The sequence below is a fragment of the Alexandromys fortis genome, unplaced genomic scaffold, assembly GCF_014885135.2.
Source record: "Alexandromys fortis isolate MF-2015 unplaced genomic scaffold, M_Fortis_MF-2015_v1.1 scaffold_45, whole genome shotgun sequence".
NCBI lineage: Eukaryota > Metazoa > Chordata > Mammalia > Rodentia > Cricetidae > Alexandromys > Alexandromys fortis.
The window spans coordinates 2,045,730-2,181,435 of NW_026067926.1; the positions used below are offsets into that span (position 1 = coordinate 2,045,730).

At 44.6% G+C, this 135,706-nt stretch overlaps 2 protein-coding genes across 9 annotated transcripts in view; one reads left to right on the forward strand and one right to left on the reverse strand.

The window, feature by feature from the left end:
* Positions 1-22,276: 22,276 nt before the first annotated feature.
* Positions 22,277-87,613, reverse strand: Lcmt1 (leucine carboxyl methyltransferase 1). Of its 3 annotated transcripts, none has more exons than XM_050143255.1 (11): positions 87,327-87,613; positions 67,031-67,122; positions 65,938-66,059; positions 60,986-61,062; positions 59,348-59,409; positions 47,553-47,655; positions 39,895-40,015; positions 30,583-30,684; positions 29,447-29,538; positions 24,316-24,413; positions 22,277-22,491 (listed from the first exon to the last, which is right to left on the reverse strand). In XM_050143255.1, exons 1-11 carry the CDS (start codon positions 87,431-87,433, stop codon positions 22,469-22,471), a joined length of 999 nt encoding a protein of 332 aa, XP_049999212.1. In that variant the 5' UTR covers positions 87,434-87,613; the 3' UTR covers positions 22,277-22,468. The 3 variants fall into 3 exon arrangements, with proteins under 3 accessions (XP_049999212.1, XP_049999213.1, XP_049999214.1); XM_050143256.1 differs by lacking the exon at positions 87,327-87,613 and adding an exon at positions 87,069-87,277; XM_050143257.1 differs by lacking the exons at positions 59,348-59,409; positions 60,986-61,062; positions 65,938-66,059; positions 67,031-67,122; positions 87,327-87,613 and adding an exon at positions 52,031-52,085.
* A 12,824-nt stretch (positions 87,614-100,437) lies between these two features.
* The window catches only part of Arhgap17 (Rho GTPase activating protein 17), a 96,148-nt gene continuing 60,879 nt past the window's right edge, over positions 100,438-135,706 (forward strand). For 4 of the 6 annotated variants that reach the window (XR_007591882.1, XM_050143157.1, XM_050143156.1 and 1 more), the window contains exon 1: positions 100,440-100,612. Coding sequence is in view for 5 of the 6 variants with exons in the window: in XM_050143157.1 (XP_049999114.1) it covers positions 100,560-100,612 (53 nt within the window). In the remaining variant the exon portion in view is untranslated. Of the gene's footprint in view, positions 100,613-135,706 lie in introns of all 6 variants that reach the window. The other 2 variants (XM_050143159.1, XM_050143154.1) reach the window with 2 other exon arrangements.

Consider the following 135,706-nt stretch of genomic DNA (forward strand, 5'->3'; position numbering starts at 1 on the left):
TATATACATAGGCTCAACAAGTCTCAGATTTGAAAATCTGTAGCCATAAAACTCCCATGAGCTGGGGTGACAGCTAGCAGCTAGGCACGTACCATGCCAGTGTGAGAACCACAGTTCAGATCTACAGAACCCTCATAAACACTGCATAGCCATGTAGTCTGCCTGTAACCCCAGTGCTCAGACGACAGATGGGGATCCCTGGAGTAAGCTAACCAGCAGAATGACTGCATTGGCCAGCTCTGCCTAAGTGAGTGTTTGGGGGGTGATCAAAGAAGGCTCCAGCGTCAACACACAAGCAAACACACCTTCATGCACGTGTAATAGAACACACATATACATGCACAAACTTACACACACACGAACACACATATATACACATACATTTATACGTGCCCTAAAAACCTCCCATATGCAAGAGGATATTCAGTTGAATAGTGACAACATCATTATTCATGTATTCTTATGCTCGTAGAAAAACACAGGGCACAGCTGGGGTGTGACAATTCGGAAAATATTTGGACAGAGCATGGCCTGTCTACTCCAGAAGCCTGACTACAGTCGGGGTCCTCAATATCCCTGAGCTCCACTCTTCCTTTGAGGCTGTAGACAGACTGTTTCCTCTACCTCCTTGTTCCCCGATTCTGGCAAAAGCCTGTTCCAATTCTCCAGGTCTCAACTAGACTTAATCTCAACTAGACTTAATAAATATTAACAGCTTTATTGCGGCCTACATGTGATACCGCACACAAACATGATAATGTTTTTGATGAGAGAAGCATTAGGGGAGGTGCGGATCCTGCGTCTTAGTTAATGAGTAAATGAATCTCAAAATGAAGAAAAAGAAGGCAGTCACAAAAGAAGACATCCCGTAGACGGCAGGATGCAAAACAGTTGAATAAAGCTGGCAATCCTGTTGGTTTTCGGAGGTCACTGTGCCACGGTGTGGATGCTGCGGTGGGTGTGCTCACTGTGGGACAACTGACAATGCTGTGGCAACGAGTTTTCTGGGTGTGTTCACCTCAGTAAAGAGCTAAAAATAACCCCAACCAGATTCTAGATTCACACTGCTTCTATTTGGGGCATGTCGTTCTGGACATAAAGAGGGACACTAGAGGTAAACTTATAGCCTCAAAGAAGAGAGTACAGAATTCAGTCTTGAAGCCATTGAGGGCAATATCTATCCCCATAAATATAGAAGACCTGCACAGTGAAACCCATCTTTTAAAATCAGAGTCTTTCAGCCAGGTGTGGTGACTCACGCCTGTAATTTCAACACTTAGGGGGCTAATGCCGAAGAATCAACAAAAGTTCCATCCTGAGTCATAGAGTAAATCTCCCTCTTCCTCTCCTTCTTCCTCTTCCTCCTCTTCTCCCTCTTCCTCTCCTTCTTCCTCTCCCTCTTCCTCTCCCTCTCTCTTCCTCTCCTTCTTTCTCTCTCTCTTTCTCTCCTTTTCTTTCTCTCTTCCCCTCTCTCTCTCCCTCTGTATTTCTCTCAAAAAAGAATGGAAAACCAGACCCCTTTGCTATGCCTTTTATTATTGCGGTCATTACACTGTTAGCATAGCAATACCAGTCAAAGATCAGTAGTCCTGATCCGGGTCTACTGCACAGAGCAGTTAACAAACACCACCCGACTTACTCCTCATGCCTGTCCTGTGAGGCAGCCAGACAGGAAGCCAAGGTTCAGAGACTGCCGCTCACTGAAGACCAGATGCCGTCTCCATGACTTTCCCATGGAGCTGTGCTGCCTCTACACACTTGCTTTGTTTTACTCAAAGAGGGCCTCTCTTTGCAGGCCCTGCTGGCCTTGAACTCAAGACCCTCCTTCCTCAGTCTCCTGAGTACTGGGATTGCAAGTAAGAGACACTATGCCAGCTTCTAAATTTATTTTATTCTCTTTCTTCTCTAAAATCTCCAAGCTCTGCAGAAAAAAAGTCTAACATAATGAGAAAAATACATTTTTCTTCAAAAGAAGAGTTTAATATTTTATCCCAATAATAGAAAAAAAAAGGTTGGTTAATGGAAAAAAGATGGCAAATGGGAAAAATAAATGTTAAGTCTTAAGTCTTCTTATTTAAAAAAAAAAAAATAATAGACTGAGGGTCTATAAACCCATGAACAATGCATAGACAACCTTCCTGGCACATCTCCCATAGGCCACATGCACCCCAGAGAGCTATGAATGTGGCCCAACAAAATGTTGAAAACTGGCAAAAAGCATTACGAGTTTTTGTTTTCAATTTAATTTTGAGGGGAAATTTGGTTGTGTATTTCTAACTATGGACTTTGTAGATGACAATGTAGGACCACAAAGTCAAACGGCTGAAGACAGACTATTTCAGGGGTGTTGTGGAAGGTTTTGATGTTGCCATTGTTTTCTGACATAAGGTCTTGTGTAGTTCGGGCTAGCTTCAGACTTATTTTGTAGCAGAAGATGATCTTGAATTCCTGGTCCTTCTGCCTCTGCCTTCCAAGTATAGGGGTTATAGACGTGTGCTACCAAGACCAGACCAGCCTTTTAGACTTTTTCTTTTCCTTGGTGTGTATGTGTAAGTGGTGTGTACACATGAGTGTGTGTGTGTGTGTGTATGTGTATGTGTAGGCCCAAAGTTAACACTGTCTATCTTCCTACATTGATCTTTATTTACTGAGGCAAGATCTCTCAACTGAACCCAGCCTTGCTGGTCAGTTAGTCTATGCATTACCCATCCAGCTTGCCCAGGGTATTCCCTGTCTCTGCCTCCACAATGCTGGACACGTTTCTGACTCTGATATCCTGATTCTGGAGATACGAACTCTGGCAAGCACTTTACCCACTGAACCATCTCCCCAGTCCTAGACTTGTTTTCAAACGGAAAGGTGAAAAGACTCACTGAACTACTTGGTGAGTTTAAGAACCGCTGCTGGGTATAACACCTGGGGGAGATGGCGGTTGCCCATTAAGCCCAGGAGGTGGGAGGCAGAAACAGGAGGAGCATAACTTTACGGTTATTCTGAGCTACACAGTGAGTTCAAGGCCAGCCTGGGCCACATGAGACCCTGTCTCAATGACAGAAAATGAATAAACACTTAAAATTGGGCGGGGTATGGTGGCACGCGCCTTCAATCGTAGCACTTAGGAGGCAGAGGCAGGTGGATCTCTTTGAGTTCCAGGCTAGCCTGGTCTATAGAGCAACTTCCAAGCCTGCTATGGCTACATAATGAGACCTTATTTGTCTCAAAAAATTATAAAAAAAAATTGAGCCAGGTACTGTAGCAATAGCTATAATGCCAGCACTTGGGAGGTGGAGGCAGGAGGATCAGGAGTTCAATGCCAGCCTTGACTACATAAAAACTTCAGTGCCAACCTAAGTACATGAAGCTCTGGTAGGACAGTAAACATCAAACCAAACCCAGGGCTGGTGAGAGGACTTCTGGGAGAAAGGCACTGGCCCGCCAGCTTGGCCTTACGACCCACATGGCCAATGGAGAGAAATGATCCCCACACGTTACCCTCTGACCTCTCCATCCATGCCAGAGCACATGCCCACCCACAACTTTAGGAAGGAATTGAAGCAGAAACATTCACACAAGCATCACGCATCTGTACAGAAGCTGGCTAGGGCCAAACCCTGGATGCAGCAGGGAGAGCTGAATGTGGAGAAGCCCTGTCATCCCAGCGCTGATGCAGGAGGATCAGCAGTCTGAAGCCAGCCACACTCCATAAGAAACTCACGTCTCAACAAACAAACAAACAAACAACAAAATTCAAAAAGCAAGAAGGGAGGAGAAGCAGGGAGTAGAATAAACAATCACACTTCTCTGTTTCTGTTTTTATTTTTCCGACTTTTTTGACAGAAAATCTTGGTCAACTAAATGGAAATTCCAGTTTCTGATCAAATGTGTCCAACTGCAGCATTCTCAGATGGTGGTGCTTTTCCAGAAACTTAGAAATGCCGAGTATTCATTCTGTTATTAAAAACAGTATCATATCAGCATATTAAACTTCTTTTCCTTGTATGCCGTCCAGTCCTTATCCCCCATGCCCCTTACAGCCTCCAGAAAGTCTGTTGTGTGTTAAACTTGTCGTATCTACATCTGCACCTTAATGAGGGAATAGTTCACAGGTGCCCCTCTACCCTCCCTCCGCCGCCCTGTGCCCCGAGCAGAACCCCAGTCAGATCCAAACACACTCATGCCAATTGCCTGACTTAGCTTTAAAGGGTGTTATGCAACAGGATAATTTTAGAAGTATATCTTTATGCTATAAACTTCTTGTGATTCATTGAAAATTAACGAAGACCAGGAAGGCACCTAGGAGGGTATAGGTGAGGGCATGGGTGTGTAAGGGCGTGTGGGTGCGAGTACTGTCCACATTTAGGAAGGGGAAAGTCTTCCTTATGAGAACCCGACTGTGTGTGCTAGGATGTTTGGATGCCTCCCTGGTTTTGTTTGGTTTTGTTTTGTTTTTAACAAGATGCCAGCAAGAAGCATCTCCCAGTTATGACAGCCAAAATGGTCTCTTAAAAGAATGGGGATGAGCCAGGTGTGTGTAGCACACACCTTTAGTCCCAGCACTCCAGAAACAGAGGCAGGCAGATCTCTATGAATTCAAGGCCAGCTTGGTCTACGTGCTGAGTTCCAGAACAGCCAGGGCTGCAGAGCTGTTATACAGACAGGTCTCAGGGGTGGGAAAAAACAAGAACGTGGATATAGCTTGATGGTAGAGCATTTGTCTAGCATACAAAAGACCCTGGGTTACCAGAACTAGACCACACACACACACACACACTCCACATCTTACTGCCTGCAGCAAAATACTTGTTTAGAATATGGAGAATTGACTCTTGCAGAAGGCTCCTTTTCTGATATCCACAGCCCAGTGACTGAGCCTGTGTCCCCTTGCAGATCCCAGCAGCCAGGGAGCGTGACCTGGTCTTTTGCAGTTGATGATCTCACTGTTGGCTCAGAAACAGTTTCAGTCATGGTGGTCACGGGGCCAGGGGATCTAAGCTACTCTGCCGCATCCATCCAGCGCCCCTCGGCCTCTTCTGATTGTAGACCATGGGGAGAGTTCTAGATCAACATATTGTTAAAGACACAGGGCAAACGTAGCTCTTTTTCCCAGAGCCAGCTAGAATGGCTCATCTATTTTATCATTGTATAACATAAAATTCATCATCTTAACTTGTTTGTTTATTTGTTTGTTTGAGAAAGAGTCTTACTATGTAGCTCAGGCTGGCCTGGAACTCATAGACTCTTCCGCCTCTACCTCTCAATTTCTGAGATTAAAGGAGCAAACCAGAATACCTAGTGAAAAGTCTTTTTTCTTCTCTAATTAATTAGCTCACTCATTAATTAATTGTTGGTGTGGCCGTATGTACACACACTTGAGTATGCCGTTGCAAACATGTAGAGGTCAGAGGATAATCTGCAAGGGTCAGTTATGTCCTTTAACCATGTGGGCCCCAGAAATCCAACTCATGTGTTCAGGCTTGGCAGCAAGTACCTTAACCCACTGAGCCAGCTTGCCAGCCCTTGTGTATGTGGGACTGAAGGCATATACCATCTCTAGCCCTTTTTGAGACAGGGCCTCATGCGGTGTGAGCTAGCCTTGATCTCGCTATATAGGCAAAGTTAGTCTTGAACTTCTGATCCCCTGCCTTCACCTCCCAAGTGCTGTGACTACAGGTTGTGGGCCACCACTGCCAGTTGACATTTTAGCCTTCTTTTAAGTTTAGTGTTTGATTAAGTACATTTACCGTCGTACAAACATCACCATTATCCATCTCCAAAGCCATCCCATCTTGTGAAAGTCAAACTCATAAAGCAAATTTAATATACCTATCAAACAACTTTCCCATTCCCCCTTGTCAGGTCCCCAGAGGCCACAGCTCTTTTCATCTGTACAAACCCGACTGCTCTAAGCGCCTCATCTAAGCGGAATCATATTTGTCCCCAGGGTTCATCCTTGCTGCAGGTCTCAGCATTCCTCTTCTTCTGATGACCAATAATAGTCCATTGAATCATATATGCCACATTTCACTCTTGGAACTCTCCTGCCGAAGCCTCCATAGGGGTAAGGTATGCCCTTCGTTGGTTTTAGTCTCGTTCTAGTAGAAATGGTTGTGACCTTCAGCAGCCTCTTCTCTCTTACAGTCTCTCTCCCATTCCTTCTCTTTGACAGGTATCTGCTAAGACTTACCTCTTCCTTCATTTAACAATGGCACCCTGACTATGCTTGGGGAAACCATCCTTCCTCTAACCCAAGTTCACATGAGTTGGGTAGCATTGCCACCCATTCCCACCAGTCCCCAAAACAGTGTCTTCCCCAACCTTTGAGGCACGGGACCTTGCTCAGCAGAGATTCCATCTCCCAGGCCACATTCACTGACTCGGGGATTTCTGGGTGTGGAAAGTGCCCTTTCTCTGTGACTTGCTGACAGAAGGTGCAAACGAGGAGGCTGGAAGTTATGCTCACCACTGCGACAGAAAAAGAGATGGCCAGAGATGCTAGAGGAAGGAAGAGCTATGTATAGAACAAGACTGTTGGCCCATGTGGACCTTGGGTCTAGCCATCCGTTCTGCTCAGGCCCCTTCCTTAAGTCACTTCAAGTTGGGGGCTTTTCTTGGCAAAAAGGAAAAAGGAAGAACCCCACTTTCTGAGTCCATTCTTCTTCCAAAGCTACCATTGGCTTTTCAGATTTCAGAATTTCTAGGAGCCATTAAGCCAGACACATCAGAGCAGGAAGGCAAGCCCCTCATCTCCTGGACCACCAACTTTGCTCAGAGGTGAAGGGAAGGGCTACAGTTAGTCATCCTTCAGGAGAAAGATGAGTAACAGACACCATCTCAGGAGTTTATAGGCAGCTCAGCAACATAACTAGCTGTTCCATGGGGTAGAAGGTGAGAGCAAAAGCCACACTCAGAGAAACTGCCCTGGACTTTGTGACACCATCAGTGACCTGACCCCGGGGTCAACAGTAGGCCGGACACCCTTCTTTGTCACACTTTCAGGAATGCTGACAGCATGAGGAGTCATTCTCCATCATCCTTTCAGAGATGCAAATGTCCCCTATGGGGATTAAAAAACTGTAATAACCCATATTCCATCTGGGGCCCCAGTACCATAGGTCAAGAAAGGAAGGAATGGTGCCAAGGTCCCATGTAGGGACCTTATGGGTGTGGTGGCCTCTGACTGAAGCCACAAGTTTTCACTGTGGGTGGGTCAAGACTTTCCCAACAAGACTGGAAATGAAGTGACCCTGGTCTTCAAGGACAGCAGGACTCCAGGCAACAGTTAGGAGTGACCGGGAAAAGGATCAAGAGTTCAGCTGAGTACACTGTGTAGTTGAGCTGGCTCGTTAAGAAGAGCCAGATGCTAAAGGGAGGTGAAGTGCCAATGGGAAATGGGGTTGAAGGCTAAACTAAGACGACTCGGTGGTCAACGGCTCAGTCAGTGAAGTGCGCTGCAGTACAGGTATGAGAGCCGGCGCTTGACACCCAGTGTCCCTGTGAAGAAAAGCTGGGCCTGGCCTCTAATCCCAGTGTTAGGGAGATGGAGCTAGGAAGAACTGAGGAGCTCACTAGCAAGCTGGTTTATATCAGCAAGCCCCAGGTTCTGTGAGAGAGACTCTGTTTCACAAACTAAAGTATGTGTGGAGGGAGGGCTTGAGAGATGGCTCAGTGATTCAAAGCACTTGTTGAATTTGTGGAGGGTTGGTTCCCAGCGTGCACATGACAGTTCACAACCACAATAATTCCAGGTCCAGGGGACTCCCAAACCCTCCTCTGACCTCTGTGGGCACCAGCACGTATATGACGCACAAGCCTACATTGAGGCAAAGCATTCATACACATAAAATAAAAATAAAAAAATTTTTTAAAAGAAAGAGCAAGGTGAAGAAAAACTAAGGAAGACACACTCGACATTGATTTCTGGTCTCTAAACACACACACGTGCACACACCTGAGCCCACACACAGAGGCAAATAGAGGTGAGGGTACATGAATGTCAACGGATAAACACAGACCCGGTGGGTTATGGCCTCATTTAATGGACCCAGTCCTCCGTGGGAGGTGGGTTTTATGATTATTCCTTTTGTTTGACATAGGATAGAGTCAAGGCTCAGAGAGGGAAAGGCCCCCAAAGCCAGACCCCATCCTTTTTGTCTGTCTGACTTGGTAAAATGCAGGTTTGCAATCTTCTTCCTTTGGACCTTGTCAAGTTTTGAACTTGTGCCTCAAACCATTTGTTTCCATTGCCACGTTGGTGGAGAGAGGGTGAGCAAGAGAGACCCTCGCTAGTATGTATGGGCAAGGTTCTCAGTTTCACACTGCCTAGGGGGAACCACAAGCAATCCTATCAACCAGAACAACAACCAGATGAAAGCTCTCTGGCATATAAGACTATCAGCCAAAGGTAAGGCATGCATTGCTTTTCAAAGAATTCTCGACTTAAAGCCAGGACGAATAAAACTTAAATGATTTAAAAAAAAAAAAAAACGAGTCCTTTAAGGCTCAAGAATATGTATGGAAATGACTGGGTTTGTAGTTAGTGCCTAAAGTACCTACATAGTGTAAGGAAAGCTGGGATGCCTGGTTAAAAAAAATCAAAGTAGAAGCTGAATCTCATCCTTTATCTCAAAATAAATGCGAAGTGAACCAAAGGTCACCATGTAAGGGGATAAAGCACGGAGAGCATCCCTATAAAGACGGTGGAGGGTGTGCCCTGATAGCGAGGCACTCTCGTAAAGGGGTCCATCGGTCCTCACGAGACCACAAACAGAACCTGTAAATCAGAAGAGTCATCCCCAGAAACAAGGCCAACAACTGAGGAAAAGTACTGTACACCACGGTTCAGGGTTGTGAAGGCATGAATCATCTGGGAATCCTCAAGATATTGGTCCTCTAACTAGCATCGTCGTGAAACAGGGCGTTCTAGAACTTTAGGGAAAATAGCTTTGCGAAATGAAAACCACCTGGGAGTATTCGAGCAATCTTATTTATTTTTAAATGGACACAGTGTTGTTATCCCTACTGTGTAAAAAGTTCTTAACGGGGCAAGGGAGATAATAAAATGTTTGTCCCGCAGCAGGAGGACCCAAGTCCAGGTCCCCAGGACTCATGGAAAAAACCACGGCTGAGGAGGTGAGGACAAAGGATCCTGGGAGTTTCCAGGCAACTAGTCTGACTGAGTCAGTTAGCTTCAAGTGCAAAAGAGGCCTGTCTCTGAGGTAAGGTGGAGGGTGGTGGAGGAAGCACTGGCTGGGACCTACGGCCTTCCACATCTACCATGTCCATGTGCAGTGCACGCATTCCCCCGCCCACACACACATGAAAATCTTATAAATTATGAAAAAAGCCACGGGGGCAAACAAGCCAAAGACACAACCCGGGACCTGATCAGTAATGAACTCACGGGTGACAAGAAGCCTTGGGAACTAAATGAAGAACAAGCAGACAAACACTGGGGAGCTGCCTGGACTCGACAACTTAAAGGTGATTAATGCCCAGGCCAGACAGGACCAGGTAAGACAGGCTTTCTCACGAGTACTTGACCAGAGTCTAAACACGCATAAGCAGAAATCAAAGAGAAGAATACCACACGCTTTGACTCAATAGCCATTTCTAGGGTCCATCCCTGACGTCCACACAAGGATGCTCACTGACGGTAATGAATTAGAATCACTGTACACAGCACACGGAGCAGCTAAGTGAGGGGCGTGCAGCTGATCATGTGTGTTGTTAGAAGCTGGTGAACTATGGCTGTGGGTCAACTGTGGAGAGCGGGTTTGCTATGTTATAAACTATAAACTGAAAGGATTCTACATTTTAAATATTATTAAGAAAATATAGCTTCCTTCTGTCCCATAAAATCAAAGCTGTTTACAATCTAGACTTATGGGGAAGGGAGAGCTACTAATCTCTGGCTTTGATCTCTACGTATTTTAGGAATTTTGGAGGAAAAAGACAGTCTATGAACTTAGGAGGCTTAGGGAAGGGGATCATGAGTTCAAAGCCAGCCTGGACTACATAGCGAATCTCAGAGCAGCCTGAGCTGCATAATAAGACTCTATTTGGAAATAAATAAATAAATAAATAAATAAATAAAATAAATCCAGATGTGTGGAAGCATATCTGTAATCACCACAGTGAGAGGCAGAGGCAGGAGAACCTGCTGGAGCTACATCGTAAGTTCAGAGCTAGCCTGAGCTACGGAAGAGCCTGTCCCGAGGGGGCAGGGAGAGAAAGGCGAAAGGAAGGAAAGCAACAACATAACAATGAAGCCAATTCATAAAACAGAAGGCGCCATATGATTTCGTTTAGGTAAGCTGAATGCAGATCCAGTATGGGACTGCCTGCACAGAGAGGTGTCTGAACGTGGTGGCCTGTGAACAGTCAGCATCTTTGAATGGTACAAAATAGGTATTTTAAATTCTACTGAAGGTTAATCTAAACAGATGCCATGCACAATAGTGTATGGTGCTGCGCCGGCGCGGGCTGGAACCAAGAGTCTCGGCGGAGGGTGTCCAGGTTGAATGAATACACAGAGCACGAGCTTGAGGTGGAACAAAAATTTTTTTTTTATTGTCTGCTGGGCTGGTTTTATACCATGGCACCAAATGAGGAGGGGGCTGCGAAGGGACTGTAACCTGACCCTAGCAGGGATCAAGGACTGGTCACCATGCACTTAAAATTCCTTCCTTCCCCGCTCCAGGAGCAGAGGGAATTTATTATGTTTTCCTTGCAGATAAGCACCTCAAATGGGGGCAGGGATATCAACTCGGGGGGCTGCAGTTCCCACAGTATGGTGTTAGTGCCCTCTTACCCACCCTACACACCACAGAGCGAGAGTTAGGGAAACACAGCAAAATGATATTTAGTGTATTAGTTATAATTACAAGATTGCATTAACATTGAAGGTTTAGTAATTCAGACTCCGGCTCCTCGCAGCTCCTCCTTTGTTGCTTTGCTTTGAGACAGTTTCCCCAGGTAGCTCGCACTGGCCTGCACTTTTGATCCTCTGGCCTCAGCTCTTGAGTGCTGGGATTGCAGATACCACACCTCCCTACCTACACCATTTTTAAAGTTCTTTGACATTACAGACACACACACACACACACACACACACACACACACACATATATATAATTGTGGTCATTTTAACCCCTATCACTGACTCTAACCCCCCTTCCTGATGAGCCCCTTCTTCCTCCAAAGCCCCACTTCTGCTTTCATGAGCATCCTTGTAACTCACCAGGTTTAATTAGGGGTGCTTGCAGGAACATGTGTAAGAGATTATTTGCTGGAGCATGGGAACTATCAGTACCATTGAAGGAAAGGATTCCTCTATCCCCAGCACCTACTAACCACCAATAGCTCCTCAGAGAGGGACAAGTGACTTCGTCACTGTTCTACTGCTATGAAGAAACAGCAAGACCAAGGCAGCCTGTGACAGAAAGCATTTACTTGGGGGCTTGCTTACAGTTTCAGAGGGTTACCATGATCATCGCGGTGGAAAGCATGTTGGCAGGCAGACAGACGTGGCACTTTGACCACGTCTGAGTGTCTGCCTTAATCACCACCTACTGATAAGGAAGTTTCTCTAAGGCATGCTGAGAATAGCACCAATTTATAGCTAGAAAGGTAACTATTTAGAAAGCGGACCGGACATGTCCACTTAGCAAAACAACGACAGTAGGAGCTCCCTCTAGAGTTTATTACCCCCTAACCGCGGGCCCTTGAGAACATCAGAGGAGGTCAAGGGCCTGTGGCTAGGGAGTCATGAAGAAAATGGGAGCAATTGAGAGAAATTAGTGATTGCCATGGTTTTAGGAGGAGCTGTGTTGGGAAAGGAATGGTTGGGGCCATAAGGAAGACCCGGAGGCATGGTTGGACAATGGAAATCGTCTGTGTCCTGACTGTACCATTGTGCTATAGTTTCTTATTTGACCAGTGGGCATGGTGGCTCTCACTCAGGAGGCAGAGATGAGCAGGTCTATGTGAATTTGGCCAGTCTTGTCTACATAGCAAGTGCCAGGCTGGCCAGGCTACATAGTAACACCTATTCTAAAAGCAATAACAACAAAATTACCATTGGTCAAGAGCTGAGTGTGATGGCATACCTCCTCAGTTCCAACACTCTGGAAGCCAAGGTAGGAAGATTGTGAGTTGGAGGCCAGCCTCGGCTATGTAGAAAGATCTGATCTCAACAAAACAACAGAACAATGTTACCACCAGGAGAAATGAGTAAAAGTTACGCAAGCTTTCTCTGAATCTTTTCTTACAAATGCACGCCATATGAAATTATTTCAAAATGAAAGCCTGATTTGGAAAAAAATAACCCAAATTTCATTTAAAATGCAAAACATACAAAAGCACACAAAAACAAACAATAAAAGGAAATCAGGATAATATTTGCACACAGTGGAAGCAGGCCTAACTCACTCTGTAATTTGGAGAGTCGCCACACATTATTAAAGGTAACCCAGATTTTAATCAGGTGAAACAAAAAAAAGAGGCGTAAGCCTCTAATGACCCTGAAAAGCTGCACAATGTCATTCATGACATCTTAGCTTCGTTCATGGTTACAGGAACACAAATGGAGAGAATTGTCTCTAATCTTAGCCATTCTGACAGGTGTGAGATGAAATCCCAAAGGATGGTCCACAGTACCACAAGGACACTCACACAACTGTGTTCACTGCAGCACTATTCGTAACAGCCAGAAGCCGGAAACAACCTAGATGTCCCTCAACCAAAGAATGGATAAAGAAAATGTGGTACATTTGCACAGTGGAGTACTACTCAGCTGTTAAAAACAATGACATTAGGAAGGTTATTGGCAAACTGATGGAACTAGAAAAGACTATCCTGAGTGAGGGAACCAGACCCAGAAAAACAAACAGTATGTACTCATTCGTAAGCAGATATTAACTGTAAAACAAAAGAGCAACATGCTACAATCCAGAGTCCCAGAGAAGCTAAGTAACAAAGGGGGACTCAAGTTGGGGGTGCATGACTCTCACTGTGAAGGGGAAATAGAATGGATATTGCCAGTAGATGGGGGAAGGGTCTAGAAGGGGGAATGGGGATGGAAACGGATTAGGTGGGGGGAGGATGGAGGGAGAGAGTACTGGGAGAGACAACTGGAATCTAGGGCATCTCTGGGATGAGCTAGAAACCCAGAGCAATGGAAACTCCCAGGAATCTATGAGTGTGACCCTAGTGAAGACTCCTAGCAATGAAGGATACAGCGCCTGAGCCGGTCATCTCCTAGAACAGGGCACGACTTCCAGTGGAGAGATCGGGACAGGCTGATACCCAAGGGAGGCCTGCCTGCATCTGAAGAGAAACAGTGGAGGAGGAGTGGATGGAGGTGGGTAGAGGGGAGGAAGGAGAAACTTTGGTTGGCATGGAAAAAAAATACTGAGCTGGAGAGATGGCTCAGCAGTTAAGAGCACTGGCTACTCTTCCAGAGGTCCTGAGTACAATTCCCAGCACCTACATGGTGGCTCACAACCATCTCTAACTCTAGTTCTGGGGGGACCCAACATCCATGGCAAAACATCAATGCACATAAAAAATACATAAATAAATGAAAGATTTCCTTACTACCTGAGCTCAGTCCCTTGACCCACATGGTGAAGGCAGAGAACCAATTCTCAAAAGTTGTCCTCTGACCTCCACATGCACACCCACCCATAGACACAAAATAAATAAAATGGTAAAAAAAAAAAAAAAGATTAAGTATTTACTTTAAAATGTACATGTAATTATGGGGCCAGGGGGAGGTATTGCATGTAAGTGTGGTGGCCCAAGGAGGCCAGAGACATTGGATCCCCTGGAGCTGGAGTTACAGGCTGCTGGGGGCCACCTGACAAGGGTGCTGGGAACTGAACTCATGTCCTCTGGAAGAGCAGTATGTGCTTTTTTCTTCAACCAGTTGGGAATTCTCTTCTTTTTCTTCCTCTTCCCCTTCCCTTCCTTCTTCCCTCTACCCTTCCTTCCTCCTTCTTTCCTTCCTTCCTTCCTCCCTCCCTTCCTTGACTCATATAACCCAGACTGGCCTCGCTATGCAGCTGAAGATGTTCTTGAACCTCTGCTCCTTCTGCCTCTGCTTCCCAACTACTAGGATTGCAGGCATGCACCACTATGCTCACTTAACGCAACTTGGTATTTAATGTAATTTTTACATGGTGATAAAAACAAAGAAAACTTGTTTTCAAACCACCTTAGTGGAAAACTCGTACTTGCCAGGGGAAAGTTAGGGGGAGCGTCTTTCAGAATGGAAACCACACCCTCCCCCATTACAGTGACCCTACTTCTCAATTCCCCATGACAGCTTCGGAGGGCTATGCACGAAATAAAAAAAAGGGGGGGGAGCTATAGAACTTAACAACTGTTGACTGCATTCTGCTACCCCTCAATTAAGAAACGCCATACAGGACTACAGGGCACTGCAGACAGGACTCAGTGATTAAGAGCACCCACAGACTAATCTTTCAGAGGCTCTGGATTCAGTTTCCAGCACCCACCAGGAAGTTCACACTGCCTGTAACTTCAACTCCAGAGGATCCGATGTCCTCTTCTGGCTGCTGTGGGCACTGGATGGTGCATTTACATATCTACAAACAAAACATTCATACACATAAAATAAAAATTTTTAAGAAAAGAAACACCATACAGTTGAAAATGAGCGGATGCGCCAAGGTCTTCCCAATGTTCTCCTGAATGAAACCCTAACGTGAGTGTAGAGCTTTCTGTTTGTCTTGCTTTTGAGACAGGATCTCTCTATCCAGTCAGTACACTCAGTAGTCCTGTATGCGTTGAAGCTCACTATGTAGAGCAGGTTAGCCCGGAACTCCCAGAGATTCTCCTGCTTCTGCCTCCCCAGTGCTAGGATTAAAGGCAGGCATCACCACGCCGGACCTGAGTGCAGGTTTTTAAAGATTCTAATTCTATCAGGTTGACAATGAAGACTGACCAGTATGGTGGCCTACTAGTATGTAAAAATTTAATCAAGCTGACACCTCTATCATAGCCTCCCTCGACGAAGCAAAGAACACTTCCTGGGCTGTGTATGTAGCTCTGTGGCAGAGTGCTCACCTGGCATGCTGGAGAGCCAGGGTTGGAACTCCCACCCCCAGCACTGTACTGAGAGGATTCAGATAATTAAAACTGGAGCACTTAGTGTGAGCTTTAGCCTGCGAACAGTGCCGTGTCTACACTGCTGCTTCTAACTACCCACTGGTCTCGTTAACGCAGAGCAAAAGACTGCAGTGAAGACAGGGGCCAAGCGGGAAAAAAGGGGTAATGGGGTTGGGGGTACAGAACAGGGGTGAGGGGCTGGAGATGGGTAAAGCAGAGTTCCTCAGACTCTTCGAAAAACACCCCTCTAAGAAGGTTTTAGACATTGTTCTCAGTCACCCATAACACCACACAGACACATCTGCTTACGGTCTTGGGAAGGATATTCTTAGGGAGCATTGTAATAACCACCCCTCAAGAAACAGTTTTCCCCTCTCCATTCTTCTTTTATTGAAATTTTATTTTTTATATAACATATTCAGATTATGGTTTCTCCTCCCTCAAATCCACCAAGATCCTACCCACCTCCCTTCCTATCTGAAGTCATGCCTTTCCTATCTCTCCTTAAAAAACAAACAGGCATCTAAAGAATAATAATAAAATAAGATAAAACCAAAAACAAACAAGCTGGAATAGAACAAAACTAACAGAAAAAAAAATAGCCAAAGGAAAAAATACAAGAAACACACATAGACACGTTTGTACACACAGGAATCCCACAAAACCAGAAATCCTGAAGCCATAATATATGCACAAAGAACTGTAAAGTTGTAAGGAAGGAAGGAAGGAAGGAAGGAAGGAAGGAAGGAAGGAAGGAAGGAAGGAAGGAAGGAAGGAAGGAAGGAAGAAGGAAGGGAGGGGGAAAAAGCAATGCTCTGACTAACATTTTGAGACAGAGAACCTCTGAAGACGCCAGAGTTCACCTTGTGCTGGCCAACTACTGCTGGGCACGTGGCCTACCGTTGCATTCCCAGGAGACTCTTGGAGAAAACTAATATTTCATCTGTGAGTGGTTATCAGTTGTAGATCGCTTCTGGGTTCGAGATGGGGCTCGTGTTCCCTCCTCAGTGCTGGGACTCCATCCTGGTGCAGACCCACGCCAGCCCTGTGCATGCTGCCACAGTCTCTTAGCTCACATGTGTGTTGGTCCTACTGTGTTTAGAAGGCCTTATTTCTTTAGCATGTGCCATCCTTTCTGGCTCTTATAATCTTTCTACCTCCTCTTCTACAGGGTGTCTTGAGCCGTGAGGGAGGGATTTGATAGAGACATCCCATTTAGGACTGAGTGTCTGAAGGTCTCCCATTCTCTGCACATTGTTGGCTGTGGGTCTCTCTGTATTTGTTCCTATCTACTCCTGGAGGAATGGTCTCTGATGACGGCTAAGTGAGACACTAGCCTATGGATATAGCAAAATGTAGTTAGATGTCATTTTATTGCTATAGTATTTGCTTTTCCCCTAGGTCCCTGGCCTATCTGGTTTTAGGTTTCTGGCCATCAGAGCAGCATCAGGGATGGTGTGGTGGTTTGAATGAGAATGGCCCACACAGGTTCATATATTTGCATGTTTAATCACCAAAGGGTGGAACTGTTTAAAAGGATTAGAAGGATTAGGAGGTGTGGCCTTGTTGGAAAAAGTGTCACTGAGGGTGAACTTTGAGGTTTCAAAAGCCCATGCCAGGCCTCCCCCTCTGTGTGTGTGTGTGTGTGTGTGTGTGTGTGTGTGTGTCTTGTTCAGAAAGTCTTTTCCTGTGTCAATGACTTGAAGCCTATTTCCCATTTTCTCTTCTGTTAGATTCAAACTATCTTATGTTGAGGTTGTTGATCCATTTGGAGTTCCATTTCATATAGGGTGATAAATATGGATCTATTTGCGTTATCCTACATGCAGCCATGCAGTTTGAGCATCGCTGCTTGTTGAAGATGCTATATTGTTGGGAACTGCAGACCATCAGACCCTGAATTTTCCATGACCCTGCCTGCCAGAGTAAACAACTTGTTTTCCTATGCTTGTAGCTGCTCTGAGCAAACAACTTGTTTTGCAGCTGCTCTGAGCATGAGACCCTGATGGCAGGGGAGTGGTTTCGGGTGGCCTGCTGCTGAAGAATCCTGAGAGCTAGGGTGTGGCCATTGGTCAGGGAAGGCACTATAAAAGCTGCCCTGGAATACAATAAAGTTGGCATTCTTGTTTCAAGGATGACCCGTGTCTCTGTCTATGTGTGTGTACTTCGATCTCCAGGCCCTTGCCCGACTAGTGAACCATCCCATAGTGCAGGTGCAGGTGGTATGCTACAGGCATAATATCATAGTACACATAGTACTAGTGATACAGAACCCCAGTTCACATAGTAGTAAGGACGTTATACTGTATTAGTCAGGGTTCTCAAGAGTAACAGAGATGATAGAATAGAATAGAATAGAATAGAATAGAATAGAATAGAATAGAATAGAATAGAAAATAGATAGATGATAGATAGATAGATGATAGAGATGGATAGATAGATAGATAGATAGATAGATAGATAGATAGATAGATAGATAGAGATAGATTATATGGCTGCCCATCTGCCAGTGAATGGAAGTTCCAAAAATCCAGTAGTTGTTCAGTCTGCCAGGCTGAATGCCTCAGCTTGCCTTCAGTATACACTGGAATCCCAAAGAAATAGACTCAAATGCCAGTGAAGAAATGAACTTGCTAGTAAGGGCAAGAGCAAGCAGGCAAGGAGAAAAAGCTTCTTTTTCCATATTCTTGTCTAGGCTTCTAGCAGAAGTCATAACCCAGATTAAAGGTAGGTCTTCTACCTCAAAAGGTCTGGATTAAATATGTGTCTTCCCATCTCAAAGGATGGAATTGAAATTAAGTAAATTTCCCTCTTTAAGCAAAAATCTCTCACAGGTGTGTCCCATTTCTGGTTTTAGTTAATTCCAGATGTAGTCAAGTTGACAACCAAGAACAGCCATATAAATAGGTATGGAGAGAGTGGACAACTTTGTCTTGTTCCTGATTTCAGTGGAAATGCTTTAAGGTTTCTGTCCATTTGGGTAATGTTGGGTGTGGGCTTGCTGTGAATTGCTTCTTTTATTTTGTGGTGTGTCCCTGTATCCCTAATCTTTCCAGGACTTTTATCATGAAGGTCTGTTGGATTTTGTCAAGGGCCTTTTCTGCATTTCATGAGATGATCATGTGGCTTTTGTCTTTTAGTATTTTTATGTGATGAATTACGTTTATTGATTTATGTATGTTGAACCATTCTGGCACGTCTGGGATGAAGTCTACTTGGTTATGGTGAATGAGCATTATGATGTGCTCTTAGATTCAGTTTACAAGTATTTTATTGATAATTTTTGCATATATATTCATAAGGGAAAATGGTCTGTAATTCTCTTTCTTCATTGAGTCTTTATGTGGTTTAGGCATCAGAATAACTTTGGCCTCATGGAAAGAATTAGGCAATGTTCCATTTGTATCTATTTTGTGAAATAATTTGAGGAGTACTGGCAAAGAAGAAATAAAATGAACATGTTAGGCTCCTGACTTTTAGCTAGGTACTGTCTGGGTGGGAGATAGAACCAAGGCTGGAGACAAGACCTACCCATCCCATCACTGACTGAAGCCAGCCTACAGTGGGGAGTGGGGGAAGAACATAGTGTCTACTCCTAAAGCGCACAAATGCACATGTGAAGAGGTGGCAAGTTGGCAAGATGACCTGGAGGATGCAGCTCTTGCCATGCCAGGCCTGATGGCTCACCTGATCCCTGGTACCCTCTGGAAAGAACCAGCTTCCAAAGTTTGTCTTCTAACTTCCACACACACACTCACACAACCCTAAAAACACAGTCTTTAAAAATGAAAGTCTTTTCAAACCAGAACAGTTGTTGCCTGAATGATTGTTAAACTCTTCAAGATGAACTGAAGGCTGCAACAGCTACCTCTTGGCTTTAGATTGCTCCTTCACAGAATCCATGTCTGAATACACGATAAACAAATCTTTGGCGTCATATTTGCCCGGTCCTAGCAGCGGTTCACCTCTTAGTCTCAGCACCCTAGTTATACTTTCTCTTGCACTTGGCAGTGCAGGACTGCCACATTTGCCACAGCAGGACAATATGCATCTTATTGTGATGTTTCCCCAAAGACGATGTTCCTTTTGTCATCATGCTCCTGCGCCTGAGGTTGAAGGGTCACCATATTCAAGGCTGAAAATTATACTGTTCAGATTCAGCCTTATTAGTCAAGTTTAAAATATAAAACTATGATTAATATATCTGAGAATTACCTATTATTTTAAAGGTCATTTTTCAAAATACATGCTTCAACAAATGTAAAATTGATTTTCATTCAGTTTTGTTGTTAATACCTGGTCATTTGTACCTTGCTTTTTCAAAAGGAGTCAGAAAATAAGGAGGCTCAAACCCCTTACCCTGGCAACTGGGAGGCCAAACCCTGCATTACAGGACATGAGACCTTATTTCAAAGACATTTGAAGAGTTTGAAAGTCCTGCTTCATGGAGTACATGGAGAGCCTCTGTTCTTACAGATTTGCTGCATTTCTTTTGGTATCAGTGCTATTAGTTGGGTATTGCCTCAAGAAAAGAAAAAAGCTTTTTTTATGCTGGTGATGCAGAGCTTGAGGCATAGATATACTGAGAGTTAAGTGGACATGGACACCATGTCCATTTGCCTCTGGCCAGACTGGAAGAAAGGCCTTCATAAGAAGTGCGGAATGTCAGTTTATGCTACATTTGGGAACTTGATGTGTAGGAGCTGACAAACAGCGTATCTGTGACAATCGCCACATTCCATTGCCCACATTTATTCAACTGGAAGGATGGTTCTCAGAAGACAGAACAGCTGCAAATCAGGTTGTGGAAACCCCTTTGCCCCATGGATGTATTTTAAAAACTGAATTGAAGCCAGGCGATGGTGGCGCATAACTTTAATCCCAGCACTAGGGAGACAGAGGCAGGCGGATCTCTGTGAGTTTGAGGTGAGCCTGGTCTACAACAGCTAGTCCCAGAACAGGTTCCAAAGCTATAGAGAAACCCTGTCCTGAAAACGAAAAATAAATAAAAATAAAAGAAAAACCAACCAACCAACAAACAAAAAAATTGAATTGAGTCATCACATTTTATTTCTTAATGTTTGTCTCTAATATTTTATATCATTAAAATTCATAGTAAAATTTTTTAAAATGTCTTGCATGATGGTGTACAACTTTAATTCCAGCATGAATGTAGAAGGCAGAGGCAGGCCGATCTCTGTGAGTTCAAGGGCAGTCTGGTCTATATAGTCAGTTCTAGGCCAGCTAGGGATATATATATATATATATATCTTGATGATATATAGATCATCAAGAGTGAGAACTTGAACTTGGTCTCAAAACTAAATACTTAAAACATTAAAATGAAAAAGCTATGCTATCTCTTAGTCTGGGTTTTACTGCTCTGAAGAGACACCATAACTACAGCAACTCCTATAAAGGAAAACATTTCACTGGGGCTGGCTTATAGTTCAGAGGTTTAGTCCATTATCATCATGATGGGAAGCATGGTAGCGTGCAGGTAGACATGGTGCTGGAGAAGGAGCTGAGAGTTCTACATCTGAATCTGCAGACAGCACAAAGAGAATGTGGGTGTGGTTTGTGCATCTGAGACCTCAAGGCCCACCCCCTAGTGACACACTTCCTCCAACTAAACCACATCGACTCCAGCAAGACCCCCTCCTAATAGTGCCACTTCCCTATGAGCCTCTGGGATCCATTTTCTTTCAAACCATCACAGGCTACAAAAACAAGCAAAACCAATGCCCACATTTACCAGTGATGATGTGTCTTTATGTTTATTCCATTCCTTATCTTATTAAATCACAGACTTGCTCCACTAAACTGAGCTTCCCACTATGGCCCCAGGGTTCCATATACAAGAAAATAAGACACACCATTCCAAACCCAAGACCCTCCTGTCCTGAGATTGAAAGGAAAAGCCTTCTCTTGGGCAATTCACTTTCTTCCAGGCTGTCTAAACGGACTACTCCAATGACGCACACCACAGGTGGAGCACAGCTGAGTGCCCAGGGAATACTGGTTCCAAGTGGAGCAGGGAACTGTGACCTCAGCTGAGGACCATGCCGGAGCTTCCCCACAGCCATGTGTATTCATGCAGCTCCAGCATAGGGCTGGAGTTTTTCCCCCTTAAACTGTGGGGCCCTAATCGGCAGCATAATGACCGTATTAATCTCGTTACTGTTGCTGTGGCTTATCATAACTCCAGAGCCTGAAAAACACCACACATTTATTTACTTATGGTTCTGGAGATCAGAAAGAAGAAAGCTGGAACTTTATCTGTCAAGTTTTTGAGGGTGTATGGGAATGGGAGGCATCTTTCTGGGGACTCCCGGCCTTTTAAAAGACTTAATTTTTATTAGTTTTAGTGATGTAAGTATGTGTGCACCCATGTGTGGGTGTATGCAAGTGAGTGCAGGTGCCCACAGAGAATGGGGACTTCAGATTCCCCTGGAGCTGGAGTAACAGCCAGGAGCCACCCAGTATGGGTGCTGGGAACTGGACTTGGTTCCTCTGTAAGAACAGTACGTGTTCTTAACCTGAGTCATCGCTCCAGCCCCTTGTCTCTTTTAGCTTATAGAAATTGCTTATATTCCTTATCTTTTGGCCCTTCCCACCAGCCTCAAAACCCCTCCCTCCGCAATCTCCTTCAGTCAATGTCCACTGTCTGGCTGTGTCTTCTTGTCTGGCTCATGTGGATCCTTGTGATTGCATCAGAGCCCCAGATGACCCCTAACAATCTTGTTTTGAGACCCTTATCTTAATCTCATTGGCCAAATGCCCATTTGCCGCAGAAGCTGACATGTATACAGGTTCCAAGCAGCCAGGGTACGTAAGGAGGAGTTACACAACCTGCCACGGCAACTGGAATGAACGAGGCAAGGCAGCAGGCTGGCCCAGCCACGGCAGCAGCAACACCACAGAAGAGCTCCAGCATCTGTGGCAGGTCAAGGGTCAGGGTCCACGAGGTGTCGCAATAAAGAGCACAGGGAGGAGTAAATTCCCAAATGGATTCTGACTCACAGGGCAAACCAAGGTCCAAGTAAGATGCAGGCTCCTGGGTTTTAGCGGCCATGGATGTGAACCCTGGTCCACCCACAGAGCAAAGAAGGTGAGCAGACGCCAGCCAAGTCTGACACACAGACAAATGGCAAGTGAGATTTATTTAAACAATGATAGTGACAGGAGCAGGATCTGGTGTGACCACCTTTGTAACCAAGGGTTCTGGATGTGCAACAGGGCCCACAAGAGAGACGAGCTACCCATCCCTCAGGGGGCCCAGGGCACTCCCTCGGCTGGAGACTTGGACTTCCACCTCAGCACGAACCTTCACAGATTAATAGGTTATCTCCTGCAAACCTAAGGGGAGGAAACACAGATACGGTCAGATGCCTGTGGCAGAGTAAAGAAGCTAGGGGTGGGGGTGAGCACGGCACTGCTACATGTCCAAGAGCTGGCCCTGGGCACCAGCACAGCTCACTGCTGGACCTCGAACCCTTCCTGTGTGAAACGAGATTTCAAAAGAAAGTGAGAGGTCAAGCTAGCTTTTGTTTATGGGTGGTTTAAAATGGATTAACAAAGCATTTCATAACAATTTATGGGCTCTCAGCAGTAAATGTCCAAAATCTACCTGCTAACTGCTGACCTTTGAACAAACACAGAGCTGGTTCTTCACTGTGTGCTGATACACTGAAGAAGCCTCTGACATTAAAATGTTTATTATCCCAACCTGGGCGTGCTGGTGTATATCTGTAAACACAGCACTCGGGAGGCTGGAGCAGGAGGCCAGCCTGGATTTCAGACCCCTTCCCAAAGCGCACCAAAAGGCGGTGGGGCGACAAAAACAGAAGCAGTTCAACCTACTGTTTAATGACAGGTAACTTAAACCCGCTAGAAACCTGCAGTTCCCAAATCTTGGGAAGTTGAAATACATGCAGACACAGTCTTGTGATAGGATTTAATACACTCATTGCAATTATGTTCTTTGAGAAGTTTGGTGGCAAGGGATAAAATGCTTATGTCACATGATGAAACTGGAAAAGCTCAGAAGTCCAGTTATAGGAACATGTAAAGTCAGCTCTACTGAAGATAAGAGTTCAGCAAAAGGGCAAAGGGTGTAGACCAGGGCAGTGCCACACTCTCTTCATGGTTTTTCTGCTTTCACATGTATGAGGTTCCAGGGGGCACACCTGTAATTCTGGTAGGCCAAAGTAGGAGGAATGCCAAGGTTAAGGCCAGGGTGCTTTACAAGTCTCAAAGAATCAAACAAAAAAGGTAAATAAATAAACTATAGATGAGTGTGTGTAAATATATTTTTTAAATAAATAAAGTATCCAGAACACAGCGGAGGAAGCATCACTAAGAGGTTGCCTGAGACCAGAGCTTCTGTGCTCTACCTTTTTCAAGTTCCCAAGTTCCAACTACAATTTCCTTTATTATTAGAGGAGAGTCTAATATAAAACACAACAATAAAGGAATTTCCACCCAAAACCAAGTTGGAAGGACTCTCTAGGCTGAACTGTGGAGCCCAAGCAGGCTGGACTACCAGCTGCCATCGGATCACATTGTGAGAAGCTGGAAGGCACTGGGGACCTGGAATCTGATGTGGTCTTGCCGGGCTGTTCTGCTCAGGAATAACCATGCCCTGGGAAGCAGAGCAACTGGGGCAGGAGTCAGCGGAGGCTGGATCCAAACCTGAGAGCCAGGTGCTCAGGTCCCTCCTTGAGCCTCGAGGTATTGCATGCCTGTCAGGAAACTACGCCTCAACCTTAGAGAGAGGAGGGAGAAACTGCCCTGGAAACTGGGTGAGTCTTTTAGAAACCAAACGATCCATGTGTTAGTATCCAGCAAACATGGCTGTGCGCTGGTGAAAGGGCAAACGCTGGTTATTTTTATTAAGACTATTACTTTAAACTCTCAAGGCTTTCAACCTCCCAAATGCGGAAATCCTACGGCAGGCCTGACGAGGGCTGGCTAGCTGGTTGAGGATTTGTGGTTTAGAGAGTTCGCCTAGTTCTGTGCTACAAAAACCTGGAAGAACAAATGATGACTTCTCTGGACACTCTGTGGGTGTGCATCCATGTTTCTCTAGTTCTCTGAACCTCAACTGCCTGGTGCACCTTTCGTTCTTGGGAGAAGGCTGTCCTGCCTCCGGCCAGGTGACAGACAGAGGCACTCTCTTACCGAGTTCCTGGCCTCCACGGGTGGCCCAGCAGAGGCAGTAATGCCGCATAAGCTGCTCCAGAAGCTCCAGTTCATCCAAGAACTCGAGGGATTCTATTCTGTGCAGAAGTCAGAACAGGAGATGGAGATCGCAGTTAGGAAGAGCTAGTCCGCAGTAATGACATGTTCATGATACCACATGGAAAGAACTTTGATACACAACAGTATGCATGCTGTGGCTAAGAAAAATGGGGAATGGGGAAGGTCTGGAGAAATGGCTCAGCTAAGTTAAGGGCACTTGCTGCTCTTCCAGAGGATCCAGGTTCAATTTTCAGCACCCACTCACATGGAGGTTTACAACTGTATTTAACTCTAGTTCCAGGGGATCTGGCTCCCTCTTTTGGCCTCTGGGGATACCAGGCACACACTGCATGCATGCACACACGCACACACACACACACACACAGGCAAAACATTCATATGTAAATAGATCCATATGTATCACCATACACAAAACTCAAGTCCAAATGGATCAAAGACCAAAATAAAACCAATCACACTTAAATCTCATAAAAGAGAAAGTGGGTAGTACACTTGAACGCATTGGCATAGGAGACCACTTCCTAAGTATAACCCCAGTAGCACATACACTGAGAGCAACAATTAATAAATGGGACCTCCTGATACTGAGACACTTCTGTAAAGCAAAGGACATGGTCAACAAGACAAAATGGCAGCCTACAGGATGGGAAAAGATCTTCACCGACCCCATATTGGACAAAGGACTAATCTCTAAAAAATGTACAAAGAACTCAAGAAACTGGGCAACAAAAGAACAAATAATCCAATAAAAAAGGGGTACAGACCTAAATAGAGAAGTCTCAAAATACGAATCTCAAATGGCCAAAGGACACTTAAGGAAATATTCAACATCCTTAGCTATCAGAGAATGCAAATAAAACAACTCTGAGATCCCATCTTACACCCGTAAGAATGGCCAAGATAAAAAACACTGATGACAACTTATGCTGGAGAGGATGTGGGGTAAAGGGAACACTCCTCCATTGCTGATAGGAATGCAAACTGGCACAGTTGCTTTGGAAATCAGTGTGGCGATTACTCAGACAATTAGGAAATAATCTACCTCAAGACCGAGCAATACCACTTTTGAGTATATACTCAAAGGACGCTCAATCATACCACAAGGACATGTGCTCAACTATGTTCATAGAAGCATTGTTTGTCATAGTCAGAACCTGGAAACAACCTAAATGCCCCTCGACCAAAGAATGAATAAAGAAAATGTGGTAATTTACACAATGGAATACTTGAAATTTTGACATCTTGAAATTTTCAGGCAAATGGATGGATCTAGAAAAAAAACATATTGAATGAGGTAACCCAGACCCAGAAAGACAAAAGTCATATGTACTCACTCATAAGTGGCTTTTAAACATAAAGCAAAGAAAAACCAGCCTACAGTCCACAACCCCAAAGAACCTAGACAACAAAGAGAACCCAAGAGAGACATACATGGATCTTATAGGAAGGAGAGAAAAGACAAGATCTTCCGAGTAAATTGGGAGTGTGGGTGTCATGGGAGAGAGTAGAAGCGGGAGGGAAGGGAGAGGAGCAGAGAAAATGTATATATAGCTCAATAAAAACAATAGAAAAAAAAGTATGATGTACCAGCCACAGGAAAGCTGAGAAGGGCTCAAAAAAAAAAAAAAAAAGATAAATTTAAAGTAAGATTTATTATCTTTAAAGACATTTAGGAATATGTCTTTAAATATTTAAATAAAGACTCATCCTCAATTATTCCATGGCAAACACTACAAATAAAATCAATTACAAGAAAAAATTAAAAGTTGTTAAGCCATAAGAATTGTTTGTAAAAAAAAAAAAGATGTTCACACACATGAAATTAAAATAAATCTTCAAAAAGAAGAAGCAATTCAGGAAGTTTAGCTCAGGAAAACAGTACACACTTGGAATGTGCAGTCTTGAAGAAAGGAGAAGGAGGGTAAGGAAGGAATGGGAAGAAAGGGAGGGCCGGAGAACAAGGAAGGGTGAGTGGAGAAAGGAAAAGGAGAAAGAGGAAGAAGGGTTACCTCAAAGGTCAAGACAAATGAACTAGAAAGGTCTCTGGAATGCTTATGGCAAAGGACTACTTTCTTTGCCCTGCAACTCTTTATAGAGTTCTAGAACTTCAGCATGAAAAACTTTCATAATAATTTAAAAGAAGAAAAGAACAATCCAATAGAAAAGAAAAACAAGAGGTCTTCAAATTCATTTACGAGAAAACAAATATAAATGAAAACACAAGATAGTTGTCTTAAGACCTCTATTGCTGTGATGAAAGACCATGGCCAAAAGCAACTTGGGGAGGAGAGGGTTTATTCAGCTCATACTTTCTCATTGCTGTTCAGCACCAAAGAAGTCAGGACAGGAACTCAAACAGAGCAGGAACCTGGAGGCAGGAGCTGATGCAGAGGCCATGGAAGGGTGCTGCTTACTGGCTTGCTCAGCCTGCTTATAGAATCTAGGACTCAGAGAAGGTACTCACCCACAGTGGACTAGGCCCTACCTCATAAACCTCAATTAACAAAATGCCCTACAGGCCAGCTTATAGCCTGATCTTATGGAGGCATTTTTCTATCCTTCCCTCCTCTTAGATGACTTTTGCTTCTGTTAAGCTGACATAAAACTAGCCAGAACAGTAGTTTTTCAACACTCAGACAAACAAAGATTGAAAGCTGAATACAGAAGAAAAGGCACTTTCTCAATTGCTAGCAATATGACAAAACAGGACTGCCTCCCTTGAAGGCATTTTAGCCTCTTTCAACACAAAGAAAGAACATCCTCTAATCCTGTGATCAATCTGCCTCTTTAAGAGCTTACCCTGCATGCAAAGATAAATGGTCAAGAGCATTTCTACAGCAGCACTTCCAATCTGGTAACAAGCAAAAACTGAACTATAGGAGACCATCTGCATGAACTAAAACATGCTCATACCTCAGGTCTCTACAGCCACACTATGAACCAGGGCAGATCTACATGGGTTAATATGGGATAATTCCAAGACATACCCTGGAGCATTTCAGACAGGGTGTTTAGCAAGGAATGTGTGCTTAGTATAACACCACCAGTGCAAAGAAAGCAGCGTGCACCTGTTTTGGGTGAATGACTAAAACTCTGAGGAAAAATAAATATTTTCACTTAACCTTAAGTGTTTGTTATAGTAACAGAAAGCTAACTAGTGCAGAAAATTAGCACAGAGAGTAAGACAGGTTTCTCTGCTGCCACAGACCTGCTTACTGCATGGCTTTTGGAGTGTGGTGTGCCAAAGAAGTGTAGAGAAGCAGGCCAGAGTGAGGCCAAAATGCTGGTAAAAACCCAGAAAACATGGCAATGCTGGAGAAGTTTAGGGTGGAAATGAAAATGGACTAGGAACTGGATATGAGGCCACCCCTGTCACTCTGTGGCAAACAACCTGATTGCATCTTGCCCATGCCAGGGACTTTGTGCGGCAGAGATGCAAAATAATGGACGACAAATTTATCTGATGGCGGAGGCGTCACAGGAGCAAGGCAATGGTGTGCGGCAGCAGGACTGTGCAGTGAGACGCAGAAGCCAATGTGACGGAGGAGAGATTCACAAAGAATGCAGTCCAGAAGCCGGAAAAAATGCTCATTAGGGAAGACTGCTTCCTGCTCTTCCAGAGGACCTGAGTCCAGTTATCAGTACTTCCTGCTCTTCCAGAGGACCTGAGCCAATATCCCTGGTGCAGACAAGAAAGTGTACACAAAGCCCATGTGACATTCAGAGTCAGGAGGCCTGTTCAGGGAGCAAAGGCCATCTCCTGTCACACCTGGTCTCTGTTAGGGTTACATGCTGCTGTCTACAAAAGACCACGGCTGCATGAGACAAAGGACCGCCCAGAAGGGAGTTATTCTCCCTGGGCTGATGCTCATTACAGACTCCCTCTGGTTGTTCAGAATAAATCTGCCAGAGCAACAGCATTATATGTCAGACCAGAGATGTTCAAAACATCACCTCGACACCTATGAAGTGGAAGCTAGCATGATCAAAAAAAAAAAAAAGAAGCTTCCACAAGAATCCATAAATCATCAACCTATGAGAGGACACTCTCAAAGCATTCACTGCCTAGATAACTGATCCTTGGGCACAGGAAAAACAAACAACACAAAAGAAATGATATTTTTCTAAATGTCAGTAAGATCTAAGAGCAAGTCCAAAAGTTCCTCACATGATCTTGTAGCAGACCTCAAACTGTACCTCAAGGTCTCCAAAGGAGAGGGGAGGACAGATGAGGAAGCACAGAACAACTAAGAAATGAACCAAACAGGCAGCAACACAGGTCTATGCAGGCACAGTGATGTTCCCTAGTACTGATGCATTGGAGATGCTAAAACAAGTAAGCTACAAGACCACACGAGTAAATGTCCAAACTGTCCCTCTTTAAATTTCTTTACAATTACCACAATATTAGTTATTGTTACCTACACTGCTATGCAAGCATGTAAACAAAATATGAAGGGTTCAAGACTTTGATATTACAAATATAAATATAATCCATTAAGCTTTAAAAAGGGAATATGACTTCTGTAACCACCGTGTATAGTATGAACCCCCTGATTTAGAAACCAGAGTCTATGTATCAATAAATATTTATCTGTGTAAAGGACTATTGGAGAACAGGTCCAACTTGTTAATAAGAGCTAACTGTACCATGTAAATATATAAGACTTCATGCCTTCAGCAGGAAACAGTTTTAGAACAATGACTATATCTTTCTTTTATAACAAAGAAAGTCCATTTAAAGATGTCATTCAAGGTCTTATCCCTTAGAAGTCACGGGTGACATCATCTTCTCTCTAAGACAAGGATTATACAAAGAGGCGGCTCTGGGAATTTTCCGGGAGTAACTATTTATTTCAGTTCAAATCGTCTGCTTTGGCAAAGGCGCTATCTCAGCCAGTGGCTAATGAGTTACTCTCTCAAGCTTTTACCAATGTTTACCTTATTTCAAAATAAGCCTGACTAAGGTTAGCCTTGTGTTCAGTAAAGAACACAGACGGTCAGCCTCTCACTGGCAACCATCTGAAGCCTGGGCTTAGCACTCACATACCTGTTCACCTCTGCCCGTGGAAGCCCACTGTACAGCTCCATCATGTCCACTGCGGACGCTGTCTCCCACCCGTTCAATAGCAGCCGTTCCTTCTGAAAGGGGGTGGAGAAACATGGGTGATTCCCAGCATGTACACCTGAGACCGTGAAGCACACAGGATTTCTCTGAGAGTGGTTCCATTCCAAAAGCCCATGTCTAGTCCCTTTTCTATTCTATATGCACATGCAGTGTTTTCCTGGGGAAACCCATTAGAGTATAGAGACACAAAGAAAAAATTTCTCCTACAAACAAACAGTTATTTGTTTGGTTCGACGGCTGGCTGGCTTCAGAGTTTTGCCAGGTATTGGAGCTTGCTAGCCCAGGCTGGTCTCAAACATATGATCTTTCTGCCTCAGTCTACCAAGCGATAGGATTGCAGGTGTGAGCAACATGCCACTTAGTAGTCATGTGACACAGTTTATTTAAATGGTGGCAGGTATGGGAGGTTATCTCCAGCAAACAAATGCCTTTTTCCTTTTTAAAGGGCCTACCAAAGATTAAGAGCAACACAAAGCTGTATTAATCACCTATAAAATGTAGACCATGGACAGATGCCAAGTCAAACACACAATAAAACATGCCTTCAATCTACCAGACAAAGTGAAGCCGGTCTGGGAAGCAGAAGCATAGAGGAGCTACTGTTGAGTTGTAGGGAGTGATCGTGGTAACATTACCCTGGAAGAAAGCTCAACAGTAGGAGGGCCCTTAACAAGCACTTAGCGTGGAAACATGTATTGTCTAGCAAATGTCAAAAAAACATTTTGATGACACCAACAAATAATATCGTGGCGGGCGGTGAGAAAACAGTAACAAAATACTGACAATTACTGAAGCTGACTGATAGGATATGGGTGTTTGCTAATCTAGTCTTTTATGCTTGTCTGAAATTCTGCATAATACAAAGTGATTTATACAAAAAGTATGCCTAATGAAAACAAACTGTAGGGAAATGTCAATTTGTGTTTTCTCTATCAAGGGGATATTCAGGACTTGAGTTCTCCTACCACTAGGAGCACCCTCTGCCTGTGTCACAGACATAACAGGGCTTCTCATGGTGTAGCTGCCATGGAGAGCAAGTGCTCAGAATCTGCTCTGACCTGGGACTCTAGTGACTTGCAGGTTTCCACTCCCGCCAGATCACACTGTCGCCTTCGGAGGTTTTCAATCATGATCTGCCCAAACCGGTCATCCATGTTCACCTGAGAAGGGAAAACGCTGGTTAGCCACAACCTTAAAGGTCTGTGTCCTAAATAAGCAAAACATAATATCCAGTTAAGGCTGACATTTGGAAAGACACACAGGAGCAGCTCAGGAGGGGTGTGTGACAGAAAACTGAACTGATGTATCCCCCATAAAGGGCAGCACACACCCACTTACATGCCTACCTAGTACAACAATTCTATTGTTGGCAGAGAGGCTCACACACATGTGCAAAGATGCAATGTTAAATGTAACTGGAATGTGGGGAGAATTATCTGTTAACTGCAATCGATTCTATTACCTTCATAAAATGAAATACCATATAGCTGTGAAAGCAGACAAGAAAAATAGAGAGATAGGCACAGAATGATTTTAAGATAAACTCTTAAGAGCAAATTATAGCCAGGCAGTGGTGTACACCTTTAATCCCAGCACTTAAGAAGTAGAAGCAAGTGGAGTTTGAGAACAGCCTGGTATACAGAGCTAGTTCCAGGACAGCCAGGGCTACACAAAGAAATCCTGTCCTAAACCACCTCCCCCAAAAAGAAGAAGTAGTAGCAAAGTATAGGACTGGTGAGAGGGGCCAAACAGGTAAAGTCACTTGTTGCAAAGCCTGACTACCTAAATTTAATCCCCAGGACCACATGGTAGAAGAGAACCAACTCCTACAGGTTACCCTCTGACTTACACACATACACACACTCCCCATGGCACATGTGTGTACATGCAGAATCATATACAATAAATAAATATTTAAAAAATTAAGAAGCAAGGAATAGAGAAATGTGAACAGAATGTTACCCCGTGCTTTCAAGAGACAAGCTAACCTGTCTTTACTGCATTTAACAAACACAGAGCAGGCAGCACTATTTCCCAAGCAGAAGACTGAGGTCTAGGGTCAGAGAGAGATCTGCTTGTCTCGATATAACCTTTCTGATTGTTTGGTTTTATTTTGTTTCTGAGATAGTCTTTTGTCTGTGTGAGCCTTAAACTGGTGCTCCTCCTGCCCCTCCTGCCTTAGCCTCCCGAGTGCCAGAAAACATGTGTACTGTCACAGCACACATACCAGCACCCTGTCACACACAAAGCCAGACAACAGCAATGCTATCCTCTCTCCTGTGCCTCAGGGCAGGTGTCTGAGAGCACGTTCTTCTTCATTTTATTGCCTGGGTTTGAATCCTGGCTAGACAGCAGCTGTGACCCTGGAGAAGCTGGGCAACTTAAGTCTGTCTGGCAGAACTAAGACCAACCTTAGAGATTTGTATGACTGTGAAGTAGACAAAGACGTGGAGAACTTACACAGCAGTGCTAAGCACAGAATGTGTGGGAAGGGAAGTGGGTGCTGCCCACCCGACCACCAGCATGGCTTTGTCACTGTAAACCATTTACTGGGAAAAGCACATAAGCAACTAATCTACACTGTGAGGCTGCTGATGGTTGAGGACTGTTGATTTAAGTTTCATTTCTATTGACAAAGTGAAGATGGTGGGAGCTGAACCAGGTGAGGAACAGCTGGAGGCAGGGCACTGAAATCTGGCGCAGTCCCAGGTGTGCTCCCGAGTAAAAGGCCTTGAGTTAGAATCAGCCCACCACCTTCCAGAGAGTGCTAGATAAATGCTTCTGGACAGAGAGTGCAGAGGCCAGTGAGCAAAGCAGCACACACACGACATGTGGTGGCTGTAATGGTAAAAGTAAAACGCTGCAGATCCCCGAGTGGCTGCGGCAGGCAGCAGGTCCACCATAAGTCCCCGAAGTGGCTGTAGGCAGCAGGCCATGAGACCATGCTGCAGGCCCCCCTAAGTGGCTGCAAGTAGTGGGCAGTGGGCCCCGAGAGCAGCCAGTCCCAGGCAGGGATGGTGCAGTTCCCCAAGTGGCTGCAGTGGGGGCCATGAGAGGCAGCGAGTCCCAGGTAGGGAGCTGCAGTATCAGCAGATGAGAGACCAATAGGCACGCTATGCAGAGTGAAGTTGGATATTTATTCAGTGGGTTATGGAAGGAAAGGGGAGAAGGGGGAAGAGCAGAGAGAGAGGGAGAGATGAAGAGAAAGAAAGAGAGAGAGAAACAGAGGGGGTAAGAGGAGAAGTGGGGAGAAGGGAGAGACAGAAGCTGCTTCTTCAAGAGAGAGATGGAAAGGGAGGCTGGAAGCTGAAGATCAGCTTGCCTGGGGGGGGGGCGGGGGCGTGGCTTGTCTGAGCAAGGGGCTGAGCAGACCATTACAGCAGCCATTCTCCATGGGTGTGCAGGCCATACTAAGGATGCTTCCAGAAAAAAGCCGAGGGCTGGCTTCCATGGCCAGTGGTCCTGGAGGGAAGGCAGGCTGAGGAACATTTGCAGTTGTAAAGTGGGAAGGAGGACAGTCAGCCAACCAAGAACCTGAACCCAGGCTGGAGTGGAGAAGGACGTACTGAACCCCAATCTAGCCTGGACCTCTCCACTACTTGGCCAAGTCTTCTCGCTGCTCTTGCATGCAATGAATTAAAAAGGAAATTATAAAGTAAGATCCCACTGAAAAGAATTTTTTAAAAAGCTAGTTATGATGGTGAACATCTGGAATCCCAACACTTGGGAGGCAGAAGCAGGACCATCACCCAAGTATGAGGTCTATATAGCAAGTTCCAAGCTAGCCAGGGTACACAGTAAGACTGTCTCAAAAAAACCTAAGTAAGTAAATAATAAAAACAGCTAGCACGCATTCTGCTTGTTACTTGCCCCAAAAGGCCAAAGGTCAGAGTTTGTGACTTGTTTCTAGGTTCTTCAAGGTTATTGTGCTTCTACCTTACACAAAGCTCCCACCTCGTTGTAAATCAGAGTTCTGCTCTCTCAAAGCTATTGTCAACAGGTGTGGCTAATTGCCAGGCCCTGCACTCCTGGAATAGGGAAGTGGTTTGTTCCTACCTAAAACAAAAGTCTAAGAATCCAACTAAGTTCCAGTGTCCTTTATGGAAATAACTTGGGATTCCACCCAGGGAGTGGTTTGCCTACAAAGTGCTTGGTCTAGGGTGTGAGCATGACTTGGTAACTTGCTTTGTTCTAGTAACAGAATGCTTAACTATGAACTTAGCCTGTGACTTTCGATTGGTATGTTAATGCAGTCTCTTGTCTTACTCTTACCTTTTTAAGCAGTTGGAAATTAAACGCAAATTTCAGTACTCACTAAAAAATTCCCTTCCAATGCTATATGTTTCTGCAATTTATTACTTTCATTTGTGTCTTCATATTCTTCATATACTTTACTATATTTCTAATCCCCACACCCTTACCTGGCAAGAGGTATTTTTGTCAAGGCTGGTCCCCGACACTTGCCTGGTGCCATGTAGCATTTCATGAATTTCTATAAGGTAAGTTCTAAACAGCAAAGAACTGTAACTAGGAAGGTGGCTCCACGGGTAAGAATTTACTACACAAACCTGAATATCTTGTTTAGATGCTCAGAACCCACATAAAAGTCAGTTTGGCCACATAGCAACTGTAATGATCTGTCCTGTCCCTTTAAGAAACAAGTCCTGCCCACTCCCTCCTTCTGTCTCAGCTCGCTCGCGCTCTCTCTCTCTCTCTCTCTCTCTCTCTCTCTCTCTCTCTCTCTCTGTCCCATCTCTCTTCAGAACTTCAGAAGAGGTCACTGCTGCCTCTTCTCCTCTCCCCTCCTTTCCTCTCTGTCTCTGTCTGTCTGTCTGTCTGTCTGTCTGTCTGTCTGTCTCTCTCTCTCTCTCTTCCTTCCTCCCTTCCCTTTCCCTTCCATAACCTACTAAATAAACTCTACATCCACACTCTCTCTGCATGGCATGCCTATTCGTTTCTCACCCAGGGCCGCAGCTCCTCTTGGGACTGGCTGCCATGCCAATCCCCCAGGTCTCTTACCTGTAGCCTCCCACCCGCCTGGGACCCCCAGAGGCCCCAGGTGGTGGGACCAGCTGCCCCTTGTGGCCCGCTGCCACCCCTCAGGGAACTGTGCTGTTTTATCTAAATCATTACATTGTTTGTCCATGCTTCGGCCAGGCTCTCTCCACGTTCCCTCCCTGGAACGCTGGGCTCAGGAACTGGCTACCTGCCTGGATGCTGACCGCGCCCCCCCCCCCCCAGCGGCTTCAATTGATGAGTTTTCCCCTTCTATCAGTTTAACCGTTTCTCTGAACCTGAGGCCTTGACCGCTGAACTCCTGGCAACTTTCTGGTGTTCCTACAAATGGGGGGAAAAGCCCCCAACCATGACCTTCATGACTACAGTTGAATCCTTCACTGACATTCATCTATGGTTGCTTCTCCTAGCTAAAAAACGTGACCGGACCACCAGAGGTAGACCTCCCACATTAGCACTGCACACATCGAGTGGTGCGTTCACTTTGAGACCAGGGGTCCCTCGGATTTTTTTGTTTTGTTTTTGTCTTTTGGACCACATGTAAGTGGTCCCCACTGTGAGAGACCACCTGGGGCAGCCTCTAGCCTCTGACATCTGAATCACCATGGACCAGAGTCAGCCAGGCTACATTATCACCCTGCCTATTGAGAGAAGACATTTCCCTACAGGCCTTGAGGTGCCTGCTGTTTCCGAGGGTTTTCACGGTTTCGGCATGGAAACAAACCCTTAGAAACTATCAGCCACCCGCCTCTGCCGCTGTCCCGCTGGCTCCGTTTTCCTTTCATTGGGCAGCCCCTTTGCCACTTGTCTGAAAATGCTCTTTTCCTCTTGCCCCCATTCCTTCTATTCTATCCCTGCCACTGCTACTGCTGGTCCAGTAGAAACCAACAAGATTAGTCGGATCCACGAAGCAGCTGTTTTCAATTTCAGCCTTTGCTCCACGCTGCGACTTGTGGCTCAGCAGCTCGGAGACAGGGTGGATCACGGTACTCAGCAATTTTTCTCTTTACTTCATATATAAAAGAATGTGTGGAAAAGAATAAGTATTTCAAGACCATTGAGGTCTATTTAATGTCAACTTTTCCAGCCAGGAATCACCTGAGAAGACAGTCTCAGTGGGGGGTTTGTCTAGATCAGGCTGGACTGTGGGCATACTGTAGAGGAGCAATGATTGTCTTCACTGTGTTAACTGATGTAGTGAGCCCCAGCCCACCGTGGGTGGCACCATTCCCTAGGTAGGGGATCCTGGACCATATGAGTAAAGAGAGGTAGCTGTTCATAAGAAGCAGACACTTATTCTCTCTTCACCTTTGACCCTGCATGTGCCTGGCTGCTTCAAGTCTCTACCTAACTGCCCTGCAACAATGAACTCTAACCTGGATTTGTAATCTGAATAAACCCCTTCTCTCTGAGGAAAAAAAAAAAAAAGAATGTGTGAATGGTGTGGCCACACGGATGTAATTCTGTTTTAAATGTATGTTCTACACGGCCTCTATGTCTTTGTTGTTATCAATTTAAAACTCCCGCAGCTCAAAAAATGTGGCTTCTCCGTACAACACATGACAACTGCCATTTTAACTGAGGTCAGATGACCTCACCTTACCACCATCTTAACTGAAGTCCAGGTTGGGTGACCAAGTCCCACCATCTTACTGAGATATTCCATGCCTAGTTCCCTGATTTTATGTTTTTGTCTCTAAATTCCTCTTACTGATTCTGTTATGTTTTACACAGGGACATGATTTTGGTGGGGCCCACCAAAAGCATCCACTTTGCCCAACTCCTGTTTGTGTATGTGTATGTACATGTGACCTGAGTTAACTCTAATGTGTGTGTATGTGTGCATACATGTGACTTAAATATACTTATGTTTACTGTTAAATGTTATAACTGTCCATTATATCTCATTCCAGACTAAAAAAAGCGGTAAGTCTCATGTACTTTTAAGTCTCTTACAAAAATACGGTATATTTAATCCAACCCTGCTTTAAAATATATTAAGCTGTTCTCTATCATTGTCAGTTTTACTGTTAAGCTTCTATTGCAAGCAGTTTTTTTTTTTCTATGTCTTTTACAAATATAAATCTTACCTGTTGAGAGGCAGTACAGTCAAGCTTGGACCCAGCTCTCCAGGCAGATTCTATACTGTAATTATAACTCATCTATACCCGGCAAACAGCCCTCAACTGCTCAAAGATCTGGGGAATATGGCATTTAAATATTTAATTATTAAAAGACTTTTCAAAACAAAGAGACAGGTTGGCTCCTAGCAACATCACTCTACTTCCTACCAAGAAGACAGAAGACAGATGGGCACAAAATAATGTCCATCTGCAATATGCTTCAACTGCCAAGCACTGACCACTGGGAAAAACTGCCTTTTGTCTAAACTGAAGATCTCCACACAGTGGACAGAATCGCTAGAATTGACAGCCTTGCTGCTCAGGTCAAGGTAGGCTTGTCTTCCTACAGATTTCTTAGCCCACAGGATCTTCCGAAGCCTGGCAGGCCCTGCACTAGACAGCAAAAGGCAAATATGTCTCTCAGCGACCATGGAGAACCCTGAGGAGTAAAGCTACTGCTCTAGGTACCAACCAAGTAAGTTCTCCGTCGTTTTTTAATCAATAACTCAAGTAAAATTTTATCCTTCTCAAAGATCTCTGATGCAGTTTGACAGCTGAGAGGTTTTGTCTTTTTTTTTAATTTATTAAAGATTTCTGTCTCTTCCCCACCGCCGCCTCCCCTTACCCTCCCCCTCCCCCAATCAAGTCCCCCTCACTTGTCAGCCCAAAGAGCAATCAGGGTTTTCTGCCCTGTGGGAAGTCCAAGGACCACCCTCCTCCATCCAAGTCTCGTAAGGTGAGCATCCAAACTGCCTAGGCTCCCACAAAGCCAATACGTGCAGTAGGCTCAAAAACGAGGTTTTGTCTTTTAAAAGGACAGCCTCACCAAACAAATTTCAATAAGCTACAAGTTAACAAAATTCTCTCTCAGGTTGCCTTCCACAGTCCTAAAGATACTTTTCATTATGCAAAAATACCTGTCACAGTCATTCTGACATAAATATGTGACCATTTATACAATATATATGTCTAAAACTTATGTTTTTACAAATCCAAAGAATTCTTGTGAGTTCCAAGGAGCCAAATTGAAGGATCCACCTTAAACAGGTCAGATACATCCCTCTCAGTTCCCTGGTCCTAATTTTTTTTTTCCCCTAATCTTAACTTTGTCCTCTGTTCTGCCAATACCTTAAACAGGTCCAAGAGACACTGGACAGTTCCATACCACAAACCCTGAACAGGAATAAAGTGACCAGCTATCCCAGGATGTGACCAGCATCCAGCTTTTTCAGGTTCCCCCCAAGACGACGCCCACAAATAAGCAGAAAGCAGTCTTGATAACCCGCCATCCCAATTCCTTTAATCTATTGTGCCTAACCTCCTGCCTTTTTATTATAAAAAAGAGATGGGAATGTAATGGTCTGTCTGCCCTTTAAGACACAAGCCCCGCCCACTCCCCCTTCCATCAGGGCTTTCATCTGAGTGGACTCTCTCTGTCCCACCACCTCTCCTCTCCCACCTCACTCTCTCTTCCCCCCTTCCCTTCCATAACCCACTAAATAAACTATACCCATAGTCTCTGCAGTGTGTCTATCCATCTCTCACTGACTGAAGGCCACAGGTCTCAGGTCACGTGCAGCAGCTCCTCCTGGAACTGCCCCCTGTGGAACTGTGCCACTTTACCTAATCAATTCCTTTAATCTGTTTGCCTAACTTCCTGCCTTTTTATTATAAAAAAGAGATGAAGGGGCTGGAGAGATGGCTCAGAGGTTAAGCTGCTCTTCCAGAGGTCCTGAGTTCAATTCCCAGCAACCACATGGTGGCTCACAACCATCTGTAATGAGATCCGGTGCCTCTTCTGGTGTATATATGTTAACAGAACACTGTATGCATAATAAATAGATCTTAAAAATATATAAATAAAAATAAAAAAAATAAAAAAGAGATGGAAATGTTACGATCTGCTGTTGGCTTGTCCTGTCCCTTTAAGAGACAAGTCCCGCCCTGCCCCCCCCTTTCCCTGGGGCAAGCAGATCTTCAGCCTGAGTGGGCTCTCTCTTGGGAAGAGATGACTGCTGCCTCTTCTCATCTCCCCCCTTACCTCTCCCTCTCCTGTCTCTCTCTGAATGATATCTATCAAGCTCCTCATGGGACTAGCTGCCCCGCCAATCTGCCAAGATCTTTCACCCGCTGCCTCTCACACAGAGGCCTCGGGTGGTGGGACCAGCTGCCCCTCATGGCCCGCTGCCATACCTCAAGGAACTGCACTGTTTTATCCAAACCATTACAGCAACTATAATTCAATGCTGGGGAAGGGGGATGGAAACGGAGGACAAGCTCCAGGTTCCGTGTAGAGACCCCCATCTCATAGGAACAAGACAGAGAGAGCAACAGAGGCCTCCACATGGTGCACATGGGTATATCATTACCCCCACCTCTCCCAGCAGTACACAACTAGAGCTCAGAAGACTCTCACGAGCCCACACTTAGAGAACTGAGGCAGTGCGGAGGGGGAAATGCATACACTAACTCATGCGTGCCTCACAACACACTAGGAAGCATGGTGCTACTGTTCTCCAGCGCGGAAAAAGACTGGACACAACTAGTCCTCATCACACAGGATTCAGACTCAGGCGGGACCATTTCAAAGCTCCAAGAGGGTTTTTTCCCCTGCAGCTACCAGACCAATGTCAGTGATCGTAGGGCTAGGGCATTTTATGCTGCAATACAGGAGTATATCAAACTTCCCTTACAAAATTAGAAGCTCTTGCAACTCTAGGTCAAATGCCCACATGAAACTCCTGGCTGGACCTGAGGAGTCCACCAGTCCCCATCTCCATGTGGTTCACAAGTAGCCAGTCTAGGCTACCTCTGTCCCCAACCTCCCCAGTCCCCTCAGGCCACACCTTCCACACAACTCCTGAGTGGCAGCCCCAGGTCCCTTAGTCTCCATCCTCTACACCAGGCACAGTCAACGTCTTCCATTCACATCCCTGCTTGTCTCACGGCCTTCGAGTTTGCTCCTCCTGCTAATCTGTCAAAATTACCTCACGCCATTATGCCTCAAGTTCTATAGATATCTGTAGATAATAGAATGATAAAATAAAAAATTTTAAAACTTTTCCCAAGATTTAAGTTCCAATGCTAATAGCTGTTGGGAAGTCAAGAAACCAAGAGAAAAGGGGCTGCTAGAACAGACCGATGGCTGCAGACAGAAGGGAATGAACAAGGAAGAACGGAGGCAAAGCTACACTGGAAACCCATGCAGAATCCACCTGGGGAAACTCTTACCTGCTCGTAGTTTATGAACATGGCTGTCTCAAAACTGCTGGCTGCCCACTTTAGGAGGTTGGCTGACTGCTCTGGAGTCATGTAAACCAGCACACATTCAGTTATCAGGAGTGTTGGCAATCTTAAGGAAAAAAAAGAAGAGGTAAGTATGTTTTCATCAAGTCAGGGCATTGACTTACACAAACGTGGTGGCACTGGCGGTTCATAGTCAAGAAATCCAGATGCAGTAAGCACTGTATGACAGTGCAGGTGTCAAAAGACACAACTCCTGAGAAGAGAACAAGGAGCAGAGGTGTGTCCCTCTATGAAAACCAGTTCAGTGCGTGGGGTGGGATGCAGAAAAGGAGCCGGACCTGCTGCTGCTGTGCACCTACTGTCCTGGGGCAAGGCACCCTGCAGATTCTCCTAGCACAGGAGTTTATTCTTTTTCCCTGGAACTTAAGCCCTTGCTCTGGCCATCACAGCAATGGGCAGCAGCAAACACAAGACAGTGTGGCCATCACCTACAGTGGAGCCTGACCTTTTCCTACAACAGAATCCTGACAGAAATAAATGGATTCCAGGCAGTCAAGTGATGGGAGGAGAATGAGGAAGCATCGTGGCTGATGGCTGCCAGCTGGCCCATCCATTGTTTGCTCAGGCCCCTGGAGCTATCAGTATGCCTGGCCCCAAGAAAGAGGCACCCAGTTCAGTCCAGCATCCACTGCCAACTCACAGCATCCTTAGCAACATGTGAGCTGTCTCATGTTGTAGTAGAAAGCGTGGGCTGCTTCCCGCCACCCCGGCTCACGGCCGCCTGGCTAGCTTATGCCCCGAAATAATTACACGGAAACTATATTCTTTTAAACACTGCTTGGTCCATTAGTTCCAGCCTCTTATTGGCTAGCTCTTATATATTGACCTAACCCATTTCTAATAATCTGTGTAGCCCACGAGGTGGCTTACCAGGGAAGATCTTAACCTGTGGCTGTGTCGGGAGTGAGAATCACGGCGACTCTTTGAGTCAGCTTCTTTCTCCCAGCATTTTGTTCTGTTTTCTCCGCCTACCTAAGGGTTGGCCTATCAAATGGGCCTAGGCAGTTTCTTTATTAATAAGAAATCACTCCCACAACAGTCTCAAACCCCTGAGCAGAGTATGCAGCAATTACAATATTCATTTAACAGACTCTAATTCCTCTTAAGTAAAGGTCTCCCATAAAAAGCTGAAAAATAAAGGCTTAGAATACCTAAGCCTTTTATTTATTTATTTATTGGTTTGTTTGTTTGTTTTATTCAGTGGTTCAGTGCTTTCCTAGCATGTATCAGGCCCTATGTTTCATCCCCAACACCAAATAAAATTAAAAAGCTAATAACAATGTTGTTTTGAATGGTTACGTTCTACAAGATTCCATTAATAGCCTGCACTGATCTACCAGACACAAAGTGGCTGCAAAAACCTTTTAATGACTTCACATACATATGCCTTGCATACTGGCCACTCTCACCCCCTCTGTTACCACTCCTCTCCTCTCCCCCACTTCCAACAAATCTCTCTCATGTTCATGATTATTCTTTGTTTTATGATCCACCAAGATTCCTGAGGGCCAACGCTGTGAGAATGCGTTTGGAGCCGTCTGTTGCAGCCTGATGGGCTCAGCAGCAGAGGGACAATTAGAAACAGCAATCACTCCTTTTCCAAAATCTATCAATAGCCAGTAGTCCAGGGTAAAGGTTAGGGCTCTGTGAGCCCCTCCTCCTCCCTTGACTGGCTGCTGACAGGAGTGGTCCCATGTGGACCAGTGCAGGAAACCAGTTGATGTGAATTAATGACTGTAATGGTTGTGTCAAGTCCAGTATGGCATCTCCTAGTGCTTAGCCTATCTTGTGGCTCTTACACACTTCCCACCCCCCCCTTCCTCAACACACCCTAAGCCATAGCTGGGTGGTATGAGTGACTTGTTTAGAGCGTCCACTATTCTGCCCAATACTCTGTTGTGGTTCTAGAACATCTCCACTGGTCCTTTCTTAATTCATTTGCAGTCCTTCTGACTCCTCTGCTAGGTCCCTATCCCTTCCCTTCACTGTAAGTCATATGAGTCTCAGGAATGGCTATTTCTCCAAAATTAACTGACCTGTTTTGTCTTTAATTTTAGATTGTGGAACAAATAAACTACATGAAATCAAATTATAAAAAATAAGAAACTGATAAAAAAAACATAGTATATCTTTTAAACATATTACTACAAAACTCTACATACCAAAGTTAAAAGTTATTCATAACTCCTCCCCTAATCACCATAAGCAACAACTAAAATTATAGAAACGTAATAGCATCTCAGATTTTCTGTTTGTTTTTTGAGACAGGTTCTCACTTTGAAGACCAGGCTGGTGATGAACTCATGATCCTCCAGCCTAAGGCTAGTACTATAGGTATACACTATACCATTACACCTCGCCATTTCTCTCATTTTCCTTTTTTTCCCCCTTTCTTTTTTCAGTACTGAGGACTAAACCTAGGGCCACGTGTACGCTGGGCAAGTCCCCAATCCTATATCCCCAATCACATTTCTCAGATTTTTTTTCTTTCCTTTTTCTCTTTTTTTCTTTCTTTTTCTTTTGGTTTTTTGAGACAGGGTTTCTCTGTAGCTTTGGAGTCTGTCCTGGAACTAGCTCTTGTAGACCAGGCTGGCCTTGAACTCACAAAGATCTGCCTGTCTCTGCCTCTGCTGAAATTAAAGGCATATTCTTTTTTTTTTTTTTAATGATTTAACTTTATGTTCATTGGTGTGAAGGTGTCAGATCTCATGGAACTGCAGTTTCAGACAGTTGTTAGCTGCCATGTGGGTGCTGGGAATTGAACCCGGGTCCTCTGGAAGAGCAGTCAGTGCTCTTAACCGCTGAGCCATCTCTCCAGCCCTGCTGGAATTAAAGGTGTGCGCCACCCACACCCAGCTCAGATTTTTAAAACCCAGCTATCATTCCTATAAACTTGTGACATGGATTGCTGGGTTCTGATATTATTCCAATACTCAAAGAGAAACTTCAGAAATACAGCAGTGAAATAAGCTGCTCACAATCACACCCCAGTGCACATGCTATCAGAAGTCCCATCTGTATAAGACGCGGCATCCATGCTCATAACTGACATCAGTAATGAGAAAGGAAACGGTGTCCACAGCAAAGTCTAGCACTGACCTGATGGTGCCAACCAGCCACTCTGTTCCCAAGAATTCCATTTTGGCTTTTTAAACAGTGAAATTATCTATACCTCCACTTGGCTAAGATGCACACCCAGTGCTCACTGGAACACTGGCCAGTCTCCATACACGTGCGTGTGTATGTGGGTGGGCAGGGAGAAGAGGACATCAGGTGTCTTCCTCTATCACTCTGACCTTACTGCTTCTCGAGGAACCAGAAGCTCTTCATTTTGGCTAGGCTGGCCGGCCAATGAACTGTCAGGATCTACCTGTCTCCTCGCCACCACACTGAGGTTATGGGCACGCACAGGTCCAAATATGTGCGCGGCAAGCCTCATACCACTGTGCCATCTTCCCAGCTCCACCAGATATCTCAAACCCAATGCAGCTGAATTGGGTACAGAAGGGCAAACCCTGAATCAAGGAGACAGAAGTAAGTCTCTGCTGCAAACACGGTGAGTATCAGAAAGCAAACCGCTGAAAGGAAGACTGTCTCTCCAAATTAACAACACGATCTAATTCTACAGTAACCTTAAGTCATATGGTATGGGATTACAGCTCAGGCTAGCATCCCCTGGGATCTCCAGCAGTGCATAAACTAGGCATGGTGGTACATGCCTGCAATCTCAGCACCAGGGGTAGGGAAAGGATGATCAGAAGTTTGTGGTCAGAACTTGGTTGCATAGCAAGTTCAAAGCCAGCATGGAGTACATGAAAACCTTGTCAAAAAACAGGATAAATAAAACAAAACAAAATCTCATATTATATTATTAGAAATGTTACAAAAAGGAAGAAAAACCATATTACTATATCTCATCTAATAAATCAATGACGAAAGAGATATAGTTGCCAAGCTTTAGAAAAGAGTCCTTAATCACGTTTGTTTATGAGTATGTATATGGAGGTCAGAGGACAACCTGTGGGAGTCGGTTCTCTTTTTCCATCATGTAAGTCATAAAGACCAACTCAGCCTGCCAGACTTGGTGGCAAAAGTTTTATCACTATTATATAAGCTATGACTAGAAGGAAATTTCATCAAAGACAGTGTTGTCAACTTGGCAGCATCTAGAATCACCATGGAGACAGATCTCTGATAATGCCTGTGGGATATCTTGATTGAGCTAAGACTCCTGATGATGAGGGAGCCACAGTTACCTAGGAGCATCCAAGCCAATCAATCTACACTGAGTTGCTTACTGACATCCTCTCAAAGCACAAACCTAAGGAAATCAGTGTCCCTGAATATCAGTATGTGCATTGAGCCAACATGCTACATGCTCTAGTCTGAGAAGTGTGAGTGGGAAATCCCAGGGACAAGAGGCATGAACTCGGCGTTCACTGACTCACTTCTCTCTCATCCTCTAACACATACCTGAAAGCCATAAAGAGAAGAGGTTTACTTTGGCACACAGTTTTAGAGTTTTCCATCCAAGACCAGTTGGCCCTGTTGCTTTGGGCCCAAGGCCAGGCTCCATATAGCCAGAAACAAATGGCAAAATAGGGTACACTTCATAACCAGGAGCAGAGGGACGGACTGTGACTCCATCATCCTTCAGGAGCATGCTCACAAAATAACTCCTACCCAGTTCCCCTTCCTAGAGGTTCCATCCCTCCTAACAGCACCATGGCCTGGGAACCAACAGTGCTCTCTGAATTCTCAGTGAGCCAGAGACTCCATGGCAGCACTAGGCCATTAGAGCCATCTCTCGCATGGGACAGGTGGGTTTACAAGTTCTACAGAGAATAACCCTGCTGCTAAGTGTGGGTTGATCAGATCAAGAAGATCATCAGTGTGCAAAGACACCGTTCCCACACTGACAGTGGCAAACTTGTTAGAAAACCCAGGAAGACTTGATGCTCCCCCTTCTCCCAGAGCTTGCCCATGTTCCACATCCTCCCACCTTCCTCAGAAGAACAGAGGTCTTCCCCTGCCCCAGGGACAGCTAAGCTCAGCCAGGCTCTATCCCCAATACACTTGTCCTGGCACTCATTTCCCCAGCTGCTCATTTCTTTAACTTTCTGCAATGGATACTTTGCTTTGCTTTGTTTTTCTAAGCAGCATTCCCTTGATCGTCTCTTCCCTTTAAATGTGCTCCTGTGCACTAACTTCAAATATTCACCCCAACGTCATCTTCATCTGTGCAGACACCTCCCACTACGTGTTGAACTGCAGTCTCACTTTGACCAGCATCCTGGTACTAAATCCCCACTTCATTCCCTCATCTCCACAGAGGAGAGCTCTCAGAAGCTTGGTGTGGACGGAGGAACCTTCTTGTTACTTATGAGCCACTTCTGCAATGTAAGCGTACTTATGAAAACACAGTCAGCAGTCTTGGAGGTGAGAGCTTTACATATCTAGTCTCACAATGAGGGCATTATATTGCACGCCTTTAATCCCATCATTTTAAATTCATCATTAGATTCTGAGTTGTCTCCATGTTGATTTGAGTCATGAACTTCATGTTTTATTCATCCATTATCCTTCTAGTAGGCATTTCCAGTTTTCCTCTATTCTGCTTGCTGTAATTAACACCTACCTTAAGCATGAAGCACCTTGTTTGAAAAATATACCCAAAACGGAACTTTTGAATTGCACATTTCAACTCTGCTAGCTACTTCCCACTACTCCTCATCATGGCTTATAGCCAGTTCATTCCCACATGGTAAGTAAGTCACTGCAGCCCCACCACTCTCATCCTGATCAACACTATATACAGTCAGATTTACACATTCTTCCCCCCTTGATGGGAGAAAAACCAGAGTTTCATCTGATGGTTTCTGTGGTTTGATAGCCCGGGTCATCGGGAGGCTACTATGGTTTGATAGCCCAGGTCATCTGGAGGCTACTATGGTTTGATAGCCCAGGTCATCTGGTGGTTACTGTGGTTTGATAGACCGGGTCATCTGGTGGTTACTGTGGTTTGATAGCCTGGGTCATCTGGTGGTTACTGTGGTTTGATAGCCCTGGTCATCTGGTGGTTACTGCAGGTTGATTGCCCTAGTCATCTGGAGGCTACTGTGGTTTGATAGCCGTGGTTATCTGGAGGCTACTGTGGTTTGATAGCCGTGGTCATCTGGTGGCTACTGTGGTTTGATAGCCCTGGTTATCTGGTGGCTACTGTGGTTTGATAGCCCTGCTCATCTGGAGGCTACTGTGGTTTGATAGCTGTGATCATCGGGTGGCTACTGTGGTTTGATAGTCCTGGTCATCTGGAGGCTACTGTGGTTTGATAGTCCTGAATCTGGAGGCTACTGTGGTTTGATAGTCCTGAATCTGGTGGCTACTGTGGTTTGATAGTCCTGGTCATCTGGAGGCTACTGTGGTTTGCATGATATGCATATATCATATATCCTGAAATTCTGTCACTTTGGTCATTTATGGAGCCCTTTCCATGGGCACTAGTGTTGTGGAATATTTAACTGTGTAAAGGTGTGGTACATTTGTTTCTACTGGGGAATATTACTTTCACTGTGTAAAGGTGTGCTACATTTGTTACTACTGAGGAACATTACTTTAACTGTGTAAAGGTGTGCTACATTTGTTACTACTGGGGAATATTCCTTTAACTGTGTAAAGATGTGCTACATTTGTTTCTGCTGCATTTGTTTAATTATGAAAAGATGTATTGTTGTTTCACCTTGCCTGCCTAAGGCATCTGATTGGTCTAATAAAAGGCTGAATAGCCAATAGCTAGGCAAAAAAAGGATAGGCAGTGCTGGGGGGCAGAGAGAATAAATAGGAGGGAAAAATCTAGGCAAAAAAGAGAGGGAAGTAAAGAGAGGAGAACAAGGGAGAAAGAGAGAGACACACCTGTAGCCAGGCAGGCAGCCAGACACAGAAGAGCAGGAAAAGTAGGAATACAGGAAGAAAAGGTAAAAATCCCCAAGGCAAAAGGTAGATAAAGAGAAACAGGTTAATTAAAGTTAAAAGAACTAGCCAGAAACAAGTCTAAGCTAGGCCAAGCATTCATAACTAATAAGTCTCGATGTCATGATTTGGGAGCTGGTTGGTAGCCCAAAAGAGAAAAGCCTGGTACATGTTAGTCTCCATGAATTATAGAAACTAGCTCTCTCTTTACATGTTGGTATAAGCTCTCTCACACTTAGTTTATTATATTAAGGCCAGCACTTTAAAAAGGAATCATAGGTGAAAAGCAGACAAGGAAAAGAATGCCTAGAAATCTCAGAAAACACCAGGCAGTCAGTAGTGGCACACATTCTGGAGTAATTCCAACATTCTGGAGGCAGAGGCAGACAGATCTCTGAGTTTGAGGCCAGCCTGGTCTACAGTGAGTTCCAGGACGGCCAGGGTCACACAAGAATCCCTGTCTTGGAAAATAAAAACAAAAATCTCAAAAAGCTACATTAGGTAGCAATGATATAACAAAGACCAGTAGCAAGTAACAAGCTACACCATGACTAACTGCATCTCATAGTTCACATAAAATCACAAACACATAAGGGGTTAAAAAAAAATCTCACTGTGTATTCATGTTACATTTCTTTAGCTTCTCTTCCAGCTCAGAAAGGTCTCGGAGATCTGCTCCAATGATGGCATATCTCTTTGAATCTAGCATGTGCCCATCTGTAAATACAAAAAATAAAAATAAAATCTCATTTCAACACAAGTCAATGGCATCATTCTTTTAATGAACGTGGCCTTTTCCTTCTTTTTTTTTTAAAGGTTACTTTATTTTAAATTTTTTACGTGTATGGATGTTTTGCCTGCATGTATGGCTGTATATAATGTGCAAGCCTTGTGTCCTCACAAGCCAGAAAAGGGGACCAGATCGCCTGGAACTGGAGTTACAGATGGTTTTGAGCCTTCTTTGTGGATGCTGGGAACCAAGCTTAGGTCCTCTGGAAGGACAGCAAGTGCTCTTAATGCTGAGCCATCCCTTAAACCTAGATATAGCTTTTTCAAAATTAGAGTAACTTTAATCCAGGTATGGTGGTACACCTTTAATCCTAACACCTGGGAGGCAGAAACAGATCTCTGTGAATTCAAGGTAAATCTAATCAACATAGCAAGTTCCAGGACAGCCAGAGTTACACAGAAAAATCCTAGCCCACCCCAAAAAAGAACAAAAGAATAATAGTTATTATTATTACTTAAAATAATAAAAGTAATTATTTTTGTTATTATTATTATTACTGAAACAGCAATCTTTAGGTTCAGTGAAAGACCCTGTGGATAAGGATAGAAGAGGACACCTCTTCTGGCCTCATGGGCACATGCAGCCTCAAATGCACATCCACACTATAGGGGCCCATATTTCTACATTGTATGGCAGCCAGAATTTTAGAGCACAATTTTTATCTGCCACACAAAAAGTGATCACCTAGCCTTTTGAGACAAACTGACACCATCCAAAGCAAGTGGTCAGGATATGCTAATGTCACTCTGCTCCTTCTTTGTAATTTGGGAGGTCACCTGGGGAAGAGGTATTAATTCAGTCTACATGACAGAGTTAAGCATACAGAGCAGGAAGATAGACAGGAAGACGTGACAAAAGGGACATGGATAAGGTGGACATGACCACAGTCATTCTTCCTGCTACCTAGGAAACAGAATGCTAATGAACTTCCCTCTCAGTTTACATTTTGGTATGAAAGCTGTTTGAAAGATAAACGCAGGGCTGGAGAGATGGCTCAGTGGTTAAGAGCATTGCCTGCTCTTCCAAAGGTCCTGAGTTCAATTCCCAGCAACCACATGGTGGCGCACAACCATCTGTAATGGGGTCTGATGCCCTCTTCTGGCCTTCAGGAATATAAACAGACAGAATATTGTATACATAATAAATAAATAAATAAATAAATAAATATTTTTTAAAAAAAGATAAACGCAGATGATTTTCAGGATGCAAATTTGGACATCATAAAGGATCCCTGAAAACTCCCTCCTGATAAAGTCATGTGAGTTGTGTCTTTATTCCCACACCTCCACTCTGGTTCAAAAAATAATTTATGTCGGTGCTGGACCCCAATATCACACACACAAAAATAAATCACATCATAGGAGAGAAAAAAATTAATCCAAACCACATCTACTAAAGTTGTAAGTATAACATTGTAGCCTTTTTCCTTTATGCTTAAACTCACATAGCGAAACACCTCTCTTTCACATACATGTAATAAAATGAAACCACTCAATACATGTTTCTTTCTTTGTAGCTGTTTTTTTTTTTTAATTTGGGAGTCTAATTTCAGCTATTCCCAGTGGTAACTGACATTCTTGTATATCAATAAAGAACAGCATAAAACAGTTTTAACATTATCTATATCAAAAAGACATTCAAATTTTTGTGAACCCGAATCTAATGACCAGAGCTCAGAGAAAAATAACAAGTACAAAACTTATAATTACCAAAGACTAATTTTTTAACAAAATAAACATATGTAATTTTTTAAGAAATAACCATGACCCTTTAAAAAGACAAACAAAGCTTTTTAAAACCAAAATTAACTGTTAAACATTTAGGTACAAGAAATTATAGCGAACATCTTTTGGCCTTTTATAATTTTAAGTCTGGCTCTCTCTTTTTTTTTTTTGGTTTAGTCAGACATTTTTAGACAAACATTTTTATTATTATTATTTTAGTCTTTTGTCTTTTTTGGTTTTTTTGGACAACATAAAAACCTCTATTAAAAACCCTTTTTGACAATGTGTAAATTTTTATCAAAGTCTTTTTTGTGATTTTATTTAGCAGAACATTGCATAAAACAAAAGCAGAAATATGCATCTTAACTAAAGGTGATAAGTATTTGTAACCCACATATTTTTTTTCCTGTGGAAACAAAAACATTTTTAAACATAATGTATCTTTTGACATTTACTTTAAAATTAACATTTTTTGAAGTTACAGGTTGGTATAATTGAAAATTTTTTATAAGCAGTATCAGAACAGGACCGGGTTAAGACGGGAAACTGCTGGTCAGTAGAAGAGACCTTGAGTGTTATCATACTGAAGAACTTGGCTCAGAAAGGAAAAGAGGGGGTAGCAGCAGTGGGCACAGAGTCCTTGGCTGTCAATGTTTTTTTAAAAAGTTTTTTGTTGTTGTTGTTAGCTTTTTGACCATGATCTCAGATTTTTTTGTTTTACATTTACACAGTTTCTTAATTGCAAGCGGTCAATTCCCTGCCACCCCTGTGCAGGTCCCTCTCTCCTACCTAAGGCAAAGACCCTCAGGATACAGAGAGAGAACAAGGGAGAGGGGCTGCCCTGTTCTGCTGCAGCCGGCCCCTCTCAGTCACTAGTTCCACTGCCTGCCTTTTGAAGAGGCATTTCTCTGCCCTCAGCCAGGTGCACGATGATTTTGCCACCGCTCCATCTCAGGTGTCCTTGCTCCCTGGCCTCGGAGCCCCCCAGCCCCCACCCAGATCCTCTGCCACACTGCATTTCCCGCAGTCTCAAGGCTTAGCTCTCAGCACCCAGACTGTATTCTCTGCCATCAGACCTGGCTCAGGGCTAGGGATACAGACCCTAGGTGGGCTGCTGTCAAGTCATCTGCACTTTACATTTAAGTTTTATCTTTTTTTCTCATCAGTCCAGTCTTAAACATAATAAACAAAGAGACAACAGTTTTCTGGAACTCCAGGGGATCACCATGCACCCAATGTAGTGGCCCCAGAGACATTTCAAGTCACAGGCATGTACTCCCTACCCTCTTTGCGCCCAGTTTTTTTTTGGGGGGGGTGCTCTCCAAGATTTTGTCTCTCTCCCCTCCATCCCTAACAGGCTCCATAGGAGCCTCCAGGATAGAAGTTGAGAGAGAAAATAAACAAAGCAACAATTACCATAATATAACATAAAAGGACTCTGACAAATTCCTGGGACAAGACACATTTTCTCCCATCATTGGAAAAACCCAAACAGCTATCTCTGAGGTAGCTGCAAATGACCCAGGGCCCGTAGGTAGAATGCCGGCCCCTGTCTAATGACCCGGGAGCAAAACTCCCTGTCTGAAAATGACCCGGAGCCAGAAAGGCCCCTGTCTGGATATGACCCAGAGCCAGAAAGGTTCCTGTCTGGAAATGACCCAGAGCCAGAAAGGTTTCTGTCTGGAAATGACCCGGAGCCAGAAAGGTTCCTGTCTGGAAATGACCCGGGAGCAAAACTCCCTGTCTGGAAATGATCCGGGAGTGGGAGAATTCCCATCGCTATCTGAAAATGACCCGGAGCCAGAAAGGCCTCTGTCTGGAACTAACCCGGGAGTGGGAGAATTCCTATCCCTGTCTGGAAATGACCCGGGAGCAAAACTCCCTGTCTGAAAATGACCTGGGAGTGGGAGAATTCCCATCCCTATCTGGAAATGGAAGACAAGGTGTCCCTTGCTTCTCCAGCGTCTCTGTACAAGTGCATCCACTTCAGAGAACACCTGACAATACCAAAATCCCAAATCGATCAACCGGTATAAAACCAAAGCAGCCATAGTCAGACAGATAAGACAAAATGACAGAGACAAAGAGACAAGAGAAAAAAGACAAAGAGTGCTCTCTCACCGGTAGATGCTAATAAACCTCCGGACTTCCATCATCCTGGTGGAATCTCTGGGGTTCCCAGCCAACGTACCATATGTTGTGCCCAGATTACGACCCCCAGAGAGAGACCACCAGAGAGGCCCAGACTGTAATAAGCAAGGTTTAACCAGCATAATACAAACATGTTTGGAACTCCTCTCCATCCCCGTTACCACAAGGTAGAGAGGAGTTGTGTCTCCTCTGTGGGGTGAGCTTTTAAAGGCATAACTACAAAGAGAATCTTTGAAGATGCTTTGGCATGGGTACAAGGACTTTTGTTCCCTCCCATTTTGTTAAGTCAGTCAGCTTTTTCTTGTTTTTAGAGCAAGGCCACTGTTTTTGAGTTAGGCCATCTTTATCTGTAGCCTCTTATTGGCTAGCTCTTACATATTAATCTAACCCATTTCTAATAATCTGTGCAGCCCACGAGGTGGCTTACCAGAGAAGATCTTAACCTGCGTCTGTCTGGAGTGGGAGAATCATGGCGACTCTCTGACTCAGCTTCTTTCTCCCAGCATTCTCTCTGTTTACTCCACCCACCTATGTTCTAACCAATAAAATGGGCCAAGGCAGTTTCTTTATTATAATTAACCAATGGCCTTCCTCCATCACCAGGTGGCTGGCTGGGCTGAGCTAAGTGACCTTGTGCTTGGAATCTCCTGAGTGGGAGAGGGGAAGGCCACTATCTTCCTGGGAAAACACTCTGCTAAGAAATTTCTTTTTGCCCCTTTGAGAATAAGAGATGAGGGTCCCACACTCACTACAGAACACATGGGATCACCAAACTAAAACTCCTCATATTCAGCCAATCCCTTACTACCAGACACATGGTATTGCCAAATTTTCTCCCTTTGAGAGACTAATGAGCACTCTGGTACATACACAGATGAAGTACTGTCAGTTACATCTTCCAGGCACAGGAATGTGAGTGGAAGTAAGAAGTCCAAGATTGAGTTATTGAAATACTGAGTGGGTGGTTCTACAAACACTACACCATCTGTAATGTGCTACGTTTAAAAGAAAATAGCTTATGTAGCAATGCATTTACAAATGAGTAAGAACTGAGTTTTCAGCTGTGCCAGAGGTGAGAATGGTGTCTGCAATGGTTCTCAAGCTTTAGGACCACCACAGTCTCCCTGAGGGCTGCACTGAGTTAGGACTGTGTAGACCTCCCCACAGCAGACAACTGCATCTCTAGCACATTCCCAGGTGGCTCTGATGTCGGTCTGGAGCCTACACTTAGAAAGCAATGGCTACAAATGCAATGACCCCAGCTTCGAGGGTCATCAATGTAGTCATGATACTTTGGTGTGTCCTTAGAAACTCTTTCAATTATCGAATGACTCGTTTGTTTGTTTTTTAGCGCAGTCTGGTTTTGCACTCCCAGAAATCCTCCCACTACTTGAGTGTTGGGGTAACAGGTGTGTGTCACCATGCCAGACCTATTATATCTCTACACAGGCCTTATTTTACTGTCTCCTCACCGGTACAGACCATGTGAAAAGGTGAGACCACAGCCATCCTGAACCACTGCTACTGATTCACATTCTGGCTCTGAGAACCCTCACAAAATGTGCTGAAAATGGGAGAGCATCTGTCTAGCATGTATAAAACCCTCTTGTTAATCCCCAGGACTAAGGGGGAAAAATTATAGCAAGTAAGCAGGTGCCTTATCTTCATCAGCCCATTTGGCTGATTCAAACACACTGAAAGAAAATATAAACATATCCTGGGAACCCCTTAGCTGTCAGTGAAGCAATAAAGGACAAACAGGGAACCCAGAATCAGTCCCAAGGTACCACAGTGCTGGCTCATGAAAATAATATAAATAATGCAAAACACTTGTTTGCCTATAATATAAACAAACAATTCCCATATGCCTTTATGCCTTCTTAAAAAATAATACACTGATGGCAAGAAATCTTGAATGAGTTTTTCCATTCCTGACCAAAACCCAAAAGACACACAACAGAATTTTGAAGCATGTAGTTTTCTAATACGGAACACAGTGGTGGAAAGAAGCAAGCAAGTAGTTTGGAAGAGACTTATCTTACTAGGACCAGTATCGAAACAGTAAAAAGCAAACAGTGAACAAGGACAGCAGATGTGAACGCACAGTGTTCAGAAGCTCTCAGCCCCAGCCTGTGTCACACCACAGGCAGGAAACCCTGGACAACATGACCTAAGGACTGGAACAGCAAACATCAGCACCACATGCAGTTGGCTCTGACTCAAACTGTTATTTAGTTATATAAGGTCCACTGTCTGTCCTCAGAGGAAGCCTCTCTGCTATGTCACAGAGAACAGAATGGACCTGTAGGGGACATGGGCTTAGAGCAAGTTCCAATGAGGTTTTATTATTTTGAGAAAACATACACATCTATGAAATTCAGCACTGGCCAGAGACCACAGATCAAGTGGAAAGCCATGCATACTGGATTGCTCCCCAAAGAAGATGACAGAAGGGTCTTGACCATGACCATGGAAGTTGCATCCCTCCTTTTCTTCTAAGTTTTATATATATATAAAGAGATATATATAAGAGAACCTGGAGGAAGGGTCAAATTGTTTTATGTGATGCTTACAGAATGGGAATGTCCAAGTCTGGAAAGCCAATTAGTATTGGTTCAAATCCTGGGTATTGGGTAAGGGGGTATAAGCCTAAAATCCTAGCACTTGAAGGTAGAGGCACAGTACTGACAGCTGAAAGACAGTTTCGGTTCTATAGTGACTTTGGGCCAGCCTGAGTTTCATGAGACCTGTCTTAGGGGAAAAAAAATTAAAAATGACACCTATGCATTACTGCTGGTAGTTTTATAATCAAAACTCCTTTAGAGGACTTGTTGCTAAGGGGACAAAGGCAAAGCTTTGAAAATACAACTGATAAGACTTAAAAATTAAGAACTAGCTTATACATGGCCAAAATGAAGAGACAATTATGAAAATTCTCATTACATAAGCTCAGTCATTCTTCAGCCTAAGTAGAGGTTCTCAACCAGGAACAACTTCATCTCTCAGGAGCATGTAGCATATCTAAAGACACACTTGCTTGTCGTGACTGAAGGCTGTGTTGTGGGAGTATCCCATGAAGAGCAGGGCCACCCCCAGCAGAATCAGACCTGAAATATCAGTAATGAAGATACAGAGACCCTGACATAAAGAGAGGCGTCAAAACTCAAGATCTACTAGTCAACAGTAAACTCTTAAAAGTCATGCAGTAACTACCACAGTGCCAGCTACTCAAGAGGCTGAGGCAAAAGGATTGCTTGAGCCCTGGAATTCAACATCAGCCTGGACAAACAAAAGGAGAAATCACACAACACATTGTGGTCTATGCAGATCACAAAAAAAAAAAAAAAAAAAAAAAAAAGCAAAACCTTCTTTCAAGTAAAATGGGCACATTTCAACTTAGCCCACAGCCAGCCTTGTGTCTCTGGGCAAATAACATATCCACGTGACTATCTTTTAATTGTAAAATGTGGACAGTGCTGATCTCAAATGATTATATTTAGTACTGAAGATGCTAAACTGATGAGTTCAAAGTTTCTAAATGTGTACTGAGATACACTGGGTGGCATAGCAAATTCACAGGGGTGAAGCAGAGTGTACTGAATTTCTGCAAGAAACAGATACTCAACGTCAGTCAGATACTAGCAAACTACTAGACCAAAACATTTCAATACTAATCACCCTGAATTCCTCAATGTTAGCATACCTCTGGGAAGCTAAGCTCTTGTATACCATGAATAAAAAGTCAACACTGTGAATGACAATGTGGACAAAGGTGGTGCCCAATCTGATTCCAAGGTGAAGTTGTGAGGCATCTGATTGGAAGCTTCACCCCAGCCACTGGCCTGGGAGTTGCTTTGGTCCTGACCAGGGAGGGTCAGGACCACACCTACAGGCTATTTAGGCTTGCACCAGAAAAAGGAACACATGGTCTCCAGGGCTTGACTGGGCTCCTCTCCCCACCATGTTGTCCTGGTCCACCTGGGAATGCAGCATTCATTAAATGTGGGCATTTTTGATTTGGTCTAATCTGGATTAATTGTAGTTATTTTGCATTGGGAGGGAGGCCCTTCAGCAGCCTTTTACAAAAATCCTTTTAAATGGGGATATCAAAAACAAACAACGCTCCAAAAGTGCGCAGTTCCTAGATGTGCACTCCCTCCCCGCTCCCCTGCTCTCTCCACCCCCCCCCACTCCCTTTCCCTAGCACAAGTTTTATTTGTCTGTCTGTTAGAATGGTGTGGCCACAATATGTCTGTGTGAATGTGTAAATGTGTTTTCGTGATGTGCTCAATTTAATCTTCTGTATCCATGTGTTCTTATGTTAAGATCAGTAAAACTTATATCTATAGATTACAGCAGCTTTGAAAAATACAAACACATGGGTAGCCGCCATTTTAACCTCACCACCATCTTTGATAAGGGTATCTACATGTGCTAGTCCACCATCTTTGGTAAGAGTACCCACATGTGCTAATATTCTTTGACTTATTAAAATATTCCTTTTAATCTTCTTACATCTCTTAGCATTGATAAACTATAACTAACTGGATAAAATACATGTCTAAATTTAGCTTATATGTCCAAAAATAACAGGCAATGGTACCCTGACTCTCAAGTGCCTTTACAGATCTGAGGGTATGGCATTTAACAAAAAAGCTTCTAATACAAACATGCCAGCTTCACAGCACCCTTTAGCTCCTCCAAGAAGACAGAAGATCTTACACCTCCAGGCCTTGCCTTTGGGTTTGGTAAACCCACCCACACAGCAAAAAGTGGCCTTTCACCTCTTCAGCTTCTTGGATGTTTCTTCACCTGGGGAATCAATCTTCTCATCCTGACAGGTAGAGTAAATCCTCCCCCACAGGAAAATCTTTGGGCCTCTTGTAATGAGCAGCTAATGGCAAGCACTGCTTCTAAGACTGGTGTTCTCCATAGACTAAGGAGAGGAGTTAGGATTGTCTGTCTAGCTAAAATGCTGTCTCATTTTTGCTCATTTATCCTTCCCAGATCTGTCTAATGGCATTTGACAGCTTAAGGTACGGTTAACTTATTACTTCATCCATGACATTTAATAAAGTTTCCTGCTAAAATACAGACAGGTGTGCCTAACAGGTTTCAGGTGCATAAAAACTAACAGCCTTTTACTAACTGCTGCCAGTTTCAAGCATATTTTACAGGTCACTCCTGCTGCCTGGGCCAAGACCAACTCACAAAGTGCTCTCCAGACAATGCCAACACCTGCACCAGCTCCTGGGACTTCACCACTGGTACCAACTCTTCTAGATCAAGGACACCTGCCAACTAAAATCTGGTTTTACCTGCTATTGTGTCCCGCCCCATGGCTAGCCACATTTCATAGGGCCATAATAACAATATTTTTTTCTCCTAGCTACCGGCCTTCTCATCTCCTCAAAAAGCAGCTGCCTGAGGACTCCAGGATGACAACAAACCAGATGCTGCTCCAGCCACTCGTGAGCCCACCACCTCCCAGCTCTCCCCTCTCCCACATCGCCACATGCCCACAGGAAGTAGCCAGACTTGAGCCGACACCCCTATATCCAAGGACTCTGGGATGTTTGATTGAAAGTGAGACTCCAGCCCTCTGACACCCCTATATCCAAGAAGTCTGGGATAATTGGAAGTGTTACCTCAGTCCCTGGGAGTTGCCTTCATCTGGACTCTAACTCACAGCCTGCCAAGCACTGACCCCCTCCCCCCAGGGAGGGTCAGGACCACTCCCACAGGCTATTTAGGCTCTCGCCAGAAAAAGGAACATGTGGTTTTGGGTTTTGCGTGTGTTCTCCCTCTGTCTTCCCTCCACTATGCTCCCAGCCACCCGAGAGTGTGGCATTTATTAAACGTCGGCGTTTTTTATTTGGTCTAATCTGATTTAACTGGAGTTATTTTGCATTGGCAGAGAGGCTCTTCTTAAAATTTTTTTCCTAACACTATCAAACAGGTACACAGGTTTCATTAGTAACTGCAGTTTTTTAAGAAAGAAACAGTCACACATGAGGAATCCTACCACTTGTGAGGCATAGGCAAAGGGATGGCAATTTTAAGGCAGCCTTGACTGCACAGCAAGACTTGTCTAAATGTATGAATGTATAGATTGTGCTTGTCCAACTTGTCTGTTGCTTTTTAAATGACTAATACATTGCTACAACATATATATTTCGGATGTCTGAACACAACTAATTAATAAACTGAAGTGTGGAAAATATCTTTTGGCCTAGGGTATTGTCAAGTTACTGAGACCTTCAAGGAACTGTAATTCTAAACAGACAGGGTTAGCTCAATGCCTAGAGACACACTGGAGGTCTTTAGCAAAGAGAGAGCCCAACTCAGAAGTTCTATCCAAATGAACAAAATGAGACAAGCCACATTGTGAGCTAAGCAGACGGCAGCTGCCTTGGGCCACGTGGTTCACAGTGGTTTGCTACAGAGCAAAGGGTAACTGATAAAGGCTGTGATAACTGCTGCCTGAAGCTACAGTTCAGGAAAAGGCATGAGCAAAGAGAAGGTGTGAGCAATGGTACATGGTCTATAAATAACACTCACACATGTGCAAAGAATGACTCAACAGTGCTGGTGTTTTTCAAGTAAGCATTTTAAAAGGCAAGCTGATCTTGGCTGAACTCAACCAATCCAACCCATGACCTCTTCAGTGAGAGACTTTTTAGATAAGAAATTTTCCCAGAACACTTGAGTTTTGCTTTTGTTTTAAAGAAAGAGAGAAGCCATCTCAGGTGGATTTACCCATCGGCCCACCACTCTGATAATTTGTTGGTATTATGTATAGGGCACTGAGCCAATTCTGGAATACAAAGATGCCCAAGAAGATGTGGTCTAAGCTGGGCATGATGGCACTGCCTGAGACCCCAGCTCTGAGGAGATATAGGTAAAAGATACCTAAGTTCTAGCTCAATCCAAGCTACCCAGCAGGATCCTAAAGAAAAAACAAAAACCAACAATAAACCCCTTGTAATCATGGGGCTCATAATTCAAAAAGAAAGGTGAAAAATGAACATATCAAGCATGGTAATGCTGCACTGAGAGTGTGCAATGGGAAGAGGTTCTACTCCATACACTTCTACATTGTTGATCAAAGTAACGCAAAATGCAAGGATGCTCACGACAGATCCTGATGTGACACCAATTAACCAAGGTACAGTAACTGCTACAGAAAAGGGAATAGTCGCAACAGGTACAGCCAGTCTCTATGGGAAAAGAAAGGCTGGCAGCCACACACACGTATGCGGGAGCTTTATCAAGACTCCAGTCACAGGGAACTCGACTATGGCACTGCAGGTGTGCACAAAAGGAGGTCTGTCTGGGTGCCTGAAGGCTACTATGTGGATAATTAGAAAACACCACTCTCAGAGTCTGAAAGCCTATTAAACCCCTTGACCTTCTCTGTCAATCACAACTGAACACAACGGAAAATTCTGGTAGAGATCTAAAATACACCCACAATCCGGAAGGCTCGGCACTGAGAGAACATGTCAGCAACAACTACAATTACATGGGGTTCAGGGATGTGGCTAAGTGGTACAAGGCTTGACTAGCATGTAGAAGGTCCTAGATTTGACCCCCAGCACTACCAAAAAGAAAAAACTGTTGAGCAGCAATATGGACAGGCAGAGCTGAGCAGATGAACATAGTGAAAGGACGGCAGAGAGGGCTGCGTCTCAACAAGCAAAATGTGCTCTGATCCCACTGTGCGGCTCGCAAGGCTACTTGCCTAATTGCAGAGTGTCCTCTGGGTGTAACTCCATGATGGGTCTGAACAGAAGTGGCTTGTTTCTATGGGAAGATGGGAAAGAGGAGAAAAGAGTCAATTAACACATGAGTGCACTTACTGCCAAATGCAGACGTCTGTCACAAACTGTGAGCACATACCGAATACTCCTTATCCAAAATGCTTGGGACGAGAAACTGTACAGATTTGAGATGTCTGTGAGATTCTGTAATATTTGCATAGATTACTGTAACACTTCCCTAATTGAACATGATGCTGAAAATATTTCTGATTCTGGAGCATTTTTATTTCGTATTTTTGGATGAGGGACGTTTGGTGTACTGCTAATGTGCAGAACAAGGGCCACTCTGGAAGTCTTTCTTCAGTCTACCTGCACTTGACCCTGTGTGCACAGCAGCAGGTCACACAGGCTGCAGGTTACGTCAGCTCTGCACTGTCGCATCTGCCATTTAACACATTGATCACAAGTAACTCGATTTAAAAATAACTAGAAGTAGGCTAACACAAATTTTCTAAAAGGTCCAGATTTCCCAGCTACCTCCAGTTTCTTGCTTATTCTCAAGCAAAATTGTATCTTATGATCCTGTCTGTTCTTTGTCATGAATAAAAGCTCAGTAATATTTATAATGTAACTCCTGTAATCCAGCAAATGAAGAAAAATCAGAAACCAAAGAACCACACAACAGGAAAGCCTGTTTTTCTTCCCAGGAAGTCATCCTGAGCTTCATCCAAGGGCCATTCACGCCCACCTCACCCAGAGTTCGAATGAGCTCAGCAGAACTATACAGTTTCAAGAGACACCATTCATCATTAAAAAAATATAAAATGTAGCTAATATTTAGAAAAACTGGAAAACTCATAGTACAGACCACAGGAAAGCGAAAAACACTCCCAACACATAGGGATGTAGTAGCTCTACAGAATAAACTCAAAAGTTTTGATGTCTATGGAATTCTAAAATATATAATAATTAGGCTTTTTGAAAAATAACTACTTAAAGTGGGATAAGAGTATAAAAAATAATTTTAAAAAAAACCCTATTAAGTCCTGAAAGAGGGCTTTTGAAGTCAGGTTTAGATCTTAGTCCCACCCACGCTGGTCAGGTGACCCTGGGCAAATCAAAATCTCTGAGCAGAAGATTCTTCATCTACAAAAAGGGTTCTGAGAACTCAGTTCTCAAGTCTACCACGAGGAGTGAGTCACCCCAAGCCCCCCCACCAAAAAAAAAACAAAAGAGCAAGAGGCATCTAAAGCTCCTCAAGTCCCTTAGAATAGCCATCAAGCATTCCACACACTCAAATCAAGAAAGAAACCACTACATCAATTTGGGGCCAGGTTACTGTCTATATCTCAGGATAAAGCAGTAATCAAAATACACAAAAAAATTCAGAGTATTCAACTATGCTCTGCATAGGCCAATCTTTAATGTTCAGAGAAGCTTCCTTAATGAGTAAGAAAAGTCACCCAGAATGTACACTGAATGTTGACGGTCACACATGCAGGGCTGCGGGCTCCAGGAAAGGGAAGAGAAAGGCAGCAGCCCTCTCCAGTGAGGGCTCTCTGGACATGAGCTGCATCTCCACCAACTGGCATCCTGTCCCCCAACAAAGTCACACTTACTTGATGGTGTGCAGCTTTCTCGTGACTATCATTGGAAAATCGACTTCAAAATATTTATTTGGGAGAAGACCTTCATCCTGGAGAAAAGCACATAGAAGCATCCTTAATGCACATAATCACTGCACGGAGCAAGCGCTAATTACCTAACCACAATGGAGGTACTTGGGGATTTTAGGTCAGGAGACTCATGTGATCAGAAGTGTTTTATTCATTTTTATTCGTGTGCACGAATGTTCCCTGAGCCTGTATGAATGCCTGTAACATGTGTGTGCCTTTTACCTTTACAGAGCATTCAATCCTCTGGAATTAAAGATGGTTGTGAACCATCATGTGGGTGCTGGAACTGAACCTGGGTCCTCTGCAAGAACAGCAAATGCTCTTAGCTAGTAAGCCATCTCTGCGGCCCCAGAAGAGCATTTTCAAATTACTATGGTCTCATTAAGAATGTATTTGAGAAGAGCAAGGATAAATCCAGAAGCTGGGAGATAGTCAGTAAAGTGCTTGTCTGACAAGTGCCAGGACCGGAGTGGAATTCCCATGTAAAATGCTAATCATGGTGGTGTGAGTATGTAATCCCAATGCTGAGGAGGCAACGACAGGACAGTCCCTGAGGCTCTTTAGTCAGGTGGTCTAGCCTGACTGTTAAACTCTAAGCCAGTGAGAAACCTGTCTCAGAGGAGGTAAATGGTGTTCCTAAGGATGACCCAATGTTGTTCTCTGGCCTCCATATGTGTTTGTATACACAGGCACACACACACACACACACATATACATGTACACACACACAAAAATTACTATGTACACACAAAACACACATATACATGCATTTAAAAATAGATATAAGAAAAACAAAGAGGTTTCTGTATTTGTCCAGGTAAGGTCTATAGAACTCAAAACTGAGGTGGTTGGGAAGGAGTTGTGAGGTGTCAAAACACAGTACGTATTCTTCCAAAAGTACTTGAAACAATTAGAGACCATCATGAAGTCAATGTAGAATCTGTAATGCCCAACATTTTAGGGATTCATTTAGAATGAAACAGTTACTATGAAGAAGCATCACATGCATAGGGTTAGGATCATTTCTTTGCTGCTGCAATGAAGAATAAGGCTCAAATAATGTGGGATCCCCCTCTGTATGCTGTGGATACCACTGATTAATAAAGAAACTGCTTTGGACCTATAGCAGGACAGAACTTAGCTAGGCAGGGAAAACTAAACTGAATGCTGCAAGAGAGAAGGCAGAGTCAGGGAGAAGCCATGGAGCAGCTGCCAGAGACGGACACACTGAAACTTTGCTGGTAGGCCACGACCTTGTGGTGATGCACAGATTAATGGAGATGGGTTAAATTAAGATGTAAGAGTTAGCAAACAAGAAGCTACAGCTAATGGGCCAAGCAGTGATTTAATTAATACAGTTTCTGTGTGATTATTTTGGGGCTGAGCATACAGGAACCAACAAGTGGCCTCCTTCTCACAATTGGTGCCCACCAACTGAGCTGCTGGGGGGTCAGGAACCTAACTAGTGGCCTCCTTACAACACTCAAATCCCAGCTCCACCATTCATCTGAATGGGCCAAAAGTGAACACAGGGGCTGTGGGGGGGGGGGGAGGCTCAGTGGTTAAGGGCAGTAACTGTTCTCCCAAATCCCAGCGCCACTATTTATCTGAATTGGCCAAAGAGTGAACACTTACAAGGGCTGGAGAGAGGGTTCAGTGGTTAAAAGTGTACTTCTAGAGGAGCAAAGTTTGATTCCCAGCACCCATATGGTAATTCATAATGACCTATAACTCACAAGACAGTGTCCTCTTTCCAGGGCTAGTCCAGGCACTTGCCCTCCTGAGCCACCTAGCATCCTTCCCAGTTGAAGGAAAAACAACTGTGGCAAATCATACTTCAATCACTAATGCTCCGATTCTCTGTGCATTAACACCACAAGCCTAAAGAGCTCCTAGATAATCAGCTGATACAGAGGCCTCAAATCCAGGGCAGGGCAGCCGGGAAGAGAATCACTTAAGGAAGCCACCACAGCTGACCATTTCACACACTGCCAAAGTCAATGCTGTTTCCCTCCACAGGACTAAAGAGACATTAAGAAGGTGAGGTACCTTAAGAGGTTTTACCCTTTATCCCTCATTCTTTTTGTGACAGTCCTAGTTTTCTTGTCTACAGGAAACCCCCAACTATACAAAGGGTCTTGAGTCCCCAAGCACACACAGAAAGAAAGGAAGTCCATAGTAGTAGCTTCACCTCTGCAGATTCAGCCTTTCTAGCTAGAAGGTAAAAGACATAGTAAGAGCATGGATAAGCTTTTTCTATGCTTTTATGGAAAGGCATATTATCTCTAAGGCATATATTTGTAATTCTTTTCTGCAAAGAGCCAAAAAAAGAGTTTAATCTTTTCTGGTCAGATGGACTCTGTTGTAACTAGTCAACTCTGTTGCCATCCTAGTCATAAAGCTGCTAAATATGAACACTATACAAACAAATCGAAGTGACTGTGTTCCAATAAAGCTTTATTTATAAAAACAGATGGCGGGCCAGATTTAGCCTATCACTTGTTTAAAACTCTTGCTCTCTAAGAGCAAACAGGGAGCTGGAAAGACAGCTCCGCGGTTAACAGCATTGACTGCTCTTCCAAAGAACATGGGTTTAACTCCCAGGACCCATTTCCAGGACCCACATCTTTAACTCCAGTTCCAGGGGATCTGACAGCCTCTTCTAGCTTCTGTGGACATCAGGCACGCACTTCATGCACAAACATACATGCATGCAAAACACCTACACACATAAATTTTAAAAAAAATAAAAGAACAAACAAGAAAAATATCTACAATATCCTTAAAAAGGAAGTTTGGAGGGGCTGGAGAGATGGCTCAGCGGTTAAGAGCATTGCCTGCTCTTCCAAAGGTCCTGAGTTCAGTTCCCAGCAACCACATGGTGGCTCACATGGTGGATCTGTAATGAGATCTGGTGCCCTCTTCTGGCCTGCAGACATACAGACATAATATTGTATACATAATAAATAAATATTTAAAAAAAGGAAGTTTGGATTTAAGAAAAAAAGTGGTCCAGATCAACATGACTATCAATAAAAATATAAAATTTGCCACAAAGGACTTTCAAACTTTCTGCTATTTTCTTTCTTACTACTGACAGGCAATTTTTCTTCTTAGAAGAAGTAAACTTTGCTTGTAAGTAAAAATCTCAAATTTATAATTATCAAGTTATCTACAATAAGGAGGAAGAAAGCAACCCATGTGATCAAGGGATCCCAGGCCCAGTGGAGGGATCTCTTAAGAGCAACACCCTTACACAGAATCTGCTCAAGTTCCTTATACCAACCATGTGACACTCTGCTACAAAGACAAAATAGGCCTGCGGAAATGATGTCACTAATAAGGCCTCCCCAAATAACCAAAGCACTGTGTAAACAAGGACTTGAGTTCACTGCAATGTGTGTCCCCATTCTAAAGCCACAGGTTGTTGGATCCCAGAAGACACTCTGTCCCAGGCATCTTCCTCCATCTGTGAAACCCCTTGCGGCGCTCTCACAATAACACTGTATCACATAAAGGCTCTCATAAATGTCAGTTATCTTATCCTAGAGAAAAATTAAAATGCAAACAAGAACACCAAGATCACACTGGCCATTGGGTTCTCACGTAAAACAAAAGCTGGGTGCTTTGATGACCAAAGTCCTTATCAGGTGAACTGATTGGAGACCAGTGATCTGAGCAGGCTGGGTTATGTGCATACATTCTGATTTATCTTATTCTACACTTCCAAGGATCTAGGGAAATGTACAGACCCATCACTACACATGACTGACCTCACAGAGAAGTCAAAAAATCTGCACAAACCTGCAGGAAGGACATGTGACAGAGAGGACATGTCACAGAAAAACCAGGATCATGGAGTCAAGGCAGAACTTCAGCAGAATCATGTCCCTTCCTTGTGAGTATGATCAGATCTGCCTCTCTACCCCTCAGAGTAGCTAGAGCTCCAACCTGAACAACCACAGCAGGCTTTATGTCATACCCTGCATATCCATCTCACAAATCTCTGACTCTTACCCTAAATGACGTTACATGGTCAACAGATCATAGTTACTACCAAAATTACAAATTTATAGATTTGGTCTCAGTGATTCTGGTGAAAAATTTTTTTCTTCCTGCTGTATATCAACACACAGAAGAAAACACATTAAATTTTAGTATAAAAACAATTAGAGGGGGCTGGAGAGATGGCTCAGTGGTTAAGATCATTGCCTGCTCTTCCAAAGATTCTGAGTTCAATTCCTGGCAACCACATGGTAGGTCACAACCATCTGTAATGAGGTCTGGTGCCCTCTTCTGGCCTGCAGACATACACATACACACAGACAGAATATTGTATAATAAATAAATAAATAAATAAATAAATAAATAAATAAATAAATAAATAAAACAATTAGAAACCATCTAACTTATTGGGCCCTGAGGAAAAACAAAGGGTTGACAGTTATAGTAGGGGTGACTATGGGATGCATCTAGGCAGATGGAATGGGATGAAAAAGGCTATTGAATTGCTTTCAATATATTTATTTTTTTAATTTATATGCATGTTCACCTGTACACATGTGTTTGCATGATCACTGCGTTTGCACATGCATGTGGAGGCAGAAGACCACCTCAAATGTCATTCCTCTCAGGTGCACTCTACTTTTTGTTCAAAACAGGATTTCTCATTGTCTTGGAAACCCCCACATAGGCTAAGCTAGCTGGCCCAAGAACTTCCAAGGATCACCAGTCTCTGCCCCACCCCAACTCCCCAGTGTAGGGTTGCAAGTGCAAAACCACTATGCCCAGCTTTTTATGTGGAGGAGACAGTCCCCTCTCCTAATATATTTTTTAAAAGTTTAAACTAAGTAATCATCTCCAAAGAACTAAACTGTAGTAGAGCCTTTAATTACCTTTAACTTCCAGAAGGTGGTGTCCATCCCAGCCCCAAGGTTGAGAATTTGACAACGACATTCTGTCTTCCGGAGAAAAGCTTTAATAAGCTGGCTGACACCGTGAACTCGAGCAAAATATCCTTCAAGAGAGTTCCAGAGAAACAAGCTGTGAGTCACTCAGAGACAACACACACTGTCCCTCACAGCCTCCAGAGAACCAGGTGCCACAAGGGCCACTGGCTCTGAAACACTCATCAGGAAATCTGCCTCAAGACCACGGGGAGGAACACCAAGGAAACTAGCATGGCCTTACCTGGAGACCTGTGGTATTTAAATCTCTTTGCATGGCTCACAGAAACTATCTGCAAGGATCTACCGCTAGGAGCCAAAAGTTCCCCAACACTGCACACAGCTGAATCAAGATCTCTCAGTTAGTGTTCACTGGGACAGAAAGTAAGCCATGTTTCTGCCTCAAACCCTTGATGAAATGACTTAAAAGCCCAACAGTGTTAAACACTATAAAAAGGCACAGAAGGTTACCCTCACGCAGACAGTTCATAGCGAAAGATACATGATAGTTTTCTTTTGCTTAGTGTTTTGTGTGTGTGTGGTTGTTTTTTTGTTTGTTTGTTTTGAGACAGGGCCTTATTGTATAGTCCAGATGGCTTTAAACTCACTATTTTCCTGCCTTAGCTTTCAGAGTGCTGGGAATATAGGCATGTCCCACCACACTTGGCTTATAAAGAGGGTGTGTGTGTGTGTGTGTGTGTGTGTGTGTGTGCACCTTTTTTTTAGTACTAGAAACTGAACCCCTGAACTAAGCAAGCACTCTATGAATGAGCCACATCTGTAGACATTAATAGATTTCAAACAGGAAAATGTAATCTCTTTTATAAACAAAGGAAATAGACAACAAATTTCAGTAACACCACTTTTATGATCAGGTTGAGATGAGAAAGTTTTATAGAATCCCAGATTGGTGAGAACACTGGAAACTAAGGCCTTCCCTATGCTTTGTGAAGAATACACCCCGGAAGGCTCCCTAAGAGCGAATCTGTAAAGCCTCAGGGCTCAGGGTGCTGAGATGGTGGGAAGGCAGATGGTCACTTACCTCTGTTAATTTCAGGGGCCTTCCTCTCTTTAGACTGCCTCACAAGATGCTCGATGTATGGATCATGCCAATAGCCAATGCTCACCGCAAACCTGGGAAAGTCGAAAAGGCAGGCAGTGAGCATAGATTTTTCAGTCCTACGTATTACTGTCAAGTTCCCAAGAATCACGTAGGGAAAAAATATCTACTTCAAAAGGCCAATAAATGCACATGGACTGCCTCACAGCCCCCTTAACAAGACCCACCTGACATCTTCACACTAACATGACACCACCATGAATGTTTCCCACTTCAATCATGCTAATTTCTTTCCCAGGACCCTAAATAAAAATAACCCATCCACCCTTCACAATGACTTACGATCATCTGTTCACTAGGTAAACATTATGTCAAGATTATCAATTGTAACAGAAAATTTCCTAACTCCTACTCTGAATCTTTACACCTCTAACCCCATGTTCGTTAAAACTAAGTCAGGACTAAAGGGTGTGCGCAGTAAGTACATCTCTATGCTGCAGTCTAAGCTCCCAGAAGCAGACACTACATCTTTTCCTTGTAACTACCAATAAGACTTCTTTCTCTTGGGCTAAAGAGATGGCTCAGAGGTTAAGAGCACTGGCTGCTCTTCCAGAGGTACTGAGTTCAATTCCCAGCAATCACATGGTGGTTCACAATTCATAATGAGATCTGGTGCCCTCTTCTGGCCGCAGGAATACATGCATGCGAACAATGTATACATAATGAATAAATACATCTTTTTTTTTTTAAAAAAAAAAACCACCTTTTTTTATTTGATTTTGGTTTTGAGACAAGGTCTCCTATATATCCTGACTGGTCTCAGCATCTGCATTCCTCCTGTCTCACCCTCCCAAGGGCTGAGGTTACAGATGTGTTAGTTACACTAGGTAACAAGACTGACTTCTGCCTTGCCCTAGTAAGTGACATATTTCTATACAGGCTTGTCTCTCACTGGTGTTTGCACATGTGCAGGTACCATGAGGAAGCACGTGGAGTGAGGTATTTAATACAGTATGCAAACATGCTCACTAATGGCCAGGCCTTGCTACCTGAGTCTACACAGTCCAAAGCAAACAACACACTTACAGTCTGACCACAGTGAGTTTACTCAGTCTGTAGACAGAGGGTAAAGCTCAGTTGTAGAGCCAGTCATGGTGGTTCACACCTTTAATCCCAGCATTTAGGAGGCAGAGGTAGGCGGATCTGAGAGGTCTAGGCTAGCCTGATCTACATCGCAAGTTCCAGGCAGGCAAGCTGGGGCTAAGTAATGAAATCCCGTCTCAGCAAGCAAAAATACAAAACAAAACAACTCAGTGGAACCGTTCTTGCTTAAGGCACTACATTCAATCCTAATACCACAAAATAAATGAATAAGAACAAAAAATTAAACAGTATGGATTTCAACAATGTGTGCCTCATTACTATCAAATTCAATTTGATCACTGTGAAAATCTTCATTTTTTAACTATGAAGACAAGAATAAAAATAGAAAATAGCACCATGTGTTACACACAGGAAGAATGAAGACTGTTTCCGGAAATTTTGAGGTACATGTTGAGTTGCAGTGAGCTATCTTCTCATTGTGGAGATTGTTTTTAGAGGAATCTTGTAGTGCCATCTAGTGGCAAAAGCATATCTTTAGCTGAAGCAACCACAATTCTTTCCAATCCTTACCACAGGAAAGGAGAAGGGAGTGTTCTAGAGTTGACAGATCAGGACCTCACCATTTGACCAGGCAGACAGCCAACATACAGGACTTTTTACAACACACGGTATGTGAGGAAGGAAAAGAAGGCTGCTTAAAGGGAGGAGGATGAGCGTCAGATTCTGGGATTTAGAGGTCACCAATGTGAGACTAAACGAACTGGCGTATTCACACAAAGAAACGCTTACTGGCCTCCAGGGCACAGAATCCGTGAGTTACAGGGGGCTTTTTAAAAGAAAGTGTCACTGTATTGTCTGAGGTTTTTTTTGAAGTTCTGACTCTCACTCTGTGTGTTTGAATATTGGCTCTTTCATCTGACTTGAATCAGAAGGCATCAAAACATAGTTTCAAAGAGCAATTCAGGTCTATGTTCAATGGTCTTTAAACGCCATGGTGAGAAAAGCACTTGTGGCTATAGTGGAAACTACGCAGCCAAGCCAGCAAATACCTACTGCACCTAGCGGCACAGGTGATGGCAGCCCTTACGGACAAGAGACCGTGAGACACACAAAGGACAAACAGTATCTGACTCCAAAGGAGTAAAGTGCAAAAACCTGCGCACCATAGAATCAAAGAGCCGCCTTCCCCATGAGAGACACTGAAGCCTGACTAGCCAATAAACCTAAATGGCAAGGATTAAACCAGAACTACCAGAAGCCCACCACAAAACACTTATATCCTCACAAAATAAAGAACTCTCACAAATTAGGGAGGAAGCACCCCAAAATTCCCAGAAGAAACAAAAATGGATGAAAAGACATATTTGGGGACAATTCACAAAAGAAATACAACTAACTAACAAACACAAAAAACTTAGCCTCAATAATTTTTAAATGGAAAATAAAAGCGCAAATAAGAGTGCTATTTCTTCTTTCAAACTGGCAACAAAATTGTTTCTGAGTATACCTTGGGTTTAGAGAAGGAAGAGGGCGCTCAAGCTCTGCTGCCAGGTGGTGACCACGCACACATGATGAGCCCACAAGGAGCTGCGCCATGGAATACACACACACAGGATGAGCCCACAAGGTGCCGTGCCACGGAATACACGCACACATGATGAGCCCACAATCCCACTTCAGGGTTTTATCCTCAGAAAATAACCAAGAATGGGAGCAAACAGTTTTCTGCACGAACACTGGCTATGAAAACTCCACATGCGGATGTCCCAATTTTGTTAGGAACTGGCTGACCCAGGTGCCCAGGACTGCCCCATAGATAGCGAACGCTTGCAATGCTATCAGCAGCAGTTAATCTGCACCGCCCACACTGCTAAGCACCAACTCTACTTGCCAGTTCCACTGTGCTCCCCTCCCCCCGAAAAAACCCTAGAACACTTCTCTGTAGAACCAACTTTCTTTTCAATGCCTATATCCAAACAGACAGAGCTCTCCGACTTGGAAAGACACTGAACAGTGGCCCAGTCTTTATTTAATTCACTCCTGCTTTAACTTCCAAATACTCATCCACTGCCTGCTCAACGCAGTAGGTCTTTAAATGACTTGTTTTTGTTTTTCACAGTTAGCCACTCCCTTGTATTTTCTTCTAACACACACTGTAATAAACACTTACTTACTAAGATGTAAAATGTCTTTGTCCTACCTGTAACCACCTCACATTATTCCCATGGGAAACACCAATCTAGTCCAACCACCTATTCATTCAAGAAATGTTTACTGACCACATCCAATTTGCCTGAGTGTCAACTACAACAAGTCCTTCATCTGAGAGGTGCAAAATCCCTTCGACTGGGTTCTAGGTAAGGCCCTCCTCATCTTCCAGCCTGAGAACCAAGGTTGGTGCCTCAAGTTCCACTTGGACGCTCCTCAAATCTTCACTGCATGCTAGGCATTATTGCAAATGTCGACACTCTCCTTGAGGGCTGGTACTGCTTTACAGGCAGCAAGTAAGGTGCACATCACAAGCTGTGAGCTTCTTGGAATGTAGAAAATCAGTGTGTGTGTATCTGTCTGTCTTTGTGCACACGTGTGTGTCTGTCTAGATATGTAAACGGCACACATACTCTTGGCTGCAAACTTCAACCCCGGATGTGAACTGCACTGTGCTGCGGTCTCTAAGGCCTCTCACTGCCTCCGGCTATCATTTTATTGCTGCTCTTTCACTTCCCTCACGTCCACGTTTACATCCCATCGCCTGGGCATCTTCTTCTTGCTTTATATATAGAAAGCAGGAAGCAGCATCTTCAGGGTGACAGGCTACACTTAAGCATGTTCTGAGGGCTGAGTGCACCTGCCAGACATGACTTCTTGAAGCATACAAGGAAATATATACCTCGGAGACCCACACACATGTGGGATGTGCCAGGCCACTTCCTGGGGACCTGGATGAAATTAAAGGAGGGAAAGGAAAAGTCAAGTGAGCACTGGCATTCCCCTCCTCCTGGTCTGCCATGGACGGAACATTTCTCTTCCACCATGATGTTCCTGCTCAGGCTTCTGAGGCAAGGACATTGTGGACTGACTGTCCCCTCTAACACTGGGAGCCGAAAGAAATTGCTCCCCCCTTCAGTTATCTACGCCAGGCAATTCAGTCACGGAAAAGGAGCCCATGCACTGTTGAAAGCATCACTTAACACAAATGGCAAAAGTTCAACCAGAAGGTCCCTTGGTATGGTGTCTCTAACTCAGCAAAGGAAGAGTCAATATGTAATATAAGGCTAAGATGCTGTGATGGTCAATCCACTGTCAACTGGAGGGGATCACCACAGAAGCAAACCTCTGGGCACATTTGTGAGGGAGTCTGCAGACTAGGTTAACTGAGATAAGTGGGCAGAACCATCCCACAGAGTAGGTTTTTTTTTTTTTTAACTTTTTATTGATTATTTGTGGATTTCACATCATGCATCCTGATACCACTCATCCCTCCCTGTCCTCTTGCTTCCACCCTCTGCCCTTGCAAGCTGCTCCCCAACCCCCCCCCAAACAAACAACCCAAAATCTCAGTGTGAGTGTGGAAGCTGCAGTGCAGCCCAGTGAATTACACAGTACATACACCCTTTAGTCCACACATCTGTACTTGTGTCACTGCAGTGAGTCACTGGTCTGGTTCAAGGCCTCTGGCTTCTGCGACACTCTCGATACTGGGCCCTCACTGGGACTCTTGGATATCCTATTGCTGCCTTGTGTCATGGAGATCCTGAAGCTTTGAGTTTGTAGGTCCAGCCCCTTCACAAGCTCCAGCAGTTCATAGATGAGATGGGTGTTGGGGGGGGGCTAACTCATAGGCCTGGTTCTGGGCCTGGGTGGTAGCTTAGCTCGTCAGCCTGGCAGCTTTCCCTCATCATCACCACCCAGTGATGATGCTCCCCAACACTGCCCCAGCTACCTCACCCAGTGTAGCAGACAGCAAGGAGAGCTCACAGCCTTGGGTTCAGCTCACCCACACTCATAACACCAGGGCCAGCTCTACTGTTTAGTCAGGAGCGAGGTGCAGGGCCTGCTCTCTAGATAGCTGCACTTGATGAGTGGCAGGGCCAGCTCTCATGCTCCCAAGGTCCAGGTCAGTGCTCCTGCCTGTCTTGTAGCAGAAGCAAGGGGTTGGGAGGAAGGGCCTAGTTCCCTTGCCCTTGCCATTCACGGGCTGGAGTTTTAAACTGAATAAAAAGAAGCAAGCTGAGTACCAATGTTCATCTCTCTCTGCTGCCTGGCTTTTGTACTGTTTGTACTATGCCACTGTTCATCCCACAGTTTGACAGTAAGCTTTATAATTAAAGTTAGTGGAAATTCTCCAACTTTGATCTTTTCAAGAAGACATTTTGGATCTTTTTTACAGATCCTTTGTATTTCCATATGCATTTTAGAGTGAACCTGCTATTTCTTCAAAAAAGATGGACAAGATTTTGATTGGACTACGATGACTATATATCAATTTGAATAGAACAAAAACCTGTTTTTTGTTTTATTTTGTTTCTGAGACATGTTCCCAGACTGACTCTAAACTCACTATGTAGCTGAAATGGCATGAAACTCCTGATCCTCCTGCCTCCACTTCACACACGCTGTGATTACAAGTGTGCACTATCTCATACCTGACTCAGAAATATTCCAATATGAGAAAGCACATTTCCATTTAAGTCTTTAATCTTGATCAGCAATATTTTGCAATTGTCTGTGTGGAGAGGTTTCATGTCTCTCATTAGATTTATTCCTACTGTACAGAGTTTATCTTCTGTCCTATTATAAATGATATTCTAGTAGTTTATTTTTCTGTGCATGCAAATACATGCACATACAATATATTTGCCTGACAAGATTCTATCTAGAATATATAATGTGACCTCCAACAAATGAAAAATAACATCAACAAAAACAGGTAAAATATTTGAACACACCAGACAAATGATGTAAAAATGGCCAATAAGTACATGAAAAAAGAGCTTGATGTCATTAGTCACCAGAAAAATATAATTTAAAACCATAATGAGACGCATTTCACATATACAGGCATGCCACACGTGACAACAATCCAGAGACTGGAGTTCTAGTGCATCGCTGGAGGGACTTGTAAACACACAAGCCAGGAGGGAAATCGGCGTGGTGGTTGAAAATTAGCCCACGCTATGACTGGGTTCAACAATTAGAACGCATTAGTGATTAACTGAGTCACCATGGCATGAAGAAAAGAAATGATTTCCCCTTGGAGTCATTTAACCAAGGCCAGATCTGAATTCTCTACTTTGTGCTCCCTGTGTCCTCTGTCCTCTGTGTATGAGTCTCAATCTGTGCCCTGCATGTTCTGTCTGTGTGTGTCTGTCTGTCTTGTGTGTAACTATGCCTCTCTGTGTGTCTATCTGTGTCTGTGTGTCTGTCCCTCACAAAGGCCTTTGTTTAATACTTACTGAACAACGCAGAAGGCATCCCATGGAGAAGGACTGGGACACTTGACAGAAATCTTTAACAGAGCTCTACAAGGAGCTAAGTCACTGGCTCCAACTGATCCCGCCTGACCAGACAATATTGTTTACCAACCAGTATCCGTAAATGGGTGCTTTCAACCTTTATGGCAGGTCTTTGGGAGCTGCTTCCAGTTTCTGTATTGCTGCTTGCAGCTAATGACTCACGTGCTTTACTCTGGTCAGGGGAACAGAAGAGTACAGAACTGAAGACTGCAGCTGCGCATTAGCTAAGGTTGTAAAAGCTGACTTCACGGGAATCCAAGGCAAGTAAGGTTGATTGTTCCTTTGTTCTCCTAAAGGCAGGTTAAACAAACAGTCTGAGTACACAGTAGGCTATCAGTCTTTGGTCTTAAGTGACTTCAAGGTGTATTATTAACTGGCTGTGTGGTCCAGCGAAAGTTCCAGTCTCTTAGAATGTAAGAGATATTTTCAGATTACTGAAAATAATCACCACAACTAGGCAACTCCAAAACAAACAAAAAAAAATGTGAGAGAAATGAAGACTGAAAAAAGAATGCTGACTAAAGGACCCACTGAATATCCATCAGCAGGTGAGTGAACAAATCAGACAACAGAAACAGGAGCGGACGACTTCTGACCAAGCAGACTCCTAAGCTCGCTTGCTGACCAGGCCTTAGCCACAGCTACCTACGGCTCACAGCTTAGGGACCCACCTCCAGGACAACCCTAGCCCACCTTAGGGCACCTGTCTAAGAAAGGCTGAGGCTGTTACAAGGAGCGAACTGTTCTTCCAGCTGGGCCCTGCCTGTCTCCTGGCCTGGCGGGTGGGGGAGGACTGACATCACAAACATCAGTTAACAAAACCAGGCAGGTCTGGCAGAGCCAACCCTGCCTTCCCAGGGTTTGTAAGCCCAACTCCCTAACCCCTCTGCACACCTCAGTGTTTTCTCATTCTTCCTTGAAACACTCAGCCAGTCGATTCTATTGAACTGAAAGCCTGGTTCAGTTCCTGCTAGACTGAGTTGGAATGCAGGAGTTTTCCTGATTAAAACCTACTTTGTTGTCTGTGTCTGTATATCTTTGATGATATATACATCAATAAACCTCAAAGAATACACTGAATGCTAGAATAAGCCTTTAATTCCAGCACTTTCTGAGTTCGAGGTTAGCCTGTTCTACACAGTAAGTTCCAGGCCAGCCAGGGTTACACAGTGAAAGCCTATGTCAAAAAAGAAAAAAAGAATATATACTACAAGATTAATTGTAGAATGTCCAAGAATAGTCTAATCTAGGGCTGGGGATATAGCTCGCTGATGACGGCACATGCCTTAAATCCAGCACTTGGGAGGCTAAGGCAGAGCGGGAGATTGAGGTCTACATAGAAAGCTCCAGAACAGCCAGGGCTACATGAAGAGACCCTGTCTCAAAACAACAACAAAAAGAAGTCTCTTTGGTAGGTTTTCCCCCTTGATGAAAGGGGGCTCACGGCATATATCTGCGGCCACCATCTTCTCCTTTTGCTTTTCCTTCCTAAACCACCACTGATCAAATGAACTAGGAGAATTTTATAAACTTTCCTTATCCTGAAAACAAGGGAAAGGGCTCAGGATAACATACAATTAAGTAACTTTTAAGTCAATGATTTAAGTCATCAAAGTGAACAAAAGCAATAAGGTAGACATATACACACTAAATATGAAAATTTAGTATATACAGAGCATGCGGTTCAAGTCACTAAAGTCAGCAGATAAGAGGTAAAATTAACACTGTAACCTTATAACACATATAATATAATCTTATTTCAAAACAGAAAAACAAAACCCACCAAAATGCTAAAAGCAACCCTTACAATGAACAGGAATGGCCTTCCCAAGGATTAGTCAGAAAGTAAAGAATGCACTAGGGAGGAGGCTCACTTAATAAAATGCCTGCCATGCACAGTAAGGATCTGAGCTGAGATCCCCAGGGCCCATGTAAACCTCAGGCACAATGGTATATTGTAACCTCAGTACTGGGTGGACCAGAGACAGGTGGATCCCTGCTGCTCATTGGCCAGAGCTTTACTGACCAATGAGCTTAAGATTCCATAAGGTCCTGTCTCAAAAAATAAAGGTGAAGAGCCATCAAGAAAAGATACCTGACAGCCAGGAGGTGGTATTGCACGCCTTTAATCCCAGCACTCGGAAGGCAGAGGCAGGTGAATCTCTGTGAGTTCGAGGCCAGCCTGGTCTACAAGAGCTAGTTCCAGGACAGGCCCCAAAGCTACAGAGAAACCCTGTCTCGGAAAAAGGAAGGAAGGAAGGAAGGAAGGAAGGAAGGAAGGAAGGAAGGAAGGAAGGAAGGAAGGAAGGAAGGAAGGAAGGAAGGAAGGAAAAAAAAGAAAAAAAAAAAAGATACCTGACATCTCCATGCTTCCACATGCTTGAGAGGGTGTGTGCACATATGAGCACATTCATGCACACACACACACACACACACACACACACCTAACTAATGTCAGAAATAGCATCATGAACATTAACAACTTCCTTTATTATGAAATGTACCAAACAAATTTAACTGAAAGACACACATCAGCCTTACAGAAAATACCTCATTAAATACAGAAGGAAAATTACAATCCTTAATGTTCAAAAATCTTAAAAATAAAAAATAAAAATATAAATAACCACTAAGAAGGATGTCACTCAATGCAGCTCTTGCCTAGCACTAATCCAAGGCCCTGGGTTCAATTATAAAACTGTGCAAACAAAACAAAACCAGAGAACAGGAAAAAGACAACCCAAAAGAAAAAACGAAATGGTGACTATCCACATAAAGCCAACAGACAGCAGATTAAAAATGAACATTCTAAGTTGTAAATATAAATTAAAATAGGAGCTATTACTCAATAGAAATTAACAAGAGAGAATATTTTCTACCTGGCAGTTGATAAACTTAAGAAACTGAGACGATTCCATAATTCATAACATGTTCACTTTGCATAAGAATGCAACCCACACAACCTCTTTCTGAGATGATTCTGCAACTACTCCCCAGGAATCTTTTACTGGAAAGCATATGGAAAAGTGGTGGTGGTCACAATACGATTTTTTTTCTCCTTTCTATTCTTTAGAAATTTAATGAGTATGACCTCTCTGCATATATGTCTGTATACCACATGGATGCAGTATCCTTTGAGGCCAGAAAAGAGTGTCAGATTCCCTGGAACTGGAACTTCAGCTCACAGCATGCAGTTAGCTGTGCCACGAGGGTGCTAGAAACTGAACCCAGGTCTTCTGGAAGAGCAGCCAGTGCTCTTAACTGTTGAGCTATACAACAGGATTTTAATAGCAACACTGGAACCATTTTAAATCAGGTTTTTTTTTTTTAAAAAAAGCACCCAAAGCGCAACATACCATAGACACCGCACAGCCGCTAAAGACAATGAGGCAAACTGTTGTGAAACCACAGGCACAAAATGCTCACATTAAGGCGCAAAGGGAGGAAGTGCTCGCCTCTGCACTATAAGAATTGAACGGTTGGAGCCAGAAAGACAGCTCAGCAGCTAAAGGTCTTTCTGCCAAGCATTAACAACCTGAGCTCAGTTCCCATGTGGAAAGGGAACTGATTCCCACACACTACCCTCTGATCTCTACACGTGTTCCACTGTTCCAATGCATTTACACACATATACAAACAAATGCAATTTTAGAAAAAAAGAAAAGAGAAAGTAGGTCTGGCAAAGCACAAACGCAGACTGAGTGAGGTATGGATACATTCCCAACTGAGGCAGGAAGGTCATAAACCTGAGGCCATCTTGGGCTACAGAGATAAATCAGAAAGAGAAAGGGAAGGAGGAAAAGGAGGAGGAAGGGAACGAAGGAGGGAAGGAAGACAGGTGGGTGGGAGGGAGCACAATGTAATTTACTTCATTCATGGGCAAGTTGTGAAGCTCATTTATCTTCAGTAGAATGGTCCACTTCTATAATAGTATATTTTCTCTTGAAATGGAAAGTAGAACCTGCTTTGGAAATATTTTAGATCAAAATCTCCACCTTGCTCTCTGGTGCACAGTTCTAAAGATGTAATCAGTGCACCAGAGAGGCCTGGGCCAAAGCCCTCTGGGCAAATGTAGCTCTGCCTAAAGGTAACCCTGTAACCTGCTCCTGTGTCACATGGCTCACAAGTATGCATCCCTGCTCTGTGCTGAGTTTATTATTCTCCTGGAGACTCAACATTAAGCAATGGATTTGTAAACTATGCCTGAGCTGCTGACCACAAAGAAAACACACAGAGTGCTAGATAAACAATTAACAAAGGTATGGGGACAGACGCAGCATTGAGTGAATGTGCACTGCTGATATGGGAACAGCCATGTCACGAACCTTAATGCCTCAGACTCACGGTACTGGCAAGGACTTCCCCAGGTCAGGCTTGAAGGAACGGCAAGGCCTTCTTCTGGTCCTTATGTCCGTACAAATGCTGACAATGTGTACAGAAAGTATCACCCATTGTTTCCTCCTCCGGGGTGACTGCAGCCCGAGACTGCTCTCCTACAAAGATCAGCTAACCTGACTCCGTTAGCAGTACATAATAAAAACACACTGAGTGTCTGGGCTGCTGGTGTACTTTCAGAGAAAATGGCCCTTCCAATTTCAGCTTTTTTGTACATTTCTATGAGTCTGTCATTTCTTCAACCACCAATCACCCCAATCAAGACATCCCATGCAGGTCATGGCATGTGGGTATCAGAGGCATCTGTTTGAGGGAGCCCCATCCCAGCTGAGCTAAGATAAACATCCTGTAATCATCTTGAGAGTACTCAGTCTCACCCACATCCATCTGTTGGCCTCTCTATCAGTTGTTCCTCCTTCCCAAAGCATCCAGAATGTGATGGATTTGCAGTCCTGCCCCCACCACCAGCCTACCCTGAATGCCAGCAGCTCTCACTGAAGGTATTCCTGGTCTTCATCTCCCTGACTCCATCTTTGCCCCCTACAGTCTGCTCTTCACAGGGAAGCTGTCTGGATCCTTTTAAAACCCAAATCAGGCAACTTTATTCTCCAGCTCAAAATCCTCTAATGGCTCCTAACTCATAAGAGAAAGGTTACAAGAGGGGATGGGGAGCTGGCTCAGTGGTTAAGAGTACTTGCTGTCCTTCCAGAAGATGCAGGTTTGATTCCCATCAGCCACAACCATCTGTGACTCTAGTCCCACAGGATCCAATGTCCTTTTCTGACTTTGGTGGGTACCTGGAATGCATGCATACACACATGTAGGCAGAGCGCTCATACACATAAAATAATTGTTTTAATTATGAGAACCTATCATGCACAGACTCTTCTCTCTTTCAATCACTCTGTATTGCTGCTTATGGAACAGGTCCAGCAGCAGGCTATGCTGGGTGGGGTGAGGGGCTTTTTCTGCCTAGAATACTGTTTCCTCAGTTGTCCCCAGGGCTCACCCCCTCAACTTCTCCAAGTGTTTACTGTAGATGTATCTTCTCAGTGGAACCTTCATTAGTCACACACACCCCAACACACAAATCACACATGGCATGACAGATATGTGGCTAGTTTCCTGTCTGGTTTCTAAGAGGTCCATTTGGTTTTTCACGTCTGTACTGACAGAACACCACTTCCATAGATGAAGCAAGCACTCACTAAAGAATTCTGGGTAAAGGAATGTACACATCTGTAAAATTCATGAAACCAACTAATCTGAAGCAGAGGGACCAGCAAGCTCAACGGCTCTGAGGAAGGGGCGCACAGAGGAAGGCAGAGTGGTGCTGACGAAGTGATGCTGGGACACAAGTCCGAAAGAGCGGGGCCCCGCCGACTGGGGAAGGTCATTATCAACAGGAAGCCGTTAACCCAGGCCAGCCTTTTCCAAACTTCTGGCTGCACTACGACACACATATCAGAAGAAAGAACGACCAAGGCAGCCCAAGAGGTAGACTAGTGCCTTAACTCTGATCACACCGGGCCTCACCTTGCACTGAGAAACCAGGAGCTGAGGCAGAAGAAGGAAATAGATTCCAGAAGCACTTTGGGAGGAAAGGTAACAGAACATACCACATCTGTGAACTGAAGACCAGGGGTCACTGTGCTGAGGGATGGGCAGCAGAAGAACATGCCAGGGTAATCTTTAGCCGGGAGTTAGCAGTAGGGCATCGGGTGCCATTCTGAGACAGCTGAGTGGAGATTTCTAATTAGACAGATGTTGATGGAGAGTGAGCAGATCACAGGAAGGCACAGTGGGTAAACATCACACTGGAGATTTGTACTTTGTGGCTGATAAAGAACTAGGTTTTCAAGTGACAGAGTAATATTTGTGATTATAAAAACAAATGACCCTGACTAGCAGGTAGAATACAGACATGTATTAGGGAACTGAGGGAGGGAGGTGAAGCACTGGGCTGTGGCACGGAGAGAGGCTCCCTTTGTCACCACCCATCTCCTGCACGACGAATGGAGGCGTGTTAGACCACGTCAGTGCACCCATTGCATCCTCCCTCAGTGGGTCTCCCCAGCATCCCCCTGCAGAAGCCTCTTTTGCTGCCCACTGCCCACCTCTGGCAAGTTCTAACATATTGCTCCACCTCAGGGCCAATGCGTCTGCTTATACCTAGCGCCTCTTCCACCGTGCACGGAAAGCAGCCTTGACCTCTAGGAACTGGCTGGCTAGCAGGAGCCGGGTCTTCACCTGAGGTCAGCTGGCTTGGCACCCACAGCAAGACCCCACTGTTTTCCTGTGGGACGTGAGCAACCTTGCAGAACACTCACACAAGGCATCCGCCAGGGTGACAAGCGACACAGAATATGCACAATGCTGAATTCTAAGCACTGATTAAAAATAAGACCACTGTCTCAGTTTGCTTATTATTGCTGTGATGAAACGCCACGACCACCAACAACTTACGGAGAAGGATATATTCGGCTTACATGCCCTGATCACAGTCTATCACAAATGAAAATCGGCAGGCAGCAAAGCGGAAGCTCTGGGGAACACTAGTTACTGGTGTTACTGTGCCCCTGCCCTCCAGGGTTTGCTCCCCCTGCTTTCTTAAACGCAGGACCACTTGTCCAGGGTGGCACTGTCACTTGTCCACGGTGGACTGGGCCCTCCCACATCAATCATGAATCCAAAAAATGCCCCCACAGACTTGCCTACAAGTCAATCTCATGGAGACTTTTTCTCAGTTGAGGTTCCTTCTTCCTAGATGACCCGAGCTTGTGTCAAGTAGACCGAATACTATCCAGCACAGGCACTGGGTCATCTACAAAAATACCAGACATCCCTCTCTTCCAGCTCTCAAGTGACCAAGTTCTCTCACGGTTTCAATCCTTCTCTGACAAACCTTCTAACATGCCGGAGGGCACCACCCCAGTAGAACTACCTGGCCTCGCCTATTAGCACTTGAGCCATAGAAAATCTGTTCCATGGACCCTCCTACAAACAACCAGGCTGATGCACACATCCTAAGAAGTATTTTCTCCCCCCTCCTGCTGAGAGAGTACAGCTACTAAATTAATCTTCTCTGGCTTCAGGTGTGATCTACAGGGCAAAGGCAAATGTCACCACAGGGAAGGACTATTAAGGCTCTTAGAGGGACATTAATGCAGAGGCTTCTATGGCCTCTGTTAAGCAGTATACTGGGGGGGAAGGAAGTCTGAAAGTAGATACAGTGTTAGGAAATTTAGTCCCAGCTACTCACAAGACTGAGACAAAGGACAGGAGTTCAAGACCTGTCTAGGCTATACAATAAAACCTGTCTCAAAAAAACAAACAAACCAGGTGCTAGGGAGATGGCTTAGCAGGTAAAAAGTGCTTGACATACAAGCATGAGGGTATGAGTTTTAACCCCTAGACCCCAGGACACACACAAAAAAGCCCGACACCTAGCATGAGTATCTATAATCCTAGTGTTGGTAGCAAACAAAGCTCTTTCTGTGCAAGCAAAATAGATGCCCTAAGTTTAGATCCCCAACACTCATGTACAAAGCCAGAAACTGTGCAACTGCCACCCCAGTTCTAAGGGAAGGCAGAGATAAGGAGACCCTGGAGCTCACTAGCCAAGAATCTAGCTGAATCTGTGAGCCCCAAGTTCAGTCAGAAATTCTTCCTCAAAAACTAGAGTGGAGTACAATAGAGGAAGTCACCTGACAGCCAACCCTGATGTCCACATGCACATACACGTGCACTGCACCAGTACACACATAAGCACACATATGTGTATGCGTGGAAGTGCGTGTGCACAAGCAGACACAGACAGAATTTCCTTATGGACAAGCTGTTAGGGGCACAGACAGGGTTGACAGATACACATTTACAGTAGTATCAAGTTGCCCTACTATGTGTTCTACAAATATTCCAGGAGGAAATGAAAACCAGAAGCAGTAACATTTCTCTGAGATCCACCACACCCAGCAGGACCACTCCTTGCTACTGTCTGCCTTCTAGCGGCTCACCTAATCCACAGAAGAGGTCTACTAAGACCAAAGGACGAGAGAGATAGGGGCACTGCCAACCAACTGCTGAAGGGTGGACTATGAACTCTGGGCTCTGACTTGAGGATAGGGAAAACCATGGCCCTAAGGAAAGTGGGTGAAACGTCAATAACTGAACAAACCAACTGCAAAAGAAGACTGTACCCCAGGTGGAAAATCATGGTATCATGGTGGGAAAGGGTGGTCACAAAGGACTGAGTACCTCCAGGCAAACTGGGGCTCACAGGGACACTGAGCTCACATATTGACTATATTAAGAATTACAAGAGGTGCGTGTTTCAGCACCACATGTTCTAAAACTGCAACGGCACAGAGGTTAGTCTGGCCTTTGTGCACAGATGATACAGAAATTTTAGAAGTGCTCCATATTTTATATCAGACCCTATAAAGGATGATACAAAAACCAGCTGTGGGATTTGGAGAGGTTGCCCCAAGGCCCATGCGTAGAAATACAGAAATAAGGAAGGCTAGAAGAGGTGAGCCATGCACCCAGGTCTTTAAGGAATTGGCTGAGTAACTGGGAAAGGGGGAGCAATCCAGATGGATATAACGAACCTCAAAAAACGGGAAGGGTAACAAATAGCGCAGAGAACACGAACACCTCATACATCCTCAAACACCTGATCCTTGGGGCTATAGGTGAGAAACAAGAGGGAACACTTGGGAAGTTTTCGAGTAAAGGCTACCCCTAGGGAAACATCAACATTAGGCACAGGGAATGGCTACAGAGGCCGAGGCACTGAAGAGGCTGTGGACATGGAGCACTCATCTCAGAGGAAACAGTACAGGTACTGCGGATGCTAGGAAACAAAAACCAGGGCGCCTGGCAGCACAGCATGATGAACACAAAGAGGACAAAGAGTCGGAGTCTCCTTCCTGCTGCTGTGGCAAACGACTGGGTTTAGTACCTTAAACGGCAAAGACATTCATTTGGCAAATGACTCTGGTGGCTAGAGTTCAAACAGCAAGGCACCAACCTGGCAAGACCCCCTGACTGTGTCGTAGTAAGAGAGAAGTGGATGGGGACGAGGCATATAAAAAAGAAAGAAACAAGGTTTTTCATGACAGCCCACTCTCACAACAACCAACCAAGTCCCAAAGAACAAAAACTCCCTTCTTCAAGAAATATAATATCCAGGGTTGGAGACAGGGCTTAGTAGTTAGTTAAAAGCAAGCATCTCAGCACACACATAAAAACCCAAGCCTGGTCTTGCACATGCGTGTAATCCCAGGGTGGGGTGGGAAGGCTTACGGATTCTAAACCTGATTGGAAACCAAAAGCTCCTGGTTCAGCAAGAGACCCTGCCTCAAAGGAAAAGGGTATGATTAAGGACATTTACGACATCCTTTTCTGGTCTTCACAGGTGTGTGTGTGCTCGCAAACACACCACCAACACTCACAGACAAACAAAAATTCACACACATATACACCAAGAAGAAAAAAGAAAAGAAATGCATTAAGCCTTTTTAAAGGCCTCTACAGCTCTCAAAGGCATGATTTCCCACAGTGACACATCAGGAACCAAGCCTGCCATCCTGGGAGGGGATAAGCCATACTCAGCAACAGCACAGGGAGAGTTGGCTATGATGGCCAGTCAGTCTTCCATTGACTGCTGCTAGCATTGGTATCAAAGGAGGCCATGATGCTGGCGGCCTGATGATGACGTGGGTGAAAGTGGCAATAACATCCAAACTGAAAACACCTGCTATGGCTGAAAACACTCCATACTCATCCTCGGCACAACCTCAGACACAGACAACTTCACCACTGTTCCAGGACTCTGCACCAAAAAAAGGGAGCGAACCCAAATACAGTGACAGAACTGTAGGGGCCCTGGGAGGCGGGCTGACTGTTTAAATGTTGTTTCAGGATTTAATGCTGTAACTCAGGGTGGCAGGAACCAGCTACAACGTGGTCAGCAGCTTCAACCAAACAAACAAAAAAAAAAAACACAAAACAAACCCAAATCCAAACTTCCAAACTATTACTAGTTTTTGACAACTTTACTTTGTACCAAATTATCAATTTGTACATTAGTATCAATTTTCTTTTTTTTTTTTTTTTGCATCAACTTGCATCCATTATCTCACTTAAACCTCACATTTAAAAGATATGTTAACTTTATTATTACCATTTTTTTAAAAAAGCAAGGGATAGGGAGGAAGACTTAAGGCAAAGAGAAGAATACTTTGTTCATATTTCCCCAAAGCAATCAAGTGACATCACAACTTTTGGCAAGACTGAAAAGTTTTATGTGACATGAAGACGTTGATCTCACAGGCAAGATGGCTCAGCAAGAAAAGAAGCTTGCAACCAAATCTGATTACCTGAGTTCAAGTCCCAGGATCCACAGGATAAAAAAAGGAAAGAACTAACTCACCTTACACCAGCAGTTCTCAACCTGTGAGCAGCAAACAACCCTTTCACAGGGCTTGCCTAAAACCATTGGAAACCACAGACAATTACATTATGATTCATAACAATAGTAAATTTACAGTTATGAAGTAGTAGTGAAAATAATTTTATGTTGTGGGGGTCACCACAACATGAGGAACTATATTAAAGGACCGCAGCACTAGGAAGGTTGAGAACCACTGGTCTACACTATCTGCTGTTATACACATATGCAAAGTGAATAAATGTAATTAAAAAAAATTTCAAAGATGCTGATCACAGCATCACAGAAAGCAAAGACAATGAATCCTCACATATATCTTAAGAATTAATTTATGAGGGCTGAAGAAATGGCTCAGTGGTTAAGATCAAGTACTGAAGCCCAAGCTCAACTCCCAGAACCCAGACTGGGTAATTTACAACTGCCTATAGCTCCAGCTCTAGGGGTCCTGACACCTTCTTCTGGCCTCTGCAGGCAACCCCTACCTGCCAACACGGTGTGCAGTCACACAGCCACAGATATGAATATGTTTTTAAAAATATACTGATTCTCACAGACAAGGACCCAGTGCAAAATACCTCTGAATGCATAACACAACCACCAGCAACACCCACACGTGTGCCCACACGGCTCTAAACTCTCTACTGATAGTAAACATCACTGAATCTTCAAAAGCACTTAAGAAACCAGCATTGTCATCTCCACTTTCTTTTGTATTTTTGATTTTTTTAATTATTTATTTATTTATTTATTTTTTATGTATACAATATTCTGCCTGTGTGTATGTATGTCTGCAGGCCAGAAGAGGGCACCTTATTACAGATGGTTGTGAGCCACCATGTGGTTGCCGGGAATTGAACTCAGGACCTTTGGAAGAGCAGGCAATGCTCTTAACCACTGAGCCATCTCTCCAGCCCCTGTATTTTTGATTTTTACTCTGTGTGATATACATGTGTGTTTGTACATGCATGTGCAGGTGTGTACAGCTCTGCATGCACATACACATGCACAGCCCTTATGTTGGTGTTAGGTGTCTTCCTCTATCGCTTTCTACCTTATGTTTTGAGACAGGTTTTCTCACTGAACCTGGAACTTGCCAACTTGGCTAGACTAGCTGGTCAGTAAGCTCCAGGGATCCCTTTGTCTCTACCTCCCCAGGCTGGGGTCGCAGGCACGCCATGCCCAGTTTTTTTTGGGGGGGGAGGGTTCGAGACAGGGTTTCTCTGTGGTTTTGGAGCCAGTCCTGGAACTAACTCTTGTAGACCAGGCTGGTCTCGAACTCACAGAGATCCGCCTGCCTCTGCCTCCCGAATGCTGGGATTAAAGGCGTGCGCCACCACCGCCTGGCTCATGCCCAGTTTTTTTAATGGGTGGTGGGGATGTGGACTCAGGTTCTCATGCCTGCACAACAAGTGTTTCACCAATTAAGCTATCTTCCCAGCCCCACCAACCCTACTTCAGAGACAAGAAAACTAAAGCAAAAAGAAAAAAGAAAAAAAAAAAAAAACCCTTAGGGGGCTGATGAGATGGTCAGTGGATAAGAACACTTTTTGTACAAGAGGACCTGAGTTGGATTCCCAGCAACCCATTAAAAGGAGTATGACTGCACACACTAGTATTCCCAGAGCTGCAGGAAAGAGCGGATTGCTGACATTGCTAAGGTCTAGTTGAAAAGGTTAGTCTTGGGTTCAGTGAGAGATCCTGCTTCAAGAGAACAAGGCAGGGTGACAGAGCAGGACACCCAACGTCCCCCTCCAGCATCCACAGGTATATACACCCACACACGTGTGTGTGCACATACACCACAAACACACATACACTTTTTTTTTTAAGTTAGGATCAAGTTTATACAGCTCGGGCAGAGTCTGGCTCCAGAACTGGTCCTTTAAATCCCTAAGACTTCACTCAAAAGGTTGTATTCCCCACACTGTTATAATACTCTCTGGCCCCCATCCCACTCCTCTTATTCCATTGTCCTAATTCTAAAGCCCCCACTCCTCCCTTGTTCTAAACATTGTCCTACTCCCTTCTTTCCATCTTTTCTTGCCAGTTTAAACATCACTGTAAAAATTCCACACTCTAAAGATGCTGCTGACTCTCTAAGAGCCCAGAACTAAAGGATGAGCTTACTCTTCCTCCCAACTGGGCTGTGAGTCTAGTAGGTCCACGCCATGTCTGTTTTGCTCCACCAGTATTCGCAATCACTGAAACCCCGCCAACTAGCACAATGTAATGTCTCAATAACTTTGTTGCGAGAGAGAAAAAAATGAATGAATGCCATGCAAGCTTTGTGTTTTCTCTAGGTACACCTGCACCGGCAATGCCCCACCACCATCTGCTACCCCTCCACAAATACGGTGGTCTGTGTGTGGTACCGACTCTACAAACAAACACTGCGGGGGCCCAGGACCTACCACCTACCCCTCGGAGGACTGAGTTCCAAGAGCACAGGAATCATGACCAATTTTAATAGGATGTAAACTACAAAGCAAGAAAATTTGCATTTCCAACCCATCAAAGCTGTAGTTAATACTTGCAACATACCCCGTCTTACCAGAAGGCCAAGATCACGTAAGCTTGGTTCAGCTCCTTACTCCCAGTCGTGGTACCCCAGGTTCACACACATTCGGTCAGTATGACTTAAATGAACCCCTCCCTGCTCTGTGCTCTTCCCAGGCGTAAAGAAAGGTCCGCTCCAGGTGGGTGCGGCAGCTCCTCCCCCAGTGTCCAAGCGTGTGCTTTGGACAGTGGCTTGCCTGCCACCTAGGCCCGGGACCCCGGCGCCCATCTCGAGCCCCGCGCCCCGACGCACCTCTTGCAAAGAGAAGCATCTTCGCAGGTGCCGCGCACTCCCTCGTCATCCAGGTCAGAGTTCGAAGCGCAGGAAGAGAACGAGGACTCCCTCGAGCTGGTGGCCATGTTCGTGGGATGTTCTGGGGTGCGGCACCCACCAGGGACATGGAAACGGGGGCGACGAGCAGTGGGAGACGCAACAGAAAAACACAGACAAGGACCAGTGCGGCAGGACTAGGGGCTCGCTAGGTGGGCGCAGCCCAGTGACGCCGCCCCCGCGGGCCGCCCAGCCACCTTCCTGCTGATTGGCGCCTGCGTCATGACGTTTATAAGACCAAGCTCCTCGTCCAGTCAGACCACGGAGCGGCCCATTGTAAGGCTCTTTAGCTCCGCCCACAAACCCCGGAAGTTTCTTAAGGTAACCCCGAGAGGCTAGGAAAGACGCGGTGCTTTCTGGGATATGTAGTCTTAGGTGCTCTGGGGTTTTCTTTTGCTTTATTGTTGGTCAGAAATTTTTATAAGTATGGTCAACTCAGGGCAGAAGTGCGAGGAGGATCCTTAGCACTGGGACAAAGAGCAGAGACTCCATGGAGAAGAAGCAAGTCTAAAGTATTACTTTCTGTCGCCTCTCAGTGTCATTCAACAATGTAACAAATTTTAGAGTCAACACTGAGGCAGGTCCCATGATTTGAAATATTAGGAAGTGGCTCAGAGCGTTTGCCTGGTTAAGGTTCTTGACAACCGAGAAGAAAAATTTGTAAAAAATAGAATGGAAAACTGCATAGCCGTGACAGTAAACTAGGGCTGGTGTGGGGGCTGTGGCGAGACAAAAATTCCTTGACTTCTGTTTCAGAAACAGTGGATATTCCGTGAGAGATATTTTTACATGTTTATAAAGTTCATGCCAAGCAAAACTAATTTTAGATAATGTACATAATAAAAAACAGTACATGAGTATAGTACATGAGGAGTATATAGGAATCAAGGTTTAGAGGACATAAAATGGTGGGAAAAGGAAAGAAGTCTGTGAAGCTAGAGAGGGAGTTCAGTTTCGCCAATGTTTCGTAATTGTGCTCCTTCAAATGTGCATTACCGATATTTCATGATGGATCACTATAAAACACCTTCTAAATAAAATTGAAGTGTTTATTTTTGTCTGTTGTTTGGGAGTGAGTAAAAGATAAACTCTAGTTTTATAAAGTTTGAATCACACCTATAAAAGGTGTGTGAAGATAGGGCAGTGATGAACACTTGCCTATCCTTCCCGAGGTTTTGGGTCTAAGACCAGAAACACGCGCACACACACACACACACACACACACGTGCACACACACGTGCACACACATGCACACATACACACACGCACATGCACTCAATCATCATGGTCCACACCTCTAGTCCTAGCTTCTTGGGAAGCTTGGGCAAAAGGACCCCTTGAGCCTCGTGTTGGAGGTCAGCTTGGATAATATAGCAAGACTACATTTCAACTTTTAAAAAATTGTAGATAGTTTCTCCTATAACCCAGCCCGGCTTTTAACTCACTGTGTAAACAAAACTAACCTTGAATTTCTAATCCACCCCCCCCTGCCGTTTCTCCAGTACTGGGATTGTAGGTGTGCAGCACCGCATACAATTTGTAAACTGTTGTAAACCCAGAGCTTTGTGCATTCTAGACAAACATTGTACCAACTGAACTACACCCTGACTCAGTCTGTTAAAAAGGAAAATAAATCAATATGCGTGTTCATATCTTTGGTTTTACTTCCTATTTACTGAAGGCACAGGTCATCACTGATAACTTCCAGGGAAAATGGCAATAGGAACAACTGGAGCTCTGATATGTTGTAGGAGATAATCCTGAGGTGCCGTGATAAAGTACCCTGAGGAAAGCGACTTAAAGGACAAACACTTTATTTTGTCTTAGAGTTTGTTTCAGTCACTGTTCTACTGCTGTGAAGGGAGACCATGACCGAGGCAGCTTATAAAAGAAAGCATTTAATTAGGGGCTTGCTCATATTTTCAGAGGATGAGTTCATGGTGGTGAGCATCAAGGTGGTGAGCGAGTGAGAATGTAGGCAGGCATGTGCCGCGGCACTAGGAGAGCTTACATCTCACCTGAAAGATGGAGAGAGAGAGAGAGAGAGAGAGAGAGAGAGAGAGAGAGAGAGACTGACTTTATGAATGGGAGGGAGAGGGAGGGAAGGAGGGAGAGAAAGCAAGTGAGTGCCTGAGAGAGGCTGGACCTGGGCCTGCTATGGGCCTTTGAAACCTCAAAGCCTACCCCCAGTAACACATCTCCTTCAACAAGACCTCACTTCCTAATCCTTTCTAAAACAGTTCCACCAATTAGGGACCAAGCATTCAAATATATGAGCCTATGGGGGTCATTCTTACTCAGACTAACACACAGTTTCAGAGGGAGCAATGGCAGGGAAGAACATGGGAGTGGGCAGAGGAGGCATGTTGGCAGGACCAGGAGGCTTACTGGTCACACGGAATCCACAATCAGGAAGCAGAGAGCAGTGGATGCCTGCTGGGGCTCAGCTCCCTTTCTCTATTTACATAACCCAGGATCCAGCCAGAGAATAGTGCTGCCCATGGTGTGCAGGTCTTTCTCACTTAAATAATAACAAGAGAATCATCTACAAACATTCTCAGAAGCCTGTGTCCCAAGAAATTCTAGGTTCTGTCAAGTTGACATTTAACACTAACCACCAAAGGGAACAAACACGCCTTTTCCTGAAGTGGTTCCCTGCAAAGCACATCACAGGCTTAGTGTCCTAGCTTGGTAGTGTATATCACCTGTGGTGTCGGTAGGTAATAAATACACGGACAGCAAGTTTTTTGGGATAGCGGTCCCATATGGTCTAGATTTGAAGGGCCTCTTTGAATGGCCCTTCAGTCACAATTTGCTTTCACCTAGAAAGGGACAGGATACCCCAGGGTACCTGAACAACCCTGCCACTAGACACAGTCTTTGTTGGGATGACCCTAATACCTCTGCCTTTCTCCAAGAGTACAGTACTGATGTGGTATTCCCCTCTGTGTGTTGTGAATACCACTGGTTAATAAAGAAGCTGTTTTGGGCCTGTGATAGGGTAGAGCAGAGCTAGGCAGGGAAAACTAAACTGAATGCTGGGAGAAAGAATGCGGAGTCAGAGAGAAGCCATGGAGCTGCCACCAGAGACAGGCATGCTGGAACCTTACCTGTACACCACAAGCCTCGTGGTAAAATATAAAATAATGGAAAGGGGTTAAATTAAGATGTAAAAGCTAGGGACTGGAGAGATGGCTCAGAGGTTAAGAGCACTGACTGCTCTACCGGAGGTCCTGAGTTCAATTCCCAGCAACCACATGGTGGCTCACAACCATTTGTAATGAGATCTGGTGCCCTCTTCTGGCATGCAAGCATGGAGGCTGAACACTGTGTACGTAATAAATAAATCTTATTAAAAAAAAAAGATGTAAAAGCTAGTCAATAAGAAGTTAGAGCTAATAGGCCAAGCAGTGATTTAATTAATACAGTTTCTATGTGGTTATTTTGGGAGTCTGGGTGGCTAACTCCCATAGAATAGAAAAATCGCTATTTTCTAGTCCTTTTTGTATTATCATGAGAATATATTTTGTTTACAAATTGAACTTAAGCACAGCTGTGCTGTTACTAACAACCTAGCCTGCCGTGGAAAGGCTCCTCCAACAAAAAGCTCTAGAATTTCTTTCTCTAAAATGAAACCAACAGGCACTCCTGCTGTTACTGTCAGAAACTCCTTAAGTGAGCTAAGTGATATCTACCCATGTTTCCTGGGGGCTCTGGGTGACTCAGTGTGATTATAAATTGCCTATGGGCTTCTAGTGCAAATCATTTTCTTGGCCATGTGCAACTGCCATTAGAGTGTCACTTTCCTGGCAGTGGAGGCTCTCACAGACCCTGAGCTTGTGACCCTATACAAGACATACATTAGCTCTTGGGCCATGGAAGCATCAGCACAGCTAAGCATAAAGAAGATGTCTTTCCTACAGATTGGGGCCCAAAATGGAGTTTTCTAGCATATTTGACCTGAAGCTAGGGGTAGCCTTCCTGTTTGCAGCACCTTTTAGATGAGGTAGCACTGGAGAATCACCCCTCCCGTAGTTCCCTTTCTAACCTGGGGAATCAACTGAGTGAACTCCCATTAGAGTGTCTGTGCAGCCAGGCAGTGATGGCTTTGATCCCAGCACTCGGGAGACAGACGCAGGTGGTTGTTTCTTACAGTCTTAGAGGCTGGGAAGCTAATGACCATATTTGGTGTCTGGTGAGCCTCTTTCCAGCTCACAGATCATGCCTTCTCGCTGTGTTCTCACTTGGAGAAAGCATCAGGGGTCTCTCGAGTTTTTTTTTTTGTTTGTTTGTTTGTTTGTTTTACAAGAGACCCTAATCCATCATGAGGACTTTTTTGTCCAAATTACCTAATCATATCCTCAAATCTCCACCTCCGAACATTATTATCTTAAGGCTTCCAATCTCAATAATTGAAATTGGGTTTGAAGGAAAAACAAACATCGAAACCATGGCAATGTCCCAGCCAACAAGTGGCTCCATCTGAGTATTTTTCAGAAACTCAAGCATCGTGAGTTTGCCTTGTGGGTGAAGACCTCAGATCATCTCTTGCCTTACAGATACATACTTAAAACATATGCCAAGGTAACAGTTGCCTCTGCCTTCTCTAAGGCCATGACATAAAGCATTGCCAGAGGACTCCCATTGTCTTCAGAGTCCCACACATCAGTGCTCATGATCAGGGAGCTTGTTTTGCATGGTGGCACTTGAGAGGCTGAGGAGGGAGAATCGTAAGTTTGAAGTTAACCTGAGATATATAAAGTTAGCCTGAGCTATGGACAAAGACCTTGTCTCAAAACAAATGAACATCAAACAAACGAACAACAAAAACCCTATAATACAAAATAAGCATTCACTGAAACTTCCACTTGTGACCAAGAGGTGTTTATAGTCTACTCCAAAACTCCCACGGTGTTGTACATTACTCTCACTTCTAAGCCTTCCCACCCTTCACCTGACAGTTATCAGTTATGCCTACTGGGCACACACAGTCTCTGCAACAATGCCACACAGCTCCCTTGATTATCTGCATAGACCAAAAGGGAGACATCATGAAAGCCCAAATCCGATTAGTTAGTCCATCTCGTCCATGGTCCTCCCTTACCTGGCAGAGTACCTGCTTGTAATAGGAGTGGCGGGGCTGCGTCCCCAGCACCCCGGCCGCCAGCTAGCTTATGCCCCAAAATAACAACACACAAACTGTATTCATTTAAACACTCCATTATATCTAGCCTTTTCTCGGCTAACTCTCGCACCTGGACTAGCCTATTTCTAATAAGGTATGTAGCACCCCAAGGTGCGCTTACCGGGAAGATTCTAGCCTACGTCCATCCTGGGTCGGAGTTCATTGCGTCTGCTTCAGAGAGCAGAGCTATCGTGTGTGCCTGGGAGAGCGAACCATGGCGTCTCTGCTCCAGAGAGCAGAGCTGTTGAGTCTGAGCTCACTTCCTCTTCCTCCCAGCATTCTGTTCTGTTTACTCCTCCCACCTGTGTTTTAACCTATCAGGGCCAAGCAGTTTCTTTATTGCTTAACCAATGAAATCAACAGATTGATATAGGACACTCCCACATCACCTGCTGGTTAATTCTCCTGCTCCCTAGAAGGCTCCAACATCATCAAAGCTTACAGTTGTGAAAGGACCCATTGTAATAATATTCTTGAGGTTAAAATCCAATACTGACTTTAATATTTTTCTACCATCATTTGTCTGCAGGTAAGAAACTGTTTTGGGTCTTTCTTTCTTTTTTTCTTTCTTTCCTTCTTTCCTTCCTCCCTTCTTTCTTTTTTCCTTTCTTTCTTTTAAATACAAATTAGAATCACCTAAGTAGGGAGCCTCACCTGAAGAATTGTCAGCGCAGAGGGAGGCAGCAGCCAGAGCTGCCATTAAGACAGATAAGGGTGCTCCTAGGTTGAGATGAGGAGAGACAAGCCAGCCTTGGCTAGAGACAGAGGACACTACAGGAGGGAGCTGAGAGATGAACTAGTGAGGGGCACACTTGGTGCAGCTGTGCTTGCCCCCCCCAATTTTCCCTTGCTTGCTCGGTATGGCTCCCGTGTCTGCAACAAAACTTATGGGCACACCAGAAAACACAGATTCATCAAACAATAACTTAAAGAGACAGAATATTCATGCATGCAATCAGAAAAAAAACAAACAAGAACAAACATGCAGTTGCCACCTTCATCACACACCTAACAGTTCCTAACCAAGGGGATAAGAGAACACCTTCTCTTCTGCCCAGAGGCTGGTTCACAACAGCATCCAATCCACCCTAAGACCTCCCCAGATTGTTCGGATTCCACAACGGAACAAAACAGGACAATGATTGGTCCGAGTTTCAGATGCACATTGTGGTCAGCAATTCTTGTTTTTATTTTCAATTCAGAAATTTTTATTGTTTCTCTATGTAACAGTTCTGGCTGTCCTAGCACTCACTCTGTAGAACAGGCTGGCCTCGAACTCACAGAGATCTGAATGCCTTTGCCTCCCGAGTGCTGGGATTAAAGGCGTGTGTCACCAATGCCTGGCTTTCAGTTCGGAAATTTGTTGATGGTAACAGACTGGGCTCCTGCCTAGGGACTATCAAATCTACTTTTGGACTTGCTCCCATGTGGGGACCTATACCAGATTAGTGACCACTGATTTGGGGCAGCCATGATCTCAGGCTCCCTACATTCCTATGTCTTGGAGCTTCTTCCTGATGCCCAGACCTGAGTCTGGGTCTCCCAGGAGTCTTGCTGGGCCCTCTAAAATCGTGGAGTTTGAACTACCATGGACAGATTCTAACAGACAAAACTTCTTTCAATTTAAAAAACAAAAAGACAAGCTTATTTTAATAGCAACTTTGCAACAACAGTCTCCTTTTACAATCTGATAGCTGCTACAAAGGTGAGGACGGGGCTGGAGTTTTCAAAGGCACAAACATAACTGTCTCAGCTGTGGGGATTTTCTGTTCCATGAAGCATTATATACTTTTGTTTTGTTTTATTTTGTGGATTTTTTTTTCTGAGCAAGCAGTGGTCAAATGAGATTACAGAAGCAGAATGAGCATCAGGTTAGTATTCTAGGATAACAATTATACAATAAGGGGATGGGGAACACTTTGTGAAATGAGCCAGGTGACTCTGAGATCAGCATCCTCTTTAGATTGCTGTCAAGACTCAACTGCGGACAGGGCTGCCCTTAGGGTCATGGTCCGGAGATCTGGTGGTTAATAATCCTTAGGTTAAGAATAAGGTCCTGTTGACTCCTAGGTTTTTCTTTTATACATAGTAACAGTTTAAAATTCAATTTGAAATGGAGCTAGTTTTTAATCATTACAGAATAATTTGCTTTCATCTTTAACAAGTGGTAAAAAGTGTTTTAAAATATACTCTTTATGATATACATATGATAAGCAAATGGCATAAAAATTCCTCAGGTGAGGTTTGCAAGCAGAATAAGTTCTAGGAGCCCTGGTCTAAAGGTTCCTCATGTCTCTCTAAGCTCACAGGCTACCCAGTGCTGACGCCTGGCCTAGGTGTGAGCACACAAATTAAGACCTTTCACCTTTAAATCTCCCAGCAGGCAATTAGTCAGGTCCTCTAACTCAAGCTGATTTAGGAGCCTTATCTTGTTTGCGGTTGTTGATCGTGAGAGACACATTCTCTTCATTTGCAAGTAGAGTTTCCAACTTGAACAATGGAATGATTGTTTTTTTCTTCCTTTTACATTAGTTTCTATATCCAGATACCGGACTTTTTCCTCTTTGAAAAACAGTAAAATCTGTTTGAATCCATCTTTTTCCTGCAGTCAATTTTTTATCTTTCTACTGTGTTTTGAAAATTACATTTTTTTTTGTTTGTTTGAGATGGGGGTCTCACGTAGCTCAGGCTGATCTCCAACTCTGTATATAGCCAAAAATAACTTTGGAGTTCCAACCCTTCTCTTTCTGCCTTCCAATTGCTGAATTACAGGCATGTATCGCCATAGCCAATGTGCACAGTGCCAAGGACTGAACCCAGAGCCCCATGTGAGCTAGACAAGCACTCTGCCAGCAAAGCTGCAGTCCCTGCTGTGCTTCTTGAATCTTCTCTGAAAAGAGCTGGCTATAGGAGAGACAGTTATTCACGTGCTGGCTTTTAAACTAACCCCTGCCCTTCTCTTCAAAGACTGGAGCAGGCATCTTACACTGCTTTTTATATTCAGTAATTTTTACTGACGTTTGCTTCCTCCTTGTGTGGCTCTTTCTAACATTTGATTGACACACCATGGCTTGTAGTTCTGTGACAGCATCTAGCACTTCAGGGTTAGGCACAGGGTCACTCCACTCTGTCGTTCCCGGAGATGTTGTTCCATTTTCTTCAGGTAGTTGTTTCAGTTGTGAATGCAAGGCATTTTTTTCCTCCTATGCTTTGCTATAACTTTAGGAGTATATATTGAATTCTTCTGTAAGCTCCGAACCTCTCTTAGGTTTTTCAGATGTCCCCTCTTCTTCCACTCCATCACTTTGCTCTATAGTGTCTGTACTTTCAAAGGTCTATATTTAAACTTTGTTTCTTTTGCACAGAGATGAGTTCTTCCTGTGTCAAACCCTATGTGTTATATTCTATAGTGTAGTATGGAGCGGTGGGCTGCTTCCCGCCTCCAGGGAGGGCTCCCAGCCGCTGGCTAGCTTTACCCAAAATAATTACATGGAAACTGTATTTTTTTAAACACTGCCTGGCCCATTAGTTCCAGCCTCTTATTGGCTAACTCTCACATCTTGATTAATCCATTTCTAATAATCTGTGTAGTACCACGAGGTGGTGGCTTACCAGGAAAGATCTTAACCTGCGTCTGTCTCAGGTGGGAGAATCATGGAGATTGCCTGACTGGGCTTCTTTCTCCCAGCCTTCTGTTCTATCTTCTCCACCCACCTAAGGGATGGCCTATCAAAGGCCAAGGTAGTTTCTTTATTAACCAATGAAAGTAACACATAGACCCTCCTCCATCACTATAGGGCATAATAGTTTATTTAAGACTTTAACTGTGTCTTCAAGTTCTTCAGTTTTGGGGTTTGGCTCTTTTGTTTGTAGGTAGATCAGTAAAAATTTCTAAGTGTGCATGTGTGAGTGTGTGTGCACGCACACATGCATATGTGCCACAGTATGCACTTGAAGGTCAGAGAACAACTTGCTGCAGTCAGTTCTCTGCACCTACCATGTTGGTTCCAGGGATAGAATTCAGTTTGTGAGGTTTGACAGCAAGCATCTTTACTTGATGAGTTATCCCTCTGCCCCTAGACCAGTGTTTAGCAGTCTGAGGTTTAGAGATCAGTGACTTCAATTTCTGAACCACTTGGTTGAAAGATGATCTATAACTCTTCTGTCTTTGGTTCACAGTCACTGAGGTTTCTGGATGCCTGTGATTGATGATTAAATTTGGTGATTGACAATACCCTGGCTTCTGTTCTGTTTATGTTCAATTTGATGTCTTTTTATTGTTGGTAGACTCCATTTTTTTTTACCTAATAGCTTTCCCTTCTATACTAGGAGTCTGACCAACATACCTTAAAGGTTAGCTTCAGACTCATGTCTTAAAACTTCATCTGTCGTGCCAGACACATGCTTTTATTTTATTTTATTTTTTGGATTTTTTCGAGACAGGGTTTCTCCATAGCTTTTTGGTTCCTGTCCTGGAACTAGCTCTTGTAGACCAGGCTGGCCTCAAACTCACAGAGATCTGCCTGCCTCTGCCTCCCGAGTGCTGGGATTAAAGGCGTGCACCACCACAGCCCGGCCAGACACGCGCTTTTAATCCTAGCAATTAGGAGGCAGAGGCAGAATCTTTGGGTTCAAGGCCAGCCTGGTTACACAGTGAGTTCCAGGACAGCCTGGGCTATATAGAGAAACTCTGTCTTGAAAAATCAAAACCAATCAACCAACCAACCAAACGAAAAAAGTAACTTCATCTGTCAGTGTTATGACCGAACTGACATTAAAAATCATGTCATCCACTTGTAAAGCTAATGCATGATAGGTATCGCAATGTTGTGGGATATTTTGATCGCACTCCTGAGACTGACAATAAAGTTTACTTTGAATCAGAGGGTGGAGCTTGCTACTAGTCCACCAAAATTAGGCATAGAGGTTTTGGAGGACCGAGGACATGTAGAGACACACAACAAGTAGTAGGGAGGGGTTTAGAAAGATTCTCAGTCCTTTTGGATTGAGGAAGGGGAGAGGAGGTCACTGGTAGTTTCTCTGCCATGTCTCTGACCAATCAGGTTTTTACCCCATATCTGAATCTTGAGGTTTTTATTTTTAAGTATTTATTTATTTGTTATGTATACAATATTCTATCTGTGTGTATGCCTGCAGGCCAGAAGAGGGCACCAGACCTTACAGATGGTTGTGAGCCACCATATGGTTGCTGGGAATTGAACTCAGGACCTTTGGAAGAGTAAGCAATGCTCTTAACCGATGAGCCATCTCTCCAGCCCACGTTTTTGTTTTTTAAATAAAGAATAAATCAATCCTTCACCACAACTGAAAGAAGACTGTCCAGTGGTCCCCGATATAATGAGAGCATCTGTTTTTCACTGTTGTTTTACTTTGCAGCCCAGGCTGACCTGGAATTTGTGATGTCCTGCTTCCTGAGTAGCTGCGATTTCAGGCCTGTGTCACCAAAGTCTAGTTTCATGGTAGCATCTGAAGTAGTGACTCAATGGCTGACTCATGTTTGGCAAATGATTTAGAAGCCCCAGCGGGTCTTGCTTTAATAAGTCTTGTTGGGTGGGGTGGCATAAGCCTGTGATTCTAGCATTTGGCAGGTGGAGGCAAGAGGATTTAAATTTTAAGGCCATCCTCAGCTGCATGAGACTCCTTCTCAAGAAGCAAAACCTTATTTCAACTCTTTCTGTTGTAACTAATGTTGATGACTTGCAGTTGGTTGCCTGACTCAAGGCTCCACGCTTGAGTTGTGATTGTTTTTTTTTAATATTTATTTATTTGTTATGTATACAATATTCTGTTTGTGTGTATGCCTGCAGGCCAGAAGAGGGCACCAGACCTCATTCCAGATGGTTGTGAGCCACCATGTGGTTGCTGGGAATTGAACTCAGGACCTTTGGAAGAGTAGGCAATGCTCTTAACCACTGAGCCATCTTTCCAGCCCTTGAGTTGTAATTGTTACAGATTTTTTCTTCCTTCCTTCCTTCCTTCCTTCCTTCCTTCCTTCCTTCCTTCCTTCCTTCCTTTTTACAAGTCAGGGTTTCTCTGTGTAACAGTCCTAGCTGTCCTAGAACTCACTCTGTAGACCAGGCTGGCCTCGAACTTACTGAGATCCACCTGCCTTTGCCTCCCGAGTGCTGGGATTAAAGGCATGGCCACAATCGCCTGGCTTTTGCTACAGATTTTTAAGTTTCTTGGTCCTTTGCTCTCCCCCTGTATTATAGTTACTTTGCTCTCCATTGTGAGCAAATGCTGGACAAGATACAATCTGAGGGAGGAAAGGTTTATTCTGATGTCAGCCATGATGAGGAAGGAGTAGGAGTATGATTCTGCTTGTAGGCCACACGCCACCCGCGGTCAGAGACAGCAGAAGGCATTGATAGTCTCGGTTGGGCTAGCTTTCTTCTTTCTAGGAAGCTTGAGGCCACAGATCATGGAACACTGTGGCCCACATTTTGAGTGGATCTCCCCATCTCAATTAACCTAACGTAGATAATTCTTCACAGACATGGGCGGATATTTGTTTCTAAGGTGATTCTAGATCCTGTTGACACTTTAAAGTATCACAAAGCTTGTGAAGGAAGCCACAGCCCACTGGATGCAGGGAGTATTGTCTACACGGATCAAGAGCAAAGAGAACAAGGCTGTAGGTCATAAAATGCACCTGGTTCAGTTGGAGCAAATGATCCCAGCAAGTTTTCTTGCCTCACTTTGCCTGTGGGGCTATGGTCATTTAAGGCAGCAGGGACTCAGAGACTCGTGAGTGCAGAGTGAAGACCAGTCTCCTTTGGCTGAGGTCCTATGTGTGTATACTCAAGGGGTGGTCCTTATCTGATGGATCCTACTCTTTTAGCCTTTCTCGTGGACCAGTGAGAGTCGCAGGCCTCCATGACACACTCTCTCTCTCTCTCTCTCTCTCTCTCTCTCTCTCTCTCTCTCTCTCTCTCTCTCTCTCTCTCTCTCTCTCTCTCTCTCTCTCCTTTGCCCTTTGAGCAGGACAGAGGACAAAGGGTGCGAGTGTTCAGGGCTTGGAGCTCCTCGCAGGGCTTCTTCGCTCCGCTTTCTAGCTGGCTCGCTCCTGCTCTGTAGGATATACCCTGGTCTGATCCACCGCTCTAGGTCCGGTCTACCCAGCTCAATTTAACTTCACTTAGTTCGGTTCTGCTCTCCCTCGCTTGACTCGACCACACTCAATTAGGAACACACCTTCTATTCGGCTTGGCTTGGCCCGGCTCCTCTCTTTCTAGGATGGCTCGCCTCGCGGGTCCGGCTGGACAAGGCCCCAGCTCTCTGTGTTCCGCCTTGAGCGACCAGGCCCGGATCTACTGGGCTCACCCGAGTTCTAGCTGGCCCCTCTAGAGTAGGTACCCAAGCTTGGCTCCGCTCGGCTTTTAACGCTGGGCTCTAGCTAAGAATGGCCAGCATTCAGGGTCCCCCGCGGGTCTTGGCTCCGCCCTTCTTGGTTGAGCCACGCTCGTCTATCCCCGATTAGCTCAACTTCACCCCTCTCCGCTCGACGATTAGTTCAGCTCCACCCTTAAGTTCGCCTATTCCCGTGGTCTTGCTCGGCCAGACTTCTCTGGTTTCGGCCCGGTTCTGACCGGCACTGTTCGACTCCACCTATCTGATTTCGGGCGCGTTCGGTTTGGCCCCACCCACCTCCTTTGGGCCTCACAGGTCCCCGCCCTGATTGGCTTAGCTCCACCCATCTCGGGTCCGTTCGCACCTGCTCGACTCCACCCCTCTAGTTTCGGTCTTGTTCGGCTCGGCTCGGCTCGGCTCCACTCGGTCGGTCGAGCAGAAGGGGCGGGCGGCCGAGCTGGAAGTGACGCGGCGAGGGCGGGGCCGAACTGTAGGCTCCGTCGCCGCCTCCCGGGCCGTGAAGAGATGTAGGAACCGCCAGACAGTCCCCAGTTCTCCCCGGCCAGAGCCCCGCGGCCTGCCGCCGTCGCGCCGCCGCCATGAAGAAGCAATTCAACCGCATGAAGCAGCTGGCCAACCAGACTGTCGGCAGGCGAGTGCGCGGGGCGCGCCGGCGGGGGGCGCACGGGGGGCGGGCCGGTCCTGCGCGCGACGAGCCGGGGAACGGGGAGAACCGGGCGCGGCCCGGCCTGGGCCAGCCGGGCGGGGGTCTGCGCCAAGCTGCGGCTTGGGCGCTGCCCATTGTCCTGCCCAGAGAAACATCGCCCTCGGGAGACCCCCGCGAGCCTTTACTGCCCTGTGTCCCCGCCAGCCCGAGTTCGCCGCCTGCCGCGAAAACTCCGCAAACTTGTGTTCCTAACGCTGTGCCAGGCGCGCAGCTTTGGGGGCGGCGTTCCCAGGCTCTCCCCGCCGACCCGCTGTTGCAGCCTTTCTCCTCCCAGAAGACCTGAAGGGGTGTTAGACCAGTGAAGTTCAGTCTCCCTGTGAAGGAGTCGAGAAGTGCGATCTCAAAATCCAGACTATTGGGAACTTGTTGCTAGTTCTTGACGTTCAGAAGTTTGGAAAGGGAAAAGGATGTCTTTTCTTATCTTGGATGTGGAAAGAGATATTTTGTGTTTCTTTGATACTGCAGGAGTGCTTGACAGGAAACACTGATTTTTTTTTTAATGAAAGAATACAGGAGGGACTGTACATGGGTGGCTGTAGAACAGGAACGATGTGTGCGGTTTTTAGAGCCCCAGGAGGCTGTTGTCGTGTGCTGTGCTTTCCGCAACAAATATTTCAAGGTCTTGCAGGGCAGATAGCCGGATAGCAGTACTGAACCAATTTGCTGTTATTCTGCACGGAGATAGATGATTTTTTTTTCGTAGCTCTCGCTCTTTCCCTCCTCCCCTGACAGTTAAGGGGAGTTTGGTTTGGTTGAAGCACGTGAGACACTTCTTTTTTTATGTGTAGGAAAATACTTTTACTTCCTCTTGAGTGTTCTAAATTTGCTTTTTAGAATGTTTCGTTTCCCTCAACTTTCTGCTAAGTTTTGTTACGAAGTTTCAAAAAAAAAAATCCCCGTCTTTAATTTGGTATGCATTATCTTTTATCCAGAATCAGCTCCTGCCATTAAACCCACACGTCTATTTTTCTGTTGCTTGTAGAATTAGAAAGAGGAAGATCAAGGCAAATAATCCTAATGGCTCAAACAAAAACATTATATAAAAAATAATAATTTATGTTTTGTACCCATTTCTCAACAGTACGCATGGCAGAATCAAAACTTAGTGAATACCAAGATATATTATTTGTTAGGTTGTTTTTATTTATTAATTTTTTATTAGGTTTTTATTGTGTGCGAAAAGGGATAACTGCTGTTTCTATGTAAAGTTCTGAGAGCTTTCTATCTTTAAAGCTATTTAGAGTTCTGTGGACTCCTGCTTCCTCTTAGCCTCCCTTCCTACTTTTACATTCCAGCTGTGCCTACCCACTTTCAGTTTCCCTGAGAGCTCTTTAAGCATTGTCCTCTTCCTGGACATCCCGGAAGCCCCTTTCCTCACATCTAGCTGATAGACACCTCTTACGGATTCTTCAGGTCTCTCGGCGATAGTCTCTGTGCCCTGTGAAGATCCATGATGCCCCAGATGGGCACCGTCATGATACCGCTTTTCTATAATCAAACTGCAGCCTTACCTGCTTGCGTCACCTGTCGGACTGAGCACCCTGAGTGTCTTTCCTGTGTGCCTTTGATTCCCAAGACTTGTGACCCTTATCCCATGACAGATGGCCTGTCGAAATGGTTAATTCCAGGAGTCTGGCTCTTGACTACATTGCCCGGTGCTGTGGGATTAAGTATGGGAAAATGTGAACAGGATAGAGTGGTGGTGATTCATACTGGGACAGTAATTCTGGCCCTGACCTTTGACTCTGTTTAAAAATCTTTATTACTAGATGCCAGTGGAAGCTGCAGCTCTTGCCGAGCTATAAGGGTGTGGCAGCTGTGAGACTCAAGTCAGAACATCTGTTTTTACTGGGGAGAAAACCTGTTGCTCTCTCTCTCTCTTTCTCTCTCTCTCTCTCTCTCTCTCTCTCTCTCTCTCTGTGTGTGTGTGTGTGTGTGTGTATTCCTGTTTAACCCTAGTGGTAGAAAAAAAATGGGAGGACAGAGCTGAGAATTATTATTGAATGGAGCCACATGGTTGATAGACACCGGAAGTAGACATGGGTGTAATTTAGTTAAAAGATCAATGCTTTTCTAGCACAGATTTCTCCCAGCCGTGATCTGTATAGAGAAGGAATTTATAAATGTGAAAGCCCACTGTTAGTTTTTAGAGTTCTAGATGGCACCTTGCAGGGAGGTATTTCTGTAGGATGGAATACTTGGGAGTAGCTCCACCATAAAGTTTCATGGGACCAGCAGGTGGAGGATTAGTAATGCCAAGAAAGGATGAGCTATCATGATGCAATGTGTGTACAGAGGATGGATGAGTCTATTGGTGATGTGAGCAAGGCTTATGATGTGGGTGCCCTAAAGAAGAGTAATGGGGAGGGTTGTTTTTGTCCACGTTCTGTTTGGTGAGTCAGATATTCAGTGGACACTGAGACCTTACTGCACACCACGGTGCGACGGTAAAGAATCAGATAAATACAGGATTTCTGCCCTGGAGCTGGAGCTGCTGAGTAGATCTGTGGAGGAGATAGGCAAGCCCCACGTAATTGTAAACATAAGATAAGCACTTTCAGAGGAGAGCAAGTACACGGAGGAGAACCTGTCTGCCGCTGGATGGAGGAGGCCACAAAAGCTGCACACAGGAGATGTGCAGGGCCTTTTGTTTCCTTCTACCTTCCAGTACTTCTTTCAGATTTTCTTGTAATGATTAGGTCTCTTCTGGTGATGAGAAAACACAATTCAAGGTGCCCGAGCAGGAAGGAAATCATTGACTTGTGAGCCGGAGTCCAGACAGCGCAGCTTTTGTTGAGACAGTCTCACTGCGTAGCCCTGGAGTCCCAGTCCTCCTGCCCCAGCCACACCAGGGCTGGGTTTGGTAGCATCCAGGAAGGCTTACTCTTTAGACAGGCTGGGTTCACAGACTTCCATTATCCTCAGCACAAGTCTCAGAGGAAAAGAATACTTTGTGACTGTGACCAAAGCCCCGGGATTGGCTCTCTTTCTGGGTCACATGCCTTTCCTGGGAAATGGAATGGACTTAACCCCACCCAAACAGAGAGTGTAGGAGTGCTGGTTCCCCAAGGTAAACTGGGGTGCTGTTACAAGCAGGAGAATGGGCAGACCCTGATTAGGCAAGCAAGAAAAACCCCACAGGGCTTTTCCAGTCTTGCTGTGGAAATGGAGAGGCATCTCTCTGGAAAACTCTTAGCTTCAGCTAATCTTGTGGAGGCCGATGGTGCCCCAGGGGATCAGTATGGTGGCGGATGGAGAATGCTGTCTGGAGCTGAGGAGGCTGTCCCGGAGGATGAGAAGTATGAAGTGAGGAGATGCATGTGTCAAGAGAGGAACTGGAGGGATGTAGTTAGGAGCACCTCCCTGGCAGAGTCTGCCCCACGGGAGTTATCCGAGTGCTGTCGTTGCTAAGTCAGGGCCGGGGAAGGACTGCAGAGAACCTGGAAGGCAAGTTCTGATTATGGGGACTATGGGAATGTGGGTCCCAACTTCAGGAAGATGCCGGAAATGTAGATTTTGGTGACCATTAGTTGGCATTTAACTCAAGTTAAACAAGCACTGTAACATTACATGACACAAAACTGTGTGGTCAGTGGCTCTGTGCTGGCATCTGCTTATCTCAGAGGACCTGGGAGTTACCCCTTCTTGGTTCCTTCTTTACCTGATACCATGGCATCGTTGGTTCTCTGACTTTGTTGGGGAGCTCATTTTTTTTTGCTGAGACCTTTATTAGGGCCTCAATAATTATTTCACCTTTCTACAGCATGTTTTTACCAAGGGCTGTGCCCCGCCTCCTGGCCTGGTTCTCACCCACAGCGCCTACCATTTATATTTTATGAAGGAGGACAAATGACTCGCCTGGTTGGCACAGCGACTAAGTGACCCATGCAGAACGTGGTGTGGGGCTTCTGCCCCTTTAGCCCGTGTCCTTCTGACCACAGAACTCAGGCTGCCCTTTCACCAGGAAGGGTGTCATATTTATGAACAAACATCTTAAACATCTTCCATGATCGTTAAGCCAATGCCCTTCTCATAAGGAGCTTCCCTGAATTCTCCCAGCAGCTCTGGAGTGATGTTGTTCATTCTCGATTTAACAATGAGGAAGCCAAAGATCAAAGAGGTCATGGAGCTGGTCCGTAACAGAGTTGCTGCTCCAAACTGGATTTGTGCTGTTGAAATGGACATGTGTGGTGCTTCGTTCATCTTCAGAGCTGCCTCCATCAGATCTCGGAAGCTGTGCGCGATGCCGCTGTAACTCAGTGGCTCTCAACCTGAGGCTGTGTTTCCTCAGGGGACCCTGGGCCTATCTGGAGGCTTTTAGAGGCTTTGCTGAGGGCAAGAGCTCTGCCACTGAGCCATTATTTAGCCTTCTTGATTGTCATGACTTGGGTAGGTGGGGCCAGTGTTGCTGCTGGCATCTTTTGCTGGCATCTGGTGGGTTGAGGCTGCAAGTCCTGAACAGTGCCAACAGCAAGGAATTGTACAGTACCAGCTGCATTGGTGCGGAGGTTTAGAAACCCGACTTAGTCCTCTTCAGTGTTCTGGGTATGTGAGTGGTCGCAGCCCAAGGTGGCAGACTATCGGCTTGCGGGTCATAGATGCATTCTGTTCACTTTATTCAGTGCTTATTCATGTATTGTTAACTTTAAAGATTTAGTGCTTTTCCTCTGAAAAATATGGATCTTGTGCTTCTTCTAGAAATTCTGTCAGTATAAAATATCCCTGTCTAGTACAGGTCCTGGAGCAAGCTGCAGCTTTTACATTGTAGGCATCCACTCCCCGCGTGCGCAGCCCATAGCTAGTGGGCTTTACCTCTTTATAGTCCTTGCTGACCTCTTCCTCATCATTGAGATCTAAGGAGTCTCTCCAGGAGCAGAGGCAGCCGTCCGTTACAGCAGCAGGAATCACTTTAGCCAGAAGACATTGCTACCTGCTGATGTCACAGTGGTCCCCTGGCACCGTGCTGATAAAACTCTGTGAGGCAGCACTTCCTGTGCGTGTCTCTCACACACCAGCTGCTTGCTTTGCCTGCCATAGCATCTGCTCCTCACTAATTAACGGCTTCTTTCCTCTCCTTGGGTTTCACTTTACCTCTCCCCCAGAGATCTCTGAACCCAAGGAAAGCTAGGTACCAAGCCCAGTGGCTTCCACCCAGCCTCCGATACAGCAGGAGTGGGGAAAAGATCCATATCTGGGTATCTTCTTCCTTGGATCATCTGGGGTCGCCTTGGGTGGGTTGCAGGTTGAGGAATTCTAGAATACTAAACAGCCTATTTACAGGTGTATGACAATCCGTCTCCCTCTGGGGAGTCGGGGGAGTTAAAAACAGCCACAGAAGGATGTGGTCACCTAGCATCAGCTTTATTTATGACGACAACGTGGGACTCATGAATCACCCCATGACACAAGTTCCTGGTGCTGGGCACCACCCTGCATGGTTTGCAGTTGTAATGGAGGGTGCACCATGCCGACTATGGAATACTTTGTATGTATCATTCTGTTTCTAAACGTAGGTGGATACCATGGTAACCAAGTAAAAATCCACTGAAACAAGTTACTTCATTCCATCTACTTGGCATCTAATTTCCTGAAGGCCTAAGGACCCACAGTTCCAGATGTGAAACCCTTGAGGCCTTTGTTTTTGTTTTGACAAAAGGGTCTTACTCTATAGGCCAGCATGGCATTGAACTCCTGATTGTCCTACCTCAGCTTCCTAAGTGCTGTAATGACAGGCATGCCTTCTTGTCACGGAGACAAGTTTCAGATTTCAGAACTTTTCAGGCCCTGGAGTAGTGTGCATATATGCTGGTATTATAGATAACCACCAGCTGAGTCTTGAGTAACAGCTTCAAACCCATCCTGTTTCTGTAGCAAAACATGTACATATAATTACCCCAAAGGACATGGAAAAATGTAGCTGCCCATTGTAGCTTCTTGTCATCACAGGTCAAGTTTATAGACAGTGGGTTTCAAGTATGCCTGATAAGTTTCAAATTTAATTTTATTTTTGCCCCACTGCCATGAAAAGGATTGTGAATCTATTCTAGTTATAGTAATGTACCTATATGAATGACTGTAAGTCTTTCATTTCAAATAGTGCTTTCCTTCAAGAGACCAGAAACTACAGTTAATAGTGTATGAGCAGGGATCGCAAACTCAAGTGCCCGGGCAGATAAAGAAATGGAGTGGGAGTGGGTTTGAGAACAGGGAGTGGTGGGGGCTATTGAACACTTATCCATTTAAAGAGGGGTTACTTTTTACCTTCAGCCAATTGTTGCCTTGGTAAACGTACATACATCTCTCTTTTTAAAAGAGAGGGACAGACATGTATTTTGTAAGTGTGAGTGCTTGTGCATATATATGTGCACCACATACATGCAGGAGCCTTCAGAGGTCAGAGAAGGCACCAGATTCCCTGGAACTGGAGTTACAAATGGCTGTGAGCTACCATGTGGGTACTGAAAACTAAACCCAGGTCCTCTGCAAGAACAGCAAGTGGTTTTACCTATCCTGAGCCGTCTCTCCAGCCCCCTCACATCTCCCATTTTCAATGATGCAGCAGAATGCTGATTTTTCTGTAAAGTTTTATGATACCTAAGTGTTAGCAACTAAAAAGAAAAACTCTATCCTTGTAAGCCAAAGAAAACATATCTGCAAACTTTATCTGGCTTTGGGCCGTCTGCTTTGACCTCTAGCTTAGAGACTGATACTTGTGGCATGAAAAGTTGTCTGGTGGTAGTAGTTAGCTACTTCTTAAGATGTAGATGGCTAATTTGTCAGTCATATATTATTTTTACATATGTGTTACTTTTATATGAAATACCTTCTAAGAAGAAGAAAACAAAAAATGTTGGTAGGTATTTTATTTTAGAACTGCCTTATTTTCTAGCCAGTTGGACTTAAAGTTATTTACCTTAGAAAAGGTAATGAAAGCCTACTTTAAAAGAGGACTCCTTAGCCAGGCGATGGTGGCGCACGCCTTTAATCCCAGCACTCGGGAGGCAGAGGCAGGTTGATCTCTGTGAGTTCGAGACCAGCCTGGTCTACAGAGCTAGTTCCAGGACAGGCTCCAAAGCCACAGAGAAACCCTGTCTCGAAAAACCAAATAAATAAATAAATAAATAAATAAATAAATAAATAAATGAGGAATCCTTGGAGCTGGAGAGAGGGCTCAGACCTTAAGAGTACTTCCTGCTCTTCCAGAGGACTGGGTTCCTAGTACCAAAAGGTCTGCTCACAGCTGTCTGTAACTCTAGTCCACGGGATCCAGTATCCCCTTCTGGCCTGGACACTGCATACACCTGCTGTACATAGATACATAATACATACATACATACATACATACATACTACATGTAGGCAAAGCACTCACAAACATAAAAAATAAATCTTTAAAAATGAGAAACCTTTAAAAAAAAAAGAATGAGTTAAGAAAGGTTGTGTTATACTATTCCTCCATTTCCAGGAGCATAATGGTCCTAGAAAACACTGCACACTCGTATATTTGTCACTGGGTACCTTTAGTATTGGTCTAGGATGCTCAGGTCTCAGAAAATGCTATAGTGTTTGCATATAGCCATTGCTATTGTCCTATGTATTTTAAATCATCTCTGGATTACTTAGTATAATTAGTGCATTGTAAATACTATATAAATGTTATGCTGTATATTTTAGGGAAGAATGGTAAAGGAAAAATCTGTTGAGGGCGAAAGTAATTTTCATACCCAGGTTGGTTGAATCCATACATGGGAATACAGAGGAAAGCCAACTAAGTGGCACCAGGAAGCACTGTTGGTCGCTTCTCCTCCCAAACCATTCCCTGGGTGACCTCAGCCCCATAACTCTCACTTCTTGGTTGATGGTTTGCAGTTTTTTGTTTGTTTGTTTGTTATTAGGGACAGGGTTTCTCTATAGCTTTGGAGCCTGTCCTGGAACTAGCTCTTGTAGACCAGTCTGGCTTCGAACTCACAGAGATCCACCTGCCTCCGCCTCCCAAGTGCTGGGATTAAAGGTGTGTACCACCACTGCCTGACGGATGGTTTGTAGTTTTAAGATCTGGTCCTGGCTTCACTTCACTCCCAGGTGATACTACCATCTTAGTCTTGAATATCTCTGGCCAAGTGTGCTGCAGAAATTGAACTCATCATGATCTTCATCTTAAATTCTCATTTTCTTAACTTTCGTACACGATGGATCACCAGTCTTGCCTCAGGCTGAATCTAAGCCACCCTGTTTTGTCAAAGGAGGCTGTTTGCAACAAGCATAGTCATACACTACAATACTAGGGTTGAGTTATTAGAACGGTGACCTGGTTGGCCCATAGAACCCAGAGAGTTTACAGTGAGTTTGCTGGGCTGGGTATGCTGCTCACCAGTGAGTGCTTCTGTGGTATATGTGAAGCCCAGAGTTCTGTCCCCATTGACCATAAAACAGAACAAAATTTTTCTTCCTTCCCCAAGGACACAAATGCCATCACAGCCCCCAGTGAGCGGGTCTGCAAGTCCTGTTTCTCCCCTATATTTTACATCCTGCTGTCACTGTCATGAGCTTCCTATTCTTTTTTTTTTTTTGTTGTTGTTTTTGGTTTTAGTTTTAGTTTCTTGAAACAGGGTTTCTCTTTGTAGCCCTGGCTGTCCTGGGACTGGCTCTGTAGACCAGGCTGGCCTTGAACTTTGCCTGCCTCTGCCTCCTAAGTGCTGGGATTAAAGTTATTACACGCCCCCCCCCCCCGCTGCCCCCCAGCTTCCTGTTCTGATCCTTTCACGTGGTTTCTGTTCTTCATGGACATCCTTCCTGTCACCCTAGTCAGCTCTCATTTTTCTCCTGAACTGAAGATTGTCTTCCAGCTAGTTTTGCTGCTGAAGGGAGCGCTGCAGTAAATTGTGCAGAGCAATGTGCTCTGGACTAGTTTGCAGCTAAAACAAATTCCAGAAGATAGAACAGATCCGTGGAAAGCTTCTGTGTGGGATGAGGAACTGTGTTGAGCAGGTAGCTCCGAATTGCTGCACATGAAAGGAGAGCATGTTTGCCATGGAAACAGTGTCCAGTCTCTTTCAGTTAGTGGTGAGGACTGGAGATTCTGGGCCACGCCCTTTCAGTGATTCCTGGTTTGGGTTTCCCTATTACTGGATATTGACTGCTGAAGAAGTTTCTCTCTTCTACTCCCTTCCCACAGTTTTTCTTTTTAGGCATCTGCCTTATCAGAGATGCTTTGTCTAGCCGTCCGTTTGGTCTCTTCTTTAATATTTCATCAGCTTTTCTTCTCTAGTTTCTCCTCTGTCACACGAGTCAAAGAGTGCTTCATAAATGCTTTAAATCATAAGTCACAGGACAAGTCAAGAGGGACTCAGGTGAACACAAATATTTATATCAACGCATGTTGAGAGATGCAAGGAGGGTCTTTCACTGTCGGCAGTGAACACATTTAGAAGTCCACCAGCTTGGATTTCACATGGTCATTGGATACTTGCAGATGTATGGGCTGGAGTGGCTGATTGAAACCAAACCCAGCCATGCCTGGGGGAATACACCGGAGTATTTCACTCACTGCATATGGGGGGGGGGGAGTCTAGGATTGAGGATGTTTGGTGTAGCACAGAGATCTTTGACATGTGGCTGGAGGGGCACGTGTTCAGTTAGGGCCTCTCTGGATATAGAAGCGTGGGCATCATGGTGACAGACTCATGGAGATAGTAGGTGACAACAGAATTGAAACAGGTCAGACATAAACTTAGGGGACCTGACCCTGTATATTCTGTCCTTTAATGTCTTCTTCTGCTTATAAATCAGAAAGACAGCTGTGTCTGCTTCTTAGCACTTGTTTTATGGTCGCCTGGGTAGAGGAGGGCAGTTGGTGTGCACTGACAGTCAGTGCAGAGTGTAGCTTCCTTCTTGAAGCTTTCAGAAACATTAGAATTGCTGTGCCCTTAAAAAAAAAAAACCCAACCTGATATTAACTGATTATATCTTTCCTCCCAGAAGAAATTTGGTTGCTCATTGAAATTCTGTTGTGTTGTTATTGTATTTATTGTAGTGCACTTTTAATTTTCTGTACTTGTTTCTTTTTAAAAATGGATTTTTGATAATTTCATACATGTATATAATGGATTTCACTTAGCCCCCAGCTCCTACTTTCATAGCTTTTGTATGTGACCCACTGAGCTTAACCATGATTGTTTGCATGAGCAGGAATAGGCTAGAAAGAATGATACCCCCTCCACTAACAGCCGTTAACTGCCCACAGTGCTTCATGGTGAGCAGGGCCTCACAAAGTCCTCTGTCATGCATGATGGTGATTGCCCAGCTTTCAGCAGGTTTATACCTCTCTTCAGACAATGGTAAGACCCTGAGTGTGTTTGCATCTGGGGATGTTAGCAGCTGATAATGTACCAGTCACACCCCCTAAACTCCCAGATGTCAAGATGAAAAATATAGTCTTTGACCACTACCACCAACTCCTGGAGACAGGCAGTGTTCATAGCTTGCGCCTTTTGTAGCCTGTTGTTAATTTCCTTTTCCAATTTGAAGAGATCATGGTTTGCAGACTACTGCAATCAGATTTGGGGGCCCTTTTGTGTGGCAGCTCAGAAAGTGAAGATGATGCTTTTGGGCTTGAAGTCTGGGAGCAGGTATGGCTAGGAAACTGTGGCACCGGGCTGAGAGGTAAGGACAAGCAGACCTAAGGTGACAGACAGCACCTCAGATAGGGGAAACAGTGCTACAGTGTTCAAGCTGCAGAGGAAGGACAGGGAGAGGTGAGGACAAGCAGACCTAAGGCCACAGCACCTCAGAGGGGGGAAACAGTGCTACAGTGTTCAAGCTGCAGAGAGAGCAAGGACAGGGAGAGGTGAGGACAGCTGCTCCTTGCTGACACAGGCTACTGGGTGGCTCTTCACCTCTGTGTTGTGTGTCTAGTACTCCTCTTTCTTATGGTCTTCTGCTGGCCCTCGTTGCTCCCACTGCTTCGGGGTCAGCAAATGTGTGAGCGCCAGTTCTGCACTGTCTCAGGGACTGGTGGTCATAATCTTCTGTACGGATTTTTAATTGGGATTTTAGCCAGTCCTTTTCATATGTTCAGTTTCAGTTTTATGTCTTTTCTAGCTTCTAAGGAATTTAAAATTCTGATTGTTTGGAGATGGCGTTCATTAAAATATTAATTTTGCTAGGTGTGGTAGTGGTACATGCCAGAATCCCAGGACGTGGGAGGCAGAAACAGGAGAATGGTGAATTCCTGGCAGCCTGAGCTAGTGACCACTTGTCTGAAAAACAAAATAAATAAACCAATAGTAGTTTTATTTATTTATTGGGTACCTACTCTGTGTGAAGCCCTAAGTTGTTGTGGTTAAAGACTAGGCCGTAATTTATTTTGGTACAAAAATAATTTATTTGGGTACAAAAATAAATTAATTTATTTACCAGAAATGTATGGTTTAGTAATCTGTGGGCTGAAAGCTTCAGGAAGACTTGGTAAAGGCAGATCTACCTGGGGTCATAGGGAGACTGGGCATGGCACTTCTTTTCATATATACAGACTTTTATGTGCTTTCCAGATGTTTTCTTTTTTCATTTTGTCTGTCTGTCTGTCTTTGTGTTTGTTGAGACTGGGCTTCTCTGTGTAATCACCCAGGCTGTCCTGGAACTCGCTCTGTAGGCCTCAAACTCATAGAGATCCACCTGCCTCTGCCTCCTGCATGCTGGAATTAAAGGCATGCGCCACCGTCGCCACTGCCAGGTGTTTTCTTGAGGATCTAACTACTTTTATTAGTTAACCTGGGTGATATTAATGTGCTATGTGTATTTGACTGTTACAACTGATAATTTTATTGTATCTTTGGTTTACTAGTATATATGTTAACTGTGCTTTCTATTTTTTCTTCTGTTTCTTTCATTCTTCCTTCATCCTTTCCTGTCTTCTCTCCTCCCCTCCTTTTGGGAAGAGAGTTGCTGCTCCTTTCCCTGTGTGATCCTATTGCCTTATTTTCCAGAGTAGTTGAGGCCATAGAACATACCATTGTGGACTGGCTTTTTCCTATTATTTCTTTGGATGTTTTTTTCCCTATCCTTTACTTAATTGTTCAGGCTCTAAGATATGTGTTGTTGTATCCTTATTTGTATTGTTGTTGTGTGGAAGATCTGTGAGTCTGTTCCTATCTGGCTTTGCAGAAGCATCAGGAGTACTTGAATCCTGTTTTACTTAGGGTTTCTATTGCTGCAGTAAAACACAATGACCAAAAAGCAAATTGGGGAGGAAAGGGTTTACTGGGCTTACTTTTCCATGTTGTAGTCCATCATTGACAGAAGCCAGGACAGGAACTCAAAACAGGGCAGGATCTTGGAGGCAGGAGCTGATGCAGAGGCCATGGAGGGGTGCTGCTACTGACTTGCTCCTCATGACTTGATCAGTCTACTTTTCTACAGACTCCAGGATCCTGGTATGGCACCACTCACAATGGGTTGGGCCCTCTCCCATCAGTCACTAATAAAGAAAATGCCTCATAGACTTGCCTGCAGACCAATTTTTTTAAATTATCTTTTAAAAGAAAATTTACTTATTATGTGTTCAGTGTTCTGCCTACATGTATGCCTGCACAACAGAGGAGCACACCAGATATAGATGGTTGTAAGCCACCATGTTCTTGCTGGGAACTGAACTCAAGACCACTGAACCATCTCTCCAGCTCAATCGCCCAATCTTTTTTTTTTTTTTTTTGGCAGGGTTTCTCTAGCTTTGGAGCCTGTTCTGGAACTTGCTCTTGTAGACCAGGCTAGCCTCAAGCTCACAGAGATCTGCCTGCCTCTGCCTCCTGAGAGCTAGGATTAAAGGCATGCCCTATAGCCCAATCTTATAGAGGCATTTTTTTAGATGATGTTCCCTTCTCTCAGATGATTTTAGCTTGTATCAAGTTGACATGAAACTCTCCAGCACCAATCCTACTGAAATGCAGGTGTTATACTCTGGGTTACTCATGAAGTCTGCAAGCATCACTCCCTTAAGACACAGTGTCTAGTGTGTCTCCCTATTTGAGTCCAACTATAAGGCTGGCAGGTGAGTATTTTTGCTGAAGAAAGCAAACTTGTCTCTTAATGATACTTTCAGAGCCAATTGGGAAAGGGGGAGCCCAACATATTGACCAGTCAGATCATACTGGAATGTGATATTCTTATGGGTAAATCTGAGAATGAACATAGCAGATATGATTCTCAAATGTTGCCTGCATTTGGAGGGGCTGAGATGAACTGAAGAAAAGGGCCAGTAGAGTCTGATGCTGAGGCAGGTGAAAGTGAGGTTTGTAAACTAGGAGAGAGAGCATCCTTCATTGTAGAAGGCGCAGTGGGCTGCTTTCTGCCACCCAGCTCTCAGCTGCCTGGTTAGCTTATGCCCCAAAATAACAACACACAAATTGTATTCATTTAAACACTGCTTGGCCCATTAGTTCTAGCCTCTTATTGGCTAGTTCTCACCTCCTCATGAACCCATTTCTAATAATCTGTGTTAGCACCACGGGGTGGTGGCTTACTGGGAAAGATTCAGCGTGTCTGACCTGGCGGCTGGCTCCATCACGTCTGCCCTCACTTCCCTTCTTCCCAGCATTCTGTTCTGTCTACTCCACCCACCTATGTTCTGACCTATCAGGCCAAGCAGTTTCTTTATTAATTAACCAATGAAAGCAACAGATAGACAAATGACCTTCCCACATCACTGCATGAGGGTGACTGGACCTCTGCCCTCAGAAGAGTGGAAATGGTAGCGTGCCCTGGGAAGGAGGCCCCAGCTGGGCTGACAGGTTTGCGTCTCACTTTTTGACATTTCTGGTTTTTGGACTTACTCTCTCACGTCCTAGGTGATCTTATCCAGCTCTTTCTAGGAACCATTCCTTGATGGAGGCTTGGAATATGCGTTTCTAATAGGAAGGTAGAGGGTGACTCTGTATTCCATTTACTTGTGTGTGTGTATGGGGGTCGGAGCGGGAGACAGTGTCTCACTGCATAGCCCAGGCTGGACTGGGATTGACATGTAGCCAAGGCTGGCCTAGCCCAGAACTCCTGGCAGCCCTTCTGCTTCAGCCTTCCAAGTGTTTGGATGGCAGCCATACAGGACTGTAGTCAGCTGTGAACTGTGCATTTCCTCTCATAGTCGCATGGGCCGAGTCCATTTTACATGGCCCACTTGTTCTGTGTCTGCCTGGCAGGATGCTGAGGTTTTACTAGTCTGACTATGGAGAAAACGAGTGAACTTCAGACAAGGAACTGCAAGATGAGCAATGGTAAAGCACTTGCAATGGATTATTAGTGGTAGTGTGTTAGTGTTGCTTTTAAGGAACTAGTTAGCAAGTCACAAGGCGATAGACTTAATTGTAGGCTCTGACTGCTGGGCATCCTTCAATAGAGACTTTGCTGAAGATTTTAGGTAGAGGTTGTAACAGTTCTCAGGTCCGAACTCCTTTCGCTCTCCAAGAGGAGCTGCCTGTAATTTCACAGGCTCCAGAGGTATCAAGGCCATGGACAAGAGCTTTAAGGTGAGCTACTCCCCCTCTTCCAGTCTGGCAGTTCAACAAACCCAGCAGTTCTTGAAGAAGCTCAGCCAGAGCTCGTGTTGTGGCCACTGTTTGGAGAGATGCCATAGCAGCGTTCACTTCCATGTGGGTCTCTACTCTTTCGCCAGTTTCTAGAACACTTGCTCGCATGTTAGATGTGAGCTCCCCCCAAGCAGAAGTGTTCCCTCTGGGAGGAGAATTCCTAGTCATCAAGTCATTTCCCGTCAGAATCGCCTTTCTTCAGGCGAGTTGCCTGAGGTGTTTTAAGGATCTGGCTGTGGTGTGTAGTGAGTGTGCTGAACTTGAGCCGAGGAGCTGAGGTGCCTCCATGCCCATCTTCAGCCTGCCAGCACATCCTTTCTCTCCCTCCTTCCCTCAGCCCTCTTCACCTCGCCTTCCCTCTTTTCTTCCCCACTCTCTCTTTCCCTACCCTGTCCCCATTCTTCCTCTCACCTTGGCCTGGTCTGCCTCTGCTGTGCTTCAGGGGCTCCTGACGTCACAGTGGAACGAGCCCTGGTATGTTTAAGACATGCATTTGTGATAAAGAGGTATCACAAGACAGTGAGGAAATGACCCGAGACAACGGGTTAGCATTGGTTGGGGGACCAGTCAGGTTAGATTTCACCTCACCATCGTATGCCAAAGTAAACCCCAAATGGATCAAGAGTTTTACACAGTGCCTGGGTGTTGCAAGGAGAGTGGGCCCTAGTTCTGTCCTGGCCGCTCGGCTAGCTTACACCCAAAATAACCACACAGAAACTGTATTTATTAAATTACTGCTTGGCCCATTAGCTCTAGTTTCTTACTGGCTAATTTTTACATTTTAATTTAATGCATTTCTATTAATCTGTGTATCGCCACATGACTGTGGTTTACCGGCAAGATTCTAACCAGTGTCGGTCTCTAACCAGTGTCGGTCTCAGGCAGGAGATCCATGGCTTCTCTGATTCTGCCCTTCTTCCCAGCATTCAGTTCTATCTTCTTCATGTCTACCTAAGTTCTTCCCTATCAAAAGGCCAAGGCAGTTTCTTTGTTCTATGATGCAGTTTATCATAGGAAGTAAAGTACTTCATGATTTGGTATAAAAGTGCAGAGAAAGAACAATAGATAACTGCATATTTAAGCAATTAAATTTTGGGTAGAGCACTTCTAGGTGCTCAAGGCCTTAGGTTTAGTTCTTAGCACAACAAAATAAGTCACTTTCTCTGTTGTGGTATCATAATGCTATGTTAATGCTGTTTGGCAAAAACAGTAGCCATAATTGATGGCTAATATCCTAATGTATAAAGCTTTCAATTTAAAAAACACTAGCCCAATGAGCCAATAAACAGAACGTTCATAGCTGCGTACAGGTTACTAAGAATGGAGGAGATTCTCTCTTCTCTCTCTCTCTCTCTCTCTCTCTCTCTCTCTCTCTCTCTCTCTCTCTCTCTCTTTTTGTTTGTTTCATTGAGATGGGGCTTTGCTTGGGGTGGCCCGAAGCATGACTAGTCTAGGCTGACCTCAAATTCACAGTGCTGTGTCCTTCTGTCTCCTGAGTGCTGGGATTAAAGGCATGGCCACCATGCCTGCTGTAACTTTTCAGAAATTCAAAGCTTCAAGACTCAGTTTTTCGCCTGTAAAATTGGCCAAGTTCAAGATAACGGTATGCTGCTGTCACCGGAGGGCAAGATCCTGTGCCATGCACTGTTGGTGGGAATGTCAATGTAATTTACACCACTTCTAGAAGCTCCCCTCTGATCCTTTGTCTGCTCTGATCACAATCTGTCCCTTCTTGGAGTCCTCTTCCGAGGCAGTTCCCTGTGAGCTTGTGTGTCCTTAGTCAGCTGTGCCCTTTCCTTTTGAATGCCACTGTCAAAACTGTGCAGCTGGCCTTTCCCTTCTCCTCTTCTGCAAAGTGTTTGCCTTTGGCTTCTCTCTTGTACCTGGGATGTGGGTTTTAGTCCAGAAAGACAGTCTAATTGTGCAGGTTGGGGCTGACAAAATCCTCCCACCTCCAGCTCCACTGGGCTGTAGTGTTGCCTTCCCATCCTTGGCTCCTTTCCAGTTCATGTTCCAGAGTGCCTTTGGCAGACTTTCACTTTTCTCACAGCTGCTCCACCCTACCCCAGACACACCCACTCCCCTTGGATTGCCTTCCCAATTTCCAGAGAAAACTGGAGATACTACTATCAGCCTTAGGGTCGAGTTGACCAGACTCTGTTCTTGTCATTTGGCAGGTTTGTCTTCATCCTCCCGCCTCCTGAGGTCCTGACTCCCTTCCTCCTCTGCCCTTCCTTCTCAGCTCCCTTTCTTCTACAGAACTCTGTCTTCCAGTTGATAACAGTTTCCCCTACCTTCGTGTCAGTGCCCTGAATCTTGACCTCTGGTACCCATTTGGCTTATTTCTGTATCCACAAGACCCAACAAATACTATTTAAACAAATGAGTCCCAAACCAAATGGCCTCGAACTCACAGAGATCTACCTGCCCCACCACCTGGCTTTTTAAATTTGCTTTTATTGTATATGTATGGGTGTTTTGCATGCATGTTTGTCTTTGTGCCACATGTGTGTCTGTTGCTGATGGAGGCCAGGAGAGAGCATCATATCTCCTAGAACTGGAGTTACAGATGGTTGTGAGCTGCCCTATGGATATTGGGAACTGAACCCAGGTCCTCAGGAATATCATCAGCGCTCTTAACTTCTGAGCCATCTCTCCAGCCCCCAAATGAAATCTTTAAGTCAGTTTTTGTAGAAACTAGACTTTTGTAGAAAGGGAGTGATAGCAATATTAATTTTGGGTAAATACAGGGAAAAGTAATTGGAAATGGGTTTTGTGAGGGTTGGAGTGCTGCTCTATCCATTCCTCTCAGCCTCACACCCACATGCCTTCTTGTTCTCAACTCTCCTGCCGCCTGTCACTCAGCCTTGAGCCTTGCTTTCTAAACATCCGTCTCCTGGCACCTTTCCTTCCTTCTGCAGGGAGTTTCTCTGTTCCCTGCTGTGGATCTTCCTGGTACGCCTGAGGCTCTGTCACAGCAAACTCCTGAAATACACAGTTGCTACCAGTACCCACAGCGTGCTGCACCTCTGGTCCAGGTGCCTCTGAATCCCATTGGACGTGCCCACTGGCCTGCCATCTGCAGGTCCCTGGAAATCAACGTTTCCAGAGTTGATCTCACTCCACCCCATAAGATCTTTCAGATACTTCCTTAGAATGAAGACTGCTTGTATCCAGCAGGCATCCAGTAGAGTGCTCTTGGTGGTTGTGTGAGGCTCCTACTTCGCACTCACAGAGGCCTGCTCATCGCCATTGGGACAGTTCCTGCTCAATCCGTGGTTGTACCAGTTTCCTGTTCCCTCTGCAGGATGGCTGACTATTTGTATGGGCCTTCCCCTTCTCACTTGAGTCCCATCTTCTTATGGCCTTTGGTATTTTCTTTGCCTCTGTTTTAGTCATGGTTACTATTGCTGTGATGAAAAACCATGACCAAAACAGCCTGGAGAGGAAACAATTTATTCAGCTTCTGCTTCCACATCATAGTTCATTATCAAAGGAAGTTAGGACAGGAACTCAACAGGGCAGAGACCTGGAGGCAGAGGCCATGGAGGAGTGTTACTTACTGGTTTGTTTAGTGCTCTTACAGAACCCAGGACCACCAACCTGGGGGTGGCTCCACCCACATAGACTAGACCCTCCCACCCCAATCACTAATTAAGAAAATACAGGCTTGCATGCAGCCTGATAGATTTATTTTGTTTTGGAGACAGGGTCTTGCTGGGTAACTCTGGCTGTCCTGGAACTCACAAATATCCGCTTGCCTCTGCCTTGCAGATGCTGGGATTAAAGGCATGCACAACTATTCCCAGCTCTGTAGTCTTATCTTTTGGAGACATTTTCTCAGTTGAGGTTCCCTCCTCTCAGATGACCCTAGCTTTTATCAAGTTGATATAAAACTCTTCAACACAGACTCCAATATGTGATCCCCATCACATCTTTCACACAACTGCCTGGAGGAACTTTCTGGAAAAACAGCTACAATGATGATAGCTAATACTTACTAGATTTTTGCTAGGTATCAGTACTGTTCCAAATATTAGTTGTGTACCAACTTGTTTTAGATTCAACAAGTCCTGGGAAGTGACTGCTGTTGCCCCTTTTTTAGTGGTAAGACAGGAGCAGAGGTCACAGACCTGGTAGAGTTTGGAGCCATAGCTATTTTATGTTGCAACTAAACAAAAACAGTTTGTTACATGCTTTCTAGGACATAGGCACTTTGCCTATGTATTAATTTGAATCTTTCAATTCTATAAGATATTCTTCCTAGCTTCATTTTGTAATAAGCACAGGCACAGAGATACCAAGTAATTTGCTCATGGTTGCTCAGGTCTTAGGTGGTGGTTGAACTTGGCTGCAGGCTTATTGGACATATTCCCCAACCCTAAAGAGCCAGTACATTTCTGGGGGGTCGGGGGAGCTTCCAAATACACTTATGGGGATGTTTTAGGTTCCATCTTCAGAGTTCTGGAGGAGATGTAAGAGTTCGATGGCTGGTGGGAAGGAGAGCTCCTGCTTAGCGTGATCAAGGACCAGAGCCATACCAGAGCATTTGAAGATGTTCTCATGGTTGCAGGAGAAAACTAATATCCTCTTTGTACAGCATCCAGGTAACTCATGCAGGAACGCTACATTTCCCAGTAATCCTGGAGGTCAAGCACTCTATCTCCTGCCCCCCCTTCATTAATTGATTTTGTTTTGAGACAGGGTCTCTCTATGTAACGCTGGCTGGCCCTGGAACTCACTATGTAGACCATGCTGGCCTCAAACTCATAGAAATCTACCTGCCTCTGTCTCCCAAGAGTTGGGATTAAAGGCGCGTAGTATACCACCACACCCAGCTATAAATTTATTTTTGACAAAGTCTTAGGCAAATGATGACCACAATAGCACGCTGCTGCTGTACAGTACATTAGTGTCCTGTCTATCAATACATCTCAAACCCGGTGAGGAGGGAACCTAGAACATTGGTGAACATGTGGTTCTCAACCTTCCTCATGCTGCGACCCTTTAACACAGTTCCTCATGTTGTGGTGACCCCCTACCATGAAATTATTGCTACTTCATAACTGTAATTGTGCTACTGTTATGGATTGTGATATAAATGTCTGTGTTTTCTGGTGATTTTAGGCGACTCCTGAGCTGTTCGACCACTGAAGGCGTTGTGGCCCACTGGTTGAGAACCACTACATTAGTTTTAAGATGATTGACTGAACCTGTTTATTTTTTTCTCCCCTGTTAAAATCCATTAAATGTCAGACTTTTTTTTAAAGTTCTAGGGAAAAAAAGGTAGTGGAAGCTATTTAGCAAAAGTCCCAGGTGTGCCTATTAAGATGTGGGTCGCTGGGCAGGGAAATCAGGTACAGTTTGTTCACTCATTCTTTGTCCAGATCCGAACAGTGGGACATTAGACATACTTCAGAAATGCCATTGCACCCAGCCTTTAACAAAAGGTGGGCAAGTAAACAGAATGCAAAATAACAACTAACCCACTCTTACCTGCTCAGAAGAGGAAATCAAGTGTGGACAGAAAGTCAGTCATTTCCCAGGATCCAGGGCTCTCCCCAACAGCCAGGCCACTACAGTCACCTTGACACACAGACACACCTCCTCTCTGAATATGCTCTGCTGAGGGCAGTTTTGGCTTCTTTTCTCCCAGGGATGTTTGGGAATATCTGCAGGCATTCTTTCTGTGACGACTGTGGGTGAAGGGGAGAATAGAACACATTGTCACTCTTTTCTCTGTGGGTAGAGGCCAGGGTGCTATGAAGTATTTCACAGTGCTCAGGTCAGCCCCCACAGGAAGGAATTACCTAGATCATAATGTCAGCAGTGTCAGGTTTGAGAAATACTAAAATTCTAAAGAGCCTACCTGGCTAGCAGCCCAAGCTTTTCAATCTCCCAAGGCTTCAGAGACCAGAGAAGTTCAAGTCTTGAGAGTTGAAACTTGGTAATCTTTTAAAAGCCATACCATGCTGAAACTCTCCTGGAAAGTAGATAAAGTCTTTAAACTGATTGTTGCTTGACTGTCTGCTTGCAAACTGGGCCTGAAAGTATGATAGCAAGAGTACCGGCCTGGAGCAGAATCCTTCTCCTCCCATGCTGAGCTTTCTCTCGGGGAGTGCATGCAGCCTCTGCAGAGCAGGCTGTGCTTTAAGAGCTCTTTGCCGTTTTTCCCTAAAAGTCTTTCCAGCCCACAGCAGTCCTGTCAGTGCGCTCTTCCCAGCCCCTCCCTTCGTCTGCCTTTCCCTCCCCACTCCAGGGGTGAACAGCAGCTCCTGGAGATGGCCTTTTGGCCTTTGTCTCTTGGCATTTTTCTCCAGGTCCCCAGGATGCTGTTCTGTTGTCCCCTGGTCTTGGTATTTCTACAAATCAGCCATCATTCCTTTTCTGTTCCCTGTATGTCCTTCCCCTTTCTGTTCCCTGTATGTCCTTCCCCCTTCTGTCTGCTTTGAACATTTACACAACAGTTTTTATAATACTGACATTTTTTTTCTTTTTATTTATCCAACTTGGGGGTTTCTGGTCTTGTAACATGAGGGCCTACTTATTGGGGTTTCTGTCCTGCCTGGTTCCCACAGTCGTTGGGTCCCAAAGAAAATCACATAGAAGTCTACATAAGTTATAAACTGATTAGCTGAGGCTTCTTATTAACTCTTTTTTTATTTTTTTATTTTTTTTTAATTTTTTTTTCTTATTAACTCTTATAACTTACATTAGCCCATTATTGTAGTATATGTTAGCCACATGGCTCAGTACCTTTTTCAGTGGGGCGGGTCACATCTTGCTTCTTCCATGTCTGGACAGGACTGGGGAGAAATGGGCTTCCCCCTTCCCTGAATTCTCCTGTTCTCCTTGACCCACCTCTACTTCCTGTCTGGTTGTCCTGCCTATACTTCCTGCCTGGCTATTGGCCAATCGGTGTTTATTTAAAAACATAATTGCCAGAATGTAGACTGATGGAGGAAGGTCATTGGCTAATAAAGAAACTGGCCTGGCCCATTTTATTGATTAGAACATAGGTGGGTGGAGTAAACAGAAGAGAATGCTGGGAGGAAGAGGAAGTGAGGTCAGAAGTAATGCAGCTTCTCTCAGAGCCAGACGCCTCAGACAGAGAGGCATGCTCCGCTCTCCCGGGCATATGCACGCAATGAAGCTCCTCCAACCCAGGATGGACGTAGGCTAGAATCTTCCCGGTAAGCGCACCTTGGGGTGCTTACACAGATGATTAGAAATGGGCTAAATTAATATGTGAGAATTAGCCTAAAAGAGGCTAGATAGAAATGGGTCAAGCAGTGTTTAAATGAATACAGTTTGTGTGTTGTTATTTCGGGGCATAAGCTAGCAGGCGGCCGGGGTTACTACAATAGACAATTGTCCTAACCATGGTCTTTTTGAATCTTTAGGTTAATGTCCTTTATTTATTTTTTTAAAAACTGTCCACTCATGTCTTGTGGCTGTATTTGGGTGGGTGGGGGTGTCATAAGAGGTATCAAGGGTCCTCTGTCACTCTCCACCTATTCATTTGAAGCAGGGTCTCTCCCCGAACCTGGCCTTGTGTTTCCTTTGCTAGGTGGAAGTCAGCAAACCCCAGCAATCCTCCTTTGCTCCCCCTCACAGTTAGGGTTCCAATTCTAGATGGGATAGCTTGCTTATGTGGGTTCTGCCCCCTGAACCCCACTCCTCATGGGTGTGCAGCAGATGCTCTAGCCGCTGTGTCGTCTCTCCAGCCTTCCCTAGTTTATTTTAGAACATGCTCAGGTGTCTGCTCTACAGATGCTTCTTCTGTCTCTGTGCCCTCATTTCCCTACCTAGAACTCATGACGTAAGCGATAGACTTGATTTTGTCTTGTAGATCCTGGGCACTTTGTTCTAATTTTTTCTCCCTGTGTTTTTGACAGAAGAATTCCTGTACATTTCCAGATTGCTCATCTGCTCATGTGTTTTGTTTACCTTTTTACTAACCCCTTTTATATGTCTATCATATATTTTTTTTTTAAAGTTCCTGTGCGATAATTTCAGCCAGTACCTTTGCTGTCTCTGAGTCCAGTTCTGTTGACTGTCATATTGTCTTCTGGGTTGGTCCCCCTCCCATAGTTGTTTGTGACCATATTCTAGCTGCGTATGGAAAGTAAGGATGGCGTGCCCCTTCTAGGCTGTTCATGTCTTAATTAGCTTGCAGTGTTTGGGTCTTGCTTTGTTGTTGCTTTGCATAGTCTCCTCTGGGCAGTCTTGTTGCTCTGCTGTCTTCCCCAGAGCTTGTCAGGCCTGTGTCCATGCACTGAGAGCTCAGCCTCCTGCCTCCACTGCAGGAGAGGATGGCTGCCTGCCCCTCACTTTAAGGTCCAGAGCCCCACAGTGTTCTCTCAGGTTTCCGACTGTTCTGCAGCAGGCTCTGCATCCCTTTACCTCAGTTGACCTCATGAACTGATGATGTATGTTAATGCCACCAGTTCCCCAGAGGTCTGTTGCAGCTACCCCTGTACTGGACAAGGCCAGGATAATAGATTAGCAGCCCCATGCCCTTCAGTTTAGGTACTATCAGTCTGCTTGTCCTACCATTGTTCATGTCTCCAGCTCTCCCGTTAGATTAGACCTCTGGAGTCACTTCTTTCAGAAAACCTTTTTGATATCCGGGATCGGTGTTCAGGTTCCTTCTGTTTTCTAATTTTCTCTGCAAGTGGTTTTGATTTTTTATTTTTATTAACAGAGAATTGAACCTAGAGCCTGTGTATGCTAGGCAAGTACTCTGCCACTGTGCAACACCCACTGTTCTGCAGGTAAACTAACTGGTCTGTACCTGAGTGTCTCATCTGTGAACTGGGTATAGTAATAGTGTTACCTTCAAGGCTGTCCTGAGGCATAAAAGGTGAATCTATGAGATGGTTAAGATCTGCAGATGGCATCCAGTTTCAGAGCCCACTCGTGATACCTGAGCAAGTTACCTCTCTGTGCCTCAGTTTCCTTACCGATAGAGTGGGAATAATAATACTTACATCACAGAGTTATTTTAGGATTATTTCCGACAGAGCAACTCGGTCACATGGAGCCCACAATAATGGGTCCAGTAGATAGCTGTGATGGCAGAGAGTGTCCAGGGTGCCATGAGCTTCCCTGTTGGAATGCTCGTTGCCTAGAAGAGTCTGCTCATTTTCCTCGACAGTCTCGCTCTCTGTTAGGACAGGGGCCGTATCTCATGGAGGGGAACTGAACAAATGTTTATTCAGTGACTGAATCACGAGAGGGTTGTGGTGAGCGTGCTCGATAGCAGCTGGGGTTGGATTCAGCGCTGCTGCACAGCCCCACCCAGCTTCCATTAAGTTATTCCGTGGATCCTTCTGAGAAAAAATAAACACATGTTTGAAATGAGTTTTCTATTTTGACTGTCTACAACATTTCTCATCCTCCAAGTGCTCCCTGAACTTTTGAAAAATCAAGTCAAGATTTATAGTATTCCACACCCAGAATTTCCCTATCCTCCCTCCAGAGCAGCCTCACCTGGATTTTCCAAGTGAACAGATTTTCCTTTCATTTTGTGAGCATGCCCGACTTGGAACTTTCTGTGCTACCTCTGTGACTGTGGTCTTCGTAGAAACCTAGATGAGCTCGGTTATTCAGGTTCTCAGTGCCGCTCACATCTGGACGATGTAGAGATGGTCCTGCATTTTCAAAGCAGGTTTGGATATTCTCTTTTTGGCTATTTAATTGTAGCCTCTGTGAGAATGATCATGCACATAGAATAAAATGAGGGCCGGAAGGTGAAGGCATGTATTTTCAGATCATATGCTTAGTTCATGATGGAGTTGCCAGCAGGATCTGTCATGAAAACAGAAGAGGAACCCGACTTTGTGTGACGCCGAGGTCCCTTTTTTTCTGAGGCTCAGGCTGGTCACATGGTGTGATTCTAGCCATGTCTGCCTCAGAAAGTAAGGATTGGGCTATAAATGTTCTTATCATTTTATTAGTGTACTGAGTGTTCTCATAAAAGATGATAATGTACAAATGTCGCATGTTCAGTTATTAAACTTTTCTGTGGTGCTGGGGTAGATATGAGGACCTTGTATGTGCTAACCACATGTTCTACCATCCTGAGACCTTCCAGAATGTTAATGTCGGCAGTCTGGTATTAAGTGGGGCGCTCTCTTGATAGAAATTCTGAGTTTGGGTTGGGGTGTGGCTTTATGGTGAGATAGAGAGTCTCACATCTCAGGCTGGCCTTGAACTTCTGATGTTCCCACCTATTCCTCCCACATAGTGTGATTACTAGCCTGTACCAACACACCTGGTTTATGTAGTGCTTATAACAGTGGTTCTCAAACTTCCTAATGCTGCAACTCTTCATACAGTTCCTCATGTTCTGCTGACCTGCAATCATAAAATTAGTTTCATTGCTACTTTATAACTAATTTTGCTACTGTTATGAATCGTAATATAAATATCTGTGTTTTCTGATGGTCTTAGGCAACCCCTGTGAAAGGATTGTTTGACACCCCCCTAAGGGTTTGTGGGGGTGACAACCTCTGGCTTAGACCCTCAATGCTTTATTATATTAGGCAAGAACTCTGCCTGCTGAATTAAACCCTTCGCCCAGGAATCCCAGTTCCCCAGTCTTTAGTCTATAGGTCCCGTTCCATCGCCCCTCCCCTTCTTTCTAAGGGTTTCTCTGGTGTGTAGTTTGCACCAGTGGTTTTGTTGTGCTAACTGGGCTGTTGAAATAAGTAGCTGCTTAGCTGGCTCTGGGTCTATGCTCTTGAGTCTGCGATAGCTGCAGAGGCCTGAGTCAGCCTCTACCTCTGTTCTTGTATGCCACAGTCGGATCCCTTAGGGCTCCGCCCTGCTGAGTCCAGCCCTTCCATGCCTTTCCCTAGACCCATCTGAAATCTGCATGAATTGCTTCAGAAGCCTGTCCTGGGCACACAGACCATTACTCTCCTGTGGATGGTGTTGTTCGTTGACATTTCTCTTTCTCTTAAACTTATCAAGGGTGAAAAAAACAAACAAACAAAAAAAAAACTTATCAAGGGTGGGGACTGACTCACTTCGGTCTCATATGGTGGCTCACAGCCATCCTTAACTCCAGTTCCAGGGGATCCAGTTCCCGTAATGGTTCTGCAGGCACCAGACACACACATTTTTCACATTTGTAATACATGCAGTCAAAATACCCACACACATAAAATACATGCATATGAAATAAAAGAGAAAGACTATGTTTCTAAGTAACCAGTATGAAGGTATTTTATTTGTATCTTGGAGTCCTGATGACTACCATTTTAACAGTGGAATGGACACTCACAAAGTCAGGAGTACTTGAGTCCACAGACCTAGTTCCTGGTTCCTGTCACATTCTAAATTCCTCTCCTTCCCTGAAATGAAACTCAGACTCTGACACAGCCAGATTCTTATTGCTGAGTGACTTCCTGGAAGAAAAGAAGGCAAGAGTAGATCCAGCCGTGAGTCACACACTTGAGATGTCCTCCAGGCAGCCCTGAGCTGGGAAGAGTATGCTCTCCCCCAGTGTATGGGAGGCTTTTGGCTGGCCGTACCTGCAGCTGCTCACTGCTGGGTCCCACTGCTCTGTCCTCCTGACTCTGCCTCCCCTGAGACTTCTGCTACAGCGTCTCCCCGTGCCAGCTGTGCTTGCAGACCAGCGCAGAGCTTTCTCTTTAAAGGAAAGGAGCGGGGGTGGAGGGCTGTAGAGAACACACCTGACATTCACCTCTGGCCTCCACATGTGCTCAGAGTGCTGCACACAAGTGCATGTGTGTACATGTGTACGTGTTTTCATGCCATAAACTTTTAAAAGAGGAGGCAGGTAAGATCTGCTGCTAATTCCAAGTGGCTCTGTGTTGCATCCAGGCATGGGGATATTGAGCCATGGTTCCCTTAAGGACAGGTTCGCACTTCAGAAGTGTAATGTGAGTTCATCTTTGTGGAATCATTATGGAGTATACTTCACCACATCTAGATGATACACCTGCTGTGTACCTGGGCTGTGTGGTGTGGCCTGTTCTTCTGTTACGTGATGTATGAGATTAAATCAGTCCCAAGAGAACATGATCAGAGCAAGAGAATCGGTAAGCTTGAGATATAGGAGGCTGTTGCCATAGTAAATGAAGAAGTACATTCTTTCCTTTTCCCTTTTTTCCCCCTAGGACAGGGTCTCTGTATTATGTAGCTCTGGCTATTATAGAACTCACTCTATAGGCCAGACTGGCTTAAAACTCAGATCCACCTGCCTCTGCCTGAGTGCCAGGGTTAAAGATTTGTACCACCATGTCTGGCTTCAGAAGTACTTTCTAAAATAACAATGAAAATGTAGGTGTGATGATGAGTTTTAATTATCAACTTGGCATAAGCTAGAGTCACCTAGGAAAAGACTCTCAATGAGGGATTGTGTGCATTGGGTTGACTGTGGGCATGTCTACAGTGTTGTCTTAATTGGCGTGGGAAGACCCAACCCAGCGAGACTGCTCTGGGGTTCCTGGCTGTGTAAGAATGGAGAAGTAGAGCTGAGTGCAGGCAAGCAAGTGAGCATGTGCATCCGTTTCTTTCTACTCTTGACTGTGTGTGTCCTGCGATTAGCTGCCTTGGATTTTCCTCAGTGATGGAGTTGTACGCTGATATCAACCTGTATCCTCCTCCCCTTGAGTTGCTTTTTGTCTGGGTATTTTACCACAGGTACAGCAGTGAAACTAGAACAGCAGTAAATACATAAAGTGGTAGTCATCCTCCTTTATCAAGTGTTGTGCCCTGTCTTCCTGTGGTGGGCACAAAGGTGTGTTTGCAGCAGCATCTCTACAGATCTGTGGGAGATGCTTCCACAGTGCACTGTTCCTCAGTGATGGAGCTTTTAGTTGCGTCTTCTGGAACTGCTTCTCTATGCAGGAGGTTGGTCCATCAGCAATGGCGGTGCCGTTAGAAGACACATGGTTGCTATGGATCATAACAGCCACTTGTTACACATGTACAACTCAGTGAGTTCTAGCAAATTTCTTATCACCCCGAGTATGATTCCTCAAGCCCTTTTAGAGTGAAACGCGATTACCATTCCTCCTAGCCAACCGCTGCTCTGCTTTACTGCCTGTCAGTGGCCTCTTTGGCCATTTTCAGAGTGCCAGCAGTAGTAGCATCTCGGGTTAGAAGCTACTGTTTTTCTCTTTATTTTTTCATCACTATTCTCTGGGTCTGGAGTGGCTCACTAGAAACAGTAGGCCCCTCCTAGGGCTACCATTTACATCAGCTGTGTGCTAAAACTTTGTGAGCTGAGTTGGGAACTCTGTGGTCCTCTATAACTTGATTTCTGTGGAAACTCACTTTCCAAAGTCAAGATACCAGCACCGAGTTAGCTTAGGGTGGACTGCTGAACACGTAAACTTGTGGTCTTTGGCTGTGTGTGTGTGTGTGTGTACGCACACCTGTGTCTGTGTCTGTGTGTAGACCCTAGAGCTCTCACGTCTCTTCCATAGTAGGCAGTTGCTCAGCCACTGAGCCCCAGACTGCTGGGGACTTTGTGTGTGGTTCTCAGCTCCTTCGGGCCTCTTGTTGCCTTACGTAGCAATCAATAGGTCCCCTTCTTGTAACTTCTCCCATAGGCCATGGTGCTCCGTGCTCTGTCTGCCTTGCAGTATCTTGTGTGTGTCTTCCATTTCTGACTGCTAGAAGAAAAGTTGCAATCTGAAACTCTCTTCCAGGCCCAGGCAGGTGAGACAAACCGCCGAAGAGGGCTAGGGAATGAGGCACTTGGGGAGTCCGCTAGGAGTCTCTTCTCCCAAGACAAAGGCAGTGTGCTGGTGACAGAAGATTCCTTGAACCTTGTTGTAGGCAGTATGTTTTGGTGAAGCTTTGAGACCTAGGCCACGTGGTTAGAATAGGGCTGGCAAATAGATCCATTTCATGTGCCAGAGGTGAGAAGGCCAGCAAGCAAACAGAAAGCTGCGGACATGCTCACATATGTGAGAGAACGATAAGATGTCACTGTTGGGCTTAGTTATTGGCTGAGATTCAAGTAATAGTCTGAAAAGATTAAGATTGATAAGGCTTTGTATTTTTTAAAGTAAAAATAAATAGTTGTAGCTCCATTGTAGAGAAACTAAACAAAACCTATGCTTCGGCATTCAGAGTATAGAAATGTTAGCACTCTTTGCCCGTGTCATCTTTTACATACTTACTGTATGATCTTTCCCAGGAGAAGCACCTTCCCCTTTACATGTCATGCATGGGAGCTCCGTGCCCCCATGTGACCCCTTTAGAGTTCTGTGAACTCAGGACTTTGAAACTACTTAGTGGAATGTGTAACAAATTGTTTGATGTATAAAGTATGAGAGGGGCTTTTATTTTTAAAAATCCAATTAAGTAGATTGCAGATTCCTTTTTAGCAGCTCAAGAAGACAGCAGAGCTGGTGAAAGAAAACAGTAAGAACTTACCCAGCGCCTGCAGCTCTCTGGGATTTGGAATCAGGAGATGATAACGTTGCAAAACTTGAATTTCTAGGGATTGAAATCTTTCTTTCTTTCTTTCTTTCTTTCTTTCTTTCTTTCTTTCTTTCTTTCTTTCTTTCTTTCGTTCTTTTTTTCTTTCTTTCATAAGGTTTCTCCATGTAACAGCCCTAGCTGTCATGGAACTAGCTCACGTAGACCAGGCTGGACTCAAATTTGCAGAGAACTGCCTGTCCTGCCTCTGCCTCCTGAGTGCTGGGAGGTTTGCGCCACCGCCGCCAGCTTGCAATGCACTTCTTATCTGTGAGACTAGCCTCTGTGATTCCCTGTCAATCGTGTGTGCAATGTGCAGCTGTGTAGAACACTGCAATTCCTTGGTCAGCTGTAGCTTCCCTTGTCTTCACAGATACATTTATCTGTTTCCGGGTAAGTAGAATTAAAATCAGTTTATTAAAATTATTACAATATTTCTGGCAGTGGTGGTACACACCTTTAATCCCAGCACTGAGGCAGCAGATCTTTGTGAGTTCAAGGTCAGCCTGGTCTATAAGAGCTAGTTCCAGGATAGGCTCCAAAGCTATGGAAAAACCCTGTCTCAAAAAACCAATAACTAACTAAATAAATAAATTTAACATTCAGTGGTAGTTTCTTGTTATTACTTATCAAAATGGATGTGTGGACAGGACAGTGATCTTACATACAAATATATAAGCCAAAGGCAGCTGTGTGATCTCAGAGACAATGGGTTGGCACTGGTGTTTGGTATCAGTATTGGTACCCCATCTGTATACTCGCTTACCTCTGTTAACACATCAGGTTTGGAAATAGAAGCCTGTACTCTGAAAGAACCAATCTGGCGAAGTCTTAGCAGTCAAATTCACCCATGTGTTATCTGTGGTTACTTTTGGCAGAGTTGAACAACCAAAGCACAGTGTGGTCTGCAAGCCTGGAATATTTCTCTCTTGGTCTTTCCAGAAGAAAATTAGCTGGGCCCTTTTTTGTGTAGAGAGCTGTGCTTTTTTCAATTGTGTCCTGAAGTTTGGTAGTGAACAGAGAGATACGAGTGTACTGTCTCTGTGTCTGAAGGATCGGGGTGGCTGTGAGGACACACGTACCTCCTCATTTCGTTTGTCACCACTGTATCCAGCCCTGAGTTGTGTCTGCTTTGGGGCTGTGTGAGAATTTCAGCCACCACTGTGCGCAGTAGTTAGTAGGCACATCTTGAATAAAATGCAGAATATTGAGAAAGAAAATCTAACTGAAAATCTGAGACTAGCCCCATACACCAGTCCACAGAGTGACGCTCAAAAGCTAGCTTTCAGGGTCTTGGCAAGGCTGGTCAGAGTTGCTCATATGGACTAGGTTGGCATGCGCTTTCCGTAAATACCCTGATAGTGGGTACCTGGAGCTCTGATGACACACTGTCTCCGCTGCCAGGCCTCACAGTGCTTCAGTAGACTTTATTTATAGACTGTTTATTTATCCTAGCTTCATTTCTGTTGCAGTAATAAAACACCCTGACCAGAAGCAGCTTGATGGAGGCAAGGGTTTATATTGTTTGTAATTCTAGGTTCTAGTCCATCCTTGAGCAGAAGGCAAGCTGTGAGCTTAAGCAGAAGAACGTATCACAGTGGAGTCAAGAGTAGAGGGGGCAGCTGCCCCCATGTTGTCTGCTTATTGCTGCTGCTTTTGCTGTAGGCGTGCTTTCCCCCCTTACCTTGTTCAGGATCCCCTACCTAGGGAATGGTGCTCCCTACAATGGGCTGGTCCTTCTTTATCAGTCAAGAGTGAAAACAATCACCCACAGACATGCCCACAAGCCAGCCTGATCTAGAGAATTCCTCAACGGAGGCTTTCTTCTAAGAGGATTGCAAGTAATCACAAGTTGAAGCTGAATGCCATCACACACGTACACACATACACACATACACAATCACGCATGCTAACATTTGAACTGCAAGTGCTAGCAAACATTATTCCTCCTTTTTTAACTATTGAAAAATACCACTCTCTTAGCTTCTCTGACTGGCTTTGGGATGCAGATGTAGCTTGTTGAACCCTATAATAAACAAACCACTATCTAAGGCTTGAGGATGAGTTACATTGGGTTTGAATTTGAGTCTTGATGCTAATGCTGTGGCCATAGGCAAGTTACTTCCAGAGCCTCACTTTGTTCATCGGAAATGGAGCAAGAACTGAGTGAGAGATCAGAGGTGGGGCAGCTTATCCAGGCCTGTGATGCACCCAGCAAGCTTCGGCTACCAGAAGGGCTGTTAGAGGTGTCCTACAGCCCTTGCAGGACTCTTTTGTGATACAGAGGTTGACACTCTGGACCTGTCTTAAGTCACAGTCAAGTAGACTCCACAGAAAGGTGGAGGGCTTGGGAAATACTGCCTTAATTTCATTCAGTGATGATTGTGTGTCTAAACAGACAGCACACATAGGCATTTATGTGCTAGCTCATGAAAACAATGAGGTAGGGCTGAGGGTTCTGACCCATGACAATGCTTCTCAGGTGTATCTGCCCGTTGGGACCTGTGTGGGTGGGTGTCATATATGCATGACTCCATATTTGTGTGAATGTGTCATTGTAATCAGGTTCTTCAGCCCTGGCACTGTCCATATGTAGGATCTGAGATGGGCAAAAGGATGCTGTCTCTGCAGGTGTCAACACCGTAATCTCCAGAACCTGTGCATGTGTGACTTTGTAAGGGCAGAAGAGAGCCAAGGCTGTATGTATATGAGGAAGGGGCGATTACACTGGGTTTTCAGGTGGACCCGTTGTCATCATGAGGGTCTGTAACCATGGAAGAAGGAGGAGGTCCCTGACAGTTCTGTGTAGGAGGCTGGGCTGGGAAAAAGAGCACTGAGTGCACATTGCATGTTGCTGGCATGAGCCATACAGAAAAGGGCCAAGGAATGTGGGTGGCTTCCAGGAGCTGGAAAGGGAAGGAAATGGATTCTCCTCTGAGTGTCCAGAAAAGAGCCTGGCAGTGCTGACACCTGGATTTCTGCCCAGTGAGAGAGACCTGCTTTGAACTTTTGACCTCCAGAATTGCAAGTTAATACACGTGTATTGTTTGAGCCACTCAGTTTGCGGCAGTCTGTTCCAGCAGCAGAGGAGAACTAAGGCAGATGCGAGCTGGTGACTCTGCCCTGGTCCTCTGCTCTGGTTAGGAGACAGCAGCTTACTGGGATGATTGACTCATCTTCCACTCTTCAGACACCAGTTGCATCCTTCCAGCACCAGCTCAAACTAGATGCCCTCAGGGTGTTCTATGGTAAAGGGACAACCACTTCTAGTTGGGGATCACTAGCTTAAATTTAGAGCAACACAGGGAAGCATAGATATATTTTTAATACAGTTGGGCTGGCATTAAACTTGCTGAGGATGACCTTGAACTCCTGACCTCCAGCTTTCCCATTGTGAACACTGAATTCAAGCCTACACTGCCCTCCTCATTTCTTTCTTCCTAATTTTTAAATAGATTTACTTTGGAAAAATAGTGTCCTAGTTGGGTTTTACTGGGGATGCAGTCCTCTACTTCCATGTCTCCTCCTGTGTGGCAGGTGAATTCTGCACTCAGTGCATGGGAGGAGTGATGGCTGCTCTCAGACACTGGTATGCCACAGTCTGGTCAGCAGTGCTCAGTGATTGGAAGCTCACAGGTTACTTGGATGGTGTGGACTTCGGGGTCTTTAGGAAGCCCGTAGTTCCCATGACAGATATTCTAGGCTAGTGTTCTTGGCACTGCAAAGACAAGTAGTATTTGGTGTGTGGGTGTCACCATGACAGTAGCTTTGCCAGACATGAGTCCATGGTTGCATGTGAGTATTGTCAAGCCAACTAGAAGTGTTTTATGCATGACTCTGGGAAATTTCTGGTTTTGTAAGTTGAACGCTTCTGTTTGGAAATAGTCATGTTTTCTCCTTGCCTAGAAAGTGGGCTGAACACAACTTACTGTTGGCCATAGCTGGAGAGCTGAGTTCCCAGACCTCGTCCCAGGACATGGAAGCATGTGAAGGCACACACAACCCTGCTCCGAGGCCTCAAGAATTTCAGGAGAAATCTTAGGGCTTTACAAAAACTCCAAGAAAAATCCTGCCTGGGGAAAGTATTTAGGGTGGGGTAGTAGTGGCTCAGCAGACCAGAGCTCTTGCTGAACAGTATGACCTTAGTTTGAATCCCCAACACCTGCATAAAAGTCTGTAAATCCTGCACAGACTGTAAGGGGCACAGAGACCTGGATCTTAATTGCCACCCAAAACTGTGACCTCCAGGTTTAGTAAGAGACCCTGTCTCAAGAGAGTGGTAAAAGACACCTAATGTCCTTTTCTGGCCTCCCTATACACATATTTGCACGCATGCCTATAGCACACGCACAAATTTAAAAAAAAAAAAGAAAAAGTACTCTGTGTGGAGTAAGCCGTCTGTGAATGCCTTGTGAGATGGCAGCGTGGCCTGCATAGGAAAAAACAAGCCCCAGAGTAGCATGGCGAGTGGGAAGTTCCTTCCTGAGTGTTATTGTTTCCAGTTACAGACAGGAAACTTTGGAGTGTGTTTTCAAGCACAGAACATTGGCCACAAAGAGGCTCTGACCGTACAGAGTTGAAGTTAGTAGCAAGATGTGAGACTCAGCAAACATCTTGTACAATTGGCTTGTTTTGTAAAATTGTTTTCTTTATTCTCACCTTTAGATGTCTTAGTTCAATCATTGTCCCCAAATCTTTGTTCTAACAAGTTAAAAACAGTGACAACCAGTCAGAATTAACACAGTTCACATTTACCTTGTGAGAAAGCACTACAGTCAGTAAATATAATACATCTTAGGAAATCCTGCAGATTTTATAGTTAGTTTACTCCTTCCTGAGTGTGCATTTTGGCCAATATTCTGAATAATTGCTAGCCTTTTCCTAGGTAAGAGTTTTACATCTCTGGTAAAGATAAATGCCTTCAAACTGTTACTAAAAGCAGAAAGGAGACTGCTGAGAAACAGGAAGGGACCATCAAGGAAAGTCAGATGTGGTGTCTCACACCAGTGCTGAGGAGGTGGAGACTGCTGAGCAGCCTGGCAGTAAGGAATTATAGCCATTTATTATGACAGTTATTTATATCTGTGTTTATAAACAAACTGCTATTCTCTAATTAGAGAACTACTGTAGACCTCTCTTACTTCTGTCTGCATCCTTCTAATACATGGTATAATTTTTGGCTGTATTACTATTTGATCTTTAAGTTATTAGAGCTAATTGTTTGCAGCTCAGTGTAATAATGTATTGTGACTGTCTTCCTAATGGGTCTTTCATTTTTAGTTTTTTTTAAAGTTATTACTTGCTTTCTGTTTATGTTTGCTTAATTTTATTTGATTATTATATCACTACTTATAAATTCATAAATCTTAAAAACCTAGATCTCTAAAATCTAATAAAGGTCAGTATGGTGTAGGAGGTCCTTCTGTTTATGTGTTGCTTTCATTGGTTGAATAAAGAAACTGCCTTGGCCTTTTGATAGGGCAGAACTTAGGTAGGCAGAGTAGACAGAACTGAATGCTGGGAAGAAGGGCAGAGTGGCAGAAGCCATGGATTTCTTGCCTGAGATGGATGCTGGTTAGAATCTTGCTGGTAAGCCACAGTCATGTGGCGATACACATTAATGGAGATGGGTTAAACTAACATGTAAGAGTTAGCCAATAACAACATTGAATAAATGGGACCTACTAAAGCTGAGAAGCTTCTGTAAAGCAAAGGACACTGTCACTAAGACAAAAAGGCAACCTACTGACTGGGAGAAGATCTTCACCAACCCCGCAACAGACCAAGGTCTGATCTCCAGAATATATAGAGAACTCAAGAAACTAGACTTTAAAATGCTAATTAACCCAATTAAAAAATGGGGCACTGAACTGAACAGAGAATTCTCAAAAGAAGAAGTTCAAATGGCCAAAAGACACCTAAGGTCATGCTCAACCTCATTAGCAATCAGGGAAATGCAAATCAAAACAACTTTG

Excerpts from the sequence above, each read along its gene's own strand:
- Lcmt1 (XM_050143255.1), bottom strand. The coding sequence starts at position 87,433 with ATGGCCACCAGCTCGAGGGAGTCCTCGTTCTCTTCCTGCGCTTCGAAC. Across the intron at positions 67,123-87,326 it reads GATGCTTCTCTTTGCAAGAG|GTTTGCGGTGAGCATTGGCT; the intron begins GTGCGTCGGGGC and ends CGACTTTCCCAG. Across the intron at positions 61,063-65,937 it reads CCACCTTCTGGAAGTTAAAG|GATGAAGGTCTTCTCCCAAA; the intron begins GTAATTAAAGGC and ends GCTTTTCTCCAG.